General features: G+C 48.2%; 2 protein-coding genes across 4 annotated transcripts; both read left to right on the forward strand.

Annotated features, from left to right (window-relative positions):
* Positions 1-42,825: 42,825 nt before the first annotated feature.
* SHD (Src homology 2 domain containing transforming protein D) lies at positions 42,826-95,083 on the forward strand. The gene is made up of 6 exons (XM_078669526.1): positions 42,826-44,462; positions 61,426-61,555; positions 61,819-62,049; positions 83,885-84,062; positions 85,298-85,417; positions 94,831-95,083. Exons 1-6 carry the CDS (start codon positions 44,133-44,135, stop codon positions 95,015-95,017), a joined length of 1,176 nt encoding a protein of 391 aa, XP_078525652.1. The 5' UTR covers positions 42,826-44,132; the 3' UTR covers positions 95,018-95,083.
* An 18,658-nt stretch (positions 95,084-113,741) lies between these two features.
* On the forward strand, positions 113,742-120,548 carry LOC144797654 (uncharacterized). 3 transcript variants are annotated; one of them, XR_013603434.1, is made up of 10 exons: positions 113,742-113,812; positions 114,244-114,362; positions 114,489-114,521; positions 114,664-114,699; positions 114,836-114,862; positions 115,099-115,294; positions 118,244-118,353; positions 118,972-119,089; positions 119,183-119,281; positions 120,444-120,548. XR_013603434.1 is itself a non-coding variant. In XM_078668365.1 (6 exons), exons 2-6 carry the CDS (start codon positions 114,288-114,290, stop codon positions 115,285-115,287), a joined length of 360 nt encoding a protein of 119 aa, XP_078524491.1. In that variant the 5' UTR covers positions 113,742-113,812; positions 114,244-114,287; the 3' UTR covers positions 115,288-115,890. The 3 variants fall into 3 exon arrangements, 1 of the variants encoding a protein (XP_078524491.1); XR_013603433.1 differs by lacking the exon at positions 118,972-119,089; XM_078668365.1 differs by lacking the exons at positions 118,244-118,353; positions 118,972-119,089; positions 119,183-119,281; positions 120,444-120,548 and having other exon boundaries at positions 115,099-115,890.
* Positions 120,549-143,415: the final 22,867 nt, after the last annotated feature.

Genomic DNA, 143,415 nt, shown 5'->3' on the forward strand with positions numbered 1-143,415 from the left:
TTAGCAAAATTGCTTTCAGGATACAGCCCGCCGCCCTTTTCTGATTTTCTTGCCTTCAGATCTGAGCATAACTGTTTAACGGCGTACAACGTTTAATTTCTGTTGTAATGGATTTCTTGGTAGAAAATGAGAATTTTTAGTGTTTGATTAAAGGGATCTGTGAGGCAGCTCTCGGCACAGCACACACTGCTCTCTCTCCCGCTCGCTCTCTCCTGTCTTCTCATTGTTTCTATTTCTTTTTTGTTTTGTATCCTCTCTCCATCGCTTTGTATTCCCTTCCCCAGCCTCCTTTTCTTTCTAGACTCGCAAACTCTCCATTGTTTTTCGTGCTTTCGTCATCTTTTATTACTTCACCTCCCACCACCATTTGCACCTTCACCTGAAATAATCCGCAACACAAAAACTGCTCGAACCCGCCAGCCTCGCAACAGCGCCTAGAAGCCGAGCCACTTGTCTACAGTGCGCTGTGCAAAAACAATTTCACATATAAACTTTCACTATGTGATTATCAGAGTTTCCTTATGCAGAGTGCGCGTTTCTTCTGTACGTTGTATACATTCAACATAGCCGGTCACATAGGACACTGAGGCCTATTCACAAACACATATCTAAGTTCCATTGTGTTTACGTCTCTAATACTCTTTTACGCACTCTTGCATGGTTTTGCAATTGCCCCCAAAACATATAAAATATTCATATACAGTTAGTAAGGACACAAAGGGATGTGCCGCCTTTCCACAGTTGGAGGGGTTGGGGAAGCGTCACGTGGGCACGCAGGAGTACGTAAAGGCGTACTCCTCCCTTACTCCTAAATGCTTCTATGAATCGACCCAGTTAATTTAGTACCAGAACGCCATTTTCCAAGGTTGGTGAAGAGCAGTAACATATGATATTTACAGATCCTAGGAATGGCAAAGTTTCGGTGTTGGGCGCTATATTACAAACTAGCGGTGACAGGAAATGTCATCAGTGTGTATAGAGCTGGGTTCTGTTCTGATAAAACAAACGTTGACAACACCAAACGTGTGGCTAATAGTGACCCGTAGAGAGAGGGTCTATTTTCGATTTCTCTTCTTTCTAAACGCCGCCCTCGATAAAGAAATTATTCGGGTTTTTAAAGAAATGCATTGAACCTACATTTTGCATGCGCCCAGCGCATCTGTGCACGCTCCAGCTGTGTGTGTTCGGGAGGGGGGAGGCGGCTGTTCAGAGGCCTCTCTGAGCCTGGAGCCTTTAGTCTGTCTTTCAATGATTCTGGGATGAAAGGAGGTCGGCCTCCCGGGAGAGGGGGAGGCGGTGAGGGGGGGCCAGTGCTGGACGCTTCCTATTGTCTGGGGGTGACCTCTGCTGCCGTGAAGGTCAGCGCGCCCCAGCTCTGTGAAGGTGTGCTCTGTGCCAGTCAGCCCCTCTCACACGCCCTATCGCAGCGCCTCAACGTGGAATCTCACCCAGAATTAATACAGCGCCTTAATGGGGCCCTAGAGATGAAGGAATTTCACCCCAAGCTTAGCGGGAGGAGAAATCGTGTTTGTGTTTTTGATGGGGTGGGCTCCTAATGGTGTTAGAAATGTGTTTTTTCTTAATTACATGGAACAGAAGGAAAGTTATGTCAAATGCCAAACCTGCATTTATCACTATATTTGATCATGAAACGCCTCTTGTCGGGTCTGCTCCCATTTCATGCTAAAAATTTGCAAAAACTCGAGAGACATCAGCAACAGGTGTGCGCGTTCTGGTCGAGAGCATATTTTCAGAAGTCGGTGTAATTGCACCATGTGGCATAATGGCATCATTTTGGAAATTTCGCTAAATGTGCGTAACACAAATTTTGTAAAATTACGTAAGATTATGCATGCACAGTGGAAATTTCACTCTGGTTTCTACCCAACTTCTGCCTATTGGGTTTAGTTTCATGTAGGGCTAACCAGTGGCGGCTATTCCGCGTTGGCAGAGGAGCGTCCTCTTCCCCCCTCCCCCCCCCCCACCCCCTCCCCTTGACTGTCAGCAGCCTAAAAAGCAAAAGAAAACAATAATAAACCAGGGTTTATCGCTTTATTTTGTGACCCTGTGGAGTCTTTGGGGGCGGGGCCAGGGGGGTATGACAGACACCGAGGGAGTGGTTGTACACACTGCCGTAGGTGAGCTTTTGGGTTTGGCCGGCCGTCTCTGGACGGCCAAACCGACATGCGCACTGAAGCGGTCTTCAACCCGATCTGCGTTGCCGGGTTGGAGACAGCAGGCACAGGCTCTGAGTTTCAATGGGAGCACAAATTGAGGGCGCTCAGGCCAATTAGCCGCCTGGGAGTCTGTGCGTGCAGTGGCGAGAGAGGAGTGGAAGACCAGCGATGCAAAGATAAGTCGCTCACCACTTTGCCCAGACACCGGCCGCTACTGGCATTAACATGTCTCCTTGCAGATGCTTCAGAGCGCTCTGGCATACATTAATCCTGCAAAAACCCCAAAGCAATTTGATAGGCCCAGTGAGCGCGGTGCGTGAAAGTGTATGCACTGGAAGACGAAGCGTTCTCCCTGGTGGCCACAGAATCGCTGCGGGTGGCCACATAAGGATAGGTTTTAGATGTCTTCTGGACGCCTTAAAACAGCTACTGCCCCTTTACAATTGGTCACTTCCTACTCTGATCAGACTCTTCTCCGAGGCTTAGCCACTTTTTCATCTGCAGACATGGTTCATGGATTCCTTCAGATTATCGAACCACTGCACACTGATTATTTTGTTATCCAGAACTTGATAACACCATTGCAGACTGGTGAACAGAATCTTCATCGCCACTCATCGACATTCTAGTACCCCCTAATTACAACATCATCAGATTGGACAGGAGTGGCAAGACAGGGGGTGGAATCGCATGTATACACCGGAGCAAAATCTCTGTAAATAGAGCCATATCCCCTGTATTCCCCTCCTGTGAACACAACTGCCTCGACATCAACAGCAATGGCAATCCAGTATGCTCTTTACATATTATCTACCATCCACCAGGGGATAACCTCGCCTTCACTGAGCACCTAATGGACATGGTCACAACGAATTCTGGATGACAAAACACACAAATATTCCTTGGTGACTTCAACCTCCACTGGAACGATCACAATGACGCTGTGGTCAAAAGTCTCAAAAACTTCCTCAGCGCTCTAGACCTCACCCAAATCTGCAACAGCCCTACACACAACAAAGGCTCTATCTTAGATCTAATCCTCTCCAAAGGCGACTCCATTCAACTCGAATCAATCCAACCCTGTGATTGGTCAGACCACCATATTATCACCTTCTTCATCAATGAATCCGTGAAACTTAACCCGGTTCAATCCACCAAACCAAAGATTTGGAAAAGAGACCTGAAGAAACTCAATCCCAACTCATTACCATCTCCCAGTTACAATCTTCTCCTACCCCCTGCCGGCGCCTCCGATGTACAGGTTCTCACCAACCACTACCTCGAATCTATGACCTCGATAATCAATGAGGTTGCTCCCCTTCAGTTAAAGAGAGTTTCCTCTAAAAACTCAAAACAATGGTACGACGGGCTGCTTAACGAAGATAGACTATCTTTGAGATTGGCGGAACGCAATTGGAGATCAGTCCCATCGGCTATACACCTTAAAACACTAAGGAAAAAAAGAAACGCTTACTTTAGAAAGATCAAGCGCTCGAAAGCAGACTTCTTTAGCCACCAGCTAGACCAAGCAAGAAACCGGCCAAAAAAACATTTTGAGTTAATCAAAACTCAATCAAGGATGAACCTCAACGATTACAAAACACAACTAGCACACAACTGACTTGTGAAGAATTCTCTACTTTCTTTAATCTAAAGACAGATCACATCAGGAAAGATCTCCTCATTGACCTAAGCGTACACTCTAGCCCTCACAGCAAGACATCCCTCGATCTAAAAAACAAGGCCTCATGGTCGTCCTTCGATACTTACACGGAAGAAACTATAGGCAAGATTCTCAGTACTCTGAAGCCCTCCAATCACCTCACTGACCCACTCCCCGCAAACGCTGTAAAGGACTTTATCCCATTGCTTCTACCACTCTGGACCAAAATCATTAACAGTTCACTTCAACAAGGATGCATCCCGGACTCCCTTAAAGTGGGACAAGTATCGCCCATACTAAAGAAACCCACAGCAGACCATACCGACCCAAACAACTATCGCCCTATTTCCAATATCCCTACCTTGGCCAAACTGTTATAAAAAGGTGTACACCTCCAACTGACAAAATACATCAAGCACTTTGACCTCCTCAACTCACACCAATCAGGCTTCCGAGCAGGCCACAGCACGGAATCAGCTATGACACACATAATTGATGACGCGCTTCAAATACTTGATCAGAGCGGTACTTACCTCCTCATCCTACTCGACCTCTCATCAGTCTTTGATACGGTCAAACACGAGAACCTACTAAATCTATTGAATCACAGAATGGGTCTATCAGGGACAGTGCTCAAGTGGTTTACCTCCTTTCTTCATAACCGGACGCAAAAATTCAAGATTAACAATACCCTGTCCACACCCGTTCCAGTAACATTAGGTGTCCCACAAAGATCCTCCCTATCCCCGACATTGTTCAATTTAGTCATGGAACCACTCATCGCACTGCTGCAAGCATCTAACGTGCAATTTCACATGTACGCACACGATACCCAACTCTACCTTAAAATACACACCCCTGAAGACATCAAACTACTCAACACAACGCTTAGGAACACACAGACCTGGCTGGCAGAGAATCATCTCACACTGAACGCTCTAAAAACAGAATTCCTCCTAAGAGCACCATCCGCCAAAGTCCCCATCATTCAGGATTGGCTGAAACATCTTACTGCATTCAACGTTCAACCAACCATCGTGGACTCAGCGAAATCATTAGGCATAACCCTCAACTGCAATCTCAATATGCAGAATCATATCAGTAATGCAACTAAGGGAGCACATTTCCAAATCAATACATTGAGGAAGCTGAAACCCTTCCTGCCAGCCAATGACTTCAGGACCACAGTCCAAGCTCTAGTTATCCCTCGAGTAGATTATGGAAGTGTCACCCTCTGTGGCCTCCCCATATCGACAACCGCACCCCTAAGAGCCTCTGTTAATGCTGCAGCGAGACTCATCACTGGCTCTCAAAGACGCTCACACATCTCTCCAGACTTGAAATCTTGGAACTGGCTGCCATACAAGGCTAGAATACACCTGAAAATTGCGTGCATGACGCATAAGGCCATACATCACAACTCGCCCAGTTACCTCGCTCAGAAATTGACAATCTCGGGTGGCTCTAGAGCCACAATAAGCGCAGAAAATCTACTACTGAAACCACAAAGATTCAACAAGAAAAAAACATATAAACGGTCCTTCTCAGGGATGGCGCCCAGGATCTGGAATGCTCTCCCTCCAGAAACCAGACTTATCTCATCCACGGCATCCTTCAAAAAAGAAGTAAAATCGATCCTCTTGGCTAAATTCACATGAATATAGGAAATCTCGAGACTCATTATTTTCCCTTTTATGACAATGGTCAGCCAGACCACCTAGGCACCTATGTTGCCTTTGCCTTGACTCTATGGTACTCATTGGCTTACACCGTTTTGGTCTTCTTTGCACAAAATGTTTTGTTAATAATTCTTGTTGTCTTAATAACCCCTATGTGTGTAAAGCGCTCTGATATCCGTGAGGATCTTGTTCGTGCTCTATAAAACTTTCAAAATAAATAAATAGGGCTTTACCTGTCATTACTATGGCCTCATAAAAAATAAACCTGGTTACATAGTGCTACAAGTTCACACACATATGTACGTATCCATCCCCAAGAGCTGGAGTACGACAGTTGCTATTCCCCGGTGCCTTCACTCTTTTTGTTGTCAAAACCTTGTCTGTGACACGTTTACATTGCTACAAGCACTGACTATTCTGCTCCTCTGTGTATGTCAGCCCCCCGCTCACCCCTTTCGTGCCTTCCTCTATGCCCATGGTGTTCGCACACCTCCAGTCTGTTCCCATTCTGGAACGTGGGCAATTATTGCAGTGTCCCAGCCCCTACACCTTGATTTGGAAGCAGACTATAGACCACCCCTTGGGGACCACCCCCCCCCCTTTATCTGTGGCTCTTTACCACCATCATGCCTCTTGGGGCACAGATTACCTGCAAAAAACACCTTCAGAAACTTTTGGGTTTGGAGTCGTACTATCACATCACAAATAAAATGTAAATTTTTACATTAATATACACAAACCCCCTTAACACCCCATACATTATTATTTACATATTTCGGATGGCTAACCTTAACATAGACTCTGATACATTCATAACCGTAACTATACATTGTCCCTGCATATCCTGCATTGAGCCTAAATGTAAGATTAAGACTGGTCCAGCCACCTTTGAGGTCCCCCGGAGTGATCGTGCACAAAGGGCCTGTCTGCCCACAAGGTTACCTACCTCGGGCACCTCCCACAACCTTACTTCGGGCAACCCCCACACCCTCAAATACCCTACCCCAGGGCTGTGCAGCTAGCTTGGTGCCCACACGCCCGTGCTGGGATTGGCCATTAAGGTCTGTTGGAAGCGTGCTTTCCCCCAACTCCTGCACCCTATAACCGACTTGCCGTAAGCACCTTGTGGAGGGGCCTCAGAGACCACTGGCCCCCATCTATCCCCATTAAAAGGGGATGCCTTGTAAGAGCCGTAAATGCCCCACCAATCATGACCTTACCACAGACCAAGGATACTACCATAAAATACGACACATAATAATCAACTGCAAGAAAAGAGGTTAATCATTACTAAGAGTGCAACGAACACTAGAACAGCATGTCTCTAGCTCTTGATAGCTGAAAAGGAAAAAAACACCCAGTGAGACTGCAACAGGAAACCAAACATTCACTAAAACAATCTCCTGCCTCGGGGGATGGCGGGCGGGACTGAAAAAATTGTTAAATCTCGCCCGATGGGGCAGCCGGCAGCTTGTCTGCTTCAAGTCGGCGAGCGGTGAAAGAGACCGCTCCACCGCCCCTTTTAAAGGGGCGGGATCCGGCAAGAACTGGTATCCCCGCGACCCGGAAGTGTTTAAACACTTCCGGATTCCTTGCGCCGGACTGACCAATGCCCGGGCACGTTGTAGGCTGTGTCGGCGGCGTCATTTGCCGCCACCACCCCTGGCAGGGACCAGCATCCTGCCATAGACGCGTCACCCCTGAGACCGGGTGGGCACCTTGGCATATTATGTTCTGTAGCCCTGCAGTTGCACCCACTTTGAGACCACTAGTTGAACTTGCACCCAGGAATCTGTCCAGTCTTCTCCTGGACTAAGGAAAACATTTGTGCTGTCCTTCTACACACTAACATTTCTCATAGGAAACATAGGCCGCCTTCTTTCCAACGCCAGTACAGCTTGCGATTCGCACGACTACAAGCTACTAGAGATTCATTCTCCCAAAGCGCCGATCACGTTGGGATCGGCCATCAGCAATCATCGTACCTAACTACCCACGAGGTACTTGGAAATTTCCAGCCATCGCGGACCAGCCCCGCCTACTGGACCCCCCTCCATACGGATCGTGTATTTGACACGACCATCGCTGGCCATACTCCTGATTTATCCTGACGGCGACCGAGACGTCTACACCACCTGACCCAGCACTGCTATCAACCCACCCAGTCCTGATGATGATCCCAATTAAAGTGGATCGAAACGCTGTCGACTACTCAGCAAGACTATAAGCGCCCCCCGCAAAGTGGTTCACGCAGAAAAACAACATTAGAATAACGATTTAAAACAATCTGGAACCACTCTGTCTTTTATGCACTGTACATATCTATGCACAAGTCACTTTGCGCCGTCCACGCTGACCACATTGTCACCTGCGTCGCCTCCGTGTTTTTCACTCACACACTTGAGCACCTAGTACAATTTGGGTTGTTTTCAATTTTCTATTTGTTAACCTGCAGTGCTGATACAACTGCTATATGTTTTGACCCCTTATCTGAATTGTTTATATAAATGATGCCATGAGCACATGCTACAATCAAATAGTCTCCTCGTTTCACTCCGGATAATGTTGTATTCATATCCTTACTAATTGTCTTCAAATTATACCAGTTGGGACACCATGTGTTTATATATAATTCTCTTCCCCAATCCCAACACGGTTGATGGGTTAATACTCCTGTGCTACAATACACAATTCTTTCCAATGGCGGCATTAATCCTACTTCTGTTTGGGGTATTCATAACTGTGGGATGGGATGTGCTGGCGACAACGGATTGTCTTCTGTGTACCTTAAGTTCACTGTATATGTTGAGTTAATGGTTGCAATAAATATAACCTTTGCGTTTGTTGTTGATTTTAGTAGTAACTCTGCTATAACTGGCAACGCCACCTCATAGCTCCAATCATAAAGCATAGGCCTACAGTGATTGGCCATTGCTGCCCGTAGAGAGAAAAAATCACAGGGCTCTTTGACCTCTGTGCTCCTAGGGAGCACATGGTTGTGCCACAGGTGCGGCATCGAGGCACCCCATATTTGTTACCCCAATCTAGGGAACTACCTGCCTGTTTTCAATGTTTTAGAAACCGGAGTCTCATAGTGACATTATTGGGGAGTTAGTAAACTGTATCATAGTCCTGAGTACTTTTGGGTATTCGCTGTCACTTAATATGATGCGGTACAAAAGGGGGTGGTGATGGACGGAGCATCTGAACCAATCAAACACTCACACCCAGTCAAAAGATCTGGGTTTGATCCATCACCGTTATTTAGCCCACTCTGCCTCCCCAGTTCAGACATGGCTATATGCAAATCAGTCTAACCCTGTGCCGCATGGGAACAGTCCAGCCCGAACTGCCAAGCCATGCCTTCCCTGGACCGGATTTTTAACAAGCTTCCGAGGACCGGTTTCTGGCATTCCAGCCGTCTTCAGCCCGGCTTGCTTGAATCCAGTGGCAAAGTGAGCAAGGGACTCACGTCTGAGCATACCCTGCCACACTTATGGCGGCCAAAAGCGGTACAAAAAGGGGTGGTGATGGACGGAGCATCTGAACCAATCAAACACTCACACCCAGTCAAAAGATCCGGGTTTGATCCATCACTGTTCTTTAGCCCACTCTGCCACCCCAGTTCAGACATGGCTATATGTAAATCAGTCTAACCCTGTGCCTCATGGGAACAGTCCAGCCCGAACTGCCAAGCCATGCCTTCCCTGGACCGGATCAAACCCAGATCTTTTGACTGGGTGTGAGTGTTTGATTGGTTCAGATGCTCCGTCCATCACCACCCCCTTTTGTACCACTTAATATGATGGCACATATTTAACCATATGTGAGTTCATTAGAGGCGCAATAGTGTTAAGAAAAGATGTTCTTTCGAGAGGGTTTCGTTCGATCTCTAAATGAAACATCATACATTAGGCTGTAATGCAGAGAGAGCAGTAAACATCAAATGAAAAGAAGGGACTTTAAAGCAAATGACCCAGCACAATAAAAATGTGTCTTGTGAGGAAAATGTATTATAATGTATTTGGTTTTCAGTTCTTTTTTAGCAGCAAATGCTCACATGAAGAATAAATACTTATTGTAATGTAACTCTACGCAAACCTACGTCATCGGGCAAGTATATTGGAGGGAAAAAAGCATCGAAATTTATATAGATACCCATGAGGAAATGCTCATAAAAACATATAAAGACTAAGTAGGTTGTATGAAAAGAAATAAAATCGCACTATGTATTTAACCAATTTATAAACATTTAATTATAAGGACAAAATTCTCGAGTGGGAATAAATCTAGATGCAGAATAGACATTTAACAATATGATCTGGGAATGTACATTCCTGATAATGGAACAGTTAAATTTAGCTGAGAAACTAGCTTCTAATCTGAGCTCTTAATGCAATGGTTTGAAAGCGAATTTGTCGGGAAACAGAACCTTGTCTTCAGAACTGGTTATAGAGAAAGAAACAAAGCAAGGCTGTTTCCTTTCACCTCTTTAACATAGCAATCAAAATGTTATGTGAAGCATCAGCAAGAGAAGAGGAATAAAGTGGACTTTTTTTGTCAAAGGAATGTAAAGTAAGTTGGTATGGGGATGAAAAACTCTTACTTAACCCCTTCAGTGCGCATGACAAAGCCAGCTCGTCATGGGCGTTACCTGTGCTACGCGCATGACGAGCTGGCTTTGTCACGTAATGCGCGATTTTCAAAATCGCAGCGCACAGCGGGAAAACCCGCTAGCGCGCATGCGGTTAAGACCAATCCTAAAGCTTCTATCCCAGCAGTTTTAAAGTAATCGAAACCTTTGGCAGCTTATCAGGACACTGAAATAATTGGAGTGAGTCCAAGTTTATGAGTATAAATATGAAGTTAGATAAGGTAGATTTTGACAAATGGCATTTGGAGGAAGTAAAGCATTTGTTGTTCTACCTGGACATTCAGATTTCTAAAATAAACTAGAAAAGTTGATCTTGCATAGTTTAACAGGCTGAACAAGCCAGATCAAAGAAAACAGAAATAAGTATCTAGGCAAGAATCTGGGGAAAAATCAAGTATAATAAAGATGAATGTGCTCCTTAGCGAGGTGGTATTACCTTTTGGCGTACATGTAATTACCTACGCAGACGACACGCAACTTGTTGTATAGCTTAATCAAGCTGAAAGCTCCCCTTTCCGGTCTTCCATGCCTAGAAGAAATTGCCAACTGGATGAATGATTCCTTCCTGAAACTGAATGGGAACAAAAGCGAGATAATGATCTTGGGGAATCACTCCTCCATTGATCTAAACACAATATGGCCGACCACCCTCGGCCCTCCCCTTACGCCTAAGTCTCAACTAAAAAGCTTGGGGGTCTGGGTGGACCAAGCTCTTACCTTTAAGACACAAGCAAGAAAGATGGCGGCCACATGCTACGACATCCTGAAAATGATTTGAAAGGTCCTTCCCCTTCTTCCATTTCAGGCAAGAAAAATCTTGGTCCAGGCCCTTATCTTGTCCCGGTTGAACTACGGGAACGCTCTTTATTTGGGCGCTCCTACCACAAACCTCTCCAAACTCCAGACTATACAAAATTGGGCAGCAAGACTTCTCCTGGGTAATCACTCCGCCAAACCTGCCTTAAAATCCCTCCACTGGCTCCCCGTCCGGGAGAGAGTCAATTTCAAGGGCTTATGCATCGTCCACAAGACATTAGCGGGAAAGGGTCCCGCCATGCTTCATACCATCATTCAGCCCTACCGGCCTAACAGACGCCTTCGTTCAGAGGCCATAATTTTTGTCATTTTTCCCAGGATCAAGAAAGCCAGAAATGGGAGTCGGCTATTCTCATATAATGCAGCAAAGTTTTGGAACTCTCTTCCACCCCACTTATGAAAGGAAACCAATCACCTGGCTTTCCGCAAATCGTTAAAAGACCTGGTTGTTCCCCTAATTGGCCGAACTATTTCGGCCAGCGCTGGGATGCCTCCGGTTAGCCATGCGCCATACAAATGTATTTCCATTCATTCAATGTGCTGCCTAAACTACTTTAAGTAATTAGTAATTTAAACATTAACAATCCAAGATGATTCTACATATTACTTAAAGACACCGTATGGAATGGAAAACAACAATTCTATCTATATAAAGGTTAAAATTGAAACGACTCAAGGAGGATTTGGTTTACCAAATATAAGAGGTTATTGAAGATATCAGATACTAGTTCAAACACTTGCTGGAAATCCTAAAATCAATGCGACTGCCTCTGTCATGCATTATTAAAATGCCCTAAAAGCGAAAAAATAAATGAATTCTCAGAGGAAAGTCTGTTGCAAATTTATGGTCGCTTGGGAGCAAGTGATCAAAGACCAGCTTCTAATAATCTTTAACCGTTTTGATGAAGATTCATAAATCACTTTGCGTTACAGACTTTGAATCAAAAAATCATTAGCAACTATGAAACGTTTATGTGTGAGACACTGAAAGTCTACAGAGACGGTGAAAATTGAAGATAGAATTTCATAAATGCATAACCTTGCTAGAAAGGAGACAAACATATAACTTAAGAAACAAGGAATCACTTTTCAATAAAGTGTGGAAGGATTTCTTGATCATATGTGCAGAATACAGACTAATAATCACTCTGAGTATGACAAATGTACATCATTTTTGTTTCTTCCCTTCTCTTTTAAAAGCAAGTTACACATATTGACAACATTGAGATTAGAATAAAAGAAGTGAAAATAGAAGTAGGTATTTATTATAAATCTATATTTTACTTTGTACTTTTGTATATATTTCGCATAGACTTTTATTTACTATAGAGATTGATATAAAAGCAGTTATACACCAATGTTTGACTAGTGTTTTTACTTTGCACAATCTTTAAGTACCCAAATATGAATAATCTGTAATTTATTTGGAAAAGAATGCATATAATCATAGAGGTAAAGACACCAACATTCCCATCAGCAGTAGCTGAAGTGATATCACACACACTTTGACCTCAGATGACATCACATGGTTTAACTCCCTTGACCCACCTATAGCCTTTCAACACCCCCATGCTTGCTGTTGAACAGTAGGGTAAGGGGAAAAGGATTACAAAGTAGAAAAAGTAAACGGCACTCATGAGGCTGGTGCCTTCATGTCTCCTGAGACGCGAGGTGCCGATGAGGAAGCAAGTGGCAGCTGATTCTAATATCTCCTAAGCGAAGTCTTCATATGTAGCTTGGTGGCAAAATCCACATATCCTTCTTAAGCCCCACTCTCAGGGTTTGTATTACAAATAAAGACGTGCCTGGTAAAGATGGTGAGAGAAGGTTTATTCAGCACGGTGCTCGCAGCCCTGAAATAAGTCACTAACTAGAATATCGTCGGGCACATTCAAGGTGGCGCGTGCTCAGCATCCTAACATTAACAACAACTAAAAATACTAGGGACACTGGAACAATGAACTGAGACATAAGAATTGAATATAACCATTTGTCTTGTAAATTAAGCTGTTGAGTGGTAAGAAGCAAATGTGGTGGAGTACAAGCTCTTTAGACATCAATTTTGAGTTGTCTACCCAAGTCGGCCGGTGGTTTATGTATGCTATCGCAAGTTGTGTCGCGAGAGGGTATGCAGTTCCTAAAGTGGGAGGGGGAAAGACAGGTCTTTCTTCATGATGCCCTCACACACTCCGAGAGGTGTCATGCTTCATCATTGGGCTTTGCTCCTCGTCGGGCCGGCTCTGCAGTGCCCGACGGCAGGGTATCCACAAGGTGAAAGCCAGGCATCCCGCCGCGAGGGGCCGTTGTGGAGATTAAGCAAGCTATTGCCCATAGTCGCAGAGTGTGAACCCGTGAATCGAGTAGGCACCGGAACGAGAATTGTCGAGTCCATGGACATTTTAGGACTCAAGACCTCGCCGAGCCGGGAATTGAACCCTGGTCCTGGGCTGACCTCTGCTTCCAGGTCTGCCTCCTCTAACCAGTGAGCCACACTTCTCCTGGATTAGTCCTATTCATAAGCAATTTTAATGGTTTAGGTAGATCCAGCTTAATTAAAAATGAGTGCACGCCCTATGGGGATATAATGTTACTAACGGGCTGTCACAGTGTGTAGGGTCGACATGTTTCGTGCCTTTCTGACATCACTGCTCTGGCTCCACAGAGCCAATCGTGGAGCTGAGCTGAGGGGGAAGTGGCGGCTCCCTCATGCTGCAGACAGGGAAGAGGTCTCTGCCCCGCCACAAGGAGTCAGTGAAGCAGTTTTTGTCCTCCATTGTCCTCTGAAACAAGTGTGTAGGTGGCCTACCTCTCTCGAGTGCAGGGCGCGAGGGTGAATCAATGGCCAATAAATGTATCACCATCTGGCAGCTGGAAAAAAAAAACCTCATTGCGGGTAATGGTGAGGGATAAAAGGTAATGCGTTTCCTCACCAAAGGAGAGTTCTGAATAGGCCACAATAAATTATGTCTCATTTTATGGGTTTGCACACGGCTCCCTTCTGCATGTATAGAGTGGTGCTGGCCCTCCAAGTGCTTAGGCAATCAAAATGCAGTTATAATTGGAATAGTGAGTGTAGGGAGGCGGGGGGAGCGAATGGAAGAAACAAGGGGCGCAGCGAGCAATGGTGCAGCAAGTGCAGTGCCACCGGTGCCCAAGGGTTTGAGGAGTCGCCGGCACCCGTACTAGGCATGTCGTTTAACTACCCCTCCAGGCAGAGCTTTAAGTGCAAATATAAGCGTGCAGTGCCTGTTTACGCCTGAGAAGTGCTGGTACCCTCGCGTTAAATGTATCGCAGCGATGCTGAGAAGTGCAGGGACTCTCCCTCTCAAACTGACGAAGTGCAGGTACTCAGTACCGGACAGTGCCTGCCCATTTAAAGCACCACCTCCAGGTGATGGGGTTCAGGGGTGGGAGCTTTGTGTATTGGGGTTCGTGTCACCCTTGTTGCATCATTGGGAAGACAGTGCACTAAACACAGAGCGCGTAAGAGAGTGTGAGTGAAAAAGTGCACACTGGAGAGATGCGAAGGTAAAATAAAGAGTAAAAAGTGACATATGAGGTTGTTGGTGCATAGTATGACATTGTAGACAAGGGAAAGGGTGAGTGAGTTAGGAGTAGTAATGGGTGTGAAACCTGAACAGAAGTATGGAGGGTAAGGAGAAGGAGAGACATGAGAGGGGAAGAGTAGCACTGTGGTAGAGGGGTCCCACCCCTCAGCAACTCCCACTAGGATCAGACCCGGTTGTACGTCGGAACCACGCAGGCATTTACCACGCCTGCCTTAATGCAGTCCGAACCACTAATGCATCTACAACGCACTCCTTTGCCACGCAAGTCATTACATCAACTTGTCTAAGGGAAAGCTCTGGACTTTGGAAAAGTATAATTTACTATTCTAACTCCAGTTTGAGCAACAGTAGGGAAAGTGTTGGGCTCTTAAGTCCAACATTTTCCAGAATGCAACTTGATGTAACAATTTGATTGGCAAAGGAATGCATTTTAAAGACACACACGTAGTTCCGTCCGCATTGTTAAGAGACAGCGTGGTTCTATCCGCGGTGTAAAGGCAGTTTCCCTCAAGGCCCTCATAAATCTGTCAGACGTCCACTCCAAAGTCGAACATTAGTGCTCCCAGCCCAATTATGAAGGGATTCCCATCAATCTGGGGGTACATCACCAGATGGAGGCTTATGAGGGCTAGACTGGAGGGACGGTACTGGATGGAAGAGAGTACGTGGCTAATGCACAACTACTGCACCTCGCTTCCTCCCTAACCTCCTACATACCCATAACGCTACTCAGGCCTCCCCCTCCTACTCCCCTACCGCCGTGTTCCGCACCTTTCTCCCTCTAAACTTGTCCTTAACTCCTCTCCCTCTTGCGACACCAACAATGACAACTCTCCTTTAACGCCTAATGCACTTACTCCACCTGTGAACCCCACACCCCAACTTACCTCCTGTCCCCCCACCTCTCCCCAACTCACCTCCTGTCCCCCCACCTCTCCCCAACTCACCTCCTGTCCCCCCACCTCTCCCCAACTTACCTCCTGTCCCCCCACCTCTCCCTGCCTTCCTCCACCAATACCACCGCCCCATGTCTCAATCGAGCCACCCTACCTTCCGTGCTCTGCCTCATTCTCACTGGAAAATACGCTAGGCTCTCTGATCACCTCCATCTCCCAGCTTACAGCTGCCATTTCACTTTTATGCTCGAAGATCTCCACCCATCCATGCACCTCTACTCCCTCTCAACCTCCCATGAGATGCACCTCACCCCAACACAGCCAAGTCCAACCTCTCGTCCGCAAACGTCTTCAATTCACACAAGCCCTTGAACGCCACCCTCCTTCAACAGACATACTCTAGCAACCCCACTATCTACACTATTCCGACCATCACCTCTGTCAGAATAAAGCATCCACCTAAACCTTCACGAGCACCCCCACATAAGTACAATATCCCAATCACCCTTCAGAGCCCTAGTGCCCCCGTCACCAAAACAGTCTTGACAGAGCTGCGCTGTATGCTTCACAACTGCAGATCTGCAGTAAAACACAAACTTGAAATCTCCGATACCATCACCCTTCACAAACTTGACATGCTCTTCCTCACTGAGACCTGGTTCAATGATACCTCTCACTCTATTTTTGATCTCCTAGTACCCACAGGTTACTCCATATTTAGGAATGACAGAACTGACAACACGGGGGGAGGTGTGGCAGTCATTTTTAGAAACGCCCTCCAACTTAAGGCTTCTCCAAGCAGTTCCTCCCTCACCTTTGAATGCCTTTCTCTTGAGCTTCAATTGAAACACCGTCCATCACTCAGATTCCATATCATTTACCGCCCACCTCGTAGTGGCCCCTCGTTTATAGAGGATCTCACTGACTTCATCAGCTACCAATATACACAAAGTGACAATCAGACCTTCGTGGGTGACTTTAATCTCCACTGGGGCGTATCGCAAGACTCCTTTGCGAAATCTCTGGCCACCTTCCTTTCTACTAACGATCTTATCCAACACTGCATTGAACCAACCCACTCTAAGGGTGCAATCCTGGACCTTGTTATTTCTAAAGCAGGCATGCTTTCTACCTCTTCCCTATTCCATGTAGATTGGTCTGACCACCACCTCATCCCATTCTCTCTTCAACTTTCACACTCTATAACTCTCGGCCAACCCAAGAGGGCCATCTCCTGGTTCCGTGATGCCCAAAATATTGATGTCGGTCCCCTCTGTGAATCAGCCTTGCTATCACTTCCAAGGCTAGACCCAAACATAGCTGTTGACGATCTCACCTCCCAATGCCTCACAGTTCTTGCAGCTGAAATTAATAACGTCGCTCCACTCAAAAGCAAAAGGATAAGGCCCACTCCCTCAGCACCTTGGTTCAACAAATCCCTTTATGAGGAAAGGAAGCAGCTAAGATTCCTGGAGAAGCAATGGAGGCAGGGGCCCTCCACAGACAATTTAGCCATGCTTCGCACAGCAAGATCCAGGTACCACAAGCATATCTTCCTTGAGAAAGCGGCGCACTTCAAAACCCTCCTTGACTCCGCCAAAAATAGACCTAAAAAACTATTCGAGCTCGTCAAGTCTCCGAGCTGCTCTCCCCCTTCTTCCGAGGTGGAGGATCCTACTAAGAGAGCAGCGGATTTCGCTATTTTCTTCGATGAAAAAGTGAAATCACTTGTGGATCAGGTCGCGCATCCTACATCTCCAGAGGAGCGCAAATCCTCAGCCATCTGGCAGAGCTTTGACCCCATATCTGAAGATGCCCTTCGCAAGTGCATACGCGAAACAAAGCCCTCCAACCATTCTCTTGACCCTATCCCCAGTGCCATTGCCTTGGACTTCTATACCCATTCCCTTTCCTATTGGGCCACTCTGATCAACCTCTCTCTCTGGCAAGGCTCCCTTCCTGTCCCCTTCAAAACTGGGCAGGTCACCCCTCTGCTTATAAAACCCATTACTGATGCGAAGGACCTCAACAACTTCCGCCCCATCACTAACATTCCCTTCCTTGCGAAGATCACAGAAAGATGTGTAGCAAAACAACTCTCTCGTCATATCAAGGACAATGATCTTCTTGACAATTGTCAGTCTGGCTTCATGCAAAACTGCAGCACTGAAACAGCCCTACTGCAAGTGGTTGATGACGCGCTGAGGATACTCGATTCGGGGGGGTCCTGTCTTCTAATTCTCCTGGACCTTTCTGCAGCCTTTGACACTGTCAATCACAACACCCTCCTCAATATCCTTCAACAGAGAATGGGCATGGAGGGCACTGTGCTTAAATGGTTTGCATCCTTCCTCTCTGACAGATCCCAAATGATCAAAATTGCGAACAGTCTTTCTTCTCCTGTGGCGGTAGGTCAGGGTGTTCCTCAAGGCTCTATACTTGCACCCAGATTGTTCAATCTCTACTTAGAACCACTGGGAAACCTCCTAAGCAAATCCGGGATTCACTACCATCTCTATGCAGACGACACTCAACTCTACCTCAAGGTTGCCTCCACCCATGATCTCTCCTTCCTAAGCTCTACTCTGGACTCCATCCAAAACTGGATGTCAACTCATCAACTGATTCTGAATCCTTCCAAAACTGAATTCCTCCTCTTCTCCTCCTCACTCTCCCCCCCCCCCCCGGTTCAATCATGGATGGATCAGCTGAATCTACTCAACACTAAACCCATCATTGTCGACAGCGCAAAATCCCTTGGAGTTATTCTAGACAAAAAACTCAATCTAACCCCCCACATCAATTCTATTGCAAAATCTGCTCGTTACCAACTGCGCCTTCTTTGGGGAATCAGACGCTTCTTCCCGGAACAGGACCTTATAACCCTGGTGCAAGCGCTGGTCCTCTCCAGATTAGACTACTGCAATTCTCTTCTTACTGGCCTCCCCAAATCTCACCTGTCCCCACTTAAGTCTGTTTTCCATTCAGTAGCTCGCTTCATTTATGGGGCCAAAAGAAGCGATCACATCACACCGATGTTATCCACCCTTCGCTGGCTTCCCTTCGAGGCTAGAGCTATCTACAAGACCGCTTGTATCACCCACAAAGCCTTGCACTCCTCCTCTCCTCGCTACCTGGCGAATAAACTGAAACTCTCTGGAGGCTCGAGACCATCACGCAATGCGGAGAATCTTCTACTTGAACCTCCCACGTTCAAGTAGGAGAGAACAATGGCCCAATCCTTTTCAGGCAAGCAGTGAGAATCTGGAACTCACTCCCGCCTCAGCTCCGGACCACTGCCTCCTCCCAGGCTTTCAAAAGGGACCTCAAAGTTCTCCTCCTCCAGAGACACCTCCAAAAGTGATTCACGTCCTCTTGGTATTTGGAGGAAGACTCCCCGCTACTGATTTTTTCCATGCCCATGGAAGTGCATTCCCAGGGTTTTCCTGGGGTTGGAGTGTCTGCCTCTTTGGAGTATTTTCCATGTACCTGTGTTCGGTGCCCTTGTGTAACTTGCACACACCAATTTGCCCTTGTAACACACGGTTTGCTACCTCTCATATGTTTTTATCTTTGATACTTGCACAAGTGCCACCTTGCCTACATAACGCCTGTTCGTGTGCCTGAGTGTCTAGCACCTTTTGCAGTATTACACCTCAAATGATACTTTGTTCTCTCTTGTAACTGCACACTTGTCACTTTTTTTCTTCCTGTGCACTTTTTACTACCTCATGTATTTTTGGCTGCTCACAATTCTCACTACCTCATGTATTCTGTGTGCTCACAACTGTCACTTTTACCTTTACTACCTCATGTATTTTTGGTTGCTCACAATTTTTACTACCTCATGTATTCAGTTTTGCTCACAATTGTCATTATTACCTTTACTACCTCATGTATTTTTGGTTGCTACCTCATGTATATTGTTTGATCACAAATGTCACTATTACTTTATGTAACGTAACGTATGCTTTTGTAATGTTTCTCATTATGTTCCATTTCTGTTCCTTCTGTGAAGCGCTCTGACACCTTCGGGTAAAGTCCGCGCTATATAAAAATGCATAAATAAATAAATAAATAAATAAATAAAAATAATGGGAGTGGTGGGAAATTGTGGAGGGTTGGAGGGCACATGCAGCAGAAAGGCAACGGCCAGCGCCTCGTTTGTCTTGGAGACTCCTCATTGCAGTGCCCATTCGCCAACGTCTGTTCAAGTGGCTGCCATTTTGCATTGAGAACTCCTCAGTGCATATTCCCTGTTACTTGCACTGTTGCCATTTGATGCAGAACAACAGAGGCTGCGGCCATTTTGTCCTGGGATTACCTCACGGGTTGACCTACTGCATACATGCCAACATTTTTAAAGTGGGAGAATTTGAAAAAGTTAGGGGAATGTGCTTTCATTGGCTTATCCTGAAGTAGAAGAAATTTTAGGTTGGAGACGGGTAAAAAAAAGTCATTTTTGGCTTAAAAATGTGAGTGTGCCGCCTGAGTCAGATCCACTGGCATGTGTGCTGCTGTCTAATATTTTCTTCAGAGGGTTGAAGGTTGGCAGGCTGACTGTTGGTCCTGGGACCCCCCACTGCCCCCCACTCGCCGTAGAAAGAACACGGGCTCTGCTAATGGCCCCATTTGCTGAGCTGTGCCTCAGCAGGGAGTGTATGGCCAGAGGGCGCCGCAGTATTTCTCCCCCTTTTGAGTTATGAGCGCACTATGGATCCTGGCAGCCCATATTCCATCTATCGACCCCTCTAGTCCCCCCCACCACCCACCTCTTTTATTCCCGCTCCCGAGCCCTCCCCTCGGGGCCTGCCGGACCCTTTTAGCCCCGCCAAATTGAGAGTTTATGCAACATGTCATCCTGTCAGGCGCACGGCCCCCTGCGCCGGCGGCCGAGGTGTACTAAAGGGCCTTTTAATTCCAGACACGGAATTGCATTACCTCACTGGGGAGGCGGTGGGGGCTGGGGCCGAGCCTGGATGTGTCAGCAGCGGCGACAGCTCCATCGCGTGTTATTGTGCAGAGAGCTCATTTATCTCGCCTGTCACCCCCCGCCCGGTGGTACAGTCCGGTGTGGGGTTGTTGTGCACTTAGTAACAGTCTCACGCAGCACTAATGTGTGGAGTTTACTCTCTACTCACACAATGGACTGGGCGGCACTTTCCGGAAAAAGTTGAGGATAAAGTGGGCTTGGAAAGTGTGGCAATAGGTGGGCTAGGAAAGTATTCGAGCATGATGTTGGCTAGCTTGATAAATATAGTGGCCTTTTTGTGGTCCAGAAAAGGTGGGGGCACAGTGTTGGCAAAGTTAGTTGAGGGGCATTTTGTGTGCTTGGATTCTCTGGGGCACAACTTGGGTCTGAAAAGTCCTGGGGCTACCGTAGGGGCTAGGAAGAACTTGAGGTACAGTGTAGGCTAGGAAAGTGTTGGGGGCACATGGAAAGTGTTGGGGGCACATGGAAAGTGTTGGGGCACATGGAAAGTGTTGGGGGCACATGGAAAGTGTTGGGGGCACATGGAAAGTGTTTGGGGCACATGGAAGTGTTGGTGGCACATGGAAAGAGTTGGGGGCACATGGAAAGTGTTGGGGCACATGGAAAGAGTTGGGGGGCACATGGAAAGTGTTGGTTGCACATGGAAAGTGTTGGGGGCACATGGAAAGTGTTGGTTGCACATGGAAAGTGTTGGTTGCACATGGAAAGTGTTGGAGGCTCATGGAAAGTGTTGGAGGCTCATGGAAAGTGTTGGGGGCACATGGGAAGTGTAGGTGGCACATGGAAAGTGTAGGTGGCACATGGAAAGTGTTAGCGGCACATGGAAAGTGTTAGCGGCACATGGAAAGTGTTGGTGGCATATGGAAAGTGTTGGTGTCACATGGAAAGTGTTGGTGGCACATGGAAAGTGTTGGTGGCACATGGAAAGTGTAGGTGGCACATGGAAAGTGTTAGCGGCACATGGAAAGTGTTGGTGGCATATGGAAAGTGTGGGTGTCACATGGAAAGTGTTGGTGGCACATGGAAAGTGTAGGTGGCACATGGAAAGTGTTAGCAGCACATGGAAAGTGTTGGTGGCACATGGAAAGTGTAGGTGGCACATGGAAAGTGTTAGCAGCACATGGAAAGTGTAGGTGGCACATGGAAAGTGTAGGTGGCACATGGAAAGTGTTGGGGGCACATGGAAAGTGTTGGTGGGACATGGAAAGTGTTGGTGGCACATGGAAAGTGTTGGTGGGACATGGAAAGTGTTGGTGGCACATGGAAAGTGTTGGGGCACATGGAAAGTGTTGGTGGGACATGGAAAGTGTTGGTGGCACATGGAAAGTGTTGGGGCACATGGAAAGTGTTGGGACACATGGAAAGTGTTGGGGCACATGGAAAGTGTTGGGGCACATGGAAAGTGTTGTGGGGCTCTGAGAGTATCGCAGAACTTAGCTAATCTTTGGGGGTGGGCACAGTGTAGCCTACGAATGATTTAGCAGGGACAGTGTCTAGTAGGAAAGTCTTTGGGGGCTGGCACTGTTTGAGTTAGAGAAGTCTTGAAGGGCCTATTTCTTACAATTGTTTGTGGGCAAACAGTGGAATTGCCAATGGTGAGTCAGGAGGTATCGTACCCCTGCTGTCTTCCTCCTGGACCCGTCTGGTGCTCCATCACCCTGGTCGATAGCACATAACCGTCAAAATTGCCCATTACAGGATGCCCCACTGGCTTATCTTTAGCCCCTTGTATACCTTCTTAAAATAATGTCAACAGACTCTATTAGAAACACTCTGGGGGGCTCAGAATCACACTTTGTGGAGAGCAGAATCAGGGTTATGGGTGATGTAGGCTACACAATCTGTAGAAAGAAAGCCCTTCTGGTCTGAGATACACGATTGAGCCTGAATGTCTGGCACCCCCCCATTTCCAGAGAGCGGCCCACTCCCATGTTTCAGAAATTTTGGGAAATGGGATTTGTTGGTACCTCATATGACTATTTTCAATGCTTCTCATAAAAAGTCTTGTGAGATACCAGCAGAAAAGTGATTTGAGCAAAAGCTGGCTCTCTCGTTTTCTTATCGAACAAGTCTCTGGTATGCAAGAATTTGGCCAAATAGTATAATGTAAAATTCTGAGCAATTGAAATTTGCTAAATTTGTGACTAAGGTGAATTTCGGTAGCGTAATTAAAATTTCTCGCTCCAAAATGTTTCACAAGTTCAAACTCCACTCTGTGTCCATTCTGAGGTCTGAGTACACGAATAGCCCGGTCTGACTTGAGGCACAGAGGAAGATTGCCAAAACACACTGAAAAGCCTTAGCTGCCTGCTTTGCTTCTGGAAAAGCAATATTTCCTCAAAGTTTAGTGGTATCCAATTTCTTACCCAGCCCTTGGAGGGCTTAAATTCAAACCTCAGGCCCTCGCGTCAGCTTCATATGGTTGTCAAGATCTGACTGGTCCTTGGCATCTGGAGGCCATCCATGAATAATACTAAAGCTATTATATAAATAAGGCTTTTTGGCACAGTGAGGGACCCTTAGCTCTAAGCTGAAGTACACCTGCACCTCCCCACATTGTAAGGTCTAAAAAAATTAAAAAATCTAATACTTTGCAGGGCTGCCCAAAATGTTAGACCCATAACTATATTCACCAGCTTTGGTTATGTGTGACGACTTCACATTCATACAGCAGTGCTTTGCCCTACAAGGCCCTTTGCCCGGTCTCTTGAATTTCAATGTGTTTTTTCGATAGGCGCATTTTACCAGTCTTGTAGCCGATCCACCACTTCCCAGGTAAATTCTTTCAGCTACAAAATGCATGGAATTATGTTACTTAGTGTATCTCTTCCTCCTGCGGTAACTACCTATGTTAGCGTATACCTCAGTGGAATACCCATGGTACCAGCTTTAATGCGGATTTGCAATCCTTCTAGCTGATAATCCTGGCAGAATGTTAATAACAATAGAGCAGTCATTCTCACCCAGTGTAAAGTTTAATGGAATACATTTGAAACTAAAGTTCACAAGTGTCCCGGTTCCATGCGTGCACGCTGGGCACCATTGTAGAAGAGGCGGCCGCGCAGATGCAGAGATTGACAAGCATTGTCACAGCCAATTGGTCTCCCCTGTGCAAGAGCTATCGGCTTTGCCAGTATGCTTTAGCCATGTTGTACACCAGAGTGGCTGCTATTCAGCATGGCTAAAAGTTAGTTGAGTAAAGGAGAGTGGTGTGGAGTGTTGTAAAGGAGAGTGGAGTGTTGTGAAGTGCTGTAGGGCAAAGTGGAGTGGTGTAGAGTGTTGTGAAGGGAGTAGAGTGACACAGACTAGAAGGGCTTTGGGTGGAGTAGAGTGGCAAAGTAAAGTGGCAAAGAGTGTCATGCAGAGCAGAGTGGAGTTGCGTAGAGGGTGTTGTGTAGAGTGTGGTAGAGTATAGTGGCACAGAGCGGAGTACATTTTTGTGGAGTGGCACAGAGTGGAGTAGTGTAGAGGGTGGAATGGCATAGAGTGGAGAACAGTGTTGTAGAGTCGAGTGGCATGGAGTGACCTAGATGGAGTAAAGTGGCATGGAGGGAGTGTCGTAGAGTGGAGTAGTGTTGTGGAGTGGCATAGAGTGGAGTAGAACGTCCGAGTGGAGCAGAGAATAATGGAGTAGAGCTTCATATAGTCTAGTATCGTGTAGTGTCATAGAGCGGCCTAGAGTGAAGTGGCATGAAGTACAGTAGTACAGAGTAGATTGGCATAGAGTTTATTGGCGTAGAGTGCAGTGATGTAGATTAGAGTGGCGTAGAATAGAGTGGTGCAGAGTAGAATAGAGTGGCATAGTGTGCAGTCTTGCACAGTAGAGTGGTGTGGAGTGCAGTAGCATAGAGTGCAGTTGTGCAGGGTAGATTGTTTCAGACTAGAGTGAAGTTGCGTGGAGTGGGGCAGGGTAGAGTGCAGTGGCATAGAGTGCAGAGTTGCAGAGTAAAGTGGCATAGAGTGGAGTGGTGTAGAGTGGAAGGGCCTAGACTTGAGTGGCGTAGAGTGCAGTGGTGCACAGTAGAGCAGGGTAGAGTGCATTGACATAGAGTAGAGTGGTGTAGAGTAGAGAGGCCATGGTGCAGTGGTGTACAATAGATTAGAGAGGTGTAGTGTGCATTGGAGTAGAGTGCCATATAATGGTGCAGAGTTGAGTGCCGTATCACAGTGGAGCAGAGTAGAGTGGCGGAGAGTGCAGTGTTGCAGAGTAGACTGCATTGGTGTAGAGTGCAGTGGTGTGAAGTGGCACAGAGTAAAGTGACGTAGAGTGCAGTGACAAAGAGTAGAGTGTTGCATAGTAGAGTATTGTGATGAACAGTGCAGTGGTGCAGAGTAGATTGGCTTAGAGTCTATTGGTTTTGGGTAAAGTGGTGTAGAGTGCATTGGCATTGAATGCAGTGATGTAGAGTGCAGCGGCGTAGAATGGAGTGGCTCAGGGTAGATTGCAGTGGCGTTGAGTGGAATGGCGCAGAATCCAATAGGGTGGCGTAGAGTAGAATGTTTCATAATCGAGTGCAGTGTCGTAGAGTGCAGTGTTGCAGAGTAGATTAGAGTGGATTGACTTAGAGTGCAGTTAAGTAGAATGGAGCGATGCAGAGTAGAATGGAGTAGATTGTAGTGGCATACAGTGCATTGCTGTATATTGCAGTAAAGTGGCGTAGAGTGGTGAAGAGTAGGGTGTAGAGACAAGTGGCAGAAAGTTCAGTGGCAGAAAGTGCAGTGTTGCAAAGTATAAAGGCGTAGCGTGGAGTGGTGCAGGGGAGAATGCAGTGGCGTAGAGTGGTTTGATGTAAAGTGTAGAGGCATGGAGTGCATTGGTGTAGAGTGCAGTGCCGTATAGTTCAGTGGTATAGAGTAGAGAGGCGTAGAGTGGAGTGGTGCAGTGTCAAAGCGTGGAGTGGAGTGGCATAGTGTGGAGTGGTGCAGAGTAAACTGCAGTGGTGTGGAGTGGTGCAGAGAAGAGTGGGATAAAGTGAAGAATGCATGGTGTGGTAGCGTACTACCATTACAGACAACAAACACATCTTCGATTGAAATGATCATTACATTTGCACAGACATACAGTTTTATTGATAAAAGAAAACAACAAACAAATGATAATGTGTATACATGTAATGACCTTGTGTATTGATTTGTTTGTATTGTAATACAATATTTGTTTCCACCACACTTCAGTATTACCCGAAAATTTGCTTCATTAGTGCTTTTCTTATTCTGATATATTTTGAAATATCTGCACAGTTCAATTACATAGATTTACATGTTGTTGTATGCAAAAAAAAAAATACATTGTATAACCTTCCTCAAGCACATCCCAAGTAGAATGATTGGCACATAAATCCTCTCACTTTGAAGTCAGAGAAAGAAATGTAAACACCAAGCTTTTTGGAAGACAGAGGCTGACATTTGATCCCTGTCTTGGAATGCACAGCAAATGTGACAAGATAAGATTTAAAGGCCTGTTTATAGAAATCGAGCACTGGTGGAAGAATACAGTAAATAGGGTTTGGACAACGGAAGGGACAAACTCAAGCTTGGCAGCCTAAAACAATTAGAGCCAGCAAATAGAAACAAGCAAATGTGAGTTACAATGCACAAAACCAATCATAGGCAATGGGCAGCAGGCCTTCCTAGGGAAGTTTTCCAAATGTGCCCCAGATGATGTTAGCAAACATAAGTTTCAACCTAAAAACAGTCTGATACTCCCCATGCTTGAGAAACGATTCTCACTTCATTACCAGGAAGTTGTGCATGCACAATGATCAGTGACCTCATGTCCCTGCGCAGCACATACCTATTTTGAGAGCCCTACATAAGGCACATTCAGCCACATTCATCAAGGGAAAATCGGCTCGCAAAGGGCCAGATTCTCAGAATCTGGCCCTTTGCGAGCGCAATTTTTGCATTTGGGATTCATCATCCCAAATGCAAACATCGCAAAATGCGAAATCGCTATATTGCGAGGAATTGCATTTAAGGAATCTCTATTTGAGATTCCTTAAATGCAATTCATGAACCATTTTAGAATTACGAATTCGCAATTTATAGCCGCTATTTACCGCGAAGTCTGACTTCGTGGTAAATAGCGAAAACTTAGAAAAATACACTTTAGTGCATTTTTCTATGTTGTATGTTACACACACACATGTCCTTTGGACATGTGTGTGCGCAACATCAGTCTACATTTTCATTTCAGGGGTGCTACAGGGTGTCCTTTGGACACCCCTGGCACCCTTGAAATCGCATCCTTATTTGCGATTAGCAAATTGCTTATCGCAAATAAGGAATGACTCCCCATTCATTCCTATGGGCCTTTAGGCCCATAGGAATGAATGGGGAGTTATTCCTTATTCGCGATTAGCAATTTGCTAATCGCAAATGAGGAAGCTGTAGAAATCGCAATTTTTTTTGCAATTTCTACATGAATCCCGTTTTGCGAGTCTTTAATAGCGATTCCTTAATAATCGCTATTAAGGACTCGCAAAACGGGACATTGATGAATCTGGCCACAGGTCTTTTGTTGCATTGAGCACTTCCTTGGGTGCACAAGTTTTTACTAACTACACTCCATAGCAGAGACTGTAGCTTATCTTCTTTGCAACCAGATTCGAGAAGCGGGTGTGGGAGTAGTAGAGTCACCTGGTAGCACCAGCCTTGACTTGGGATGTGTGTAGTTCACTGTCAAGTAGGGGCCCGGAGAAGTCGATGCGTTGGACCAGGGCCAGACTGGCTGTAGCGGGCACCGGTCATTTCCCCAGTGGGCTGCCAGGGCGGGGGCCGGTTTTGTTACAGGGCTCATTCTTCAGCATAGCTGCAATATCGGCCCATGTTACAAAATCGGCTGAAACCAGCCCTGGCAAACATCTCTGCCACACCCCCAACACCCGGGGGGCCGGCCGAGCACTTTGCCAGCGCCGGTTTTAGTTCCCAGTCCGGCCCTGCATTGGACCCAAAGAACAGATGGTGTTTTGGCACCCAGGTCAGAAATGTGTGAATTGTGCCAAAGAAGTTGAAGGGCACTTCTTTTTGGGCAGCTGATTTCCTTGTGGTTACCTGAGATTTGTGGAGAGGTGTGGTGCAGCGGCCAGGGCAGCTGACTTCGGGGCACAGGATTCACGGTTCGATCCCCGGCTCCGGCCGCAGCTCAGCTCAGCACCATGTGACTCTGGGCAATAGGTCACTTAATTTGCATAATGGCCCCCAGCGCCATAAGACCCGTAAGGGTGAGTTGTTCGCCCTTTACAAATACGGATTTACATTTACAGATTCCAACTCTTATCTAGTTGTGCTAAAAGATGAACATATGTTGCACACTTTTTCAAGCAAATCGAATAACTCTGATTTGTAAGAATAAACAACCATTATTCGGCACCAAGGAGCCCCAAGGGGTAAATGTGAGTTTTCAAATACATGTGTTCTGTTATGCTAAGACTTAATACAACTTGTTTTAAAGATGGTCAGAGTTGTCATTTTCGTGGTGGGTTAGGCAAGATTAGATAAGGATAGGTTTAGCCTGGTTATTTTGTGTTTCCAAGTGTACAGCCAGAAGTCCTGATGTCTCTGCTGCAGCTGCAATGCCAGGCAATGAATTGCTTTAATCCCCTGAGGTTTTTCTGCCTTTCATCTTTTTTACCTTCTCGTGTCCGAATCCCAGAAACCTCTTAAATGTCTTATTAATTTAGCTTTAGTTTGGTTGCGTCTGTTCCAGGTCCCAGAGTCAAGATATTTAGGGCTAGATGTAGGTAATTCTTATTTATCGATTCATAAATACCGAATTTTACCGATTCGGTATTTATGAATCTGTAAATTAGAAGTAGGCAGATGTAGGTAAATTTTATTTTACATTTACCGAATCTGTAAGATTCGGTATTTACCGATTCGGTAAATACCGAATCGGTATTGCCCATTGATTCCTATGGGCCTTGAAGCCCATAGGAATCAATGGGCAATACCGATTCGGTATTTACCGAATCGGTAAATACCGAATCCTGCAAGGGTGCAGGGGGTGTCACTTTGACACCCTCTAGCATCCCAAGTACACGATTGTGTGACATGTGGCACACATGCATGCCCTAAGGGCATGTCTGTGTGTCACATGGCACAGGTGTGCATGCACAGATGTGCATGCACACCTGAATTCGGTATTTTACCACACAATAGGATTGTGTGGTAAAATACCGACTCTTAAGGGCCTGTGGCATTTTTTGAAGTGCTAGCTACATCTAGAATTACAGAATCGGTATATTTTCCGATTCGGTAATTTACCGAATCGGTAAATATACCGATTCTGTAATTTTAAGCCCCCTACATTGCAAAACCCAAATACCGGTCGGTAACGGCCGAATTCGGCCGTTACCGACCGGTATTAGGGCTCCTACATCTGGCCCTTAATATTTAAAATCTTTCCTGTCTGTCAAAAGGGTGAGCAGACTTTCCGTGCATCAGGGTTCAAGCTGCTGCTGTCAGGCTACACAGGGCAGGCCGGAAGCCACATTTTCACTGCCGCTCTAGTGGGTGGCACAATAGGCGCCGCAGCCCACAAATGGCGTTTAACTTGTGATGCCTCATAGGAAAGGTAAATGTGCCAATCGGGTTTTAAGCTAATTTCGACATGCTTTAGGGGTCGAAGCACATACACTGGACACTGGACAGCAGTGTCCCAGTGTTCGAGTTCAAGATTACCAGCAGACGAGCCCCAAAAGAAATGAAAAACTGGGGGTAACTAACAACAAGCATTGGAAATGCAATAGGTCTCGCACCATTAGAGTTAGTGTTTTTAGAATTGTTTATGGTTTTTTTTTGTAAATGTTTAGCATTTTTGTTTCCTGTAGCCAATGCTAAAGTATTACAAATAAAAAAAGCCATAAACATTTCTAAAAGCTCTAACTGAAATGGTCTGAGAACTATTGCACTGTGTGAGGGTGAGGGTGAGTGAGGGTGAGGGTGAGTGAGGGTGAGTGAGGGTGAGGGGTTGAGGGTGAGTGAGGGTGAGTGAGGGTGAGTGAGGGTGAGTGAGGGTGAGTGAGGGTGAGGGGTTGAGGGTGAGGTGTTGAGGGTGAGTGAAGGTGAGTGAGGGTGAGGGTGAGTGAGGTGTTGAGGGTGAGTGAGGGTGAGGGTGAGTGAGGGGTTTTGGGTGAGTGAGGGTGAGTAGTTGAGGCTGAGTGAGGGTGAGTGAGAGTGAGGGTGAGTGAGGGGTTGAGGGTGAGGGTGAGGGGTTGAGGGTGAGGGGTTGAGGGTGAGTGAGTGAGGGGTTGAGGGTGAGTGAGGGTGAGGGTGAGGGGTTGAGGGTGAGTGAGGGGTTGAGGGTGAGGGGTTGAGGGTGAGTGAGGGTTTGAGGGTGAGGGGTTGAGGGTGAGGGAGGGTGAGTGAGGGTGAGGGGTTGAGGGGGAGGGGTCGAGGGGGAGGGGTTGAGGGTGAGTGAGGGTGAGTGAGTGAGGGTGAGGGGTTGAGGGTGAGTGAGGGTGAGGGGTTGAGGGTGAGTGAGGGTGAGGGGTTGAGGGTGGGTGAGTGAGGGTGAGGGTTTGAGGGTGAGGGGTTGAGGGTGAGTGAGTGAGTGAGGGTGAGGGGTTGAGGGTGAGTGAGGTTGAGGGTGGTTGAGTGAGGATGAGTGAGAGTGAGGGTGAGTGAGGGGGTGAGGGTGAGTGAGTGAGGGTGAGGGGTTGAGGGTGAGGGGGAGGAATGCGGCCTGCTCTTCCTACTTGTGTGGCAAGTATTTAAAGTTGCTGCCGTAGCTCAAGCTGCTGAGACGGGGGGACATGGGGGGCTGCGACAAGGAAAGGATTGGCAGGGAGGGCGCAACAGGAAGGCTCTCACTGGACGTGCGTGGCTCCACCTAATGCAGGAAAAGGAGGAGTTTCTGACACAAAATATCTGTTGAAAATTATAAATTTAAGTAGGGAAGCTGTGATTTGTCCCGATTTCCTGGGTCCACTGTGTACAAATCGGCCAGTCAACGAGTGTTTATTCGTGTTTTCTTATGTTGAGGCTTTGTTTTTTTTTTTTACCCCTTAGTGCAGTCTTCTGCAGTTTGTAGAATATAGCGTGAATTCGATCAGAAGGGATCAGAGCACTTTGCGTAAGCGAGAGTTACATTACACTAGGCCACATGCATTGTTCAAGGCATCAGGAAATTAGGGGATTTGCCCAGAATCTCAAGAGTTTGAGCCAAAACTGAGATTGGAACCGGGTTCCCGAGTTCCAAAGACTGCAGATCGGGCTGAAACACCACATCGCGTTTAGAGGGAGGCAGAACCCACATGATGGAAGCTTGGCTCGTTATGGGGTCGAGGTTCCGGTTTTATGAACATGACAATTTAGCTGTAATGAAATAAAGGATTAAATAACGCAATGCCTTGCAGCCAAAAGGTTAATTTAGATCACGGTTTCCTTTTATTATTTACAGCATTGTTCGGGGGGGGGGGGGGGGATATAGAAACAACACGAGGGTCAGCGTGTGGGTTAAAGTAAAAGCAACATGGTGGAGGGTGTGTGCAGGCAGTGGAGCTAAGCATCAGGATGAGCACAACAGGAAGGGGACCGAGCCCTAGCCGTACTTGCAGTGCTGGGAGACGTGAGGCAAGGGATGGGAGTGGAGGTGAGGGGGTGTTTCAGACGTGAATCCTGTGTTAATGAAAAGAAGGCGAGATCTCACTTCTTATGCTCAGCAGTCACTGCCACTCCCAGCTCTGTAATTCAAAAGTGAAAGCGCTTGCTAAACAAACAATTCATCCTCTCGTGGTCTAGAAGCTGCAATTTTTCACAAAAACACATATTTCGGATGCTATTTATTAGAAATTTAACAAGCATTTGCACCGGAGGCCAGTACTTACCAGCATAGTCCTAGGTCTGTACCGCATTGATGCTGGCTGCGGGTCGGCGGCTCTTTTGCCGAGGATGATCTTCAGAGCTGGGAAGAGAGCAGTGGGCTAACTCGGGAGGGGGCGGAGCGGGTAAAATAAACAAACGAGACGGAGGGAAGAGAGGGGAGGGGGGAGGAGAAATGCGACACGGCGGGAAGGGGAGGGGGCGGAGCGGGTTAAATTAAACAAACGAGACGGAGGGAAGAGAGGGGAGGGGGGAGGAGAAATGCGACACGGCGGGAAGGGGAGGGGGCGGAGCGGGTTAAATTAAACAAACGAGACGGAGGGAAGAGAGGGGAGGGGGGAGGAGAAATGCGACACGGCGGGAAGGGGAGGGGGCGGAGCGGGTAAAACAAGACGGACGTGCACGCGCTTTTAAGCTCAATGCGCATGCGCATTGAGCTTAAAAGTCACGGGCACTGCAAGGAATCGCCACGATTCCTTGCAGTGGATAAAGAGTGGATAAGCCCCCATAGTCTCGCTTGCTCGATGCGCATGCGCATCGACAGGCGAGACCTAAAAAGGGGGTGGCTTTACGAAGTGGATAGAATCAAACAAATGGATCAATTCTTGGAGATGGTGTACCTAGGAGAGGGCGTGAGTGATGCACCTGACAGCGCTAAAATTATTGTCATTTCCAGGTACTGGGTGCAGGGTGAGGGAGAGGAGGGAATCCTATGTTTTCCAGTGAATTTCTAGTTTTTTTTATATAAAGTACTATTTGAATACCATTCCTTACTGGCCTACCCCTCTGCTATGCAAGGCCTTCGGAACGGGTTTGGCTAATTATGTATGTTAATTGCATAGTACTTTACATTTTTTTTAAAACCTTGAAATTCACTGAAAATAATGAAGGTTAAAGTGACATTCTAGTTAAATAGAAATGTCAGTTAAAATGTTTCAATTTAAACTAAAAAAATGAAATTCACCATAGTCAGGGTCACTGGAATGATGCGATTGTGCGGCAGAGGCGATTTTTGCATAATGATACATTTGCCGCATAATCCATCATCTGCTGCATAATCTACAGATTTTAACCCCCAAAAATGTTTTTTTTTTCTAGCTCAAATGGTTCAAAAGTTACTAAAAACGCAGCAGCTCACTATTGCTGTGCAGTTGAAGGCCTTTTGCCAAGATTCACTGGTCACCTTTCTGTTGCTTATTGCTATATTTGGATATTAAACGGATACTAATGCGGTGCACCCAATGCCCAGACAGTGTTAACAAGGGTAAAAAGTACAAAATAATGAAGTAATACAATTAAAAAATGTACTGTATTATGACGCATAATTTGTCTTTTCTTGCCGCATAATTTACTCGATCCTACCGCATAATTCCAGTGGCCCTGACCATAATTAATTGAAGCAACACCCTCGCCATGCACTGCTTAGTTTAACTTGACATTTTCACCTAACTATAATGTTTCTTTAACCTGTGGTTTCTTCGCTAATGCCATAAATATTTAAACATTTTATATATTTTCTGCTTGCTTGTGAAGAGCACTGGCGTAAGCTCTCACAGCATGAGCGGGCTGCCTTTAAAATTAAATTAAATACCATTAATGCGGATGTAAAGTGGCCTTATCTCGCCGTCCACGTGACCCCTCCGCTCGCGCCCTGCCAGGATGGAGAAAGAAGGCCAGATGTGTAAGTACCAGCCTCCCGGAAGCAGGGCCGGCCCCCCTCCCAGCAGGCCTTGCATTAATGTGTCATTTCGTTCAGCAGGGGGGACGATAAAAGCTTCAACCATGAATTAAACACAGAAAGCCCGCACCGCGCGAGACGTACAGTGACGTCTCCTTGATTTAAAGCTTAATATATCTCGGGGGGGCTCCCTGGGGGCCTGAGAGAGCTGGTACGTCTCCATCCTTGCAGCCTGGGCCGGCGCTCAGCTCGCCGGGAGACAGCGTTACACCACAAAACCTGCCTCCCAGGGGGCGAATCAAGGCAGAGGAAAGCAGCCTCGCTCCTGTGAGCTCACCAGGAGAATGAGCGTGCAGAGACAGAGGCATAAAAGACATTAGTCACTGTCTGCGGGTGACCTGGCCCAGGGGTGGCTGTCTGTGGACTGACTCGTCGCCACTGTAGGTCAGAGATAACCAACATGGCGACCGAGTCTGTGAGAACCAGTGCTTAATATGTCAAATAAGTTTAGGCGCCCAAAGTTTGTCTTAGGGTCACACCTTTGGACGCCAAATTTGTAGAATACCAAGGCTGCCTACTCTTGTTTCCACGTCAGGCCAGGCAGCCTCGGTATTCATGAGATAAACAGACAGGAAGTGTAGGGTGGTGGAAGAAAGAGGCATGAGGTGGAATCAAGACCAGGCAGCCTCAGTATTCATGAGATAAAGAGACAGGAAGTGTAGGGTGATGGAAGAAAGAGGCATGAGGTGGAATCAAGACCAGGCAGCCTTGGTATTCATGAGATAAAGAGACAGGAAGTGTAGGGTGGTGGAAGAAAGAGGCATGAGGTGGAATCAAGACCAGGCAGCCTCAGTATTCATGAGATAAAGAGACAGGAAGTGTAGGGTGATGGAAGAAAGAGGCATGAGGTGGAATCAAGACCAGGCAGCCTCGGTATTCATGAGATAAAGAGACAGGAAGTGTAGGGTGGTGGAAGAAAGAGGCATGAGGTGGAATCAAGACCAGGCAGCCTTGGTATTCATGAGATAAAGAGAAAGGAAGTGTAGGGGGTGGAAGAAAGACGCATGAGGTGGAATCAAGACCAGGCATCCTCGGTATTCATGAGATAAAGAGATAGGAGGTGTAGGGTGATGGAAGAAAGAGGCATGAGGTGGAATCAAGACCAGGCAGCCTTGGTATTCATGAGATTAAGAGACAGGAAGTGTAGGTGGTGGAAGAAAGAAGCATGAGGTGGAATCAAGACCAGGCAGCCCCGGTATTCATGAGATAAAGAGACAGGAAGTGTAGGTGGTGGAAGAAAGAAGCATGAGGTGGAATCAAGACCAGGCAGCCTCGGTATTCATGAGATAAAGAGACAGGAAGTGTAGGGGGTGGAAGAAAGACGCATGAGGTGGAATCAAGACCAGGCAGCCTCGGTATTCATGAGATAAAAAGATAGGAGGTGTAGGTTGATGGAAGAAAGAGGCATGAGGTGGAATCAAGACCAGGCAGCCTTGGTATTCATGAGATAAAGAGACAGGAGGTGTAGGGTGATGGAAGAAAGAGGCATGAGATGGATTCAAGACCAGGCAGCCTCGGTATTCATGAGATAAAGAGACAGGAAGTGTAGGGGGTGGAAGAAAGAGGCATGAGGTGGAATCAAGACCAGGCAGCCTCGGTATTCATGAGATAAAGAGACAGGAGGTGTAGGGTGATGGAAGAAAGAGGCATGAGATGGATTCAAGACCAGGCAGCCTCAGTGTTCATGAGATAAAGAGACAGGAGGTTTAGGGTGATGGAAGAAAGAGGCATGAGATGGATTCAAGACCAGGCAGCCTCGGTATTCATGAGATAAAGAGACAGGAAGTGTAGGGGGTGAAAGAAAGAGGCATGAGGTGGAATCAAGACCAGGCAGCCTCTGTGTTCATGAGATAAAGAGACAGGAAGTGTAGGGTGGTGGAAGAAAGAGGCATGAGATGGATTCAAGACCAGGCAGCCTCGGTATTCATGAGATAAAGAGACAGGAAGTGTAGGGGGTGGAAGAAAGAGGCATGAGGTGGAATCAAGACCAGGCAGCCTCGGTATTCATGAGATAAAGAGACAGGAGGTGTAGGGTGATGGAAGAAAGAGGCATGAGATGGATTCAAGACCAGGCAGCCTCGGTGTTCATGAGATAAAGAGACAGGAGGTTTAGGGTGATGGAAGAAAGAGGCATGAGGTGGAATCAAGACCAGACAGCCTCGGTATTCATGAGATAAAGAGACAGGAGGTGTAGGGTGATGGAAGAAAGAGGCATGAGATGGATTCAAGACCAGGCAGCCTCGGTATTCATGAGATAAAGAGACAGGAAGTGTAGGGGGTGAAAGAAAGAGGCATGAGGTGGAATCAAGACCAGGCAGCCTCTGTGTTCATGAGATAAAGAGACAGGAAGTGTAGGGTGGTGGAAGAAAGAGGCATGAGATGGATTCAAGACCAGGCAGCCTCGGTGTTCATGAGATAAAGAGACAGTAAGTGTAGGGGGTGGAAGAAAGACGCATGAGGTGGAATCAAGACCAGGCAGCCTGGGTATTCATGAGGTAAAGAGACAGGAAGTGTAGGGTGGTGGAAGAAAGAGGCATGAGGTGGAATCAAGACCAGGCAGCCTCGGTATTCATGAGATAAAGAGACAGGAAGTGTAGGGGGTGGAGGAAAGAGGCATGAGATGGAATCAAGACCAGGCAGCCTCGGTGTTCATGAGATAAAGAGACAGGAAGTGTAGGGGGTGGAGGAAAGAGGCATGAGATGGAATCAAGACCAGGCAGCCTCTGTGTTCATGAGATAAAGAGACAGGAAGTGTAGGGTGGTGGAGGAAAGAGGCAGGAGGTGGAATCAAGACTTGTCCGCCTTGGTATTCTGAGATAAAGAGACAGGAAGTGTAGGGTGGTGGAGGAAAGAGGCAGGAGGTGGAATGAAGACCAGGCAGCTTTGGTATTCATCAACCCTGGCAGCAGGCTCCATAAAACAATTTTGGGCCCTTGCACCGATTTTTTTTTATTTTTTATAAATTGAATAAATGCTACCCTTATCCTTGACCTAAACACTAACCCCTGCATCATTCCTTGCAGCTCCCCTTATGCCTTCCCCTGCTCTTCCGCTGGCCGATCCCGAACCTTACTTAACCTTAATGAACTCTCTAACCCGGTCCTCCACCTCGGCAAATACCTCACCTTTCCTATTTTGAGACAAGAGCTTGTGTGGCTGTAAACTGAAGGGTCATCAGACCTCTGTTCCGGGTGTCACCACCTCATAGCCTCTAAGTTTCCATTGTCCTTGCGTGATGTGCTGCTTCAGTCCAGATTTTTTTTTTCTTTGAATTCTGGCAAATGTAGTCCCGGTTTTATAATGGCATAAACAAGACTACAAGTCCCAGAATTTTAAAAAAAGCATTTGCAATGCAATAGGTCTCGCTTTAGGACAGTGTGAGCTATTGCTATTGTTAATGACAATTTTTTTTAATATGTGTTGGCTTTGAAAATATATAAATTAATAGCATTGTTATTCACAAAGCCAATAGCTTACACTTTCCTAATGCGAGTTCTATTGGCTATGGCAATGCTTGTTGGTAGCAAGCAAGGACAGTGCTGTTGTGGTGCTGAGTGATGTTGTGGTTGGGCTGAGTGATGTGGTGGTGTCCCCGAGTGATGTGATGGTGTCCCAGAGTGATGTGGTGGTGTCCCCGAGTGATGTGTTGGTGCCCCTGAGTGATGTGGTGGTGTTCCTGAGTGATGTGGTGGTGTCCCAGAGTGATGTGGTGGTGTCCCAGAGTGATGTGTTGGTGCCCCTGAGTGATGTGGTGGTGTTCCTGAGTGATGTGGTGGTGTCCCAGAGTGATGTGGTGGTGTCCCAGAGTGATGTGTTGGTGCCCCTGAGTGATGTGGTGGTGTTCCTGAGTGATGTGGTGGTGTCCCAGAGTGATGTGGTGGTGTTCCCGAGTGATGTGGTGGTGTTCCCTGAGGGATGTGGTGGTGTTCCCGAGTGATGTATTGGTGTTCCCGAGTGATGTGGTGGTGTCCCAGAGTGATGTGGCGGTGTCCCAGAGTGATGTGGCGGTGTCCCAGAGTGATGTGGCGGTGTCCCCGAGTGATGTGGCGGTGTCCCCGAGTGATGTGGCGGTGTCCCCGAGTGATGTGGCGGTGTCCCCGAGTGATGTGGTTGTGTCCCTGAGTGATGTGGTGGTGTCCCCGAGTGATGTGATGGTGTCCCCGAGTGATGTGATGGTGTCCCCGAGTGATGTGGTGGTGTCCCCGAGTGATGTGATGGTGCCCCCGAGTGATGTGGTGGTGTCCCAGAGTGATGTGGTGGTGTCCCCGAGTGATGTGGTGGTGTCCCTGAGTGATGTGGTGGTGCCCCTGAGTGTGAGGGTGTGTGGGGGTGTGAGGGGGTGAGGTTGAGTGAGGGTGGGAGGGTTGTGAGGGTGAGGGGTGTGAGGTTCTGAGGGTGAGTGAGGGTGTGTGAGGGTGAGGGGGTGTGAGGGTGAGGGAGGGTGAGGGTGACGGGGGTGAGCCGTTTTGGTAGACTTTTCTTTTCCGCTTACTATAATCTCGCCGGAGCAGTGCGCAAGCGCATTGGCTCAGGTGAGACCTAAAAAACGGACTGGATCTGCACATCACACAAGAACCTGGGAAACTTGTCAGGGCTGCCACCTGAGAGGCCCACCAAGAGAGAGTTACATGGAGCTAACAAATAGCTAATCACGTAAGATGCTATTTCTGTGCTCCATCAGTCCCTCCCCCGCCCCCTCCCCTCCGAGACTCCTGCCTCCTGCCTGTGCACAGAGCACCTGCTCCCCACGGTCTTGCTTCTCGCTTCCATAGAAGCTCACACCTCTGCCTGGCTGCTGTGCCCCTCCCCCCCTCGCGGTGTAACATCTGTGAGGGGGGGTGCTAATGAGGGAAGGAGCACATGTTCTCCCCAGGCCCCCAGGCGTCGGCTGCTGCCACACACAAGCACAGAAACACTGCACAGCGCCTAGAAGCTGAAATGTGAGGGTGTTTGTTAGGGTGACAAGGTGTCCCGGTTTTCCGCCAGCTGTCCACGCCGATTTCAAGAAATTAAGCTCATGTCCCGGTTTTTAGAGTGGGTCGGCTGAAAACGGTGGGAGGTCTCTTTTTATGTTTTGCAAAGCAGGGATAATTAGGAGCTGTTATAAAAAAAAAGCAATTTAATTTACAGGCATGCTACTGGCTGTAAAAATTGCATTTTATTTACATTCTTACTGCCTCCTCTGTCATTTTCTGCTAAGGAGCACTGTTATTCTGTGCACTGGATTGAAGTCAAATTGTAGTCCTTCTTCTATTTTGGGGAAATGTACCGGTTTTTGGCTTTAAAATTCTGGTCACCCTAGTGTTTGTGCTTTTACACGAGGCGGGCTTTTCAAATGTGAGATTGTCGAGGAGGGGGCGCCCGCTGGTGTGTAATCGAGGACGCTCACGTTCCCTAAGGTCCAGCCCAGGTTTTTGCTTTGCATTCTGGGACACGTAGTCCTGACTTTATCACAGGATGAAGCCCACAATGCAAAAAATATAAACCTGGAAAAGATGAGCTAGTCATGCATGGACTTGGAAAACTTGAGAGCTCTTCGTTATCATCTGGAGTCCTCCAGCACGTGCACAGAAGATATTGTTATAATTCTGGACTAATAAACCCCAGCGTTGCCCGTCGTGGGTTGGCGCTCGTTAGCAGTGTCTTTCCCTCACCCACGGATACAAGTGAAACTACAAGCCCCAGAATGCAAAGAGTTGCTGGCTAACATGCCACCACTGACATATGATGTCACGTGGGATGGTGCTACATGGTCATCATGTCGCTAATGAACCTTGCGTATTTAATTGGACAAACACATGAGGTGGGTATTTCTCCTCCCCTAGCTTCCCTTCCAACCAACTGCAGCCCCAGCTCTGGACTGCATGGTTCTTTTTAGGCCTCAGCCACAGGCAGTCAGACTTATTGTTTCCAATATATAACATATACTCAGAGGGGTCTTTGGATTAACCCCTTACACGTGATTGGATGACTTTTTTGTCTATCTCAGTTGTCTGCTCTTGATTTGATAGCTTTCTTGTGGACTTTTGTTTGTCCCACCCAAGTGCATTTCACTCTTTTCCAACTGGGCAAGTTGTATCCTTCCACAGCACACTTGAGAGGACTCTTTTTTTTTTTATTGGTTATTGGACTCTCTACTGGAGTGCAGGAGCTTTCCTGATCTCTCCCCCATGTCCCAGATTGTTGGTCTTGAATGTGTTTGCATCTTGTCACGTGTTTGTATGGCAGTGCCAACACCCATTGTCAAAGCAAATAGCTCAGAGAAGTATTAGCTTGTTCTTTTTGCATGGCACTGTCTTCCGAACATTAAACCACCCCTTTGACTTTCCATTTTGCACGGGCCGCTACTTAACAATTGGTGTATACTGGACACGTTTCGGTAACTAGATGGCTTTGTCCGTAAGACACAGGCTTCCAGTCTTTTTACATTACTTTTACACACCCATTGTTTTCAAGTGTATTTGTTCAATTGGATTATTGAGTGAACTTGGACTACTATTATTTTAGAAAAACAATGGTTATGGGGTGGCCTAATTAGGTCCTTAAGAGAATGGAGCGTATAATTAATTCACGCCGGGGAGCTAAATGTGTAGGTAAACATAAATTAATTCATTTATTTTCATTTCTTAACTTGTATCCTGGCGTTTCAGGTGCTCATATGGGTGACAGAGTGCATAACGTGACACAAGTGAACATAGTGAAAACGAAACAGAATGTCACACAACAACAAGGTATGGACCACAAAAATATACAATAGAGTGGGGGTATTTCCTTGGGTGGGTCGACGATGTTTCGATCTATATTAATTTTAGATCATCCTCAGGACTGGTGAGCTTCCTGAAATTTATAAATAATTATACAAGCGGGACAATCCATCTTGTCAAAGTTTTTTCGGGAGTTTGAATCAATATATCCGGGATATCATAACGATATGGCCGGTGTAGGATTTTGTACGCAATTACAAAGGGAGTCCAATAGACATGGTAGTGAAGGGTGGCGAGATTCCTGTGAGAGCGGTAGATTAGTCCGCTGCAAATAAGTCCGAGTCGCTACAGGATTCTATGTGTCTTGCCTTTCGCTAAAGAGGGCATGATTTTGTAATATTCGGGCCCTCCTGGAGTGGGTTTGATTAGAAACGTGGCCCGAAAATGGGGGTCTGAGTGCCGGCTTGCTCGCTGTGAAAGGGGTCAGTTGGTCCTTTTAAAACGTTCCGCCTGGAGTTAATCCTGACGGTCTGGTGGCAGAGAACGGGGGTCCGAGTGCCTTGCTGCTTGCTGCTCTCACCACTTGGACTACGACACCCAGGATACAATCTGCCCTCTTGCTTCCATATCCCCCAATTCACCAGACTTTGTCCTCGCTCCTCCCCAGTCTATCTATTTCTTTTACCCCACTTTCTTCTCTTCTCGTCTCTCCCCCACTCCCTTCTACTCAAACCTACTCTGCCATCATGCCACCTAGCCTTTTATTTTCTCTCCTCTACCCTCTCACTCCCTTCCAGTTTTACCTCCACATTCAAACTACCCCTCCCTTGACCTGGTCAGCAGAGTTATCACTCACCACAACCAACTGAGCTACCCTCTCCTTTCACACATCACTCAGCAGCTCAGCATCTTGGTCGGTGCAGTCAGGAAAAGCCATCACTCGCCTATCTGAGACCGCAGAGCTGCCTCTCACCAAGCAGTGCTAGAGCGTTGGCGCATCTTTTTAAAGATGGACGTGAGGAGGATATATATATACACACACATAAGGGGCACCAACAGCGATCAAGAAGCACAGTGGCATTGCTGCTGATAATGTGAGTGAAGATATATATATATATATATATATATATATAGATAGATAGATAGATAGATAGCGAGATGTATATAAATACACATTTGAAAATAGCAGAAGGAAATAAATCAAATTGGAAAAATGCTGTCACTCCCAGTTCCATAAAGGCAATGCAAGAAAGCCAATGGCTGAAGCTCACTGTTTGTATCCATAATGCCGTTCAGTGTGGGACAATGGGTTGCCAATTTCCAACACTGGCTCTGGTACCAAAAGAGTCCCAGCACTCTTCTGATCATTGGCTCATCCACCTGAAAACAAGAGCGCTTCAGCGGCAGGACTGGCGGGCCAGTCGTTCAGTTTTCCAATTTTTCCTATAGTTTCTTTCCTTCTCACCCTTTTATTGTAATTGTTTTTAGAGCACTCTACAGCTCCCCGGACAGCGCTGCCTGGCTGCTGGCCTGCCTTGTATTTCATCTGCAGTGCGCTGCATCCTGCGAAGCCACCGCCTTTTGACCAGGCCGCCATCATGGGATGGTATTATCCAGAGTTTCACTATTTTACCATTCCAAGATGGCCAACATATTGTTTCTCAACGTGGCGGCCAGGGCTTTAAGGGTGGTGAAAAACTAGGTGGAGGTTCTTAAAGGAGAGCGGCCTTTGAAATTAAGGGTGTGACAGTTCTTCCTTTCACACCTCATCCCTATGCGGTCTGTTAGACACGTGTGCCCTTTTTCTCATCAAATCATTTTGAAATCTCCATCTGGACATCTTACACCCTTTTCTCTTCAACACCATATTTTCACTCTACTCTGTATATACTTCTTCAGTCTCTTTCACTTCACCATCCCACCACACACATACACAAATGATCCACTCACCTCGAGGCACTGCATTTCCCTTTACTTATGCCTTGCCCACATTTTGACCTGTCTATCTCCTTCACACATAGTTGCAAAGAAACCCAGTTTCAACAGGCATACGTGACCATTACCCTTTGCTCTCTACAGAGAGGCCAAGAATTGGATGACCATGTATTGTGAGCACCTGTTTCACCCACTGACACCCCCTGTGAGGAACTCTCACTTTGATCAGCCTCGACTGCAGGACTCTCAATCGTAGTCCATTATAAACGCACGGATGCAACTCAGCTCAAAGTTTACACTATGCAGAGTATTATGCTACAAAAAACTACAGAATCATAACATAAAAAACAACAAACACTTGTAGGGAATGGACGATACAATAAAATATTTAAAATATAAAAAAAACGGGAAATAAGTTGCTGACTTCGATAACTATTACATGTTTTAAATTAATTGCCCAGAAACCGACCAGTGTTTTTGTCTGTAAAGTTAAGGGCATGCTTAAAGACCCCAGTAAGGGCCCATTTATATGTTAGCGTTTAATTTCTACCAGGTCTGAGACTCATTTACTCGGTCCTCTTAAAGCTCTGGTGTCAGCCATGAAGGAACTTCAAAACTATCAAACCCCATGTACAACACCATTTCAAGATGCCCACCTGCAGCTAGGTTTATTTATATTTATTGCAGGCTCATGTTTGCCCTATGTATATTCTTTTAATTTATCTTGCATAAGTTGTGGAGTCTGTCTGCAAATTTACTGTAGTTGTATAAGGGCGTGAATGCACAAGTGAGTCAAATGATGGATGAATGAATGCATGAGAGCTAAGTTAGGTGACTGAGTGATTGCAAGATGACTTTTTCTAATGCCTAACCCCTTCATTTCTTAGGAGGTAGTGATTTAAAATACATGCGTACTGGCATTCCCAATGCTTGTTTTTTTAATTCTCAATTTCGTTGTGCTTCCCCCCACTCTCTCAAACCCACCCCTATTTTAACCCCCCCCCCCCCCCATACACACACACTTCTCCCTGGGTCCCTCCTCTTCTCCGCTCCCTCGCCCCCAGCGCCTCCCCTCTCTCACTGTGTGCTCTGCGCCTTGCCTGCCTCCCCCGCCCATGCCCGGCCTCTTTCATCTCCCCCTCCCTCTGCCCATCCATCCATTCCCAGCAGCCGCCGGTCCAAGAGAAGCCGCTGTCTCCGGAGCTTGGCCGTGAGGGAAGCTGCTGTACCCGGACCTCCCTGAGCAGCTACTGCACCCCCTCCCCAGCGTCTGACCCCCCCCCCCTCCTCCCCCACCCGCCTCCTGAGGGGGCTCCCGGGGGCCAGCCTTCATCCCCCGCCTTTGTGCGCTGCGCGGACGCCGCTCCGAGTCTTATCTCTCCTGCAGCCGGCTACCTGGTGACTCCAGAGGCCGGGGGCATCTTAGAGCCACCCCCACCATCCATCATCTGAGCAAGAAAGAGCCGAGAAACCACAGCCGCAGCACTTCCCACAACTTCCAGGTCGGAAACAGATCCTGAAGCAGACGACCAGCGACTTTGAAACAATTTATATAGCGCCAACTGTATCTCAAGGCGCCGAGAGGCACTTCAGCGCTCTGTGAGCCGCACTTAGGCACTTCCTGGGCCGCCGCAGAATGAAAAGTTGGGCCGGATTCCAATCTGCGGTTGCATCAGCACCTCCGCAGCAGGCGTAGCAACCCACCGAGCTCCCGCATTGTTTCCTCGCCTGGTGATCCATTCTCCTCGCCGGAGGGGTGGCGGACGCTCTCTGTTGGACTTCCGGAGCCGGGCGCTCGCTGAAAGCCCCCCATGCTGGCAATGAAATTAGATTTTGAGCTCTTGTGACACGGGGAGAATTGCCCAGGGTCACCGGGGCAAGGGCCGGCTGGGCACGGGCGTGAACCTTCTGAATAAACCCCGCACGTCCCGGTGGGACCGGATTAAACCAGCTGTTGAGTTTCCCGGGCCTCCTGAACTGGTCGATTCGTTCCAAGTTTGCCACTTTCTGCATTCATTGACTGTGAGAAACTTTCCTCTCACTCTCCATTCAGCGCCCGGAGTGGGGAGTTCACAAAGAAAGCGGCTTGCTTCTCAGCCTTAAGGATTTGTACTTTTCATGTTTGTAAAGCGCCCACAAGGACCGGTTTTAAGGCGCATCCGGACGACCAGTACATACAATCCCATGAGGACAATGGCATTGTGTACATAGGGAGTATAATTTTGCACGACAGGTGCATTTTGTTTAGCTGTGCACTTCGAATGCAGCGCTGCGTTTGAACAGGACCGTTTTTGGGCGCTTGGGAGAATTGGGCGTGGTTTAGATGTTTTTGGAAACTGCTGGTTGGGAAGTCGCAGGGATGGGTGGGGGGTCAGTCACTCTCTGGTGAGTGACTCTTGGCCTTGCCCTGTGAGAAGCTTGGAGGCGCCCCCCTATATTGCACCCCTCTTTCTCTCTTGACCCGGTGACCTTTGCGCCGCGAGGATGGAGCACGTGGCCAAGTGGCTGAGGGACTACTTGAGTCTGGGGAGCAGGAGGTCTCCCCCGCAGCCCCCCAAGCCCGACTACACGGAGAGCGAGATCCTGAGGGCCTACCGGGCCCAGAAGAGCCTGGACTTCGAGGACCCCTACGAGGACTGCGAGCCCCCCCTCCGGGAGGAGGGGGCCCCGGAGGGCCACGAGTCCCCCTCCAGGAGCCTGGGCCCCGAGGGGAGGTTCGTGTCCCCCAAGCACCGGCTCATCAAAGTGGACTCCGCCGACCTCAACCGGAGCAAAGTGCAGGCGGCGGGGGAGGCCCTGGGCAGGGCTGAGCCGGTGAGTGCAGCGAGGGGTGCAGGGGACTCAGTGACTGAGCTACCGGAGAAGTGAGCATCGAGGACTGACAAGGTACTCAGTGACTGAGCTCCTAGAGCAGAGGAGTGAGCAACGAGGTGTGCAGGGTACTCAGTGACTGAGCTCCTAGAGCAGAGGAGTGAGCAACGAGGTGTGCAGGGTACTCAGTGACTGAACTCCCAGAGGAGTGAGCAACGAGGTGTGCAGGGTACTCAGTGACTGAACTCCTAGAGCAGAGGAGTGAGCAACGAGGTGTGCAGGGTACTCAGTGACTGAGCTCCTAGAGCAGAGGAGTGAGCCGCAAGGACTGGCAGGGACTCAGTGACTGAGCTCCTAGAGCAGAGGAGTGAGCAGCAAGGACTGCAGGGTACTCAGTGACTGAGCTTCTAGAGCAGAAGAGTGAGCAGCAAGGACTGGCAGGGTACTCAGTGACTGAGCTCCCAGAGCAGACGAGTGAGAAGCAAGGACTGACAGGGTACTCTGTGACTAAGCTCCCAGAGCAGAGGAGTGAGCAGCAAGGACTGACAGGGTACTCAGTGACTGAGCTCCCGGGCAGAGGAGTGAGCAGCAAGGACTGGCAGGTTACTCCTTGACTGAGCTCCTAGGGCGGAGGAGTGAGCAGCAAGGCCTGGCAGGGTACTCAGTGACTGAGCTCCCGGGCGGAGGAGTGAGCAGCAAGGACTGGCAGGGTACTCCTCGACTGAGCTCCTAGGGCGGAGGAGTGAGCAGCAAGGCCTGGCAGGGTACTCAGTGACTGAGCTCCTAGAGCAGAGGAGTGAGCCGCAAGGACTGCCAGGGACTCAGTGACTGAGCTCCTAGAGCAGAGGAGTGAGCAGCAAGGACTGCAGGGTACTCAGTGACTGAGCTCCTAGAGCAGAAGAGTGAGCAGCAAGGACTGGCAGGGTACTCAGTGACTGAGCTCCCAGAGCAGAGGAGTGAGCAGCAAGGACTGACAGGGTACTCTGTGACTGAGCTCCCAGAGCAGAGGAGTGAGCAGCAAGGACTGGCAGTGTACTGCGTGACTGAGCTCCCGGGCGGAGGAGTGAGAAGCAAGGACTGGCAAGTTACTCCTTGACTGAGCTCCTAGGGTGGAGGAGTGAGCAGCAAGGCCTGGCAGGGTACTCAGTGACTGAGCTCCCGGGCGGAGGAGTGAGCAGCAAGGACTGGCAGGGTACTCCTTGACTGAGCTCCTAGGGCGGAGGAGTGAGCAGCAAGGCCTGGCAGGGTACTCAGTGACTGAGCTCCTAGAGCAGAGGAGTGAGCAGCAAGGCCTGGCAGGGTACTGCGTGACTGAGCTCCTGGGCGGAGGAGTGAGCAGCAAGGCCTGGCAGGGTACTCAGTGACTGAGCTCCTAGAGCAGAGGAGTGAGCAGCAAGGCCTGGCAGGGTACTCAGTGACTGAGCTCCTAGAGCAGAGGAGTGAGCAGCAAGGCCTGGCAGGGTACTGCGTGACTGAGCTCCCGGGCGGAGGAGTGAGCAGCAAGGACTGGCAGGGTACTCCTTGACTGAGCTCCTAGGGCGGAGGAGTGAGCAGCAAGGCCTGGCAGAGTACTCAGTGACTGAGCTCCTAGAGCAGAGGAGTGAGCAGCAAGGCCTGGCAGGGTACTCAGTGACTGAGCTCCTAGAGCAGAGGAGTGAGCAGCAAGGCCTGGCAGGGTTCTTAGTGACTGAGCTCCTAGAGCAGAGGAGTGAGCAGCAAGGTCTGGCAGGGTTCTCAGTGACTGAGCTCCTAGAGCAGAGGAGTGAGCAGCAAGGCCTGGCAGGGTACTGCGTGACTGAGCTCCCGGGCGGAGGAGTGAGCAGCAAGGACTGGTAGGGTACTCCTTGACTGAGCTCCTAGGGCGGAGGAGTGAGCAGCAAGGCCTGGCAGGGTACTCAGTGACTGAGCTCCTAGAGCAGAGGAGTGAGCAGCAAGGCCTGGCAGGGTACTCAGTGACTGAGCTCCTAGAGCAGAGGAGTGAGCAGCAAGGCCTGGCAGGGTTCTTAGTGACTGAGCTCCTAGAGCAGAGGAGTGAGCAGCAAGGCCTGGCAGGGTTCTCAGTGACTGAGCTCCTAAAGCAGAGGAGTGAGCAGCAAGGCCTGGCAGGGTACTGCGTGACTGAGCTCCCGGGCGGAGGAGTGAGCAGCAAGAACTGGCAGGGTACTCAGTGACTGAGCTCCCGGGCGGAGGAGTGAGCAGCAAGGCCTGGCAGAGTACTCAGTGACTGAGCGTCTAGAGCAGAGGAGTGAGCAGCAAGGCCTGGCAGGGTACTCAGTGACTGGGCTCCCGGGCGGAGGAGTGAGCAGCAAGGCCTGGCAGGGTACTCAGTGACTGAGCTCCTAGAGCAGAGGAGTGAGCAGCAAGGACTGGCAGGGTACTCCTTGACTGAGCTCCTAGAGCAGAGGAGTTAGCAGCAAGGACTGGCAGGGTACTCCTTGACTGAGCTCCTAGAGCAGAGGAGTGAGCAGCAAGGACTGGCAGGATACTCCTTGACTGAGCTCCTAGAGCAGAGGAGTGAGCAGCAAGGACTTGCAGGTTACTGTGTGACTGAGCTCCTAGAGCAGAGGAGTGAGCAGCAAGGACTGGCAGGGTACTCCTTAACTAAGCTCCCAGGACAGAGGCGTGTGCAACTATGACTATAGGTTACTATATTGAAGAGTTCACAGGGAGGGTAAAGTTCAACTCGAACTTTCAGGGCAGGAGTGAGTGTAACTGGGAATCACGGGTTGGTGTGTGACTGAGCTCCCACGTCAGGTGAGCGTTTAACCCGGCCTAAAAGGTTATTGAGCGACTGGGGTCCCAGAGCATGGAATCGAGCAATTCGGGTTCCCCCGGGGAGGGGGGTACATTTTCCATGAAGCGACAGGTTGTTGTGTAAATGAGCCGACTGAGCTCCCAGAGCAGACGAGTGAGAAGCAAGGACTGACAGGGTACTCTGTGACTAAGCTCCCAGAGCAGAGGAGTGAGCAGCAAGGACTGACAGGGTACTCAGTGACTGAGCTCCCGGGCGGAGGAGTGAGCAGCAAGGACTGGCAGGTTACTCCTTGACTGAGCTCCTAGGGCGGAGGAGTGAGCAGCAAGGCCTGGCAGGGTACTCAGTGACTGAGCTCCCGGGCGGAGGAGTGAGCAGCAAGGACTGGCAGGGTACTCCTTGACTGAGCTCCTAGGGCGGAGGAGTGAGCAGCAAGGCCTGGCAGGGTACTCAGTAACTGAGCTCCTAGAGCAGAGGAGTGAGCCGCAAGGACTGCCAGGGACTCAGTGACTGAGCTCCTAGAGCAGAGGAGTGAGCAGCAAGGACTGCAGGGTACTCAGTGACTGAGCTCCTAGAGCAGAAGAGTGAGCAGCAAGGACTGACAGGGTACTCAGTGACTGAGCTCCCAGAGCAGAGGAGTGAGCAGCAAGGACTGACAGGGTACTCTGTGACTGAGCTCCCAGTGCAGAGGAGTGAGCAGCAAGGACTGGCAGTGTACTGCATGACTGAGCTCCCGGGCGGAGGAGTGAGAAGCAAGGACTGGCAGGTTACTCCTTGACTGAGCTCCTAGGGCAGAGGAGTGAGCAGCAAGGCCTGGCAGGGTTCTTAGTGACTGAGCTCCTAGAGCAGAGGAGTGAGCAGCAAGGCCTGGCAGGGTTGTCAGTGACTGAGCTCCTAGAGCAGAGGAGTGAGCAGCAAGGCCTGGCAGGGTACTGCGTGACTGAGCTCCAGGGGGGAGGAGCGAGGAGCAAGAACTGGCAGGGTACTCAGTGACTGAGCTCCCGGGCGGAGGAGTGAGCAGCAAGGCCTGGCAGAGTACTCAGTGACTGAGCTTCTAGAGCAGAGGAGTGAGCAGCAAGGCCTGGCAGGGTACTCAGTGACTGGGCTCCCGGGCGGAGGAGTGAGCAGCAAGGCCTGGCAGGGTACTCAGTGACTGAGCTCCTACAGCAGAGGAGTGAGCAGCAAGGACTGGCAGGGTACTCCTTGACTGAGCTCCTAGAGCAGAGGAGTGAGCAGCAAGGACTGGCAGGGTACTCCTTGACTGAGCTCCTAGAGCAGAGGAGTGAGCAGCAAGGACTGGCAGGATACTCCTTGACTGAGCTCCTAGAGCAGAGGAGTGAGCAGCAAGGACTTGCAGGTTACTGTGTGACTGAGCTCCTAGAGCAGAGGAGTGAGCAGCAAGGACTGGCAGGGTACTCCTTAACTAAGCTCCCAGGACAGAGGCGTGTGCAACTATGACTATAGGTTACTATATTGAAGAGTTCACAGGGAGGGTAAAGTTCAACTCGAGCTTTCAGGGCAGGAGTGAGTGTAACTGGGAATCACGGGTTGGTGTGTGACTGAGCTCCCACGTCAGGTGAGCGTTTAACCCGGCCTAAAAGGTTATTGAGCGACTGGGGTCCCAGAGCATGGAATCGAGCAATTCGGGTTCCCCCGGGGAGGGGGGTACATTTTCCATGAAGCGACAGGTTGTTGTGTAAATGAGCCGACTGAGCTCCCAGAGCAGACGAGTGAGAAGCAAGGACTGACAGGGTACTCTGTGACTAAGCTCCCAGAGCAGAGGAGTGAGCAGCAAGGACTGACAGGGTACTCAGTGACTGAGCTCCCGGGCGGAGGAGTGAGCAGCAAGGACTGGCAGGTTACTCCTTGACTGAGCTCCTAGGGCGGAGGAGTGAGCAGCAAGGCCTGGCAGGGTACTCAGTGACTGAGCTCCCGGGCGGAGGAGTGAGCAGCAAGGACTGGCAGGGTACTCCTTGACTGAGCTCCTAGGGCGGAGGAGTGAGCAGCAAGGCCTGGCAGGGTACTCAGTAACTGAGCTCCTAGAGCAGAGGAGTGAGCCGCAAGGACTGCCAGGGACTCAGTGACTGAGCTCCTAGAGCAGAGGAGTGAGCAGCAAGGACTGCAGGGTACTCAGTGACTGAGCTCCTAGAGCAGAAGAGTGAGCAGCAAGGACTGGCAGGGTACTCAGTGACTGAGCTCCCAGAGCAGAGGAGTGAGCAGCAAGGACTGACAGGGTACTCTGTGACTGAGCTCCCAGTGCAGAGGAGTGAGCAGCAAGGACTGGCAGTGTACTGCGTGACTGAGCTCCCGGGCGGAGGAGTGAGAAGCAAGGACTGGCAGGTTACTCCTTGACTGAGCTCCTAGGGCAGAGGAGTGAGCAGCAAGGCCTGGCAGGGTTCTTAGTGACTGAGCTCCTAGAGCAGAGGAGTGAGCAGCAAGGCCTGGCAGGGTTGTCAGTGACTGAGCTCCTAGAGCAGAGGAGTGAGCAGCAAGGCCTGGCAGGGTACTGCGTGACTGAGCTCCCGGGCGGAGGAGTGAGCAGCAAGAACTAGCAGGGTACTCAGTGACTGAGCTCCCGGGCGGAGGAGTGAGCAGCAAGGCCTGGCAGAGTACTCAGTGACTGAGCTTCTAGAGCAGAGGAGTGAGCAGCAAGGCCTGGCAGGGTACTCAGTGACTGGGCTCCCGGGCGGAGGAGTGAGCAGCAAGGCCTGGCAGGGTACTCAGTGACTGAGCTCCTAGAGCAGAGGAGTGAGCAGCAAGGACTGGCAGGGTACTCCTTGACTGAGCTCCTAGAGCAGAGGAGTGAGCAGCAAGGACTGGCAGGGTACTCCTTGACTGAGCTCCTAGAGCAGAGGAGTGAGCAGCAAGGACTGGCAGGATACTCCTTGACTGAGCTCCTAGAGCAGAGGAGTGAGCAGCAAGGCCTTGCAGGTTACTGTGTGACTGAGCTCCTAGAGCAGAGGAGTGAGCAGCAAGGACTGGCAGGGTACTCCTTAACTAAGCTCCCAGGACAGAGGCGTGTGCAACTATGACTATAGGTTACTATATTGAAGAGTTCACAGGGAGGGTAAAGTTCAACTCGAGCTTTCAGGGCAGGAGTGAGTGTAACTGGGAATCACGGGGTTAGTGTGTGACTGAGCTCCCACGTCAGGTGAGCGTTTAACCCGGCCTAAAAGGTTATTGAGCGACTGGGGTCCCAGAGCATGGAATCGAGCAATTCGGGTTCCCCCGGGGAGGGGGGTACATTTTCCATGAAGCGACAGGTTGTTGTGTAAATGAGCCGACTGAGCTCCCAGAGCAGACGAGTGAGAAGCAAGGACTGACAGGGTACTCTGTGACTAAGCTCCCAGAGCAGAGGAGTGAGCAGCAAGGACTGACAGGGTACTCCGTGACTGAGCTCCCGGGCGGAGGAGTGAGCAGCAAGGACTGGCAGGTTACTCCTTGACTGAGCTCCTAGGGCGGAGGAGTGAGCAGCAAGGCCTGGCAGGGTACTCAGTGACTGAGCTCCCGGGCGGAGGAGTGAGCAGCAAGGACTGGCAGGGTACTCCTTGACTGAGCTCCTAGGGCGGAGGAGTGAGCAGCAAGGACTGGCAGGGTACTCCTTGACTGAGCTCCTAGGGCGGAGGAGTGAGCAGCAAGGACTGCCAGGGACTCAGTGACTGAGCTCCTAGAGCAGAGGAGTGAGCAGCAAGGACTGCAGGGTACTCAGTGACTGAGCTCCTAGAGCAGAAGAGTGAGCAGCAAGGACTGGCAGGGTACTCAGTGACTGAGCTCCCAGAGCAGAGGAGTGAGCAGCAAGGACTGACAGGGTACTCTGTGACTGAGCTCCCAGAGCAGAGGAGTGAGCAGCAAGGACTGGCAGTGTACTGCGTGACTGAGCTCCCGGGCGGAGGAGTGAGAAGCAAGGACTGGCAGGTTACTCCTTGACTGAGCTCCTAGGGTGGAGGAGTGAGCAGCAAGGCCTGGCAGGGTACTCAGTGACTGAGCTCCCGGGCGGAGGAGTGAGCAGCAAGGACTGGCAGGGTACTCCTTGACTGAGCTCCTAGGGCGGAGGAGTGAGCAGCAAGGCCTGGCAGGGTACTCAGTGACTGAGCTCCTAGAGCAGAGGAGTGAGCAGCAAGGCCTGGCAGGGTACTGCGTGACTGAGCTCCCGGGCGGAGGAGTGAGCAGCAAGGCCTGGCAGGGTACTCAGTGACTGAGCTCCTAGAGCAGAGGAGTGAGCAGCAAGGCCTGGCAGGGTACTCAGTGACTGAGCTCCTAGAGCAGAGGAGTGAGCAGCAAGGCCTGGCAGGGTACTGCATGACTGAGCTCCCGGGCGGAGGAGTGAGCAGCAAGGACTGGCAGGGTACTCCTTGACTGAGCTCCTAGGGCGGAGGAGTGAGCAGCAAGGCCTGGCAGAGTACTCAGTGACTGAGCTCCTAGAGCAGAGGAGTGAGCAGCAAGGCCTGGCAGGGTACTCAGTGACTGAGCTCCTAGAGCAGAGGAGTGAGCAGCAAGGCCTGGCAGGGTTCTTAGTGACTGAGCTCCTAGAGCAGAGGAGTGAGCAGCAAGGCCTGGCAGGGTTCTCAGTGACTGAGCTCCTAGAGCATAGGAGTGAGCAGCAAGGCCTGGCAGGGTACTGCGTGACTGAGCTCCCGGGCGGAGGAGTGAGCAGCAAGGACTGGCAGGGTACTCCTTGACTGAGCTCCTAGGGCGGAGGAGTGAGCAGCAAGGCCTGGCAGAGTACTCAGTGACTGAGCTCCTAGAGCAGAGGAGTGAGCAGCAAGGCCTGGCAGGGTACTCAGTGACTGAGCTCCTAGAGCAGAGGAGTGAGCAGCAAGGCCTGGCAGGGTTCTTAGTGACTGAGCTCCTAGAGCAGAGGAGTGAGCAGCAACGCCTGGCAGGGTTCTCAGTGACTGAGCTCCTAGAGCAGAGGAGTGAGCAGCAAGGCCTGGCAGGGTACTGCATGACGGAGCTCCCGGGCGGAGGAGTGAGCAGCAAGAACTGGCAGGGTACTCAGTGACTGAGCTCCCGGGCGGAGGAGTGAGCAGCAAGGCCTGGCAGAGTACTCAGTGACTGAGCTTCTAGAGCAGAGGAGTGAGCAGCAAGGCCTGGCAGGGTACTCAGTGACTGGGCTCCCGGGCGGAGGAGTGAGCAGCAAGGCCTGGCAGGGTACTCAGTGACTGAGCTCCTAGAGCAGAGGAGTGAGCAGCAAGGACTGGCAGGGTACTCCTTGACTGAGCTCCTAGAGCAGAGGAGTGAGCAGCAAGGACTGGCAGGGTACTCCTTGACTGAGCTCCTAGAGCAGAGGAGTGAGCAGCAAGGACTGGCAGGATACTCCTTGACTGAGCTCCTAGAGCAGAGGAGTGAGCAGCAAGGACTTGCAGGTTACTGTGTGACTGAGCTCCTAGAGCAGAGGAGTGAGCAGCAAGGACTGGCAGGGTACTCCTTAACTAAGCTCCCAGGACAGAGGCGTGTGCAACTATGACTATAGGTTACTATATTGAAGAGTTCACAGGGAGGGTAAAGTTCAGCTCGAGCTTTCAGGGCAGGAGTGAGTGTAACTGGGAATCACGGGTTAGTGTGTGACTGAGCTCCCACGTCAGGTGAACGTTTAACCCGGCCTAAAAGGTTAATGAGCGACTGGGGTCCCAGAGCATGGAATCGAGCAATTCGGGTTCCCCCGGGGAGGGGGGTACATTTTCCATGAAGCGACAGGTTGTTGTGTAAATGAGCCGACAGGGCTCGTGAGTGTGCACGGGGGCTCACATGTTCCTGCAGCACTGAGCTCCAGGGCATGCGTGACTCTGCCTCCAGGGCAGGGGGTTGCACGTGGACAGAGAGGCAGGTCAGTGTGTGACTCGGCTCCTTAGGCAGGTGTTAACTGTGACCCACGAGGTAGTGGTGGTTGAGCTCACACGGTGCAGGAGTGCCCTAGCCGGGACCGACAGGCTGGTGTGTGCACGTGCTCTCGGGGCACGTGTAACTGGGACTGAGGAGTGAGTGTGTGACTCAGCTCTCAGGACCAGTGAGTGTGCATCTGGGACTTAGTGTGTGACTCAGCTTCCAAGCAAGGCTAGTGTGCATCTGTGATGGACCGGTGAGTTTGCAACTGGGGCTTCCATGCCAGGGTTGAGTCCACTGGGCTTCCTGGATTGACGAGTGTATAAATCAGGCTCCTTGGCAGGGATATTTGAAACTGGTCCCCCAGCCCGAAGGTTAGGGGTGGGGGGTGGCTATGTGAAACTGGGACCCCTGGAAAAGAGTTTGCGGCCATGACAGCTGGGGGTGGGGGCTTGACAGCTGGGTGCACAGACATTAAAAGCTGAAGCATCTCTCTCACACTCTAAGCTTTCATCCCCCTGGCTGCTGAAGGAGCGGTTCCAAGTTTAGTTCCATAAAACCAAACAAAGGCTCGTCGCTAACACGTCCCAGCTGTCTGTCTGGGTGACGTCAGGATAAATCCAGTGTTGTGGGAACGGTGGAAACTGTCTCACCTGCTCAGTTGAGTCTGAGAGTGTTTATTGCAAAAATGAGCAGCCTGTGAGTCACAGAGTTTACTGACAGGGAGATCCCTTGCATCAGCTGTGGAGCCGGGCTCTCTCAGATTGTCTGCCAGAATCACTGAGTGAATGACCATCTGGATAACTGAGCTCACAGGATTTAGCGGCTGATTTCATGAGCAACAAAAATGGAAACAGTTGCAATCCAGCTAGTAGGTTTTCTGCCTTCACGTCTTGAGGGCCGGAAGTGGCGTGTCTACCGCTCACCTGGTACGCTAAGTTAGCGCGTGCAAGAAAACACAGCAGCAGCACGCTGCGTGTACCCTTAGATGGGTAAATGCATTTTACACTGTTCTGTAATTACCTCCCGGCTTACCTTGGATGCTCTGGTTTTTCTGTCGGACCACAGGTGCCGTTGCAGTGAGGTGACCCCGCGGAGAAACATGCAAGCTGGCCATGATGCTAGTCCAGGTGCCTTAGCCCTGGTCGCCGGTGGCTGTTGTCTTAGACTCTGGTTGCCATGGCCTTGGTCTCAAGTGGCTGCTGTCCTCGTCTTGTGTTACTCTAGTCTAGTCTGAGCCTGTTGTGGTCTCAGGAGATATAAGAACCCACCACTGGACTCTTCCTTTCTATTTTTATCGGTCTGGGCTGGAGACCGCTTTAGATGTCTGGCCGCCTCATGTAATAGAAGAATCCTAAAAAATAAATAATGCATGCGTACATGGATACTTACAGGGCCTTCGGGTCAGTCCTATTCATCCGTTGGTCTGTCCTGCTGTCATTCACATTGTGTTGACGCCCATCACAGCTTACAGTATGGGGCAGTGGATCAGTCAACTTTAATCACAGGCTCTCCTGCTCTGAGAATGATGGCATTTTGCCCTATCACACGTGCACATCTAACTGAAATCCAGGGCAGACCAGTGCTAGGGCAGGAACAGCAAATACTTCTGCCTATTCTTTTTTCCCAGTCTTTTTCCAGTTTAATCTTTAACCATCCACAGGTTTTTAGAGTAGAGCAAGGGTCTCCAACCAGTAGCTCGTGGGCTACTGTAGCTCTCCAGCTACCTTTGAGAAGATCACCTGTGTGCAGCCCAGCTTATCAAATCAGAAAGATTTTCCTTGATTGAATTTTTATACAATTGAAACTATACAGCACTAATAATATTAGTAGCTTTCAATGCGTTTAATTGAACATAAGTAGCTCTCAATACAGAAAAGTTTGGAGATTCATGGACTAGAGTCATTCAAAGCCAATAGTACCCTTTCTTGCACCAAGAAAAATCATATTTTCCCTAGATATTCATTAAAATTAAGAAAGGTTTCCACATATGTTTGCATTTTAGGAAGCACCCATTTGTTCTATTAAAATAAACGTGATGGAAGCTTTTTGTTTCTTTTTTTTTTTAATTGAAAGCACGTGGCAGCCACTTTTAGGCAGTTGTATATTTTCTTTTCTTTTTCTGTTCGTGGCATATGCTTGCAATAAAAAATATATATATCAATCCCACCAGCTTGCCAACACCTGATGTAATGTCTTTGACAATGCTTGTTTTAGTTGTCTTCATAGTTGCTCACTTCCTGAACTTTCAGTGCTGTAGTTAGGCACACCAAGGTCCATACAATCAGAGCCAGGGATAACCAGAAGAAGGCTCCTGGTAGGGGCCACTGTCCAAACCAGAGGTTTATCCTAGCTTAATTTGTCCCTGGAGATTGGTGCCCCCCTCTTAACTCATACTCTCACCGGTTGCTTCCACCATGGTTCTCGTTCGCGCTTTATAGTAGGGCGGTCTGGGCGCTTGATAACCTGTTTCAACCGCAGGGGGGTGTCTTTTCTGTACATGTGGAATTATTTGCTTGGGAAAGTTTTCTGAATCTGTTAATCTGACTCTGCTGAGAGGTCCAGTCTAAAGGCTTCACAGAGGGGGTGTAGATGAATCTTAAGCTGTAGCTTCTAGGAGCTAAGAGTCGTGCCAGGAAGGAGTGTCTGATTCTTAATAACAGGCTGGGATTTCAAAATCATGTTTTTGTGGTGTTTTATATAGCGCAAACTAGACCCGAAGGTATCAGAGCGCTTTACATGAGCATCAGTTGCGTTACACATGGACACATTCATTTTTGTTAGGCACGGGGAGATGAAGTGATTTGCCAAGAATCACAGGATGTTCAGCGTCCCTACCGAGACTCAAATCCGATCGCCCTAGTTATTAAGCCACATCCTCTCCCCAAAGTCATTAAAGCTTTTGAGACTGTTTGGATTTTGGGCACATCCAATTGCTTCCTCTGCTGTGTGAACCTCACAGTCGGAGTTACGGGCCCCACCGGCATACATTACAGTTTATAGTGTCAGTAGTTACCAGGTTCTTCAGTCCCGTTCTTCCCACTTTTGATAGGGCGCTTAGTTATTGTCATTTTATAGGATGGTGCTTGACCACACATGTTCCTCTATGCGCTATATTGAAATTAAGCTCCTCCGTGCAGCGGTCTTACCTTTAAGTGAAGCAGTACATACAAGAACTTATCTTTCGCATTCTAAAGATGACGTCTCACCCCAGTGCATCAATTTTACAGAATAGTAATGATGTTCTAAAATGCGCCCAGTTCTCTTCACTCAATGCTGCATCACGGACAGTCTCCAACAATCACAGTCCGACAATCTCCAACTGTTTGATCAATCAGGTTTCTTGTAAGGTGCGACTATTCACCCATTAGGGTCTCAAGGCACTGAGGGGGTGGGGGGAGGGTCTGTGGTTCAGTCGAAGAGCCAGGTCTTGAGGTCCTTCCTGAATTGAGGCATTGACGCTGATTGCCTGAGATGCAGTGGCAAGGAGTTCCAGGTGTTCGCAGCGAGGTAGGAGAAGGATCTTCCTCCAGCCGTGGTCTTGCAGATCCATAGAACAGTGGCCAGTGCCAGTTGGGCGGAGCGGGGATGTCTGGTGGGTGTGTAGAACGAGAGGCGGTGGTTGAAGTATGCCGGCCCTGTGTTGTGCAGGGCTTTATAGGCCTGGGTGAGGAGCTTGAAGGTGATTAGTTTGTTGTCGGTAGCCAGTGAAGGTCTTTCATGTGACTGGAAATGGGGCTACAGTGGGGGATGTCCAGGAGAAGTCTGGTGAGGCTTTCTGGATACACTGCTGTTTCTTTTGAGTTTTTGGGTGGTGCCGGCATTGAGTGCGTTGCTTTAGTCGAGTCTGCTGCTGACAAGTGTCTGGGTGACCGTTCTCCTGGATTCGGTGGAGATCCACTTGAAGATCTTCCGAAGCATGCAGAGGGTGTGGAAGCAGGAGGTGAGACGGCATTGATTTTGCGGTTCACTGAGAGCGAGCAGTCAATGAGGATGCTGAGGTTACATGTGTGGTCGGTGGGTGGGTGGGGGGGGGGTGTTCTGAGTGCTGCAAGCCACCAGGAGTCATCCCATCAGGCATCCTCGACGCAGAATGTTATTGTTTCATCTTCGCCTCGCTCTTTGTCATGCGGTCTGCTTAATGTTCGGTCGCTTTGTAAGCACCACACAGAGATCGCTTTTCTCATTGAGTCCTCAGGGCTGGAGGTTTTGTTTTTAACTGAAACCTGGACTCGTGAGGACTGCCTGGTCGAATTAGGTTTGGCCTGCCCCCCAGGCTTTAAAATCATTCACACTCCTCGGCTGAAGAACAGAGGCGGTGGAATAGGTGTTATCTATAGAGAAACGCTGGGGCTCCTCCAATTTAAAATCAGGGAGGTCTTGGGCTTTGAGTTGATGGGATTCTCTATAAAAGATTCTGAGAGAACACTGCTTACCGGCGTGCTGTGTTACCGCCCGCCGGGCTCTGTTTCTTCCCTATCAGACTTTATCGACCTGATATACGATCTATCCAACACCCACTCTAAGCTGTTGGTCGTAGGGGACTTCAACTTATGGCAGGGTGGTCCTTTGGATGGTGCGCTCACGACACTATGCCAAGCTCTTGGAGATATTCAGTTGCAGCAACCGGTCCGATCAGCAACCCATAGGGGGGGCCATGTCTTGGACCTGGTCTTTGCTGACGCACAATCTGCAGTGGTCAATGACATTCTTTGTCAATATTGGACCGACCACTCACTGGTTGCTTTCTCCCTTCAGATAGGAGTCCATCCGTCCGGGGAGGCTGGTGTCGGACAGGCTAAAATGGGTAGACCTTGGTCCCGGCTACTACACTCATCCTCGTCACTCTCTCTATTACCTGAGAACTTTTGTCCGAGTAAGTCGGTAGAGGAAGGTTATCTAACTCTGTGCCGATCTATTACTCATGCGTTAGACAAGGTCGCGCCCCTTCGTAAGTCTCGAGGTAGACTGAATCGGGCGTGCCCCTGGTATACGTCAGGAATTGCGCCAACTGAAACTAAGTTGTAAACGCGCCGAAAGGGCTTGGAGGAAGCACTATTTGATTCCAGCAAGGGCCTCGTTCAGGCTGGCATTGCAGGGCTACAAGGCACAGATAAAGCTGGCTAAAGCGGCTTTTCTGGAATCCACCTTGAACAAAGCGCCTAACAAGTCTCAGGCTCTGTTTAAAATCGTCAGGGACCTGTCTCATCCTGCATGCGTGGCCAATACGGTTGTTGCATCACAGGCTCTGTGTGACTCCCTGGCTGGTGCCTTTGAGGAAAAGACCGCTAAGATTTTAGACGGTCTAAAGAACTCTTCGCCTCCTGCTCTCGGTCTGGAAGCTCCGGTCAGCCCGTCCAGTCGACCCCGGCCGGTTGTCTCTGGCTCCGGTCTGGGAGCTCCGGACGGGTCACCCAGTCGACCTCAGCCGAGTGACGGGTTTTTTAGCCTGGGCAATCTCGGCCTGGGAGCTCCGGCTAGCCTGTCCAGTCGACCCCGGCCGGCTTTCTCGGGGCCCGGTCTGGGAGCTCCGGACGGGTCATCCAGTCGACCTCAGCCGAGTGATTGGTCTCTTAGTTTGGGCAATCTCGGCTCGGGAGCTCCGGTTAGCCCGTCCAGTCGACTTCGGCCGGTTGTCTCTGGTATCGGGCTGGGAGCTCCGGACGATCTATCCAGTCGACCCCAGCCGAATGACTCGGTTATTAGTTTGGTAGCTCCGGAAAATCTCTCCAGTCGACCCCAACTAAGATCTTTTCCTAACCCTTCCTTTGAGGAATTTTGCGGTATGGCACACACGGTGTCATCAGGATCTCCGCTCGATCCACTGCCCCCTAAATTTTGGAAGGCATTTCAGGCTGAACTATTTCAGCCTTTACATTCCATCTGCCTCCAATCTCTGGATCTGGCTACTGTTCCCGATTGCTGGAAATTAGCAGTAGTGTCTCCTCTGCTCAAGAAACCAACTCTGGATCCCGCCTGTCTCTCTAACTATAGACCAATTTCCTTGCTCCCTTTTCCTATTAAGATCCTGGAAAAATGGGTGACCCGCTCTCTTTCGGGCTTCCTGGAGGAAATTGGATGGTTCGATGAGTCACAGTTTGGCTTCCGTCCTGGGCACGGGACGGAATCCGCACTGGTAACCGTACTGGACAATCTTCGCTCGCGTGTCGACAGTGGTCGGGCGGCCTTTTTAGTGCTGCTCGACATGTCGGCAGCGTTCGATGCGGTTTGCCATCGGACCCTTATCGGGAGGCTTGAGGAGTGCGGGGTCACAGAGGGAGCAAGAGACTGGCTGGTATCCTACCTCAGCAATCGGCAGCAGCTGGTCTCGCTACCTCCATTTCGATCGGAACCACGGAAAGTAGGGCAGGGGGTCCCTCAGGGCTCGGCCATCAGCCCTATACTCTTTAATCTATACCTACGCCCTTTGGTCCAGCTCATAAAATCTTTTGGTGTCTCGGCTTTTAATTACGCTGATGACACCCAGCTGGTCTTTTCTTTGGAAGGAAATAACGCGGTCCCACTGGAGACTTTCCATCGCTGTATGGCAGCCACAGCGGAGTGGTTGCGGGCTAACTCCCTCCAATTTAACAGCACTAAGACGGAGGTGCTTCATTGCTCCATGGACCGGATCCCGCGAGTACTTCCAGAGAACTTTTGGCCTGTGACTTTTCCCGAGCCAGTGTCGGCGGCGGAGTCAGCTCGTAACTTGGGGGTGATCTTCGGCCCAAATTTACAGCTTGATATGCACGTTAACAAGACCATCTCTACGTGCATGATGCTGCTACGTATGCTGCGCAAAGTTCTACCCCTTCTCCCCGCTCAGGCCAGGCCAGAAGTAGTGCGTGGGACTATTCTAAGTCGCTTAGACTACTGTAATGCGCTACTTCTGGAGGCTCCAAAAACTCTGCTGGGGAAGTTACAACGGGTGCAGAATATGGCCGCTAAGCTGGCTCTCTCTCGCCCCAATTTTAGCTCCTCTACCCTAGCTTTAAGTGATCTTCACTGGCTTCCGGTGCACCTGCGTGTACTGTATAAAGCGGCTTGTCTGGTGTTTAAGGCAGTACACCGACAGGGTCCAGTGTTACTGCAGAACATGTTCACCTGGTACTCTGCCTCGCGGCCTCTCCGCTCTTCTTCGGCACAACTGCTGGTGGTCCCGAGGTTTCAGAGAGTTAGGATGGGCGGCCGCTCATTTAGTGTAGCAGCGGCTAAACTTTGGAACTCCCTGCCACTCTCTCTGAGAAGCCATAGGGATTACCTTCCGTTCAGGAAAGCGTTAAAAACGCATCTCTTTCCAAAAATTGTTTGAGCTGCGAAAAGTGATGTTGACCGAAGTTCAAGCGCCAGGATGCCCTTTGGGTGACAGGATCGCGCTTTATAAGTATACAAAATAAATCCCAGGTGGAGGGCGTGGTGCCCAGGATGAGGACTTCGGTTTTGTCAGAGTTGAGTTTTTGAGGCAGCTATCCTTCATCAAGCGGCTACTGCCTTCAACCCGTTGTGAAAGTTGATCTTAGCAGCTGTAGGTTCGTTGGTGAGGGAGAGAATCAGCTGGGTGTTGTCAGCGTAGGAGATGGTGTTGAGTCTGTGGTTTCTGGCGATGGTTGCGAGCTGGGCCATGTAGATATTGAAGAGGGTGCGACTCAGCGAGGAGCCCGTGGGAATCCTGCCGCTGATCTCTATAGGGGCCAAGAAGAACAGTGGGAGCTTGACTCTCTGAGTTCAGCTGGTGAGGAAGGAGCGTATCCACTTTAAGGCTTTGCCACGAAATCCAGCGTCGTGCATCTTGTGCAATGGTTGGGGGTGGAGACTTCTAGTTCTCCTTACCAGATCCCATATCCCTGCCACAAGGATTCTACATGTCCCTTCGTTCCATAATACCATGTTCTCTTTACTCAATCCACATCACAACCAGTCAGGATTCCAGACAGTCCCTTTGTTTGATGGTGTCTGGTTCTATACCCCATCCTGATTCACCAACAATCAGATTCTAGAATGTCTCTTTGTTCGTTTGGTGTCTGGCTTGCTACCACATCCCACATCTGCAACAATCAGATTCTAGAATGTCTCTTTGTTGGCTGATACCCGATTCTCTTTGCAACATCACCAACAATCCGATTCAAGAATACACCTTTGTCGATGATGTCTCATTCTCTTTACCAAAACACACAATGCCAGCTATCACCAACAGTAGGGATTCCAAAATGTCCCTCGATACTGTCTGGCTCTGTTTACCCATTTTTAATCACTAATATTCAGGATTCTAGAATGTCTCTTAGTTTGTTCGTGTCTCGTTGGGTTTGAAACCTATTGTGACATGATTTCCCATAATGAACTTCCCGTCCTGATATGCGATAAACTGATTAAGACTGATCTCCTTCTTTACAGGTTGTAGAGGACAGTGAATATTCAGACCCTTTCGATGCACAACACGGGTCAAAAGACGAGGTGGAAGAGGCACCGAGACCAGAGAATAATGGCTACATGGAACCCTACGAAGCCCAACGGGTGATCGCAGGTAAATGTGCTGAAGGCCAAAGGTCAACAATAAGGGTATTTATTACACCAGAGATTGGCACCTCTAGGAAGCAGCTGGTAGTGGGGATATCTCCTCATTTATCAGTAGGTCACACCACGTATTCTAGGTTTAATGTTCATAGAATGTGGGGTGAGGTAGGGTTGGACCGTGTCATATGTCAGTATCTCCCCATCCATCCTTGTGCCCTGTTCAAATCCATGAACTTCGTCGAAGTCTATTGACCATGTTTTTCCTGACCCCAGATTGCCATTGGAGAGGAGACCGGGAGCCAGAGGGAGCCAAGAAATCCACAAAAGTCCTGCAGCTCTACGACACCCCATACGAGACGCACATCCGAGCCGACTCAGACCCCGAAGTAAGCCTAGTGGGCCGGGGCCGCGAGAGCCGCCTGCCCCAAGATGACGAGCGGCCTGCCGACGAGTATGACCAGCCATGGGAATGGAAAAAAGACAACATCTCCAGAGCTTTCGCAGGTACCTCTAATGCCCATGTCACAATCAATCTCCTCTCATTGGGTAAAGCTCGGGAATGGATTGGCCATAGTGGGCATCGGGCATAACTTTGGAGACTGGTTTTGCTACTGGGGCAGGTTTTGCAGTGCTGCTACAATATTGGCCCCCGGTAGCAAATGCAGCAGGTCTTCACACTTGTACCGAACAGCCCCCACCCCTTGCTCGCCGGGGCTGGTCCGTTAAAATTGCCAGAGATACTTTGGGTTCCCAATCCAGCCCTGGTAAAGTTGATATGGCAAGCATAAGGTCTATCAAGCACCCACGTTGGAGGATCTCTTGCTAATCCTAACCCCTGTGTGACTCTCTAATCGCAGTATAACGAGACCCCCTCGCGTTGATCCCTACTAGGGGCCAGGATTAGAGCAGCCCAGGTTGTGCTTGAGACCTAATGGGGTGAGATGTTTACTTCTTCAGGCAAATACTGGGCTTTGGAGCGGGATATTTACCAGGTGCTGTAAATGCCTCTTATTCAAATCGGACACTCAGTAAAAATGAACCGAGACAACAATCACCTATAATCAGTATTCAGATTAATAACTTGTTTAATATATGGTGCTTGATACCTAAGCTGTCTAAGTGCTGTAAATAACAGATATTAATATTACCCATTTTAGTGGCACATGGGTTGCATGAGATTATTACATTTAAACCCAGGATGGGAGACAGGATCCTGTACCTAAAGTAACCCAAGTTATACCTCCTGAGGAGAGCTGTGACCATCGCCCCATCCATGGAGGGTAACCCTAATACCTTATCAGAAAGAACAGGAATCGTGTGAATGTCCCCTCTCCTTCGTTCCAATCTTAAGGCTCTGATTCCCATTTTGGAGACAGATGCAGCTGTTTTGCCCTGTTTTGCCCTGGCTCTGGAGCCAGAGCTCAACTGCAGGAGCTACTGTGAGTAGGGCCGGACAGGCCTTCTATTCCACGGGCATTTCCCCAGTGGGCTGGAATCCTTGGAGGCCGGGTTTAAAGGGCCAGGCCTGCTCCTGCTGCCTCTGACACTTTCCCAGATCCCCGAGATTAATTGCTGCAGGCACGGGGAGGCTGAGAGGGAAGGAGGGAGGTGGAAGGTAGAGAAAAGGGATCAGAGAGGAGAGTGAGAGAATGGATGCATGGAAAGAGAGAGATTACGCAATGAGATGTAGGGAGCAGGCTGGTTTCATAATTTTTGGCCCCCTGATTGTCAGGATGAGCCCTGGGTGCCCCCACTGACTACTGAAAGCCAAAGCTCTGGTAGGAGCCGGCTTTTCTGTCGCCTTTCGTTAGTTAGACCGAACCATGTGAAAAACTTTCAGGATGTTGGGTCTCAATGACATGGTTGAACTACAGTTGGCCATAGCGGACCCGGGTGAAACCATCCACAGTGGTGGTTGAGCCATAAACCTAGAAAAAAATAAGCAAGCAGACAATGCCTGCTCGATGCCAGTGCACATCTCGGGGAAGAATTTGGTGCCGAGGGTGTAGTGACACCGGGCCTGGAGGGGAGAGAGCTTCTCTGCACCTGACCACGGTGGCGAGGGAGGTGACTGACCCACCTCCAGGTGGGGGCTTTGGCCACCCCTCACCCTTTGCCTATGGGTTCATTCTGCAAGCAGCAGGGTGTCCGAGGCTCGCCCAAGCACTAAGCCCACCTTAGGGGGAGTGGAAAGGACACAATAGCAGCAGTCCGTTTCCCCCTGGAGGGAACCAACATTTTCCTTGCCCTTCTCTCTAGCACGATGGGCCTTTCAGGCCGCGTCTCCTCTGTGGACCCAACTTCTGCCGCAAGGTGCGCAACATCCAAACCAGCCCGGTATGATAGGGGTCTGATGGCAGCCACATAGGAGCACTTAATACTATACAGTGACGCATACAGACCATCGTACCGAAGTATGCATCCTGTATTTCCCCCAGTTAATCTTTTTAACTAACCAGGGATACCACCAGATTAAAGGATACTTTAGTGGTTCATCCCATAGGTTTTTTAATCTTACTAAACTGGCCCTAAATCACTGCCCTGAAAGAATAGAAATATCTAAGAACTCGCTCAGAAAAGCCCCATTCTGCCCGCCCCAGTAGTTCCATCATACCAGGGTGGGACGAGGTGGCAAATGATGAAGCATGGCACATTGCGTGAGGGAGCAATCCTCGTCCAATTCTTGGAATTGCCTGGGGTTTAGGACAAACACAGTCAGCAGCACACAGGGAACTCACTGGGTCTCTGTTGATGAACTGCAGATCAGCCGATTGAGCAGATAGCAGACTTCTGAGGGCACCATGCCAATTTTTGTGTGTATCTGGAGACATAGGCCCCACACCCCCAACATCACCACAAAAACAGCCAGCACTCTGCCCAAAAACCCAATACAGAGCTGTCCCTCAGGGGCTGGGCTATGCCCATGCACCCACATTACCAAGCCGACACTGAATACATGTATACATGAAACAGAATTTGTGCGAATGTGGAGCCCTGTAAGATCCGCATACGCTTTCTGCAGGATCCATTGGGAGGTGACCTTTGCGATGTGCTGACACTGGTTAGCGGGGCAGGATGGGATCAGGTTCAGGCAAGTTGCTGACACGTCACGTCAGCCTTTCACGCAAGGACATGAGAAGTGTTCTCTGGTGCACTGTGTAGTTCTCATCTCAGGAGGTGACTCTTCCCACCCTCTGTATCCAGACTGGTGGTCCTGGAGGTGATCGCGACTCTGCGCTCTTGCCTTTCCTTGCTTTATAAGTCGCCGCAAGCCATGATTCCTCTGTATGCCCTGAGTACTATACTAATTCTTGGTACACGAAGGGCACAGAATAAACACTTTATATCTGTGCTTGAACTAAACATATCATACAAATAGTGTCATGTTAGCAGACTGCGTGTCCACTAACCACAGTGCGCACAGTGATATATTTATAGTAGGTGTGTGTTTGGGAGCACACAATACACATAGTCTGCATGTGAGTCCACTGAGCACACAATAAACTGAGTGTTAAGTTTACAGTGTGTCCATGTGTGCATGCACTAAGGACATGGTAAACACAGTGTAAAGTTTACAGTGTCCTTGCATGTTTTAAGCTCAGGAGAAGCATAATACGTTGTGGATATGTATGTGTATGTGCGCACAAAGCACACGATAAACACAGGGTAAAGTTAACAGAGTGTCCTTGTGTGTGATAAGCACCGGACAAACACCGGACAAACACAGTCATGTTTAAAGAGTGTCAATGTATGTTTTAAGCACAGGATAAACAGAACACATTTTTTATACTATGTCTATGTATGTGTAGATGAAGCACATGATGAACGTAGTGTAAAGTTTACAGATTGTCCGTGTATGTTTTAAGCGCAGAATAAATATTGTGCATTGTTTATAGTGTGTCTGTGTGCCTTAAGCACATGGTAAACACATGTGTAACGTTAAAGTAGTGTCCTTGTATGTGATAAGCACAGGAGAAGCATGACACGTTGTTTATAGGTGTCTGTGTGTGTGTGTGTGTGTGCACGAAGCACATGATAAACACTTGTATAAAGTTAACAGAGTGTCCTTGTGTGTGATAAGCACATGATAAACGCAGTGTAAAGTTAACGGAGTGTCCTTATATGCTTTAAGCTCAGGATAAACATAACGCATTGTTTATAGGTGTCTGTGTGTGTGTGTACGAAGCACATGATAAACACATGTGTCACGTTAACGTAGTGTCCTTGTATGTGATAAGCACAGGAGAAGCATGACACGTTGTTTATAGGTGTCTGTGTGTGTGTGTGTGCACGAAGCACATGATAAACACATGTATAAAGTTAACAGAGTGTCCTTGTGTGTGATAAGCACATGATAAACGCAGTGTAAAGTTAACGGAGTGTCCTTATATGCTTTAAGCTCAGGATAAACATAACACATTGTTTATAGGTGTCTGTGTGTGTGTACGAAGCACATGATAAACACATGTGTAACGTTAACGTAGTGTCCTTGTATGTGATAAGCACAGGAGAAGCATGACACGTTGTTTATAGGTGTCTGTGTGTGTGTGTGTGCACGAAGCACATGATAAACACATGTATAAAGTTAACAGAGTGTCCTTGTGTGTGATAAGCACATGATAAACGCAGTGTAAAGTTAACGGAGTGTCCTTATATGCTTTAAGCTCAGGATAAACATAACGCATTGTTTATAGATGTCTGTTTGTGTGTACGAAGCACATGATAAACACATGTGTAACGTTAACGTAGTGTCCTTGTATGTGATAAGCACAGGAGAAGCATGACACGTTGTTTATAGGTGTCTGTGTGTGTGTGCACGAAGCACATGATAAACACATGTATAAAGTAAACAGAGTGTCCTTGTGTGTGATAAGCACATGATAAACGCAGTGTAAAGTTAACGGAGTGTCCTTATAGGCTTTAAGCTCAGGATAAACATAACGCATTGTTTATAGGTGTCTGTGTGTGTGCACGAAGCACATGATAAACACATGTATAAAGTAAACAGAGTGTCCTTGTGTGTGATAAGCACATGATAAACGCAGCGTAAAGTTAACGGAGTGTCCTTATAGGCTTTAAGCTCAGGATAAACATAACGCATTGTTTATAGGTGTCTGTGTGTGTGCACGAAGCACATGATAAACACTTGTATAAAGTTAACAGAGTGTCCTTGTGTGTGATAAGCACCGGACAAACACCGGACAAACACAGTCATGTTTAAAGAGTGTCAATGTATGTTTTAAGCACAGGATAAACAGAACACATTTTTTATACTATGTCTATGTATGTGTAGATGAAGCACATGATGAACGTAGTGTAAAGTTTACAGATTGTCCGTGTATGTTTTAAGCGCAGAATAAATATTGTGCATTGTTTATAGTGTGTCTGTGTGCCTTAAGCACATGGTAAACACATGTGTAACGTTAAAGTAGTGTCCTTGTATGTGATAAGCACAGGAGAAGCATGACACGTTGTTTATAGGTGTCTGTGTGTGTGTGTGTGTGTGTGTGCACGAAGCACATGATAAACACTTGTATAAAGTTAACAGAGTGTCCTTGTGTGTGATAAGCACATGATAAACGCAGTGTAAAGTTAACGGAGTGTCCTTATATGCTTTAAGCTCAGGATAAACATAACGCATTGTTTATAGGTGTCTGTGTGTGTGTGTACGAAGCACATGATAAACACATGTGTCACGTTAACGTAGTGTCCTTGTATGTGATAAGCACAGGAGAAGCATGACACGTTGTTTATAGGTGTCTGTGTGTGTGTGTGTGTGCACGAAGCACATGATAAACACATGTATAAAGTTAACAGAGTGTCCTTGTGTGTGATAAGCACATGATAAACGCAGTGTAAAGTTAACGGAGTGTCCTTATATGCTTTAAGCTCAGGATAAACATAACACATTGTTTATAGGTGTCTGTGTGTGTGTACGAAGCACATGATAAACACATGTGTAACGTTAACGTAGTGTCCTTGTATGTGATAAGCACAGGAGAAGCATGACACGTTGTTTATAGGTGTCTGTGTGTGTGTGTGTGCACGAAGCACATGATAAACACATGTATAAAGTTAACAGAGTGTCCTTGTGTGTGATAAGCACATGATAAACGCAGTGTAAAGTTAACGGAGTGTCCTTATATGCTTTAAGCTCAGGATAAACATAACGCATTGTTTATAGGTGTCTGTGTGTGTGTACGAAGCACATGATAAACACATGTGTAACGTTAACGTAGTGTCCTTGTATGTGATAAGCACAGGAGAAGCATGACACGTTGTTTATAGGTGTCTGTGTGTGTGTGCACGAAGCACATGATAAACACATGTATAAAGTAAACAGAGTGTCCTTGTGTGTGATAAGCACATGATAAACGCAGTGTAAAGTTAACGGAGTGTCCTTATATGCTTTAAGCTCAGGATAAACATAACGCATTGTTTATAGGTGTCTGTGTGTGTGTACGAAGCACATGATAAACACATGTGTCAAGTTAACGTAGTGTCCTTGTATGTGATAAGCACAGGAGAAGCATGACACGTTGTTTATAGGTGTCTGTGTGTGTGTGTGTGTGTGTGCACGAAGCACATGATAAACACATGTATAAAGTTAACAGAGTGTCCTTGTGTGTGATAAGCACATGATAAACGCAGTGTAAAGTTAACGGAGTGTCCTTATGTGCTTTAAGCTCAGGATAAACATAACGCATTGTTTATAGGTGTCTGTGTGTGTGTACAAAGCACATGATAAACACATGTGTAACGTTAACGTAGTGTCCTTGTATGTGATAAGCACAGGAGAAGCATGACACATTGTTTATAGGTGTCTGTGTGTGTGTGTGTGTGTGTGTGCACGAAGCACATGATAAACACATGTATAAAGTTAACGGAGTGTCCTTGTATGTGATAAGCACAGGATAAACACAGAGTCAAGTTTACAGAGTGTCCATGTAGGTTTTAAGCACAGGATAAACATAACACATTGTTTATGGTGTGTCTATGTGTGTGTGTGCACTAAGCACACAACAAACACAAGTTATAGTTTGCAGAGTGGCCACTGCTGGGCACCGCGTATTGGGTGTCGGGTCACTCCTTAAGACCGCATGGGTCGGTCAGGATTTTTTGATCAATCTGCCTCTCTGGGTCAGCTGTGCAGGGAAAAGGGCAGCGTTGATTAAGCCAAGCGAGTGGTGTCATGTACCACCTAACGACCGAGTAGGTCGGTAAGGGTACTTCGGGACGAGCCGCCACTCTGTCACGAATGAGCAATGCCAATGCGCCGTAGGTTGCCTTCGCCAGAACACCGCACAGTAGGTGCCAGGATAAATCTTGAACCACTTAAGTCGGTCGGAGAACACCGGGTACGAGCAATGGCAACAGCAGATGACGCGCACAGTGGAATGTGTACAGTACTGGTGTCCAGCAGCACATGAAGCACACAGTTCCATGTCTAGGTGTGCATCAGCACATGACGCACAAAGTGCCATTTCTACAGTACTTGTGTGGAACAGCACGAAACACATAATGGCACGTCTACATACTATTGTGCCACAACCCATGATGCTGTTCACACACAGGGAGAAGCGGAGGCTTCAAACACTGCGTTTGCCTCCATAGAAGACACATCACCACAAAGAAACGCGGTGTCCTATATAGTGAGGGCGTAGGGTCCTTTGTAGCTTTCACACTTTTCAGGTGCAGTTACCCTCAGTGAGCACTCTAACTCAGAGTGTTAAGTTATTGGATGAGGTGGTCTCAACCACGTAATGTGACACGTGGCGTGCTTCATTGTCGGCCACATCATCCCAACCTGGTAAGATGGTACCGCCAGGGCAGAGTCCACCTCATGAATTATTTGAGGGGGTTCTTAAAATAATATCCTCTAGATAACATTTCAGGAATCCAGTTTAAACCAATTAAAAATACCTGACTGTGTACCACAAAGATTGCCTTTATTAGGTGGTACCTTGGGTATGAATAAAAATACTATAATGTGTATTCAGAGGACGCCTTCAGGTACAGTTGCCTTTGTGTCCCCCTATTTCGCTGACATGTTTCGGCCTCTAGCACCCATAAACAGGTCTCAGGCATTCTTCAGGTCTCTAGGATGTGGAGAAGTGTGGCTCACTGGTTAGAGGAGGCAGACCTGGAAGCAGAGGTCAGCCCAGGACCAGGGTTCAATTCCCGGCTCGGCGGGGTCTTGAGTCCTAAAATGTCCATGGACTCGACAATTCTCGCTCCGGTGCCTACTCGATTCACGGGTTCACACTCTGCGACTCTGGGCAATAGCTTGCTTAATCTCCACAACGGCCCCTCGCGGCGGGATGCCTGGCTTTCACCTTGCGGATACCCTGCCGGGGTTATCTCACAGGGGAATACCAGGACGGGTTCCCTAAGCAAGCGCTTAGAAACCGCTTGGTGATTTGCGCTATATAAATTCCTGTACATTTACATTTACATTACATTTACATGATCCCTATTCTATGCTTATTTGTGAAAAAAATAACAAAGTTAAGTTCCTATCTACCTTTATATGTCATATATTGCACCGTATTAGGTTTATCCCCGCACTTCCCGGTCCGATTAGGGGCGGCAACTCCTGTAGCCACACATTTGTCCAGGTGAAACGTCCCCGCTCATCCAACCCGGCCCCTGTCATCAGCCGGTCCACCTTTCGGCTGACGACCCTATTAGGGTGCAATATATGACAAGTAAAGGGAGGCAGGAGCTTCCCTTTGTTGTCTCTCGGTGTGCGCACCAGGCAGATTGTAAAAACAGCTCTCTTAAAAGAAGGTACAAAAACAAAGCTTTGTCTGCTTAATTAGACTGATGTCTGCTCTCCCTTCCCCGCCTCTCGGTCTCCTCTCATCTCTCCCTCGACGACCCTCACGTCTCGGCTCTTCTCATTCTCTCTCTCTCTCTGGAATCCCCCAAGCTCCCCATCCGCCTCTGTCTCAACTCTCTCTTTGAACACACTCTGTTATTCATCTCTCTCTCTTTCTCACTATCCTCCCTCTCTCTCTCCTCTAGCTCTCTCATTCTCTCCTTTCTCTCTCTCTCCCTCTCTTCCCCATCTCTCACTCCCCCTCTCTCTCTCTCTCTCTCTCTCTCTCTTTCTCTTCTCTCTCTCTCTCTCTCTCCCTCTCTCTCTCTCTCTTTCTCTTCTCTCTTTCTTCTCTCGCTCTCTCTCTCTCTCTCCCTCTCTCTCTCTCTCTTTCTCTTCTCTCTTTCTTCTCTCGCTCTCTCTCTCCTCTCTCTCTCTCTCTTTCTCTCTCTCCCTCTCTCTCTCTCCCTCTCTCTCTCTCTCTTTCTCTTCTCTCTTTCTTCTCTCGCTCTCTCTCTCCTCTCTCTCTCTCTCTCTCTCTCTCCCTCTCTCTCTCTCTCTTTCTCTTCTCTCTCTCTCTCTCTCTCTCTCTCTCCTCTCTCTTTCTCTCTCTCTACCCCCTCTCTCTCCCTCTCTCTCCCTCTCTCTCCCTCTCCCTCTCTCTCCCTCTCCCTCTCTACCCCATCTCTCTCTTCTCTCTCTCTCTCTCTCTCTCTCTCTCTCTTCACTCTCTCTCTCTCTCTTTCTCTCTCTCCCTCTCTACCCCCTCTCTCTCCCTCCCTCTCTCTCGCTCTCTCTCTCTTCCACTTTCTTTCTTCCACTTTCTCTCTCTCCCCTGCTCTCTCTCCCTCTCTCGCTCCCTCTCTCGCTCCCTCTCTCGCTCTCTCTCTCCTTCGCTCTCTCGCTCTCTCTCGCTCTCTCTCTCTCTTCCTCTCTCCCTCTCTCTCTCCGCTCTCTCTCTCTCTCTCTCGCTCTCTCTCTCTCTCTCTCGGGAGTTTCTTTCTCTTTGCCTGTGGTTCCCCTCCACCCCTCCCCCTCTACATTTCTTCATGTGTCAACTTCTCTCTCTCTCTCTCTCTCCTCCTCTGACTCGACCTCACACTTCTCGCTGCTGCATCCATCCCCAGGTCCCTTGGAGTATTCCTCTCCCATTCACACCCCCTCCTCCCCCCTCTCTCCACTCACGCTGCATACATTTGTTCACACCGCCTTGTTCTACCTAATTGTTCTTCAGACAAGCACAAAGGCCCTCTCCAGAGCCTGCTGTGGATTCTGCTGGCACCAGCCCCAGCCTGCAGGCCTCAGATGCCACCAGGCACGCGGAGCAGCTGCAGGAGCTGTGCCCTCGGGGCCCCTGTAGATTATTGCCTCGTTAATCTGCTGCTTGTACACAGAGTGCACGCGACCCCTGCTTTCCCCACCTGTAAACCTGCCTAAATAGGCACTGTGTCCTCATAAAAAAATATTATCTATTGAGCAAACGAATGGATTGTTTAATTCTTGCTGCCTCTGATTATATCATAATCAAATAGCCAGGGCATGTAGAGGGCAATCAATGACCCTCTCATCGCTTGGTCGACATGTTTCAGCCAACAAGTTCGAAGGTTTACTGAGGATCGATGGCCTTCTTCAGGACCTGTACCCCTTACTGCCATTCATGGCCTACTGTTCTCTATCAAAAGTAATGGCAAAGAAAGGCGTACGGTTAACATGCCAAAGTAGAACACAAGAATTCAAAATGTATTATACTTGTGATTGTATCTTTTACAAAATTCGATGGCTCACCCTATTTTGGGCGGCAGGATCCCGATGAAGGAGGTAAGCAGCGGAAAGGGGGCCAGAATTAAGGGGCGGAGACACAGAACTAGTAGGAGGGCATCTTCCACAAGTGACCAGGAACATGAACCGCCTCAAGGTGATGCCCCTACAAACAGTATCCAAGCGCCAATACCGGTGCTTCGTTCAGAGTGCTGGCGGAGGCTGGGTTTAGCATCACGCCTTTGACCTACTCCTGCACGGAAGGGTCCTTCGTGATGCGCACATCAGACACAGCCCATGACATTGAGGTAAGTTCTGATATGTGGGTCATTCCATGGGAAAGCAATCAAATATAGCCTCAGTGCCTGATACACCCCCGCCCCTTTCCTTATTATCACAGCGACTATTCTATAACTTCAATTTTTTGCCCGCCCTTGTATCAAACAACATTACATCAAACAGAAGAATGCATGAACCATGTTCTTATGTCTGTCTGAAGCACTTACATTTTTTTACCTGTTAATAGTTGGGTACGAGACCCCTTTTCCTCCAATGTTTCTTGGAAAAAACTCTTCTAGCTCCTCAGAGCTGAGCAATCCGAGTCACGGCACCGTGATTATGGTAGAAAAATAACTTTATATTGCAATGTAGGTAGAATGTGATGGAAGCATTTATTAGTGGTCACAAAAATAAGACAACATTTGAAGAGGGTTATTTCTGGCTAATTCCAAAAAGTGGAGATCCCGTCACAGGATCACCTCACCTTCATAAAGCGCTTAGTCAACGCAACCCATGAAGACCAGAATTTCACTTTGTTTCAAGTGGGGTTTTCCTGTTAACTTTGCATGAAACCGTGGCCACATCTCTCACAAGCCAGTGCTTCTGACTCTTGTGCCCAGCTGTCTAGTTTTCAACTTGTTTTCCTGTTCTTCCACTTGTTCCTAGTTTTGTGTTCAGTGTTTCCATCTCTGTGCACAGGCTTTGTGTTTGAATCCAGATTTTATGCGGGATGTTTCGGCTTTGCACTCGCTGGGTAGTTTTGGTCTAGAAGGCCCTTCCTTGATGGTGGTCTCAGCAGCGTAGCCTGGGGTGTTTCTTGTTCTCTCATCTCGTGTCATTATCACTCTCTTCTGTTTTCTTTCCATCCGCTTTGCCACTGATGCCCCTCGCCTCCTGTAGAGGAGCTCCAGGCTACGCAAGACCTCCCGTGGCCTCCTCCTGTGGGACAGGTCTCCAACGAGCCCTTAAGTGATGAAGGTGAACTCACGACGCACGCCTCTGAAGAATGCATAGAGCATCCTACCCTGTGCACAGCACCCCCACCTAAGCACTCACCCTCTCAGCTCTACCCTTCTCCTCCCTATTTCTGCTGGCACCCTTGTATATACTCCACGCTTGTGCACACCAGTTCTATGCACGCCCCAATCCTGCCCAGACCTTTCCTTCGCTCCTACACATTCTTCGAACCCGTGTATGTCCACGTTGTTGCATATATCACTCCTATGTATATATATACTAGCCTGCCCTAGCTCGCGCCCTACAACCCTTGTAAGCCTGACCCTGTGCACACAGCCTCCTGTCCTGCACAATTTTCTCCAACCCTTGGCATGCCCTCCCTTCACACACCCAACCCACCACCCATGTGAAGAGCTCCAGCCCCCCTGGATGAGCAGCACTGGCCCCATACACACCCCTCTTTGTTATACTCCAGGAATAAATATGCCCCTTCCTCCTCTTGTACCTGTTGCCCTTCAACTTAAACTCATCCACTGTAGAAAGCCGGCTCTTTTTATGGGATAACAAAAAAGATATACTGGGCAAAGAGTCCAGGGGCTCCCCTGTATGCGGACAGGGGCTTCCTCTAGCAATCCCATGGAGATCTTCTATGGAGTAGTGTGGTCGAGCAGCCTTATGCTTATCGGAGAGGAGTGTAAGACATCTGCAAATACTCACAATAGTCAATAAATGATGCACATGACTCAATAAAGCATCCACACCATTTTATTAAAATAACACATACCGATATATATATATTTAGGCACCATAATCAATACGATCACGTCAGTACGTTTTGCAAGAGAAATATATTACTTTTAAAAAAGTCGACAGTGCATTTCTAAGAACCTGCAATGTTATCCTATGGGAGGAAAAACAAGTACGGCATTCAGGTAGAGAACAGCGACTTACAAGACCGATTTCCTGGCATGAAGGTGCGTATGGATCAAGGTCCAAGGCAGCACCAGCAGGTCACCTCCAGCGGCACTAGGGCGGCCGGATGCAGTGGTGCAACGCAGCGTCGGGTGCCCATGTTAGTCAACGGAGATCGGTGTGCGGGAAAAGAGGCTGCAGGTTTGGGCTGGGAGGCCAGTCGGGTTGACCCAACCAGAAGGTTCAAGTCTTGCAATGCTAGGGGACATGAGGACACTGGTGGTCCTCCTCTCCTAGGAACGGGGCGGCCGGGTGCAGAGGATCTTTGAGGTGTCTAGTTTCTTCGTCCGAGAGCACTCACAGTTGAGAGGACCTGCACACAGAGGCTGCAGACAGCGTCGGAGAGTTTACGAGGGGTGAAGCCAGGGTGGACTTTGTTTCTTGAGAGCTTGGGGACCATGCTGACACCATTGGCCCACCTCGACATGGGCGGGGGGGGGGGGGCTCGAGTGCAGTGGTGCTTGGCGGTGGTGGTTTTTGGCGAGTCTCAAGTCCTCACGGTTTTTCTTGGGTTGCACCATGGGCGTCCTTTGTTAAAAGTAGGCAGTCCTCCCAGGCTGTGGGAGGCACGACAGCTGCAAATTTGACTGGAACAGCAGACGGGCTGGGGCCAGGTCAGGTACCCCTTTAGTCAGTCTTTGCTTTTACGGCTCTTCAGTGTCCTTCTTCTTTGCAGGTCAGCAGGATCTGATTTCCCGGTGCCAGGGGCTCCCCTAAGAACTGAATTTAGAGGCATTATTGGAGTGTAGGGTAGTAGCCAATGGACTACTTACACCTGGGTAGACCATGTCCACTATATGCCTTCCGGTGGGAATTGGGCAAAACCCTGTCCCAGATATCCTTAGTTTGCCGTCATCAAGATGGCAAACTCTGAAAAGTCGCCTCCACTTCATGTAGCCCACCTTGGGCGTGACAGTATCCTGGGGTGGACACCCCTATCTGACTAGCTAATGTTCCCACCTGTCCAGGTGCTAAAGGGCTCTGGAGAAAGGAGGTCGGTTTCCTCTTTGGTAAAAGAGAACAGATTTGTATACGAAAGGCGGTTGGCTTTTTGAAGCTCCCCTGCCTTGGAATGCTAATCTGCAGGTCATCCTGTGGGAGCCCCCCCCTTCCCACTCCCCCCCCCACACACACACACTCACACACTCTCAATCATCAACAGCGGTGCTGGAACACACACATACATTCTCTCTCTCCCCCCCCCTCCCCCTCCCTATCTCCACCTCTCTCTCCCTTCTCTATTTTCCCCTCCTACTCTTTATCTCCCTTTCTCTCTCTCTCTCTCTCTTTCTCTCTTTTGCTCTTCCCTCTCTCTATCTCTTCCCTCTCTCCATCTCTTTCTCTTCCCTTTCTCTATCTCTTTCTCTCTCTCCCTTTTCACTCTCTGTCTCTTTCTCTCCCCATCTTTCTTTCTCCCCTCTCTCTCCCACTCAGTCTCTCCATCTTTCTCTCGCTCCCACTCTCTCTTTCTCTCCCTCTTGCTTCCCCCCTCCCCACTCCCCCTGTGCGGATTGAGTTCAGATGGAAAATGAACAATAAAGCGACCTTGGAGCCCGTACCCTGCCCTCCAGTACAAGCTGCCGCCTGACAAAGTGCGGCTATTTATTTTACCAGGAGCGCCGTGCTTCCCAGCTCCCGTCTCTGAATGCAAATGTAGGGTTTTTATCATTTTAATTTGCGTCACCCTTTGATGAGGCAAAGGCGAAAGTATTGTGCAGCTAACACGCATGCCAATAAAGACACGCGCTGGCTCTGTACAGCAAAGAACAAACATCTAAAAATATACATCAGCAGCATAGACGGTGCCATAGAAAGGGGGGGGGGGTAGGGTTGTGGCCCCAACGGAAGTAAGGGAAAGGGGCCATGTTTGCCAGGCTTGAGCACGGTGCCACTGCACGTGCCACCCTATGGCTAACTCCACCCCTGGCATGGATGGTACCACCACGGAAGAGGGGGGGGGGGGTGCAAATTAAGCCTGATGATGCTGATGCTCAATACCCCCCTCTAAAATGTGTTCCGGCCCCACCGAGCCCCAACACAAGGATAAAGCCCACCGGCTCTCTCACCCACCCGCGGTACCCCCCACACGGGGGCCCTCCACCCCTTCCCGCCCGGAGCCAGCTGTCTCTCTCCCCCCTCCACCCCGCCCGTCCGGCCTCTCTCCGGAGCAGACCCTCCGAGGCTGACGGGCATATTTTGACAGATTAGGAGCCGTCGCTCTGCAGACAGCTTGTCATGAGATAATGATTTGGCTGTGAAAGTCGCTTCCTGGCATTTGCGGGGACTCTCTCCCCCCACCCCTTTCCCCTCCTTTCCACATCTCTCTCGCCTTCTTCTTACGTGACTTCTCACTAACCTCCTCCTGTTCAGTATCCTCTCTCACCACCTCATGTCTCTTCTCTCCTCCCCCTCACAACTGTCGTCTTGTCCCCCCCCTCTTTTCCACTAGTCTCTCCCTCTCACCTAATTTTCTTTTCTTGGCCTCTTCTCGCTGGTTTATTTTCACTCACCTCTTCTCCACTTCCTCTGTCTAATCCTCTGGATTTTCTTCTATCCCTCTTCTCCCTCTCCTCAGCTGTCGTTTCTCATACTCCTTCCTTCCATCTGTCTCTTTCTCACTGTCTTCCACTCTCTCCTTGTTGTCACCTGTTTTTCCTCTGCCTGCCTTTTATCTTTGTTTCCCTATTTTACTCTACCCATTCCTTACTCCCACTTCTGCTATTTATTTTATTTTCCCCACAGGTTTTTCTCACTCTTTTACCTCACTCTGCCATCCTTTCTCGTCCTTCTCCTATCTTCCCCTGTCTTTCGTCCCCTTCCCTGTCCCTCCCCATCTCTCCACACCACCTTCTTTCGTCCGTCTCCCTCATATCTTTCTCACTTCTTCTCTTCTCATCTGTATCCCCATATTTTCTTTATAACTTGTGGCCAGTTTTTAAACTCTCTCTACCTCCCATGTCTCCCTCATTAACCTCCACCAGACATCCTTTCCTCTCTACTTTTCTCTCCCTCCCTTCTCTTTTGCTTCCTCTTATTCAGAGAGACAGACAGACATTCAGACAGACATTCAGACAGACAGACAGACAGACAGAAGTATTACCATTGAGGGTTTCTGGTGACGTGATAAAAGATGAGGCTAGACGTAGTTTGTAAATGTCAACAGAACCCCTAGGTGTCAATATCGGACCATATTACATCGGTTACCTGTTGTTTATCTTTAATATTACTTGTCCATTTTGGGGTATTTAGCTTGAAATAGTTTGCTTCAAAGCGCTGCTAAACAACAGACATGGAATTGAGTTGGAATGTTTGGATTGTATTTACCTTTCCCGAATATATTATTAATAAAACAGTGGACCATGGCGAGGGTGAGGGAATTCGTGTAATTCTGTGGCAGCAGCGTGTACCACATAATTATGAGTTTTCATGTTTGCCTCTTGATTTCCCTCATATTTTGCCAAATTTGCAACGTTCTCCAAAAAGACGGTTTACAGTTCAAAGGGATGAAAATAATACTGCCAAAGAATGTACCTTATAATTTTCATTTTTGCAGCATAATTTAGATAACTTTGTCACAGAATTTAGATCTTTATGCCACAGTAGCCCTAGTAGCCCTGACAATGTTAAATCTGCCCTGACAATGTTAACTGCCTCGTAGCCCTGACAATGTTAAATCTCTCCAGAGTGATGTGGGGGCTGTCTTTAACATGACATTAGTTTTTCAAAGCAACTTTGAACTATTTTCTATATTTCATGTTTTCCTGCGCTATATGTTTTATATACCACTGCATGTTGTGTAATAAAAGCAGCAAAATGTGTGTGTGTGTGTATATATATATGTATATGTATATATATGTATGTGTGTGTATATATATATATATATATATATATATATATAATATATATATATAATATATATGTGACTCTATATGTGTTTGTGTGTATATGTGTGTGTGAGTGTGTGTGTGTGTTTCTATTTGTAAATAGAGGGCCAGATAAACAAAATAGTGGTCGCAAACAACTGGTTGCAATTTGTGACAAGTATTGAACTGATCTATGTTCTGATAGGTAGATTAGCAAAATTCAGATTCGGAATGCGTCATAATCCAACCTATGAATCACGAATAGTAATAAGGCACGTCGCAAACTGCGGCCTGCTCTGATTGGTGGCCATTACAGTGATGGTAGCCAACTAGGGACAGAAGACGACTATGTCTGTGATTGCCTTTAAATAAAACTGCTGGTCATTTTTCAGAAAGAAAATGTGTCTGCATTTTTTTTTTTTGAATGGTTCCTTTAAAAGAAAGGTTTTAACAGTTGGTAATGCTCCCCTGAACCACTGCCAACTGTCCATCAAATATGTGTTTAGATTTGCAAAGGGGCCCCAAACTGAATGCCTTCCCACACTCAACTCAGGAGTCAGTCACTTTTCAATGTTTTGCAACAGGATTTTGGTCACAAAATATTGATATATCTTGCACCTATTCAGTGTATGAAGGGACAACTATAAAGCGTACCTTCAAATAGAGAATGGGTATAGGTTTGCACCCCAATTTAGGAGTTGGTGAACGTTTACTGACTACTAAAAGAGTTTATTACATAGTGAAAAATGTTTTTGTGGTAGTTAAATGTAACACATATATGTGTATGATAGTGTATGTATATATATATATATGCAAAAAAACGCCATTCACCATGTCCCCTATTCCCACAGAGACAGAATAACGTAGAGTGAAACCACCATTTCGTGCTGAAATCCTTAGTGCTTTATTTGTGCAAAATCGTGCCAGCAATCCGCCATGACGCGTTTCGCCTCCAAAGTGGCTTGATCACATGATGTGCCATAAACATAAACGAGGGCATATATAGTCAAAATCAGTGCATTGTAACGGCTGTTTGTAATTAAGCCATGAACAGAGAAAATATACTGCATAAATGTTGCAGCAGCAAGCAATACATATAGGGCGTAGTGCCCAAAGCAATGTAAACATATTTCTCCCTAATGTTTAAGAAAAAATAAATATACATAAATAGAAAATGTTCAAAACATTTCTACAATATAAAACCAATTTCACATGTTTATATACAGGGGTAAATCCATATTTTTCATATATCCATATATTTACATTGGTTTTATTGCTAAAGTAAAATATGTATGTATTAATTTGTTCTTGAACATTTTGGTATAGACCCGTATTCTACATTTTTCTGTTCTCCCTTCACTCTTCTTCCTATCTCTCTTTCACTTTCCGCATCCCCTCCACCTGCAACCCACTTTAGTTACATTCCCAATAATTTCTCTTTTGTACTCATTGTGTACCCTGAGGCTCTGTCGCGACCCCTCACCCCTGTCTTGCATAGATTCCCAAGTTCTAATATGAGAGTAAAATCCAGCTCAGGTCTCTCAAATTCAATACCGGTGCATTCTGGGATTTTCAGGACCAACGAAGATATGGGTGCTGTTTTCCTAATTTGAAAGGTGTTATTCTGGCCTGCAATGGTGAACGTTGATGTCTGTTTCTGGTGCAGTGTGGATGGTATTTCACCAAACAATGGTTTGAGTTTTTTGCCAGAATGTGGCTACTCAATCAGGAACATAGGGTGTTGCTAGTGGGGTGAAGGCATGGCTTGTTGGCAGCAATATCATGGTGCATTTCTACAGTCTCTATGGTTTCTTGGCTCCTTTCAGAGTTTGAGTGCCCTTTCAAAACTTCCTTGTCATATGTAGTTATCAAGGTGGCTGGCTTTGTGACATCTCTGGGTAACTTTTAAGAATTTTATTTTTATTTTTACTTATGCAGTTGTTTGTAGCTTGAACTGCGCTCAAAAGCATAGGAGAACTTTACATCAGCAACAGTTACATTAAAGAAGGCCATCTTTTTAGGTCTCGGCGAGCATGACTGCGCACATGCGCAGCTCGCTCAGCGAGATGAGTAGCTTTCAGTAACGGGCTTTAAGCCCTGCCCCTCTTTTCCATTGGCCGGCGTCACCGTTTATGCTAAACGGTGGCCAGCCATTGGAAAAGGGTTTGTATGACGTAGACTCTTCTCATTTTCAGACGGCCCACTTGGACAGGCTCGCCTGCTTTCCTTCTGAAGTAAAAGGTTTCTTATCTTTATGGGGCCATGTTTTTAAACACATGGCCCCATAAGGACAAGAGATCCTCCTTTACTTTCGGGACCGCGCCGCGCTTGTTCTCCCGTTGACCACCAGGATTTAACATCACAGTAAACAGAACCGAACAAACAAATGGACTTAAAAACTTGCACTCCTGAATCCGAATCAATATTTAGAGCTGGCAAAACAAGCAAAAATCTAAACGACGGACGATTTCTTTCTAACGTCGCCTACAACAAATGCCTTGGGTTTTGACTACTTGCCATGGATAGGCCATTCCTGAATTGTGACTATTTAACATAAGCCTTTAATGGAAATAATTTGTATATCTTGTTCAATCGCTCTTACATTCACTGGGCACAAGTAGCTCCTACAGCATCAAAATCCTGCTTGCCAAGGAAGCAAGGCGGGAAAGGAATGGAGTGTACAATTTGAAGGCATGTCTCCCGATATTGACCCAGAACTCACAGCTTCAGGGTTTCCTGACGCTCACAAGACAGAGAAAAATCATAGAGATGCTGGCAGTAAAAAAGGCCAGTCCCGAATCCCAGGTACCTGCAAAACAATTTAAGGCTAAGTTCTGTCCAAAACAAGCCTGGAGGATGTCAAATCACACAGCTATTTCCACATCTGCATAAAGACTCTGCTGTGTAGGAATGAGAAGGCATCCCCTTTAAGTTGAACCTGTGATGCCTGCCACATGCAACACTCATAGATACGATTCAGGATGCCACAAGTGAAATATCAGACCTTGTTAAAAACATTGAACTGAAAACTTCATACTAACCAGCTATCCTAAGGAAAAGCAAAAATGCATTAAATAGGAGGCTGGATGGAAAGGGCTTGGGGCAAAGGGAGTACAGAGATTCTTTGACACTGTATTCTACTGAAGCAACCATTTCTTTCAGCTGGAAGGAAGAAGAGAGGCCCAACTTGGGATTATAAAGTTTGTTAGTATCAAAGAAAGTTTAAGAGGACCTCATGTAATGGTAAGTTTAAGTTAAAGCTATTTGCTTTGCTATACAACACCATTAGCCAAGCAAATGGCTTTAACTTAATCAAAGGCGCAACATATAGCATTTTTAATGCTTGTTTTTTGTAGGCATAAGTCGATTATGTGATATTCCCAGAATCACAGGATCTTGAACCGATGCCGGGAACCAAACCTGGTTAGGCGCTTGGGCTGTGTGAAGCCCCATGCTCTCGCCTTTATCCTGGTATATCCCCTCACGCAGCTTAAGTTCAGCCAGTTAGCACTTTCTAAGCAGACTGAATTCATCTTGCACTCTGTCCAGATTTTCTGTGTTGTTGTTCATGAAGCATACTGATAAGTGTTTCCCTATGTCAGCCCAGCCGCCCTTCAGTGTTAGCTCATGGCGGGTTCAGCTCCTTGGTTAGCTCAGACACCATTCAGTTAATTTATAGCAGGTTCAGATCTACAGATAGCTCCATCTTCCCTCAATGTTACCCTATGGCGGGTTCAGCTTTAATGATATTTCATTCTGTGTCCATGTTCCGTGTAATTTTGTACTTATTTTTAGTAAAACATATAGCTCAGAGGTCTCCAACCCTTGCACAGAGATAACATTGGCTGGGACTCTCCTTCTGCTCCAGCATCCCAATGCTTGCCCTTCTGTTTTGTCAGTTTAATTAAAGATTCTCCCCTCAGAGCGCGGAATGTTTATAGTCCTCTGGCCTGCAACTCAAGGAGAAGGCCTTTAACAACTGTTAGAGCCCTCACCAGTGGGCTACAATGTTGTTCTTAGTGTTATCATTATTATTACTGCTAATATAATGGATGTTGTTGTTATGTTGGGGTTTTTATTACCATTCTTTTGCTTGTTTGATGATCATTAGTATCACTAGAAAAACCAACATCATCAATTGTATTATTGTTATTACTATGCCTTTTCAATGTTATTAATAATTAGAGCTGGTTTGTAATATTATTATTAATGATGGTGGTAGTAGTGTTGATTGTAGTAGCAGTAATAGTAGGATTGTTCTTACAATTATTAATACGTTATCTAGTTCTTATTTCGGATTCCATCTCTTTGCGTCTTTCTGAGGTCCAATCCTGCCAGGGTCGCCACTCCGCCCCGGATTCCGTTTCCACGCTCCTCTGTCCCACTCCTCTGTCAAATACCCTGTTATTTTTTTTTTTTACTCTTCACTTTCATTCTTTAGCCTCATTTCCTCCCTTAAACCCACCAGATGAGTCCCGTATTTATTACTTCTTAAACATACAAGTCCTCTTCTCTCGCCCCGACTCCAGTTCCTCCGTTCTCAAAGGTCTTCTACCTCCACTGCCCTCCAACCCTTTAACTGCGCTCCTCGCCTCCTTTTTAAACTTCCCTCCATCTCTCAGATCCCAAACCCTTCTCCTTTGCTTCTTTTTTCTGCTTCCAACGTTGCACCTGTTCATTGTCTGTTGTGGTTTCCATTGACTTTTCCCACTATCTTTCCTCGTCTGCCAATATCTTCCACTTGCTGCAGTCTACGATCCACTTCTCAACTTGCGTCAACTAGTTCCTCCTTCAATGGAGCCTGATTTTGCACTCCTTCTTCTCGCTGCTTTTATTTGGAACCCCCTCACTTTCAAAGTCTGTTCCTCTCAGAATCTGCTATCCTTCTGTACTTATCAGAAGACTTCCAGCTCACCCCTCGTTCGCCCACCTCCATCATTTGCCCTTTCATCACGATGATCCGTTTATATCACTCCCTATACCCAATGTACTGTGTTTTGTGTCACATGGGGCAGCACTTTGACGAAAGTGCTCTATAAGGTCAATAAATGGCAACACAAACAATGTATGGAATGCTGCAGTTGCCTCAGCCAATCAACTGATTGGAATGCTGGTATTAACCAATTGCTTGCCTGCATTCTGAGCCCATTTGCTGATTGTGCTGAGTGAGAGTAGAAGGACGGGTTCTATTGCCCATGTGGTGTTGTGCATTAACCATTGTTAATTGCCCTACCCCTAATTAAGCCTTGACTATACCTACAGTCTATAACTGTATAGCGAGCAATTAATGCGTATTAATGACCTTTGCAGAAAGCGGTAATGGCTGCTTACACAAGGAGCAGAGGGTAATAATAATAATAATAGTACTCATCACTATTATTATCAACATCTTTTTGTGCTGTTTTATCTATATAATTGTTACTTGTATGATTAATATTTTCAGCACTATTTTAATTATTTTTATATTAAGTGTTTAGTATTTGTGTTGTATAGTATCATTTGTTTAATTGTTATTGTTGTCAAAATCAATATCATTTTATTTCTTATTCATTCATTACTCTCGCAATCCTCTATAATCTTATTTGTATTTTATAATAATTTTTTTCTTGTTATTATTGTTTCTATGGTTGTTACACTGAGGGTTGACATCTGTGAATATATCTACCCCCCTCTTTTCTTGTTTCCACAGTGCAGTTTGAGAGCCCGGCTTGGGACCTACCTCCTACGCCCTCCATGGAGCGCCTTCAGCAGACCCGCCAGCTGAGCCCCCAGCTTGGACGATGCCGCCATGGCAGTGGCCGCAGCCAGGAGCGCCGCCCCAGTGTTGGCGAGAGGGTGGACCCCACAATACCGCTGGAGAGGCAGCCGTAAGTCGCTCGGTGGGATATCCCTCAAGATGGCCGCGTGCCCAGGATTGACGGGGGTTGCGTGTTGGCTATAGATATACACTACTGATTCCAGTGTGGCAAGAAGTGGTTTAGTACCACATGCAGGAGGAAACGTCACTTACCAACTAGGGGAAAATATAAGGAGCAGTTCACAATGAAGTAATGAAGAAATTAAATTTGTTTAGCGGTGCACCTCAGACTATATCGACTCAAGACGCTCCTGAATGAAGAAGGAATGGCCGATGGATTTGATAATAACGATCTGGGCTTCCTTTAACATCTGGTGTTAAATGTATATCCAGCGTGACTAATGGGGGGATAAAAGAGATTTCCAGAGATGCTGGTGCCTCTAAAAGGCACATGGGGTGGTCCAGAGTCCAACATATCAGTCTTAGAGCATTTCCTCAGAGGCACGCCAGTGAACAGCTGGACATGTGCCTCAATGTGACGCAGTACCCTGTCCTCCAAGCTCTAAATAAGGCTTGTAGGTTTTTTTATACGAATGCCAGAAACCGAGTGTTCGAGATATAGTTAGATTCCAAAGGGTGACATTGACGGGGAACATCCTTTACGACGCGGATGTTACCCCGCGCTACAATTACGACGCGTCTCTTACAACGCAAGTCGTAACCACGACTTGCGCTGGAGGGCGCTCAAGGACAAGGAATAGTTAATTTACTATTCCAACACCTTCCCTACTATCCACGGGGACTGGTGTTGGAATAGTAAATTAAACTATTTCTAAGTCTGCACCCTACAGCGCAAGTCGTGGTAACGACTTGCGTTGTAAAACACGCGTTGTAACGGTACGCGTGGTAATAGCCCGCGTCGTACCGTCATACATCCGACATTGACAGTGTGTGGCATGAATCTGAGCCTGAACTACGGTTGTATCCTTGCCAGAGGGTACCACCAACACATTTTGTGAAAGATTATTTTATTATGACTGAGCCAGGAGTTGGCAAAGTGAAATTTCTGTGGCAGTGCTAGATGATGCCAGAGATAGGTCTGTGGTAATAGCACAGGGGTGTTAGAGGCTTTCAGAGATAGCGTTGTGTCATTTTCGGAGGCTACTACTGGCAAGATGTATCGAAAGCGTTGATATGCCAGTTGTTGGAAGGACAGAGGCTTGTAAGAGAGTGCCTCAAAACTGTTTCTAAGGAGATGCCCCTCCCCCCCACTGACACCTATGCTTTCTTCATTCTATCCTGTAGGTGGTTTCATGGCGCTATAAGCAGGGCAGATGCTGAGACCCTGCTGCTCCTGTGCAGGGAGTGCAGTTACCTGGTGCGGAACAGCGAGACCAGCCGGAATGACTACTGCCTGTCTGTCAGGTGAGCGTCGCTCTCTCGCTCCTCGACCAGTCGCGCGAGCCCTGCTATCATGTCTTTATTCGTATTGCCTGTGTCCTTTACAATTTGAACACGCGTCATGCAGCCTGCTACAGCACAACTGTACAGATGTGGGGAGGGGGTCACTTGAATACAGATTCACACGTGTACTGATGAGGAAACAAAAAAATATGCATATTCACACCCTCCTAGATTCATTCACAAGAATGCAACAAAAAAAGTTATCTACAATGAATTTTAAGTGCATTTAAAGTAAACCCGAAGATCTTTTAAAACTCGCCAGTGGCACATTTGTTTGCAACAATCTGAGTGAAGTACATAAAAGCCATAAAAGAAAGGACCTCATCATAGCCATCTACACAATCGCCAACAAACACTTAAGAGTGCAAACTTAAATACTGAGGTTGGTGAGAGGGTGCTGAATTCTCATGTTCTGCATATCTAGGACTCTAACATCAGCTGATGTATAAATCTTGTCGGAAAAGGTCTCCCAGTGGCGTAGCTAGGGGGGGGGCGTGGGGTGAGGGTGAGCAAATTGTGTCTGTCAACTACTACCATCCCCTCCGCCCCCGAGAACAAGTTGTGCGTCGGCCGCCAGACCCTCCCCCAAATAAGTCGTCCGGTCGCCACCCCCCGCTCTTACTTGCACCGAACGAAGGGTCCCACCCCCCCGGGTGGCAGTAGGTCTAGCTACGCCATTGAGGACTCCCAGCCTCCTTTTATGCCCTTGTCAAAGAGTTTCAGAAAGTGCCCTAAGACCATCTGCACAAAGTGCCACCAGTCTGAGCCATTGTGTAGAGGTGATATCTTTACAGAGACATTAAAAAAAGAGTACAAACCCTTCCAAAAACACTACAAAGAACAGTTTTTACTGAGAAATACCCTTACCAAAAAAACATCTTCGTTTTTGAAGTCCAATTAATGATAAATTAAAGTATCCCAGTTGGATTTTGATACCTGTGCTTGTTTCTTTGTAATACAATTTCTCTGGATGGATTTTTCTTCATTGTGGTTTCATCATACAGGTATTTCTGTTTGAAGATACTCTTTATAATGACATAAATCTTCGGTACGCTCTATCCACTGCCGTCTTTTTACCTTGGAATCCTGTCCGCTATCCATTTCTTGAGAGTGCAGGTGGAGGTCTTTGGTTCGGTGTGTTCTCTGCTCTTCATGTAAGGTTTCTCTCCATGTCCTTCCCCACGTGATTGAAACCTTGAGGGTGCAAATGGGTCGCTGGGTTCCAGTAAGGAAGGTTTTCCATTGCAATGGGGCTGTCCTTCATCCTCATTGGATAATGATATATTCACACCAGGGTCATATGAGAGGCAAGCCCGTCTGCGCCCGTCCGCGACCGCTCGGGACCAGGGGCCATGCACTCTGCTCCTGCTCTCGTTTATTCCTCAGCCCAGTTGCTTTCTTTGAACGCTATTCAGTCCATTTCTCCCTTCCTGCTTCAGTGTATCGCAGCTCTGGACATTTCTGCCCCTCTGCCCCCCTCGTCTGGCCTTACTCTGCTCACTCCCCTGTTACTTGCTCCTTCCCTTCCTGCCCCTCCTTCCCTTTTTCCACCCACCACGGCTACTGCCTGCCTTCTGAATACTCGATCGGCAGGCAGACACCAGCTTGAGCTCTTTAACTTACTGGACACTGAAGCTCCTGATTTTCTGTTTTTCACAGAGACTTGGTTCTCGGCCGATTCTCTCCCTGATCTATTATCCACCCTCCCCGACTCTTACTACGCTCTTCGGGTGGACCGTCCTGATGGTAAAGCCGGTGGGGGTGTGGCGATGATTACTCGCTCCAATTTTCAGTTTCAGCTTCTTCCCCACTCTCCCATACTTGGTGTTGATTATTTAGTTGCCCGCTCTCTTAATCTTTTGGCCCCCCTTACTATAGTTCTTATGTACCGTCCCCCTCAGAATATGTCCTTCTTTGTGCCTGCTTTGCAGGAACTTCTGGCCACGCTTGTGGTCAATAATTCATCTGTGCTCCTTCTGGGAGACTTTAACTTTTGGCCGGGCGACCCTGGGAAGATCAGTTCTCTAGGGATTTCTCGGCCACTCTTCACTGCCTCAACTTCCTTCCCCACGTTCACTCCCCTACCCATGTTCATGGCCACATTTTAGATCAAATATTGTCGGCCAATCGCACCATCCTTTCCCCTACCATTCTCCCATGCACCTGGTCTGATCACTTTTTGATTTCATTTTCCTTTGAGCTTGGCGCATTAGAGAAACCTCTCCTACCCAAAAATATTTCTGCTCGTAATTGGAATCGGGTCGATGTTAATTCTCTCTGTGCCTCCCTCACTTCCTCTCTCCCTGATCTTTCTAACCTCCCTCTTGACCCCCAAGCAGACGCCGTGAACCATTGGCTGTCTTCTCCCTGTGACTTGGTCGCCCCCCTCAGGAAAGTCCAGATCTGTCGCCCCCATGATGCTCAAAAGTGGTTCACGGATGAGCTGAAAATTCTTAAATTGGACCTTAGGCGTTCTGAATGCCATTGGAGGCGCAACTACTGCCCTCTCTTGCGAACTAAATACAAATCCCTCCTAGATAGCTATAAGAGGGCCATTCTCTTAGCTAAAACCACCTATTTTTCAGAGAAAATCACATCATCAGCCAATAAGCCCAAAGAGATTTTCTCCATAGTTCGCAACTTAGTCGCTTCTGATAGGGCCAACCTTAATCTTATCCCCTCACAAGCTCTTTGTCCCTGAACGATTTCTTTATTGAAAAGATTGCGAAGATCAAATCTAACATTCCTTCAGTATCTTCGCCACCTTTTTCTTCTGTTCTTTCCCCGCCTTCTTTCTTTCTTGATCAGTTCCCCCCTATCTCTATGGATTCCTTTTTCGCTCTCCTTCAGAAAGTGAAGTCAGGTTCTCCGGCTGACTCTGCTCCAGCTCGATTCTGAGAGAGCTATTCATCCACTGCCCCGACCCCCCTCTTTCCCTTCTCAACGCCTCTATTTCCTCCGGCCTAGTCCCGAAATTCTTTAAATCGGCTATAGTCTTCCCTATTTTAAACAAGCATTGGAAATGCAATAGGTCTCGCACCATTAGAGTTAGTGCTTTTAGAATTGTTTATGGGTTTTTTTTGTAAATGTTTAGCATTTTTGTTTCCTGTAGCCAATGCTAAAGTATTACAAATAAAAAAAGCCATAAACATTTCTAAAAGCTCTAACTGAAATGGTCTGAGAACTATTGCACTGTGTGAGGGTGAGGGTGAGGGTGAGTGAGGGTGAGTGAGGGTGAGGGTGAGTGAGGGTGAGTGAGGGTGAGTGAGGGTGAGTGAGGGTGAGTGAGGGTGAGTGAGGGTGAGTGAGGGTGAGTGAGGGTGAGTGAGGGTGAGTGAGGGTGAGTGAGGGTGAGGGGTTGAGGGTGAGGTGTTGAGGGTGAGTGAGGGTGAGGGTGAGTGAGGGTGAGGGTGAGGGTGAGTGAGATGGTGAGGGTGAGTGAGGGTGAGGGTGAGTGAGGGTGAGGGGTTTTGGGTGAGTGAGGGTGAGGGGGAGTAGTTGAGGCTGAGTGAGGGTGAGTGAGAGTGAGGGTGAGTGAGGGGTTGAGGGTGAGGGGTTGAGGGTGAGTGAGTGAGGGTGAGGGGTTGAGGGTGAGTGAGGGTGAGGGTGAGGGAGGGTGAGGGGTTGAGGGTGAGTGAGGATGAGTGAGAGTGAGGGTGAGGGGTTGAGGGTGAGGGGTTGAGGGTGAGGGGTTGAGGGTGAGTGAGGGGGTGAGGGGTTGAGGGTGAGTGAGGGTGAGTGAGGGTGAGGGTGAGGGGTTGAGGGGGAGGGGTCGAGGGGGAGGGGTCGAGGGGGAGGGGTTGAGGGTGAGTGAGTGAGGGTGAGGGGTTGAGGGTGAGTGAGGGTGAGGGGTTGAGGGTGGGTGAGTGAGGGTTTGAGGGTGAGGGGTTGAGAGTGAGTGAGTGAGGGTGAGGGGTTGAGGGTGAGTGAGGATGAGTGAGAGTGAGAGTGAGTGAGGGGTTGAGGGTGAGGGGTTGAGGGTGAGTGAGGGTGAGGGTGAGTGAGGGTGAGGGGTTGAGGGTGAGTGAGGGTGAGGGGTTGAGGGTGAGTGAGGATGAGTGAGAGTGAGGGTGAGTGAGGGGTTGAGGGTGAGTGAGGGGTTGAGGGTGAGTGATGGTCAGGGTGAGTGAGGGTGAGGGTGGGTGAGGGGTTGAGGGTGAGTGAGGGTGAGTTTGAGGGGTTGAGGGTGAGGGTGAGGGTGAGTGAGGGTGAGGGGTTGAGGGTGAGTGAGGGTGAGGGTGAGTGAGGGTGAGGGGTTGAGGGTGAGGGGTTGAGGGTGAGTGAGTGAGGGTGAGGGGTTGAGGGTGAGTGAGGGTGAGGGGTTGAGGGTGAGTGAGGGTGAGGGGTTGAGGGGGAGGGGCTGAGGGTGAGTGAGGGTGAGGGGTTGAGGGTGAGTGAGGGTGAGGGGTTGAGGGTGAGTGAGGGTGAGGGCGAGTGAGGGTGAGGGGTTGAGGGTGAGGGGTTGAGGGTGAGGGGTTGAGGGTGAGTGAGTGAGGGTGAGTGAGTGAGGGTGAGGGGTTGAGGGGGAGGGGTTGAGGGTGAGTGAGGGTGAGGGGTTGAGGGTGAGTGAGGGTGAGGGGTTGAGGGTGAGTGAGGGTGAGTGAGGGTGAGGGGTTGAGGGTGAGTGAGGGTGAGGGGTTGAGGGTGAGTGAGGGTGAGGGTGAGGGGTTGAGGGTGAGTGAGGGTGAGGGGTTGAGGGTGAGTGAGGGTGAGTGAGGGTGAGGGTGAGGCTGAGGGGTTGAGGGTGAGTGAGAGTGAGGGGTTGAGGGTGAGTGAGGGTGAGGGGTTGAGGGTGAGTGAGGGTGAGTGAGGGTGAGGGGTTGAGGGTGAGTGAGGGTGAGGGGTTGAGGGTGAGTGAGGGTGAGGGTGAGTGAGGGTGAGGGGTTGAGGGTGAGTGAGGGTGAGGGGTTGAGGGTGAGTGAGGGTGAGGGTGAGGCTGAGGGGTTGAGGGTGAGTGAGAGTGAGTGTTGTGAGAGAGGGGTGATGAGGCCTGGTTGTTGTGAGAGAGGGGTGATGAGTCCTGGTTGTTTTGAGGTACAGCTGATGAGGCCTGGTTGTTGTGAAGTATCTGACTTTCTTGTGAAGACAAGTGCGTCATAAGCTTAAACGAGAGCCTTGCATTCTCTGTTCCCGATCCTTGCACCCATGCATGGCTCGGGTCTCAGGGCAGCTACCAGGAGTTCTAACAGCTCTCATCAGGTTTCTACAGCTAGTTCCCCGGTTTTGTGGGCTGGGCATGAATAGTGGGCAAGAAACAGCTAATTATAGAAGGGCCGCTTTTGAATGAATTAATTAATAAACCTTTACACCGCAGATATTCAAAGGTCAAGCCACTGATGAGTTGTGATGTTTTGTTTTGTAAGAGGTGTTAAGCGGACTTGCAGGCGCCGGAGAGAATTCACACGGCAATTTGCCCGCCTCCGTTTCAGTTGCAGACTGTTTATGAGCTCAGCAGCAAGGTTTTGGTTGGTTAATCACAGGAACCCTCAAGAGGTGGAGAAGTGTGGCTCAGGGGTTAGAGGCAGCAGACCCGGAAGCTGAGATCGGTCCTGGACCAGGGTTCAATTCCCCGCCTCGGCGGGGTCTTGGGCTAAAAAAAAAAAAAATTCCACGGACTCGATAATTCTCGCCCCGGTGCCTCCTCGACTCACGGGTTCACACTCTGCGACTCTGGGCAATAGCTTGCTTAATCTCCACAACGGCCCCTCGCGGCGGGATGCCTGACTTTCACCTTGTGGATACCCTGCTATCTCACAGGGGAATACCAGGAAGGGTTCCCTAAGCAAGCGCCGGGAAACCCACTGCGGGTAGCTGTGCGCTATATAAGCTCAACTACATTTACATTTACATTTACATTTACAGAGGTGTAGAATTAAATGTTAAACCTGAGGTAGGATGGGGCCTTCCCACGGCTGCATTTATCCACAGTCCGGCTTCCAGGAAGAGGTGAGGTGAGTGGCACACGTCTGTCTCGTACAGCTTTTCCTTGGGTTGGTGAGCCTGCGGGGGCTCTCGTAAGTCAGGCTGCCCTGTTTGCCTCTGGAGAAAGACAAGCCCTAGCTCGTCTGCAGCGAAAGTGGGGGTGCTGGCTTGTGGCCATGACAGACGGTACACTGAAAAGCAGAGTGGAGGGCGGCCTCTGAATTCCAGCATGCCCTGACGTGTCGGCGGGGACAGAAGTGTATGCAGCCCCTCCTCCCCCCACGCTCAAGGCTGGCAGCCTGAAGGAAGAGACAGCTGGAGCGGTGGGTTATGTGAGGAATCTTTCACTCAAGTGTGCCGGGTCAGAGGCCTACCTCTAGGGTCAGTGAGCAGAGCCTTGTGTAATGTGTGCACCTGCAAACAAACCAGGACAAGCACAAGCGCTAATACACACAGCCCTGTACACACAACGAGTAACGGCTTGAGGAGGTGAGGGAAGGGCTAAAGGCAACAATGTCACCGGGTGAAAAGAAAGAGAAAGCAGGGTAACCTGACCCAGGAGGGGGGAGGAGGGAGGAGAAATGCGTCTCGGCTGGAGCAGGGGGCGGAGCAGGGAGAGCGGGCTTAGAAATGTACTTCACACGGCCGGCCGGTCGTGAAACTGAAAGCATGGCCGGCCGGCCGTGAAAGCCTTTGATGCCGCAGGGGGTGGAGCGGCACCAGCTGGGAGAGTAGGCAAGGCAGGCGGCTGGGGGCATGTGCACGCGCTTTTAAGCTCAATGCGCATGCGCATTGAGCTTAAATTTCTCGTGCACTGCAAGGAATCGCCACGATTCCTTGCAAGTTGGATAAAGAGTGGATAAGCCACCATAGTCTCGCTTGCTCGATGCGCATGCGCATCGACAGGCGAGACCTAAAAAGCCCGGTTTAGACCCCTCCCTTCCGTCTAACTTTAGACCCATTTCCCTTCTCCCATACCTAGGGAAGATCTTGGAGAGTTACATCACAACTTGCCTCTCCACTTTTATTGAGGACAATCATCTTTTGGCCTCCCACCAAGCGGGATTCCGCCCGGCCCACTCTACTGAGTCAGTGGTCCTGTCCGTTCTAGACGAGCTAAAGAGCAAGGCTGATTCCAACCTACCCCAAGCCTTGGTGCTCCTTGATCTGTCCGCTGCGTTTGACACGGTCGATCACTCCATCCTTCTCGGCTGTGTCAGCGCAGCAGGTGTTCGAGGCACTGCCCTCTCTTGGCTCGCCTCTTTTCTCAAAGAACGGACTCAGGCGGTCCATCTTTCTGGCTTTTCTGCCCCCTCCCGCTTGGTCCCATGTGGGGTCCCCCAAGGCTCCTCCCTGTCCCCTCTTCTTTTTAATCTTTATAGTCATCCCCTCATTCTTTCTCTCCTCGACATGGGGGTCTCCGTGTATAATTATGCGGACGACCTCCAGTTAGTATTTGACCTTTCCTCCCCCTTGGACTCCTTGCCTAAATTCCACTCTACCCTAGTTTTCATCTCTGAGTGGATGAATCATAACCAACTTAAACTCAATCTGGACAAGACGGAGTTGGTCCTGACTGGCCCTGCCGTCTCCCCTTGGTCTGCCGCCTTCTGGCCTTCCATCTTCGGCCCCTCGCCAGTACCGGCGGCTTCAGCAAAGACCTTGGGCATTAAAGTCAGTCGGGACCTCTCCATGCATGCCCAGATCAGTTCCGTTGTCTCCTCCTGTTTCCTCTCCCTCCGGATCATCCGGAAAGTGTCCCGTTTCTTTTCTCCTGATGCTCTTAAACGTATTATTTTGGCAATGATTCTCTCCCGTCTTGATTACGGGAATAGCCTCTACGTGGGCATCCCGGCCTACGAATTACGCCGCCTCCAGGCTATTCAGAATCAGGCCGCCCGTCTCATCTATCACCTCCCCAAGTTCCACCATATCACTCCGGTTTTGAAATCCCTCCACTGGCTCCCCATCTGCCAGAGATCCCTTTTTAAGTTGGGATGTCTGGCCTTCATGGCCCGTGCCCGCACTGCCCCGGCATTTATTAATTTCCTCATCAGTCCCTATACCCCCAGCCGTCCCCTCCACTCCTCCACTCAGGCCCTTCTCATTGTTCCTTGTGTCCGCAAATCCAAAACTGGAGGTACTAGATTCTCCGTACTGGCCCCTCGCTTTTGGAACAGCCTTCCCCTGTCCATTAGATCTACTCCAGTTTACTCCCAATTCCGTAAGGCCCTTAAGACCTTTCTGTTTTCCCAAGCGTACTCCTGCTGATTCTCACCTCGGTAGATTTTGTGCTCCTCAGTCCAAACTTTAGCGCCAGGAAGCCGCTTGGTCACAGTGCGCTCTATTAAGAACTTTTTAACTAACTAACTAACTTCAGGCAGGACCACCAGTAGCTGGAAGGAGCAGAAAAGGAATGCAGGGAAAAAAAGACACGTACTGGAAAGAGTAACAGAGAAAGGTTTAAACACCAAATCGCAATGTCCCAGCAAAACATCCAGCCCCCGATGAGGTGGTGCACCCTGAATAGTGATATGAAAATGGGGAAAATTAAAATAGTGTGCAAAAATGATAAGCAGCTCTTTTCAGTATCCATAAAGGCATGCAGACCTGTTTCTCGACACAACCCGGACCAATCCCGTAAAAGCTCTGTGTTGTCTTTTTGTCTTTCTGTCTCATTCCGCATGTAGGCAACATCAACCCCAATGATTGTTTGTGTAATACCGACCTACTTACATCTTCATGTTCAGGAGATGCCTCTCTCATTTGTTGTGGACAAAACGCTGACGTGTTTAATGACTCATTCCTGTATCAGTCGTTACTCGTCATGCGCAGCACCATATTGTTTCTTAAGTGTGCAGGATCACCTGTCTCTTTCTACAAGTGTACAGTACCCTATACACTCCCTCTTTTTATGTGCAAGATGGCTCCATCAGGTTGATGCGGTTGGCCCCACTGTCGTCCCTAGTTTGGTTGGCCGCTACATATTCTTCCTTACCTCTCGTTACTAAGGTTCTGTCATCATATAAGTATTGTCCAGGCCATCAACGTAAAGAGTCCCAAATGGGACCATCAAATTGTACCAGGTTCAGTTCGAACGTTGAATTCAATCGGTCTGCTTGATTCATCCAGCTTGAGAATGCCAAATTCCCAGGGAGCTTCTTTTACGACACCAAGCTTCCTGAATATTCCTTAGGACTTGCCAAATCCTGGCATTAAATCCCACAAACCCACCTTACATCCTACACTGCAGACATCTCTGAGATGCTTGCCAGCTACATATAGCCCTTAGAAAACCTAAATCAAGGATAATACACACATCATTACCTATGTGTTCTCTTCTCCACCATGCTCCCTCGTCCGCTGCATGTGCCTCCTTGTCTTGTCTCGTTCCTCTCTTCCTTCACTTAATATCACTTATCGCATTCACTAATGGTGTTTTCTGCCCTCAGATGCTGCCAAGGTTTTATGCACGTGAAATTCACACAGACAAAAGAAAACAAGTACATCGTTGGTCAAAACAGCGCCCTCTTTGGAAGCATCCCAGAGGTGATACACTACTACAGCACGCGCAAGCTGCCCATCAAGGGGGCAGAACACCTCTCTCTGCTCTACCCAGTCACTGCCCAGACTCTCTGATAGGACATCTGAGCAGCGAGCGGACCTACCCGTCCCTTTGCATCTTGCCCGCAAGGTTGGGCTGATAGAAACTAAGGAAGCCAAAGGGTCAGATTCTGCTTTAGACATATCCAGCCTGCCCGTGGGCAGCAGGGTCTGCCCAAGAGGGCAGATATTAAGTGGAAAGGGCTCAGGCAGACTGTCTGAGAGCTATGGTAGGTGGAGAACATAGTAGCAGGCAACCGCCACAGCCAGACATACTATCCACCTCCGACTGACAGAAGAGAGCTATTGAGAGTGGTGACCAGCCAACCCATGTGAGTAAAGCAGGAAAACACCATCGGCAAAGAACACCGTCATCAAACATGGCAAGGCCAGTAGGAAAATGACTGGACTGAAGCTACACCATATGGGGTCATGTGTGAGGATTTGGCTTAACAAGCGACAAGCAAAAAGGCATGAGCACGGTAGAGGACTGTACGAATCAAAGTGAAGGAGTAACAACTCCATAAGCAACAAAAACAATAACTTCACTCAGATAAAGCCTGGCCAACAAACATCAGAGAGGTAAAGAACTACCTCAACCAAAGCCAAGCCAGCAGAGGACATGAGGTACAAATAGAAGCAACTGAATGACTTATAAGGGCAAAAGAAAAATGGCTAGCAACAGCAAATTCACCCAAAATGTGGAGGAAAGGGGTGAAGGAGAACACCACTTAATTCAGACCAAATTAGAGGACATCTTGGGCAGAGAAGAACGTTCCACCAAGAATTAGAAAGAAGAGAACGACGTCAGAGGGCAAGTTCCTTAAACACAATGAAGGCCACAAAATATTTGTAAAGCAAACAATAACACAACTATATGGAACACACGAGCCCCTTGGAAATTGGCTTTTACTACAAGAGAGTGATGTTAAAGAAATGGACCTGGTGTTACCAACAAAAGAAAGAAATTAAGGGAGAGAAGAAATAACAAAAAGCACAGAGGTCACCTCAGTTAAAGGGAATGTCCCTGCAGAAGCAGACAATAAAGAGGCTAGCTAAACCATAAACAAAAGGGAAGTTGCCCACATGAACAAGAGGAAGAAAGATGCCAAGCCAATGGAAAGAAAAAGGATCACTTCAAAAATACAACTGGGTGGAAAGTGGCAATGCAACTAGACGGAGGATAGAATGAGATGGCGTACGAAATGTCAAGACGAAAGGAGCATATCAAAAAGATTTTTAATAGGCGGTTGAGGGACTACCTTTTCTGTAGCCCTGAGGAAGTCCTGTAGGTGTGGCGAAACGTGTAATTGATTAAATCCACCAATGATACTGATATTTTTGTGACAATTTTGAGTGATAAAAATAAATTGTGAAGAAATGTTTCTACTTTTGATAGAGTACAAGCTAGTTTGGTCTTTTCTGGAATTAGAGATGCAGAAACAACATGTGAAGGGTTGTCCCTTCTTCAACTTGCTTAGATGGCTATCAACCAAAAACATATTTTTTTGTATCCTATTAAATCAGAAACTGTCTGTCATCAATAAGAACCCAGCACAGCCTGTCTGTGGCCTGCCATTGGCTGTTTCGACTGGTTCACCCCTCGACAGCACATGCAGCTACGAAAACCTTTTCCACTGATACTTGAATTATAAGGACCATATGGAAAATTCCCAACTTCTCACGTAAACGTAAGATAAGTGTTTATTATGTGCAGAGAAACAAGCAGGCATTTCAACGTGTCCATGTTTTGGGGAACCAGGAAGTTGGACAATCTCACTTCTCACAGAACTTGAGCACAACAATGCATCAGAAATGTATCCATTAAACTCACTGCTTAGTAAATGTAAAAGTTATTACTTGTACAGTGAATACTTCCTGCTTGCGGTTAGCTGACTTCTAAACTTTCCCAGTGTGTGGCTGAGAAGATGATAGGGCTAGGAGCGCATAGCGCGGTCCATCAGGGAAGCCAAGATTAGCCTACAGGTCTACCATTCATGTACTAATTGCACTGCTTCGCCCCCCCTCCCCCTGGTGTCTGTGAGGTCATAGGTCCATGATATGGAGTGGTATTACTTTAACGAGGAGTGCAAGGTTTCGCGATTGAATATGTTTTATATCTGATTTGTCCAACGTAAGTCATGGAGAGGCGCGTATCTAAATGAGATCAATTTTACATACAATGAATCTAATTGGAACTCATTTACATAGTCACTTCATTAATCCCTAATTTCTCTCATGGATTTAGCTTTCTGCACCTAGGTTAGAAACTCCTGGTTTACAGGGACATGTATGGTTTGAAACAGCTGGTCAGAAAGCCTGATAGGTTAAGCCCCAACTGCAGAAATCTGTGGGAATTTGTATTTCAGTGATCTGATTCCTGGCAGGGATGACTCAGTCTTTCATTCTTTTGAGATCATTAAAGGTAATAGTAAAAACGTATTTAAGTGCTTCGAAGTGTACCGGTGTGTTGAGTAGCAGGCATTAAATATATGGCATGGGTCAGCTGATAAGTGCAAGGCTCTATGTAAAGAGAAGAACAAGTGATGTAGCCCTGGTGAAAAATATAGTTAACCAGCTACAAATGGATTCTATTGTTTACAATTGTGGCATAGACAAGGCATATAAATAATCATTGGTAAAAAACAAGATCATTTCTGCTGCTAATTTGAACAAAACAGTTGCACCAATAACCAGTAACACAATGCAACTGGGGAGAGAATGTAGCCTAATGGCTAGGGCGGTCGATCTCAAATCTGGGGAACCGGGTTCGAGTCTCGGCAGGGCGGATCAACATCCTGTGATTCTGGGCAAATCACTTAATCTCTCCGTGCCTAACAAAAATGAATGTGTCCATGTGCAACGCAACTGGTGCTCATGCAAAGGGCTCTGATACCCGATACCTTCGGGTCAAGTTAGCGCTATATAAAACGACAAAGAAAAAAAAACAATTATATAGGATGATCCAACTTCCCCCATTCCAGAAAATTGATCCTGTAGAAACTATTTGCAAATGGTCACTTGGAATGTGCTGTAGTGAAAGGTAAGAGGAGGAGGCCATGGTAGCTGGAGAGCAGGATTGAAGGGTGCTTCGGCGAGGCGTGGCCTGGCGGGCTGGCATATTCTGATTTAGGGGCCAACCCTGCCCATCTTGACTTCTACTTGTCTTGTGGCTTGCTTCATTTTTTGCATCTTCTTCTCTCACTCCATTTCCCCCTTCTCTCGTCCATGTTCTCCCTGCTGACACGCCTCTCCCACTCGCCCGCCTTTGCCCTCCCCCACTCTTCCTTCTTATTCCCCCCTCCCTCTGAACCCCTCTTTCTGCTGCTTCTTTTGCCAGTGTTGCATGAATGGCGGCTTCCAGGGGCTCCCCGCTGCTTCAGTGAAGGCCCAGCGTTGCTGCTCAGCGAGGGGTGTGATGAGAAGCTGTGGAGAGTGGACTCCGGCAGGGGCCCGGGGCCAAGCACCGGAGAGTGGAGGGCCACATGCTGCTCCCAGCTGTACCGGCGCCCACTACCCAGGGAAAGGGGGGTGCCCATGCGCTGCTCCCAGTGCCAAGGGAGGGAAAGGCGCAGCTACACCCAGTATTCAGGGATAGAGGGTATATGTGCAACCAGAGAGCAAGAAAGAGGAGGTGGCTGCACCTGCAGTCATTGACCTCGGGGGGGGCTGCACCTTCACTCAGTGCCCAGGGAGGGCGCTGCACCTTCACTCATTGACCTCAGAGGGGGCTGCACCTTCACTCAGTGCCCAGGGAGGGCGCTGCACCTTCACTCATTGACCTCAGAGGGGGCTGCACCTTCACTCAGTGCCCAGGGAGGGCGCTGCACCTTCACTCATTGACCTCAGAGGGGGCTGCACCTTCACTCAAGGGGGCTGCACCTTCACTCAGTGCCCGGGGAGGGCCCTGCACCTTCACTCATTGACCTCAGAGGGGGCTGCACCTTCACTCAGTGCCCGGGGAGGGCCCTGCACCTTCACTCATTGACCTCAGAGGGGGCTGCACCTTCACTCAGTGCCCAGGGAGGGCGCTGCACCTTCACTCATTGACCTCAGAGGGGGCTGCACCTTCACTCAGTGCCCAGGGAGGGCGCTGCACCTTCACTCATTGACCTCAGAGGGGGCTGCACCTTCACTCCGTGCCCAGGGAGGGCGCTGCACCTTCACTCATTGACCTCAGAGGGGGCTGCACCTTCACTCAGTGCCCGGGGAGGGCCCTGCACCTTCACTCATTGACCTCAGAGGGGGCTGCACCTTCACTCAGTGCCCAGGGAGGGCGCTGCACCTTCACTCATTGACCTCAGAGGGGGCTGCACCTTCACTCAGTGCCCAGGGAGGGCGCTGCACCTTCACTCATTGACCTCAGAGGGGGCTGCACCTTCACTTAGTGTCCAGGGAGGGCGCTGCACCTTCACTCATTGACCTCAGAGGGGGCTGCCCCTTCACTCAGTGTCCAGGGAGGGCGCTGCACCTTCACTCATTGACCTCAGAGGGGGCTGCACCTTCACTCAAGGGGGCTGCACCTTCACTCAGTGCCCGGGGAGGGCCCTGCACCTTCACTCATTGACCTCAGAGGGGGCTGCACCTTCACTCAGTGCCCGGGGAGGGCCCTGCACCTTCACTCATTGACCTCAGAGGGGGCTGCACCTTCACTCCGTGCCCAGGGAGGGCGCTGCACCTTCACTCATTGACCTCAGAGGGGGCTGCACCTTCACTCAGTGCCCGGGGAGGGCCCTGCACCTTCACTCATTGACCTCAGAGGGGGCTGCACCTTCACTCCGTGCCCAGGGAGGGCGCTCCACCTTCACTCATTGACCTCAGAGGGGGCTGCACCTTCACTCAGTGCCCGGGGAGGGCCCTGCACCTTCACTCATTGACCTCAGAGGGGGCTGCACCTTCACTTAGTGTCCAGGGAGGGCGCTGCACCTTCACTCATTGACCTCAGAGGGGGCTGCCCCTTCACTCAGTGTCCAGGGAGGGCGCTGCACCTTCACTCATTGACCTCAGAGGGGGCTGCACCTTCACTCAGTGCCCAGGGAGGGCGCTGCACCTTCACTCAGTGTCCAGGGAGGGGGCTGCACCTTCACTCAGTTTCCAGGGAGGGGGCTGCACCTTCACTCAGTGTCCAGGGAGGGGGCTGCACCTTCACTCAGTTTCCAGGGAGGGGGCTGCACCTTCACTCAGTGTCCAGGGAGGGCGCTGCACCTTCACTCAGTTTCCAGGGAGGGGAGAATATATATATATATCTATATATATATATATATATATATATATATATATATATATATACACACACATATGTATATATACACACATATATATATATATATGTGTATACACACATATATATATTCATATATACACACGCACGCCTACACACACACACCTACTATAGAAACTTTTCACTGGTGTAAAAAAAATAACTGGACAAATCCGTTCAGCGCGTTTCTGCTGCTTGTGTAATCAAGGGGTTAACATAGATTTATTCTAAGCTTAAGATAATGAGCTATTGCTAAAAGGAATCAATAATTGCTATAAAAAAATCAAGCCTGCTCCTAGGGTAGCAACAAAAGACTGGCAAATTCTCTGTGTCTGAAAGCGGCTGGGGTTCAGGGTGTCAGCCGTTCCCATTGAATAGCAGCGCTGCTTATTACAGCCCGGACGCCTGTAATTACACGAACAAGCCCTCGCGTAGAACAGGGACTGTGCCGTCTTTGTGCAGCTGTCGATGGGGAGGGTGTGGGAGGGCAGCTTCAAATGTAGCCTTGGCCGGCGCCACCACACTGGGCGTAAGATGTGTTTGAGAGGAGGAGTGTGCGATGCGATGCCTGTTAAATTTGTTTTGAAAAATATACATAATTCTTTTGCTAAATACATTTTATTGGCATATCAAGAAACTTTTCTCCATCAGGATGTACCTTGCAAAGAAAAGCCATGGAGATACCTGCAAAAGACTGCTTCAATTGGAGACATAGATTGGCCCAAAAATCTTAAGAATGCGGCATATAAAGGCGACAGTAAGACTTGATCACTGACAGAGGGCATAGATTATAGAGGAAGATGTTAGCACATGGGTAGCAGGCCTAGATCATGAACAGAGAGCTTAAATCGATGGTTAGAAGGTTTAGATCATCAGAGATGGTGCAGATCATAAGTAGTGGGATTTAGTCACTAAAGAGGGCACAGATCATGGGTAAGGAGTTTAAATGTCGGGAGATTGGATTCAATATTGAGTGAATGGCAAAGATTGTATATGAAGGACTTAGATCATTGTCAGAAGAAATAAATATTTATCACAGGGTTTACTTTATAAACAGAGGGGCTTTGATCATGGTCAGAGATTCAGATTATGGATTCATAATTTAGATCACAGTTGGATGGATTGTTCCCTAGATGGAGGATTAGATCATGGATTGATAATTTAGATCACAGTTGGAGGGATTGTTCCCTAGACAGAGGATTAGATCATGGATTGATAATTTAAATCACAGTTGGAGGGATTGTTCCCTAGATGGAGGATTAGATCATGGAATGATAATTTAGATCACAGTTGGAGGAATTAGATCCTAGATGGAAAATTAGATCATGGATTGATAATTGAGACCACAGTTGGAGAGATTGTATCCTAGACGGAGGATTAGCTCATGGATTGATCGTTTAGGTCACAGTTGGAGGGATTGTATCCTAGACAGAGGAGTAGCTCATTGATTGATAATTTAGATCACAGTTGGAGTGATTAGATCCTAGATTGAGGATTAGATCATGGATTGATAATTTAGATCACAGTTGGAGGAATTAGATCCTAGATGGAGAATTAGATCATCGATTGATAATTTAGATCACAGTTGGAGGGATTGTATCCTAGACGGAGGAGTAGATCATGGATTGATAATTTAGATCACAGTTGGAGGAATTAGATCCTAGAAGGAGGATTAGCTCATGGATTGATCGTTTAGGCCACAGTTGGAGGGATTAGATCCTAGATGGAGAATTAGATCATGGATTGATAATTTAGACCACAGTTGGAGGGATTGTATCCTAGACAGAGGAGTAGATCATGGATTAATAATTTAGATCACAGTTGGAGGGATTAGGTCATTGACAAAGGATTAGATCATGGATGGAGGCCTTAGATCTTTGACTGAAGATGTAGGTCTTCAGAGGACAGCAACAGAGGTTTCCATAATATATTAAATGTGAGGCTTTCATTAGTAAAGACATATCTTAAATGTTGGATGGGGGGAGCCCACATTTTGCCTAAGCAATGAAAATTGCTTGGCCACTTATTACATAGCAGACAAGTGGAGCTGATTACTCAATACCAGAACCACTACAATTAAGTTGTTTCTAGTTAATACAGATCAAAAGTTACTAAAATGGTGGCAGCATATGTTATTGCACAGTGGAGGCCCTTTGCAAAGGATGACTGGCCATCTTCCAATTGCTTATTGTTGTACTCGAGTGCTAAAGTGTTATTAATGAAGTGAAATATTTGCCCAGGCTGTGTTACAGAGCGTAGAAAGTACAAAATAATGAAGCAATACTATCAAAAAATGTGGCGCATACACCCCACATAATTTTCCTTTTCTTGCTGAATACTTTTGACAAACCTGCCCTGTAATATTGTCCTCCCATGCTGCATAATTCCTGCGGCCCTGCTAAATCTGTCACACACGTCATTCAGAAAAAACATAACATGCAGAATTTGTTGACCGTCTCATGATTCCTTACTAGAAAATGCCTCACAACGGAGTACATTGAAGGTGCCACAGCAAAGCGTTTGCATTTTATCATATTGCAACATTTACATGGCGCTTACTACCCCAATGTGGGTCACTGAAGCACTTGCCTACATTGACAGCAAGCTATGCCCTGTAGGGTGTGTGGCTGTAGGGGGTTGTCTTTTTCTTTTTGATCCTATATGGAAAGTGTTTCCATGTTGTGCGTGAGGACCACTAAGGCGTGGTTGTCGTGTAATGGGCGGCGGGGCTTAGCAGCGCGATGGATGAAGAAGTGTACAGTTTATGGTTTTCACTGAACTGGCAGGTTTCAGTATCTTTGCAGGTCCCTTTATGTTATTTTTACTATCACAGAGCTGGTCACTGCTCTGGGTTGATAAATCTGAGACAGTTTGTTTCTGTTTTTTGTGGTCCTTGGATATCTCTTTCTCCTTCCCAAATCTTGTCTCCTTGGCTTTCTCTTGCTGTTGATCTCGATCCAGAAATCTATTTCCCGCCTTCTCTATTTCTGTCACATCATGTTAGCTTTTTTTTAGTGCGTCACACCTTGGTTTTTTTTCCTTTCCTCTCTTGTGTATCTCTCTCACGCGTATTTTTCTCACGCATGTGCTCTTTCGCCTGCTCCCCCGTGTCCTCATCACCTTGAGTCTCTCTCCTCGCGTGCTCTCTCTCCTGGCCCTGGCTCCCTCCCAGTCTCCAGGCGGACTTTTATCTCCAAGGCAACGCCAGGATTCCCACCAATAGGAGCTGCTGTCATTTCAAGGTGAAAGGCGCCAGCGACTCAACAATGGCCGCCGCCGTTGAACTCCACCACCTGATCCCCAGCTTAATGCTCATGTAAAAGACCTAAACATATGTATTTTATTTGTCTTACGGTGTCAGACACAAATCCCTTTAGCGACTTCAACACACTTCCCGCCATATTGTACAGGGAGACAGTTGCTCCCAGTGGGCTACTTACCCAGAGCTCCCTTGGTGGCTTGAGGTGCAATGAGCAGGTGGGGGTATTTTTCTAAGTGCTTTTAGGCCACATTAATTTGTGATGTTTTTCCAGGGCTGAGGCAGCTGTTTTAGACATGGCGGTAACCGTGTCAACCAAGCGTACATACCAGACAGTGCCACACAGGCATCAGGACAAGGGGAGAGTGTTTTTGTAGTGGAAGCAGCTGGAATAGGAATCAGCCTGGCACTTTGGAGGAATAAATACACAAGAAAATTACTATAGTTACATTTAAAGGGAATTCATTGTGTAGGGACTTTGGTTATGCGCAAATGTCTTATGTATTTCTTAAGGTGTTTTATAAAGTGCCCTGGGAAATTTTTGTTCTAAAGGATGTATTGAGCCTTTAAGGACAGAATCAATATTTAATTTAAAGTCTTAAGAATTGTCAGAGAAAGAAACAGTTCCTTGAAGTGCCTGACCTTGCTGCACTCTTTGGCTAGGTCGGAAGGATCCTGTCTCATTTACAGTGGACCGGTCCCTCTCCGCATCTCAAAATGTTTGCAACCTTGGATTAACATGCATTCAAGCATTTCACAGTTCCTATACAATTAATAATGTCACAAAAAATACATCCTGTACCACCTAAGAATCATCTGTGGATTCGAGCCTCCTCTCCTCCATCTCACAGGACTGCTCCTGGCTAAGCCAATAAGTCTGGCACTGGCTGCAAAACTTTTGGCTTTGTATATGCTTGTTATGTTATCATTATTTATATAGCACATGTACCAGGAGGTTTCTTGGAGCTAAATAACTTGAACTGGGTTAATACCTAAACTGTATTTTTGGGGAAATAAGAAGTGTTTTTATTGCTTTCTGAACTATATAAAAGAGGGTGTGGAACAGATAGCAAGAAGGAAGACATTCCAACACTTGGCAGCCGCAACAGAGAATACACGGTCACCAAATGTAACCATTCTTCTTCTGGGACCTTCCAGGCAATATAGGTCAATCAATCAGTCAATCAATCAGGGTTCTTATTCAGCACGACTAATCACCTGTGAGAGCCTCAAGGCGGTGGGGGGGGAGGATCATTTGACCTCAGATGGCCAGGGTCCATGCACTATTCAATTTTGCTGGCCATAAAGCGACAAACTTTTTTGTTGACCACCCAGTGGAATATAATTATAGCTTTGAAAATGATTCTTTGCGGTACTGGTAGCCATATAGTTGTTTAAAAAAGCATCCCAGCATCATGTTGTAAACTAGCGTGCCTGCTATTCAGCATGGCTAACATTTAGTGGCATAGAGGAGAGAGGCATGAAGTATTATAGAGTGGAAGGGCGAAGAGTGTCTTTGAGTGGAGTTGCATAGAGTGTTGTATATGGAGTGGTATAGCGAGGAGTCGAGTAGAGTGGCGTAGCGTAGAGCGGACTGGTGTAGAGTGCATTGGTGTAGAGTGTTGAGTATTGTTGCGTACAGTGCAGCATCGTAGAATGCAGTTGCATAGATTAGAGTGGAGTAGAGTAGAGTGGTGCCGAGTAGTGTGGTACAGAGTGAAGTAGCATAGGGTGCTAGAGTGGTATAAAGTGCAGTGGTGCAGAGTAGAGTGCAGCATCATAGAGTCGTGCACAGTAGAGTGGTGTGAAGTAGAAAATAGTGATGTGGAGTGCAATGACTTAGAGTGTAGTGGTTTTGGGCAGGGTGGCGTAGAGTGCAGAGGCATAGAGTGGAGAGGTGCAGAGGCATAGAGTAGATTGTTTCAGAGGAGAGTGGAGTGGCATAGAGTGGAGTGGTGCAGGACAGAGTAGAGTTCCGTAGAGTAATGGTGTAAAGTGGTGTATAGTCCAGTGGCATCGAGTGCAGCGGTGCAGAATAGATTAGAGTGGACACAATGGATTGGCATCGAGTGCCGGGTGTAGAGTGGAATGGTACAGACTAGCTTGGCATAGAGTGTATTGGCAGTGTGTGCAGCAGTGGGGGGAACAAAAGTTTAAGGGCCCCCTGCAATGTACACAGAGGGGCCCCCGCTCTGGATTTTATCGGAGCGCTCAGACCGGAGTACTGTGCTGAGGGGGCCCCCTGCAGCTGGGGGCCCCCCCCCCGCACCACGGGGGATGTGGGGCCTGTGTTATGCCCCTAGTGCGTAGTGGTGTAAAGTGCAGTGTTGCAGAGTGGTGTAGATTGTAGTGGTGTAGAGTGGAGTTGTGCATAGTTTATGATGTTGAGTGCATTGGCGAAGAGTGCAGTGGTGTAGAGTAAAGTGGCATAGAGTGCATTGGCATAGAGTTGAGTGCTGCAGAGTAGAGAGGCGAGAAGTGAAGTTGTGCAGAGTGGAGTAGAGTGCAGTGGCACATAGGGCAGTGGTGTGGTGTAAAGTAGAGTGGTGTGGAGTACAGTGGTGTCGAGTGGTGCAGAGTAGAATGCAGTGGCGTCAAGTGGATTATGCATGGTGTGGCAGCGCACTGCCATTACAGAAAACGCATTTTCAATTGAAATTACCGTTACATTTTCACAGACATACAGTTTTACTAATAAAACTATACAGCGCACAAATGATAATGTGTGGAAATGGCATCATGTCCAGACTGGATGACTGCGATGTTCCATATCTGGGGGTCTCTTGGTCATGCCTTATGAGACTTCAGCGGTTGCAGAATGCGGCAGCATGGATGATGCTAAACCTGCCCAGATACTCACCTACAGCCCCCGCTCTTGAAATGTTGTACTGGCTTCCCTTGAAAGAAAAGATGTCCTTCAAAGCCATGTGCTACTGTCATAGAATCCTCAACAGCAAAGGACCTAGGTATCTGCAGCCTTTAGCTACATCTTATACGCCAAGAAGAGAATTGAGATCTGATGGAGCCTCATTGGTCAGTATTCCCAGCATTAAAAGAGCTGTCATTGGAGGATGTGGCTTTGGCTTCCTGGTCGCCAAGACGCGGAACGCTCTTCCTCAGGCAGGAAAAATCAGAGCCACCTTTTTTGAAGAAGCTAAAAACCTGGCTTTTTAGGCCTGCACAGTACCTTGGGCTCACCTGATCTGGACTGTGGGAGTGAAACTGCCGTGCTGGGCCACTTTAGTCTAAGTAACCATGCGCTTTATAAATCACTTTATTATTATTGTTACTTGCACAGTTCATTTAAAAGTTGTGTTCTAGACAAAATCCCTTTCCTACACCCCACCCCGTATCCATCAAGATCGTCAAATAAATCCTCTCACTTTGAAGTCCAAGAAAGAAAAGTAAACACCAAGCTCCCTTGGAATACAGAGCCTGACATTTTACCTCTGTCTTTGATTTCAGAGCAAATATGACAAGAACAAGATTTAGGGGTGTGATTACAGAAAAGGAGCACTCATGGAAAGATGCAAGGAGAGATGGTGTGAAAAGGATTTTCTCCCTTGGAGGGATGAACTGAACCTGGAAAGTCTTAAACAAATAAAGTTAGCAAATAGAAAGGCAGAAAATGTGAGTTACAAACTACAAAGCCAATGGTAAGCAAGAGGCGGGATGCATTCCCAGGGAAGCTTTCTGAATGCTCCCAAGATGTCTACAGCAAACCAGACAGCTGTGTTGTTTGGTAGGCTTGGACCTAAAAAGGGGTATTACGAAGCCAGTGCTGGATAACGGCAAGAAGCTGGGTGGATGGGATGGGGCGACAAGGGCATGTTGGAAGTGACATGATCAATGGCAGGAGGGGGCAACAGGAACAACGGAGTGATTGCAGTTGGGGGTACAGCGCTACAGACAGCGTAGGGTCTGTGGGCGGGAGGAACACAGAGGACTTAGAAGTACACAAGGGAGACTGCTGAAAAAGACGCACACTAGTAGATTGCTTAAACACAGAAAAAAAGTTGAGCCTGAAAAAATGAACAGTGGAAGGAAATAAGTAATGCACCCATGTTTCAGGGGAGGGACAAACACACGAAGAGGAAGGGCTACACCAAAAAGCCATTTCCACTGCGGTGAAAGGACTGTCTTCATCATCTGGTGAGTTATATTTGAAGGACCGCGTGGCAGCGGAGGGTCTGCAGCAAAACAAACAGGGACAGAATCAACAAAGAACTCTGGAAGAAGGAAACTTTTGAAGGAGATGGTGGTATGGCTATGTGGAAATCAATGTCAATTATGATCACTTTGCACCATAAAACAAATCTTGGGTCTGCGGTAACATACTCAAAACTGACTGCAAGAGTCTTGAGAGGATATGGAGGAATGGGTATAGTGTTAATAATAAAGAAAAGTATAAAGAGAGCCTTATGATCCATAAGAAATTAATAACAGCGGCAAAAAAAGCCTACTTTGCTGATCAGATAAAAAGGCCAACTCTTCCTCTAGGGAATTGTTTAGGACCATTACAAAGCTTACGATTCCCACCAAACCCATTACACACAGTAGTCCTGCACTGTGTGAATCGCTAGCCACCTTTTTTCAGAACAAAGTGGAAGGGACTTTTGCATCTTTCTCTAATTTCAAGGAGAGGCAGGGGAAGCAGCAATTAGCCCTGACTCTGGGGTGAGGTTGGCTTCAGACAGATTAGTGAACTTTAGTCCGCTTCAGACGGAGGAGGTCATTGGCCTGCTGCAGGCTGCCCGGTCGGGAGCGCCTAGTGATCCCTGCCCGGTGACGGTACTTAAAACTTGTCCTGAGGTCATTGCCACTATTCTTACACCAGTGTTTAACACCATTATTGATTTGGGTAATTATCCTAGGAGGTGGAAAGTCGCCTCTGTCACTCCTTTAATAAAAAAACCTAGTCTTGATAAAGATGATCCCAATAGCTACAGACCCATATCCCGTCTCCCGCTTCCAGCTAAACTACTGGAGAAGGCCATAAATAGGCAATTAAGTTCTTTTTTCCAGAGAACCAAGGCTCTCGACCCCACGCAGTTTGGTTTTCGTGCAGGACACAGCACGGAACTAGCCTTGATTAAGGCCATGGAGGAGGTCAGAGTTGCGGTAGACCAGGGAGGGGTGCTGTCTTGATTTTGTTGGATCTGTCGGCAGCCTTCGACGCGGTCCATCATGGGGTGCTGATGGACCGGTTGTCGAGGACGGGGTGGAAGGCAAGGCCTGGAGCCTCTTGAGGTCTTTCTTGGGAGGGGTGGCTGTCTTGATTTTGTTGGATCTGTCGGCAGCCTTCGACGCGGTCCATCATGGGGTGCTGATGGACCGGTTGTTGAGGGCGGGGGTAGAAGGCAAGGCCTGGAGCCTCCTGAGGTCTTTCTTGGCCGACAGAATCCCAACAGTTGATTTGGGGCCTGATAAATCCAAACCCTTTGCCCTCCCTTGCGGGGTACCACAGGGCCCTTCCTTGAGCCCCACGCTTTTCAACATTTATGTTAGCCTGCTTGCAGCCTTGATAAGATCTCATTGCCTGTAACTCACTTCCTATGCAGATGACATACAGATTGTGTTGTCCATACAACGAGGGGCGCAAGTGGATATGGCTGTGAGGTGCCAGTATTGCCTGAGAGACATTGCGGGTTGGATGGCCTCAAACTGCCTCAAATTGAATGCATGGAAGACCGAGGTCATGGTATTCGGGAATAATCCTAACATCTGGACTCCGGATATGTGGCCTGAGGCATTGGAGAAGCCACCAGTCCCCACTTGCAAGGCAAATAATCTGGGCGTTATCATGGACCAGAAACTGGATTTTGGGGAGCAGGTTAGGATACTGAGAAAAAGTAAATGTTCTCTTTCAGCTGATGGTTTCTGGTTGTCAGTCTCAACCCTTATTCTGTCGCGTTTGGACTACTGTAATAGTCTGTAACTGAATTTGAAAAAAAAAACACCTGTACAGACTAAAACGCGGCGGCGAGACTGCTAACAGGCATTCCTAGGTTTGCCTCTGTACAAGAGGGATTATGGCAATTGCAATGTCTGCCGGTATCCAGACAAGCTCAACTTAAGGCGATATGCACGGTATTCAAATCATTGAAGGGCAGTGACCCAGAGTTTCTGATTAGGTGCTTCAATTGGTATGTGCCTGAGAAAGAACTGCGCTCCGCCGAAAGCAGACTAGTGGCAGTGCCCCGAATAAAAAAGGCCAGTTGGGGAGGAAATACATTTTTATACAGTGCAACGAAAGCCTGGAACAGCCTGCCGGCACATATTAGGAAGGCAGAGGAGCTCCTCTCTTTTAGAAAGGGGCTGAAGACTTGGTTATTTAGGTATTAAGCCCCTCGTACTCCAGGGATTCAGTGTGCAGCACCAGGACACCCTTGGGTATAAGTGTGCTTTATAAGCTCCTAGTGATATAATAATACTGGACCCACCTTGGATTTAATTAGCCTTGGAGCCAGGCAGAGGGGTGATTCCTACAGTAATTCCTAACACTATATATTTCAAGAAAAGAAAGTGTTGTTTCGTGTTTACATTTTTTTGGGGGGGGGGGTGGGGGTTTGTTTCCTATTTTGTTTTTTCAGGCATACATTCATGGTAGTCGATGTCCTTTAATGTACGGATCTCTGTGTTAATGGTGCCAATTCCAGAATAGTACCAGGTACTGCAGGTCAGTACTGCAGTGGGGATCGGCAGCATACAGTTGGCTGTTTCAGTATTGGAGCAGCCGGGGGTAACACAGACTAGCGCTAAGGTGCATGTGTAGTAGTAGTAGTAGTAGTGGTGATGAAGGAGGGCGGGGTTCCCGCACTTGACTGGCAGGTATGAATGTCCCAGGACTGGAACAGCTGATGGGTCAGGGATACTATGTCAGAGTTGTGTTCAGTGGCGTAGCAAGGTCAGGTGGTACCCGGTGCGGAAACATTCTTGTCACCCCCGGCTTGACAAAATGGCAAAAATATGTGTTTAAAAGACATATTTTTCCCATTGGGTAACCCCCACCCCAGTGATGACACCCAGGGCGGCCCGCACCCCCCGTCCTACGCCTCTGGTTGTGTGTGAAACCAGAGTGAATATTGAAAGGGTGTGAGGTGCTGTAGAACAATGGTGCAGGGCGGTAGCAGATCAGTAGAGGAGTCTCGGTACTGGAATGAGGAGTGCCATAGGACCAGTGTTAAAATTGGAAATGTAGAAATATATGCAGCAAATCAGGTACTCACTACCCAAAAGGCCTGTTTGCTACCAAGAAATGCCTGTACTCTCCCATTACAAGTAATGCACCACTGCTGGTGATCTCCCATTACAATTAATGCACCAGTGTTGGTACTCTCCCATTACAAGTAATGCACCTTTGCTGGTACTCTCCCATTACAAGTAATGCACCAGTGCTGGTACTCTCCCATTACAAGCAATGCACCAGTGCTGGTACTCTCCCATTACAAGTAATTCACCAGTGCTGGTACTCTCCCATTACAAGTAATGCACCAGTGCCTGTACTCTCCCATTACAAGTAATGCACCAGTGCTGGTATTCTCCCATTACAAGTAATGCACCAGTGCTGGTACTCTCCCATTACAAGTAATGCACCAGTGCCTGTACTCTCCCGTTACAAGTAATGCACAAGTGCTGGTACTCTCCCATTACAAGTAATGCGCCAGCACTGGTACTCTCCCATTACAAGTAATGCGCCAGCACTGGTACTCTCCCATTACAAGTAATGCACCAGTGCTGGTGCTCTCCTTTCACCTTAATTAAGTGCAGGTACCTACCCATTTAAAGCTCTGTCTGGGACATGACCCAGCCACAATAAAAGTGCTGCCCCATACCCATTGGTGGCCCTGCTTTGTAACGGGAGCGCATCGCCGAGAGTGTGATGCAGCGCTACTCCGGAAATAATTTCTAAAACCATGATACCTTTCCCCGAAGTATGAATTCATACATATACTCAACAGTGTGGCCCATGACACCGTGAGTCACTCACACGATACTTACACCCTACTTCAAGGATCGGTGAAATTCAAAGGAGAGCCGCTGTATCATAGCGGGGTGTCTAAAACTATAACTGAATATTTATACTATTTACACCTGTAGTTTAAATGAGCTTACCATGGTTTTCATTAATAATCATTTATTTAGACACGCCACCACTAAGGTTGACGGATCTGCTAGTAAAAATTAGGCGTAGGAAAACTCAAGACCAGCTTAATTCTCCATTTATCTAATTGTTATTAAGAGCAGGTTTAGCATGTCTAAATTGTATTCACTTTATTTATTTATTTCTTCAAAACGACATTTTTAAAGAAGACAATAATTTTATTTCAAAACAGTTAATTTTCATTTATTTTAGTACATTTAGAAATAGACATTTATTTAGATTGCTGAAATGCAAGTATTTTAGCAAAAGACAGATAATTCCCGAAATAAATTTTCTCCTATTTCCCTAACTTCCCTGCCTATTATCCTTACCTAAAGTTCAGATCTCATTCAAAAGAAATAAAAAATTATTCTAAGTCTTACATCTCAGGAAAAATCAGCATACGGACAGCATCTCTGGAAGAAATCGAAAAGAAGTTTTTTCTTCACTAAAACCAGCACTTTTTATACCTTTTTCATTAGCTCTATCTATCTAAAAAGTAACTTCTAGCATAAATTTGAGTTCTGATTGGACAATTTTAAGGTGGATGAGCATCATCTCATTATTACATCATCTATTCCGTTTCCGTCAGCTAGATTTCAAACGGATCATTGTCTTTGGGCCACGTCCGGCCTAGTCCTGTTCCCAGTTGGCGACTCTACCAACTTTTCCCACGTTCATAAACCCTTGTGCTCATTCTTTTGGCAGCCATCTGAACTTCCAGGCTACATTGTCCTTGAACCTCTTTCACTCCATGCACAAGCAGCTCGCATTCGGACTCGGACTTGGGCTCGCGCATGCTTAGTTCATTTTCTATTCGCAGTTCAACAAGTCAGCCATTTTTCGCAAGGCCTCACAGGCCTGAATGGGAACTATCATAGAAACAAACACAAACAAACGTTAATTTAAGAATTTTAACCCTTCTGTTTACCTCCCCCTTACTAAGGTTTTCCCTATTAGTAGTTACCTAGCAAATAAGCAACATTTAGGCGTAATATACTCACCTAATCCAACGACATGCCACTAAATAGATAAACAAAAGCACATTTATGTTGCATTCCATTATTTAAAAGCTGCTTATTAAGTTTAGGACACAACAGAATCACATAATTAGTAAATTATATTTGCAACTTAAGCAAAAATTAATTCCCACGTGTGTCTGTGTTGGTGCAATTTTTATTCTAGGTTGATTCGTTTTGCACAACATTCCATTAGTTCAGATTATCGTTATGGAAGTGTGACTTCACAAGGGGTGCAAAAAATGTTGCTTCTCCACCTTGCTCCATCAAGTGAACTGTTGCAAGTGTGTGCATTTTTTCAACCTTGAAACTTGCTTTGGAAAGTGAACACATCTGGCCTGGGGATTGGAGCACCCGTTACAAGAAAAAACCTCTATCCAATTACAAATATTTGTAAACCTGACATCTTCGTCCAGTCAGCCAGCCATTAATGCACGCACGACTAGCTTTCATTTTTACAAAGCATGGATAGCCCATGTTCAGGGCTGTGCAATGCAGGTGGGTCAAGACTACAACTCCCAGAATGCATTAGATTGTGAAAGACAAGTCCGCGACGATAGAGCCAGGGCTGACAACTCTAACCCGTTCTTCCATATTCCTTTATTCTCCCCCCACACCAGGGCTAATCCCCTACAGCCCCAATCAATCAACTGTGCACGAGACAAGCCCCTATTTATTTCTATTATTTATTTCAAAACGCTATAGATACACGCCCCTCGTTAAATGAACCATCCGAGGAGTTAAAGGCAGGCCCACTCCGACCAGAGAGAATTCCACTTCCGGGCTGTTCCCTGCTCACCCTCAGGTACCCAGAGGCCTCCGGGGCATAAAAGACAGCTGCCTCACCACCCGAATACACGTGGCCAATCACAGTCCCCGCTCTCACTCAGGGACCAATCAATGACACCCGGATTGTTCACCTGGCTCCATCCCTCGCGCTCCACCTGCTTCCTCCTCGCTCCTGCCAAGATCTCAGGGAAGCCTCGGATTGGCCATGAGGTTGTCACGTGACCGCAACAGGCGTCGCTTCTAACTATCGGAGAGCCCCTGATTTGTCCAAAGTAGGCCACGTGACCAAAGGCGGCACCTGCACTATGGATTTAAACGTGGACAGAGGACCCTTGCCTGTTGCTGCTCAGACCTGACGCAGGTAAGCTGGTTTCTGTAGTAATTGTAGGTTTTTTGACGTTAGAAGTTGTGTTTCTTTGCAGTGAGTGTAATGTACGTGCTTGTGCAGTTTACGTTTTTAGTAATATTAGGGCGTTGTATTTTTGTGCGAACACTCCCGGGTGATTTTGGTGTTCTTAATTGCATTATTTTGTAGTCCAGGATTTCGATGTTTTTCTCCTTTCGAAATATAACGCGGATGAAGGTTTTTCGGAGGTGAGTGGGTGAGTTAACGGTGGTAGAAATGTTTTACTTCCTGTACTATTCACTTATTTTGTAAGTTCTTTGTCATTTTCAATAATCGGGCTTGAAGATATTTTCAATAATCGGGCTTGAAGATATTTTAGAAAACTGAAGTTCTCTAAACACTCCAGTAGGTTAAACGCTAATATAATTTGTAACTTACTTTTACAGCGCAGTGGAGTCTGACAAGGAGAAGCCTGAATCTCTTGGGTTATATGAAATGCAGACGATGGAAATTGAAAGGTTGCTTTCTCGGAGTTTGCAATGTTGTTGGAATCGGCGTTAAAGGTGTAAGGGAAGCACTTTTACAGAATCTGGGCTTTAAGATTGGGGGGGGGTCGCATCTTGAGCCTGTTTAAATTGAAGTCAGTTTCATGCTGTTTGTGTGGTTTTTTCTCTCGTTCGATCGTTCCCAGGTGGTTCTTAAGGCCCGTGAGTCTGGCTCCAAGGTAAGACACCCATGTAAGTTTCTTGGGATGCAGCTCAAATGAGGGATGAGTGAGGGGGGGGGGGGGGGGGGACCCACTGTTTATATAAAAAAAAATTGTTGAAAAGAATAATCCTTATTTCGTGCTTCCATTCCCACTTTAGACAAGTACAAGGGACTGCAGTTGGAAGGCTGGTTGTGTAAGGAGCACTTTTCTCTCTATTTGACTGCTCTTGGGTTTCAGTGGGAGCGCTGTGAGGGTCCCCCTTTTTTTTTCCCTTTAAAGATGTAGTGTATTCAACATTTGTTTTCGTGCTTGTTCTTTGTCTTCTGCAGCTTTTCAGAACTTCATTCATCATATCAGTGAGTACAATTGACCTTTACAAGAGGTGGGGATGTAGTGGGATGTTTTTTTGCCCACTAGCCTTTGATCTTGTGGTGGATGCAGCTGTGGCTTTGACTATCTTGCATGTCTTCAGGATTAACTAGAAGCGAAAATTCTTGATCTGCTTGCGCATTTTTCTTTTTGCCCACATTGATTGGTCTACTTTGAGGGCTGCTGTTTTGAGTTTTCTTTAACTTTTTGTTCTTTATTTTAGGTTGTTGCGGCGATGCATTGTAACACGTTGATACACTGTGGTATAGTTTGCCGTGACTATTCCAAGCCTTTCAGTTTCTTGGGCTGCCAGTCCTTTCATGGAAGTCCTTTTCCTGGAGTACTTCCTGGTTCTCTAGTGGGTCTTGCCTGCAGACTGGCCTCCACAAGTGACCACCTCAGCAGCTGGTGATGAATCGGCGAGCTTCTTTGCAATTTGATTCTGTTATCCCTGTGGGTTATGTAGACTAACCACAAAATAAGTGTGCTCATGACCAATTCCTCCAAATTTAATGATTCTGCAATTTCTTTAGTCCTGGGAACTGAGTTCTCAGGGTTTAGGCCCGATTTGTTCAATTGCTTAACTTGGGGTATTCCTTCCAGAGCATTTTCTGGAAAGAATTAAGTGACCACATTAGAACGTAGTGTGGGAGGCCTTAAAACTGCAAAAAAAATCCTTACTGTGGAAACTACCATGCCATTTAGTGCACTCACAGTAGTGTGAGGTACATTAAGCTACACCTTTCCAGAAAAGCTGAGAAACCTGGACTCAGCTGGCTGTTCTAGTGCGTTCATAACCCTCTCGTTTATAGATGAACCTGGCCATTTCAATACCCCTTAATGCAGTAAGTTTAAAGAGCTAGATCTTACACTGCCACCCCTTTCCCTGCCAAAGTCCTTGAAGGTCATCAACCAGCCTCACTTAACACTTAGAAAACTACTTGACAGCTCCCAATCCAGTTTCTGCACCAATCACAATAGACTGCTCTGATTGCTGCCATGGATGACATCTTCTCTTCTCCCCCCCCCCCCCCCCCCCCCCCCCCAACTTGACTGCTGAGAATCTGCAGCCTTGATCTCCTCTAGCTCTCTGCAATGTTCAACAGTTTTCCAACCGCACTCCTCAAGAGGCTGAATCACATAAGGCATCCAGCGGGATGCCCTTATATGGATTGCATAATCCCTCATGGGAGGAACTGAGAATCCACCTACCTTTCACCTTGGAATTAAAGAGTGTAATATGTGGTGTCCCTAAAGGTTCATCCCTTAGCCCTACCCTCTTCAACACCTACATTACACCTGTCTGACATCGGAACCCACAATTTCAACATCGTATGTTATGCCAGACATAGCTCAGCCTCTCACTTAGTAGAACCCCACCCCCAAAAACCAAGACCACCTTCACAACTGCAAGCCGAATGTTGCTGACTGGAAGAAGGCCACCTGGCTGAAGCTCAACAATGAGACCAACATGCTGATTGGCAATGCCTCCCCCTTGGAACGATGCCTGGTGTCTCGCAGAGCTCAGACGCACTGACTCCACGTCTGCCATCTCTGCATCATCCTGGACAGCAAAGTTCCTATGAAACAGATCAATGTGGTTGTCTCCGCCTGCTTCCACACACACTGCATTCTTCTTCCAAGTATCTTCAAATGACTCTCCATTGGCACAAGGGAAAGTCAGCTGGCTGGACTATGGATACAAAACAATAGAGGCAGGGAGAAATCAGGAACTCTTAGTCCCCGGTTTAGTACGAATAAACAACAAAAGAGGTTTATATAAGTTTCAAAAGCCACAGAAAGGAGCAATGCACTGGGGAATCACACAACCACTTTGGGTGGTTTAGAAGTAAAAAAAAGTTAAGTGACTGACTTAATTAGAACTCTGAATCAACCAATCCATTACCTTTTGGCAACTTATTCAGACACATTTCTTTTTATTTTTGTCTTAGGGATCACACATTAAAATTAATTTTTGTTGATACCCTTTAGGCACCTTTAACTATATAACTCACTGCACGCCCTTTCCACACAACCAGCTCCGCAGTCTCCTGGCGTCATAGCACACAAAAGAGGCACTCTGCCTCTTTTGTGGGGCCCGATGAAGCATGACACTGACCAGGTCGGTGTGTGAGGGCCTTCTAAACCACCCAAAGTGGGTGTGTGATTCCCCAGTGCATTGCTCCTTTCTGTGGCTTTTGAAACTTATATAAACCTCTTTTGTTGTGTTATTTGGACTATGGATAGACACAGTGCACAGGAACCACTACAAACCCATGAGTAGACTAGACAATCCAGAACACAGTGGCCAGACTCATTCTTGACCCACATCACCCCACCCCTTAGAAACCTCCACTGGCTCCCTATCCATGAAAGATGCCAATTCAAAATGTTGACTTGACACAAGCCTACAATGGTCTCTGGCCTAGGGCCAGCATACATTAACCACCGCCTGAATTTCTAGAGACCTTTGCTTCACTACCCTTTCACAGACCCTGTGCATTCGCAGGAGCAACAGCGGATGCTGTTCTCTCATACCTCCCTGTCTAGTCCTGAAACAGCCTTCCCTCTCAGGACTTCCTCACTAGCAAGATTCAGGAAGGCACTTTAACTGGCTTTTTGACGGAACCTAGTGCCTGGATACCCACATGGGTGATTAGCAGCACTATAAATAGTGCTTGCTTGTTGCAGCATGGTGACTGCAATACTTGCATGTGCCAATTAAGGCTGCATAGTCCACTATTTGAGGTGCTAGTTCCACATGAGGGATGGCAAATGGAAGTTTAGTCTGTGTCTGTCTTTTAGATGCAAGATATTTGGTACCACTAAGATGGGTAGCTGTGATACCCACTGAGTACCAACAGAACTTTCATATTTTGCTACAGCAATTATGAAGCCTCTTTCCTATCCTTCTTTATTCCCACTCTCTACCTTTTTTTTTTTTCTTCTATTTCTATTATGTGATGACTAAATTAAAAAAAGTGGCTTTTCTTTTTAAAGCCCGACCTCAGCACTGCGGCTGGGCCCCATGTGGCCACCAGATTTGTTTTGGGGCGGTGACCATGTGGGTAACCCGGCTGCAGTGCTGACGTCAACTGAGAGGAGGCAGAGATTGGCTCTGGTCTGTCACCTCTCTCGAGATAGCCTGAATTCTGGCACCCGAGGGCCGTATAGAAAGCCTCTATTCAGGCATCTCGCAGTGAAATCTACTCCAGTCACTGGAGGAGAAACCCTTCTAGCAGAGAGCTGCTACCTTAGACATCTTAAGGCCTAATTGCTGGTACAGTATGTCCAAATATTTGAGTCTGTTTCCCACAATAAGATATTGATGTTTCCATGTACTAATTTGTCCTTGCTATCTATTACAGGTTTACCACTGCTTTAGTGTCTCAGTGCTGCACCAATTCCTGAAGCACATATGGTGAAGTTTCCTGCATGTCGTCTTGGAACCTATCAAATTCAAGCTGCAATATTAATGGTAAGTTGTGGGTTTATACAATGTTTGCCATTAATGGAAATGAAAAATGAGGTAACAATCATGGCACTCCAGCTTTAAGGAAAGGTAATTCAAATTAAGTATATTTTGGGTTGAAGAGGTCATTCTAGCTGCAATAGACTAAACTGATGCCATTCACCCTACATTGGGTGTGTAAGGTATGTAATATCAATGTAAGTAAAATTGGTGCTTGTCTTTCCGTATGCCTGAGGTGTAAGTTAACCAGTGGAGTTGTTGAGGTGTAGATTGGACGCTGTAGTACGGGTTGGATGCTGTAGTATGGGTTGGAGGGAGCTTACAACTGTCCTTGTGAGCGCCTCAGATCAGTGGTGCTGCCAATCTGTGGTGTGGTCCATCTTAATATGGTGGATCTAACCCATGTACATTGCTACTAATGGTACACGAGGGGATAGCTGCTGAGGTCTGTTTGCATCGCTCTTTGGATACAAGCATCTTTGGGTGCTGAGTGCCATTGACACCCACTGGGAAATTGTTTCATTTAAATCATTTGCTTCCATAGTAACTTACAAGGGATGAACTGGCTGTAGTACTGCTGTCAACTGAGGTGGAAGAGATTGGTCTGATCTCTCTCCTCTTTAGTTCTAGCACCCCAGAGTGCCTTTGAGACTGTGGATGAAATTGACTCCATAGAACCAGAAGGGACCCCCTTGGAGTGGACAAAAGCTGGAGCTGTCATAACTGCAGACTCTGACTCTTGGTACATTTTGATCAATTGACTTGGGCAGAAAATCTGTTACAAACTGAAAAGCACAGTGGTTCCAGATTCTAATGCTTGGTCTGTTTTCCACAGCTTTGGAGCATCCTTCTGTAAGTGACCTGGTGTTGCTCAGTTGTCTACTCTGCTGTGTGGAGTCTGTTTTCGAATCTGACTTTGCCTGCACTTTGAAAGGTAAGTTATGGGGTTCATAAAGTGCATGTTGCATGCACTATAAAAAAGTATGCTACGCATGGCTAAATTTGCTTTAATGGTTCGCATCACTGCTGCCTTTGAGGGGGTGGTGGTGGCATGAGTAAGGCATTGCTGTGAAGACTGGAAGTAGAGGGGACTTGGAGAATAGAAAATGCCTCAAAGGGGGGGGGGGGTCGTTTACTGAGCCATGAATATATCTGAACTAACAGGTGTGCTGAGGCATGTCTGACTGGGAGATCCGACTGCTTCACAATAGGGTGTGGTTTGGAAGGTAAAACTAGAAGGGTTTAAATGGTCCAGACCATGAAGCTGTCCCAGTTGGTGAAAGAAGGCTCACCTTGTCAGATTGGAAGATATTCAAGCTTTAGCCGAGTGAGTCAAAGTAAGACTGAGTTTTTTTTTGGCAAACAATTTAACTGAGGCTGCAGAAAAAATTAGGAAACTGGTAAAATGTGAGGGTCCAATGGTGTAGGATGCTTTTTATGCACCCTATTGTTGGAGCAGAGAAAAGGAACTTTAGAACCTGGTTATTCACAAATAGAGGGACAAAGGGCTTTTTTACATGAGGTCCAGCACAGTTGCACAAATGCAATATGAAAATTAAAGTTATGCAGTTGTAGCCTACTGTCATTTGTGTATTACTAAATTTTAGATCATTCAGGAACAGTGCAGCTTTAATTTTTATAAAACTTTAGAACCTGGTCCCATGCCGAGGAATTTCTTCCATAGCAGGAGACTTCCATGGATCTTAAATAGTGTGTCTGCATGTAGGGTTGTTGGTTTCATAGGAATGATGCCGCTCCAAGTGCTGTAATCTCTGCTTGCAAAGTGTGGCCCAGCAAATCCAGTTTCAGGGAGTGATGGTTAACATGGGAGTGTATGTATACATGGGTTCTTGAAACTTCAACTGAAAACCAGCTCATGTGACCGTGATCTGTGCATTCCCTAGTTTTTTTACTTTCTTATAATATGGTGTGCTGTTGGGTCCTTTTCTCTGCTGTAGGTTAAAGGAGCAATCTTACCTATTTGGTTTACAGCTGAGGGTGGAGTAAACTTGCCGATTCTTTACAAGTCAGTTTGGATGCTTCAACATCTGGTGGCTGTTGCTGTCCTCACTCATGTTCATCTTGTTTTCTTGTAGGTGACTCTCCTCCCACAGGAAGCTTCTTGGAGGAAATCTTTGGTGGCCAGACCATGTCTCATTTCACAGCTTCACATGGTTGTAAAATAAAGGATTGAAACTGAATTGTCTGTGCTAATTTTGAGAATGGGAGAGTGATCAAGGTTTCCTCAGAGGGGCTCTCCTGTGGGTGGGGGAGATGGGTGGATGGGTATGGTGAGTCCTCTGGAGCTGTGCGTGTCTGCATTTGCATTACGTGGACAATGCCCTGGCGTTCTGCTCTGAACTCTTCCTGGTTTACTAGCTGCACTTAAGACTGCACCCTCAGCAGCACTTTAGATCCTTACTCTGCGGCTGCTAGGAGCTGGCTTTTAGTGAGAGTTTGTATGCCACACCTGGTGACAATGGGTGGTGTGTGCGCTCTGGGGTTTAGTCCCTACTGCATTGAACCCAGCTTTCCGAGCTACTCTGCCCTCTGTTCCTTCAACACTTGGCCAGGCAGTATTTAACAAGGCATGTTGGAGCTCTGACCTCTGTCAAACTGACCAGGCGTTATGGGTGATGCTACCACAACACTGCTAAGTTTCTGTCCAGCAGTGCCATTGGTTGAGGCCATTGAGAACCCTTTACAAATCATGGCTTCATTCCAGTCACTGAGGACTTGCAGGCGCTTGGGAACTGTTACCCATGCCCTTTGTTGCTTCTCCTTGAAGAATTGAGTTCCAGTACGTATAACACCTGGTCTGTAGACCAAGCTAGGACTCGTCCTTCCTTTGTACGTAGGTGATACAAGGGGGGAGGGGGCACACTGCTTCCAATCCCAGCAAAGTTCTCCCCATTGCATCCTGGTAAATGCCGTACGCTTACTTTCAAAGTTGCTGTAGTTCAAAGTTGGTACAGGTAGTGCTGAACTCTAGACGCATGTTTCTGAGTTTAGGGCTTTGTCAGAGAGCAAAAAGTAATGTTGAAGAGGTCATCTGGGGTGGGGGGGCTACTGAAATGGTGCTCAAGACTTCAAGAGATCGCAATACCACTCCACAGGTGCATCCCAGGAGAGCTTGTCTCATTGGTTCATGGGAGCCTTTCAAACACAAGGGGATCACACTGCTTCTCATCCTAAGACTCCTGGCTACCATGTTAATACTCCTGGTGGGTATTTGGTCAGTCTTTTCCTTCTGTGATCTGCGTCATTCTCCAGTGATGTTGTGCAGTTGGTGGTTTCTGGTTGTCACTGTGCATAAAGTTGGCTTCATTCGGCAGCAGTTATAGAGGGTTGAATAATTGTAACATGCTCTTAAATATTTATGGGCCTTGTCGGGCTAGCATGGTCATGCAGAGGTCTTATGTGGCACGCTGTATGGCAGTGAGTGAAGTACTGGTCTTCCAGTGAACTTGGAGTGCCAGGCACAGCAGCAGAAAGCAAAAAGATGGAGGTGTGTTCATAGTCTGAAGGGTTGGCTTGGTGAAAGAGGAGTTTGTGATTCAGCCATAGACTGGTAAAGGGGAAGTGAGATTGAACGGGTACTGTAAGTTTGCACGTACTTGGGTTTGGGAAACGCTGGATGTGGCTGTTTAGAGGATGGCTAGTGGGGGGCAGGAATTGTTAGCGGGCAAGGTAGTAATGGGATAAGTATTTGTCCATGTGAGTCTTGTGAATCATGAAACTTTGTGATTGCCCATTCCTTACCCTTTTTCTGGCCTGCTTGGAGCTGGCTTCAGAGCCACAGAAGCCTATGGTGGCTAGAGGCAGGACCACTGGAATTGAGCTTTTGTTTTGTTGCTATACCCTTTTCCTTATGGGGTGAATTAAATCCTGCATTGTTGATGCACAGTAGAAAGTTTCTTTGTTATTGTATTTGGGTGTCAGACTGGTGCTAATGAGAATTATTGCCAGGGTAGCATAAACTTGAGCATTGGTAAAGCCAATAGGTATCACATACATGATAGTTAATGACTTTCTGATGTTAGCAGTGTTGTACACCAGAGTGGCTGCTGTTCAGCATGGCTAAAAGTTAGTGAGGTAAATGTTGTAGAAAGTAGTAGCATGGACAGGTGTGGAGTAGCATGGAGTTTCATAGTGTGGAGTACAGTGTTGTCAGAGGAATAGTGGAGTAAAGTGGTGTGGAATAGAGGGTGTTGCATCGTGTCGTAGAAAGCACAGCCATAATCTCACAAATTTAAATGATGGTTCAATCCACCTAAACATTTTCTTTAGTAGTTTTAATTTCAGCCTTCTGGCCTCTTTCAGCTAACACTTGTTTCGTCACATTAAACATCCTGCCTGATCTCTTCATCAGGGCTAAAGAGACAGAAAAAAAATCTCGATTGTAAGAGACAGCACACATGTTGTGCTAAAACACCAGTATGGTGACATATGTGCACTTGCATCACACAGATTTATGTTGTGGCATACAGGTAGAAATCCATGCCTACTGGCTTCTAAATGTTTACAATATAGCAAATTGCATAGTGCTGAAAATACAAATGTAGATATTTGCATGCCAGTATAACATCCCATACCAAGTGGTACTGTACAGAATACATTTAGGAGTAGAACACGGTGAAAAGGATGTTCGGGGAGATAGTCGCTGTCATGATCAGTTCAGCCATCCATCACAACACGAGGGCCAGTGCAATTTAAGCCAAATTACATAACATCGAGCCATTGCAAAGCGTGGCAACCGTAAGACCCCCATCAAGTGCACTCCCTAAAGAAACCTGTGTCAACACCTAAAGTGTTCCAAATAGCGCTAAAAGATACGCAGACTTACAGTATTCCATTCCTAAATAAAGTCATCAATCTAAATGTCCACCTGGTAGTGGGGATATCCAAAATGAATTGCTGCCAAGCTGTACTATTTCCTACCTTCTCTTGGTAGACATTTCTGACCAAGAGTATACGAATCCATTAATAGTTCCCATCTATCCAAATGAATAAAGGACGGAAATCCGGTCTCATTGTAAGTGTTGCATGTTAGTTTCGCACCCAGTCCTGGTCACTAGCCCATGTAACATTTGCCAATCCGTAATCTGCTTCTACTATTGCGGTTTGGGTCCGCTCTCGTCGCTGTGGTCCATCTAAATATATATTTTCAATTCCCTTTAAATTTATGGGAGCATCCTCCCTAAGTCATAGAAGTGTATTAAATACATATGTATTTCCCCGATTATGTGCATCAGTCCGTAAACATGCTTGGTCCAACCACACCGCAATAACCACTCATTCCAAAGCTGCTTTTTAGTATGTCCTTCAAGCGAGTAATCTTTGTGTTGTAGGGTGGAGTAGTATCAGTGGAACGGAGTGGAGAATCTGAGTGTTGTGGAGTATAAAGAGGGGAGTAGAGTGGCCTAGAGTAATGTGACATAAGGTGCAGGGGTGCAGAGTAAAGTGCCTTCATTTTGAGTGGAGTGGTGCGGAATATACTGGCGTACAGTGACTGAGTACAATGGCGCAGAACATGCTGTTGTACAGACTACACTGTGGTACAGTGCATCCTTTGCAACTAAGTTTGTGTCCTGATCTAGTTCGGATTAAAGAATCCTTGAAACCCTGGCTCTTTTAAACTTCCAGATTTGCTAAAGTTGTTCCGGACCTGTGTGGGTTGCTACAGTGCCGAGGGTGATTTGCTGTTTTAACAAGTACCAGTAACCATGACTGCACTGTGGTACAGTGACCGGCGTAGTGCATTTGTTTTGAGTAAAGGGGTTTAGAGTGCGGAAGAACAGATTCTTTCACAGAGTGCAGAGAGGGTTGGCAAAGTGCAGAAAGGGTTGGCAAAGGGTGCAGTGGTGGTATAGCACAGACCAAGAATTCCAAGGGTAGATTTAAGTTAGTACAGTAATGAGTGTAGGAAAGAAAGAAGCACTGTTTATCCACCGCTCTGTGTTCCAGGATTTACTGTCCTTGTTGAGCGTTCCTTGGTAGTCTTAGCCAACACGTGTTACGTCGTTCCCATGAAGTACACAGTTGCTTCTTCAGGCAAGTCTCCTGCTTGTAAGAGGGGACGGAATAGCTCTTACGCCTAAGTTCACCCTATAATATTTGCGTACTGCCTTAGAGCACCATTACCCCACTATTTATTTTAGGAGTTTTATATAGCGCTAGCTGGACCCGAGCGCTTCACCGCAAGTAACTTATGTGCAGGCGTGCAGTGTCAAACAGTGCAATGGTGCTTAGTAGAATAGTGTGGGGGTAGAGTGCATTGGCGTGGAGTGGTGCAGAGTGGGGTAAAGAGGAGTATGAATGGTGGTAGCGCACTGCCATTAAAAAAAACATATTTTCAATTGAAATTACTATTACATTTGCACGTGCATGCAGTTTTATAGGGTACAAATGATAATTGGTGTGCTAGAAAAGAATCGTACAGCTTTTTTCAAGCACCCCCGACCACCCCACCCCACCGCCAGTATGATTGTCACATAAAGCCTCTCACTTGAAGTCAGAATGAAAAGTAAAAACCAAGCTCCCTGGAAGACAGTCTGACATTTGACCTTCGTCTTTGAATGCACAGCAAATGTGACGAGATGTAAGGGCTGGTTTACAGAAAGCGAGTTTGTGGAAGAATATAGTAAACAAGGTTTGGGCAACACGCGCAACAAACTATAGCTGGAAAGCCTAAAGCCAATAAAGCCAGAAAATGAGATGCATTCCTAAGTCCACTTTCTGAATGTCCCCAAAATGACTTTAGCAAACTAGAGCTGTCCGTTAGGCTTCCACCAAAAATCCATCGCAGTGGCTTCTTGTACATGTCTAAAACCAACTGCCCTGCATCGCAGACGTGGAAAATCCGCATTTTTTGCGCGTGAATCCGTGTGATTCGCCCATGAGTGATGGTCTCAGTGGCTGCGGGTGGGGCAGGGGCCCCCGCGAGCTCGTGCGCCCCCGCAGGGCCCTCCCCGCCGGGGCCCCGGGGCCTGTCGGTATTTGCAGATCTGACGCCGGCTGCTGAGCGCTCCGGCTCCCCGGACCCCGCTGTTAGATTCATTATTAATCGGACACGCTTTTGCACTTCTCCGCACTGAATTATTGAGGGGCCCGGGGGCTGCCTGTCGCTAGCAATTACCCTCGGTGTGCGGGGTGGAGGGGCATTTCCTCGTGCCCGCCTCTTCCTCTGGTTTTTGCTGTCTTCTATTCCACTTGTCTGCAACGAGGGTGTTTAACGTGCTGCGCGCAAAAACACGAAGCCCCAAGTTTACCCTCACTTCGTCTTTTGATATTTCTAGTGTTTTATTTTGCTGACAATTTGTCTTTCTTTTGTTTCCTTTCCACCTTACCCCATTCCTTCCTCGTTCCTCTAACTTTACTTTTCTTTATTTCATTTGTTGACTTTTTCAGGTTCTTTCATTCTTTATATATTTTTTTCTTCTTTCCATCCTCTGTATTTATTGCTTTAAAGTATTTCTATACCATGGACTTAGCCAAAAGACAGTGTCGTGTTGCACAGGGTCAAAGGCGAGCATTAAGTCTTGCATACCTGCCAAGTTTCCCAGTCCCAGATCTAGCTAGTTGAGCTGCTCCAGCTAAGGTTTTTCCTTTGAATTCTGGGACTTGTAGTTTTGTAGCAATAAACAAGACGGCAAGGCCTATAATGCAAAAAAAAAAAACCTGGACTGAAGCATCTAGCCAAGAATGGACCTGAGAAACTTGCCAGGGCCATAGGAGGCCTAGTTGGGCCCTTATTCCTCTGCGATGTTTTTTTAAGGGGTGCATATTTAACTCTTCCCTAAATAGGGGCAGTGTTGTGGTTTTTCCTGATGGATGCAGGGATGTTGCTCCAGAACCTGGGTGCATAGATGGAAACAGCGTAATGCCTTGTTTTCTTTTAAGCACTAATTAGTTCCCAGTCCGAGGGTGTCCTGGCTGTGGGTGTGCTGAGAACCACTAGATATGGTGTCTGCAAGATAAGCGGGGGTGCTGGTCGTGTTGGGTTTCCACACTTGATTTCACCCCTTTTTCAATTCTTTCATTTTCAGACTTAACAAAAAAAAAAGTTAGCAGTCCCAGGGTTGCTTTCCGTTTTACCAATAAACATTGTTTTGCCCCTTCTCGTTTTGCTGCTAGTGAAGTAACGTTGCCTTTTTTTTCCTGTTTTATTCTTTTATCAGCATTGCACATTGGGTTCTCCTGGCTCTCCTTATTTTCTCACCTTTTCCTTCTGTATTGTGAGGCTGTTATTTCCACCTTCTCTCCTACACCACCCTGTCTTTCTCATACCATGTCCCCTCCAGCAGCCTGCTGTTCCTTCTCACTTGCCCTTCTTGTTCTCCTTGCAGTGAAGACACGTCTTACATCAAAGCTCTGAGTCTCACAGGGATTAGATGTGTTTACTATTATAATTGTTTTTCTGAGGCAGAGCTTGATGTGGCAAATAGGGGGGGTGCTGTGGGGTTGGGAAGGAGGGGGGGTAGGGTGATGGTAGGAAAGACAGGAGATGGAACACCCCAGCCTCACTTCCCATGCACAGATATTTTATTGCCATTGCATCTTATTAGTGCTTTTCTGATGAAAGCATGGCCTCAAAGCTGTTATTCCCCAACCTGCCCCCAGAATGCATGCCGTTGCATGCATGTATGAGTGACGCGGGTACTGTATGCATGATGGCAGCTTTGTTCAGACATTTAATGATGACTTTCAGTTGTATTCCTAGTGGTGTGAATGCGTAAGGAGGCAGGTGTGTGTGTGTGTGTGTAGTAAGTAGTGGTTTAATAGCTCTAGTATTGCGTTGATGCAGCCGTGTGAAGGCCGGTGATGTGTATGTGCAGTGATCACAACAAAGCTATATTTAAGTGTACCTGACAAGCGTGAGGATCAACGCTATGTTCCAAAGGTGGCACGGTGAGAACTTCAGGAAGAGAATACATTGAGGCTATCAAATGCACACCTGTATGTTCATCTGATCTCAGGTTTTCTGTGACTCATTACTATAGGTCCCAGTGACAAAACAGCTAGGTCTTCTGGTCCTCTCCAAGATGGTGTGGCTTTGATGGATGGAAGCTTCCATGTTGTTGGTGCTTTACAAAAGGCTAGGTGTTTGTGATACTTGGAGCATTTTCCAGAGTTCAGAAGACTTGACAAGGATGTTCTCCCAGATTCAGGATCTGCATCTTTGAGCAGGGACTTTGTGGTAGTTTTATGGACCTGGTCGTTGACCGGTGTTGCAGAAGTCAGATGGGTTTTGAAGTGCTACTCGGAGGGCAGTTGACTGTTGTGTAGTACTTTGTCCACTTCCCTGGCACCTTTCTTCAATTTACATTTTAAAATTCTCTTTGATTTACCAACTCCTAGAGGCGATCAATTTTGGGCCACGTTTCCTAATGTAGGTACGCCTACTTACACCGAACCTATGGCCTCTGTTTGCATCACTGGTCATTGCTTTCCCTTCTCCATTGGTAGAAGCACACAACAAGGCTGCCTCCTGCCCCCTGTCCCCTGCCCCCTCGCCTCTTTGCTCTGGTGGAAGAGCCCCTGGCGGGTTGGGTCAGTAGGGACCCGTGCTCCGAGGCTTTGATTGGCCATGGTCACAGCCGGACCTCATTGCATTATATGTGGACAATGTCTTGTTTTTTATGACCGACCCTTGGATCTCAGGCCCACGTATTTTGCAAATTCTTCGGGTCTTTGGTCAGAATACTGGGCTCCACACCAACCCAGCTAAATCTGTGCTATTCAGTATGCGGTCATCAAGGTAGGACTACGTGGGCATCTCAACTAAAACATGCCACAGAGGGCTTCCAATACTTGGGGGTGTATGTTTCTCCCTGACCGCAGATTTCATGGACCCACAACATAAACCCGCTCCTTGTCAACCTTGGCGTGAAGACCTCCGTTTGGGCCTCCCCACCTCTTTCACAATACGGACGGTCTGCCATTTATTAAAAGGGTTACCCTCCCTAGGGTGCTCTACCGTCTTTAAACTTTTCCATACCACATTCCGAGAGTGTGGTTTACACAAATTAACGCCATCCATAATACATTTTTATGGGGAGCGGGGGCGATTTGGGTGGCATTGCAGATGTGCACAATCCACCTATTGTGGAGGCATCGCAGCTGCTGATGTCTGTTCCTATTACGTGGCGGCCCACCTTTTAATTATCAATGATTGGTGGTACAATTCACCGTGGAGAAGCGTGGCTCAGTGGTTAGAGGCGGCAGACCCGGAAGCTGAGATCAACCGTGGACCAGGGTTCGATTCCCCGCCTCGGCGGGTCTCTGGCTCAAAAATTCCACGGACTCGACAATTCTCGCCCTGGTGCCTACTCAACTCACGGGGTCACACTCTGCGACTCTGGGCAATAGCTTGCTTAATCTCCACTACGGCCCCTCGCGGCGGGATGCCTGGCTTTCACCTTGTGGACACCCTGCTGGGGTTTCTCACAGGGGAATACCAGGACGGGTTCCCTAAGCAAGCGCCGGGACGCTCACGGGCAGCCGTGCGCTTTACAAATCCAGCACACATTTACCTACTGACCCGGCGTTTGCGTTGGAGCATGCAGCCATGGAGAGGACTCCCCTCCTGCGACTACTCTCTAACGCGCATAAGCTTGACTCTTTACCCCACGCCAGCCGAACAACGATTAGGTTATGGCGGTACACCTTTCGACGTATAGGATGGAATATGCGGCTGACGCAGGCTACACCCCTGTGACACAGTAATTAATTATGCCAGGTGGCTGCACTGAAGGGGTTCCGCCAGTGAGACCACATTGGTTTCCACATTAGGGGACATTATGCGAGGCACCGTCCTTAAATCCTTCCAGCAACTGCAGGAGGAGTTTCATCTCCACTAAACCCAGTTTTACAGGTACCTCCATTTTCTTCCTGCTCAGGGCCGGACTGGCTACCGGGCAGTTGTGTGTGCTGCCGAGCTAGGGGCTAATTTCTCTGTGGTGGGGGCTTATTTCGTTGATGGGGACCTGCATGCGATTTGAAATAAAATAAGCAAAACGAATTTCGTTTTGCACACGCAGGTCCCCATCAACGAAATAAGCCCCAGCACGGCAGCACACAACTGCCCAGTAGCCAGTCCGGCCCTGGTGCTGCTCTGGCCTCCGGTCTTGCAAATCTTGCTGACCTCCCTGAATTTCATCCGCTCGAGGGCCGCCTTCTCATGGGTGATCTCGGAGCACACAAAATACGACAGATATACCAGACGCTGACGACGCATTCCACCACAACTCTACATGGAACAAGTAAGGCGTGGCAGGATGACATCCCTGACCGGACGACTGGGCGAGGCGATAGCTAGCCCTCGGGGCGCTGCAGTAGCCTCCAGATATTGTCTTATTCAGTTCAAGTATGTGCACCTGTATTCGGCTTTGGAATTTGGGTGTCGTGCCATCTCCCATGTGCTTGCGCTGCGACAGGGAGGAAGGGACATTCTTGTCTTAGTATTTTGTCCCCGTATACGTCACTGCCCTCGTCTCTCCACCTCACTGTCCGTATCCTGGCACACGTCTCTCTCTGTCCCAGTCCAACATACATGTTTTTCCTATGCCCCTACAGGTTGGTTTCACCCACTGGGCTTCTCTGGCAGGTGCCGGGTGCTGCTGTCCCCTTACCACAACCCCTAAACCGGTCCAAGGATGCTTGTTTCCAGTCCAGGGAGGACCTGGCTTGGCAGTTCGGGCTGGACTGTTCCCATGAGGCACAGGGTCAAGACTGATTTGCATATGGCTGGGTCCAAACTGGAATGGCATGGTGAGCAAAAAAACGATGGATTTAGGCCCAGATCTCTGTACTGGGGTGAATGTATGACATTGTTCTGCATCCTGTCCATCAATAGTTTTTTTTGCACTTACCACAGCCCTGGCAGCCCTGCGGTGCCCACGGCTTCAGCCGCGGTGATTGGCCTCGGAGTGGCATCTTCACCGTTGAGGCTTCCATCACCGATAAGTGTGTGGGGGAGAGGGGCGCTGTAAGTGCGGGTGGGGTGCGGGGGTGAAGCACAGAAATCAATTCATTAGGGCATTAAGTGACAATCTCGTTTGTAATCATCCTGGCGCGCTCCAGGCTCAATCCGGGCCCCCTCACCCCCCCCTTTCGTCTTCTCTCTTTCAGTCGCTCTCCTCCTGTAAACAATTTGATTCACATTATTAATGCTTATTGGCAAGATCGGCGGTAGTTTATATTCCACGGGCGTCTATATGTCTCGGCGGTATTTTCTTCAGTTTATCTCCTCACTTTCCCTCTTTTCAAATCTGTAAATTCATTCCCATTCCCTCCTACCTTTTCCCTCGCACCTTCTTTTTCCATCTTCCTCGTTGCCTGCGTTTTCCCCTCTTCCTTTCCGTATTTCACCTTTTTTTATCTTAATCCCCTCTTCCCCCATGTTTCTTTCTTCCCTCCTCTCCCATCCGTCTCTCCGCCCTGTCCCTTCTTGTTCTTATACTTTCTCTTTATACATATTCTCTCTCCTCATTCTTTCCCACCCATGTCCCCATACATTCATAATCTCTCCTTCACTTCACATCTTTCTATTCTCCACTTCCTTTCTTCTATTATCCAATCTCTATGGCCTTTCTCTTTTCACGTCATTCTTCTGTTCTCTGCTTATACTTTGACACTACCCCTCTTACTTGTAGGGGGAATTCCCCCACACTCATCCATTCTCTCCTCCTTCTTTCTCTCTCTATAACTCACTATGTCATCCTTTTGTTTCTCTCTTACCTTCCCTTTTCTTCTGGCGTCCCTCCAGTTCACTGCCTTCCAGCCCCCCTGAGACTGCTCTGTTCTAAGATACCCCAAGCTTGCTACAAACCTCCCCTTTAAATCCGGCCTCGTTTTACTGCCAGACGGAGTACGGTTGTTCAAAAATATAATTCCAGTGGAAAGGTTTTGCAAAGGCAGCTTTGGGTGAAATTCAGCCGTGGTCCGTGCAGGTGAGACCAGTGGGTCCAGGTGGGGTGGGATTTCCACAGACGAGGGAAAAATAATTATGTATTTCATTTCCCCACGTGGTCGTCTGTTGACCCCCCCCCCTAATGAAAATTCCCGCTAAAACAAAATTAAGTTGGAGAACCTTCCCACATACAAAAGTGTGTTTTACAGCTGTTTTTCTCCTGTGGCTCTCCAGTTTACCTTCTCATGTAATTTCACAACTTTGTGATTCAACATTGCACTTTTTGTCTTCTCCAATGAATCCTCTCAGTTCGACTTATTTGCAAAATATAGCACCGTATATATAAATTGTGAAATAACATGAAAGACGGGTGTTACTGCTGTTTTTGGCCTGCAAACACACGTGTACTACCCATGGGGAAAGGCGTTTCAGAGTCCCCACATTCAAGTACTAAGCGATATGCAAATGCTACAATACAATTTGGCTTGGGCGTAATTTGAACGATGGCAGCGTAAATTGCGTAATCTCGATAATTTTGTGTCAAATCTATTATGCAAAATTCCTGGGATTATACCATTACGCCAATTTGTGAAAATAAAGGATATTCGAGGTAAAACAAAAGGACTGCAAATACATGGGAACAACACGAGTGCTGTTTGTGATGCATTTGTTTCTTTGGAGTATTTTCTTGCTGCAGAATGTGTTTTTGCTTAGTGGCATCCGCCACAAACAAAGCGTGGTGGGGCAGGTGGAGGGAGCACAGGTTTTTAATTATTTTTTTTAAATGGAATTTACGTTAAGCTGCCGGCCGCCTCCTGTGCCTCACCTCCGTGTGCTTTTCCTGGCTCCGAGCATACACAGGCTCCCAGTATGCATGGGGACAGACTCCCTGTACAATCCCTGCGCTGCTCTCATGCTATGAGAGCAGCGTGGGGATTGGCCAGAGCAGGCTGAAAAGACGCTCCGCTCAAGACAGGGAGTCTGCACAGTCAGGTTGGAGAAACCTAAGTGCGCTTGTGTGTGTTGCCGGTCTGAGACGACCGGCCAAACACGCATGCGCACCTAGAAGTGCACATAGCACTCCTCCTCTCTCCTCCCTCCTCTCATGCCGTGGCCCGCCCCTCCCCATCCCTCCCCTCACACACTGGCTCAGACCCGGCAAATTAAAAATAAAACGATGATAGAACACTGTTTTATTTTTCAACTTCTGGCTCTGAGCCAGTGGGGCGACGCTCCTCCGCCATTGCGGAGGCGCTGCCCCTGTTCTTGCTTCAAAATTTGTCAAAACGGGCACATTCCGCACTAAAAGATGGATTCGCATTTCTTCTAATTAAGTGAAATTTTGCATAATTTTCGTAACTGTGCAAAAGTAAATTACCCAAATTTTGGTTGTCCTAGCCTCCGCCTCCATCGTAAATCCAGGCGATTTCCCTACCACCCCACCGGATAGGGAATCCAAGAGCCTCTGCGCGGCCAGCGGTGCGGTGCCCATAGACCCTGTGGGTCAGGCAGCCAAAGGACAGGCCACTCTACCACCCCCTGGCATCTGCCTAATCCCTTTAGTTTTCTCTCTTATAATGATGGGCACCTAGTGGTAGGCAGAATATGCCATCACCTGCACATCTGGAGGTCTATAACATCAGACCACTGGGTTCTTCAGATTGTCCGAAGGGGCTACTCCCTCACCTTCATGCCCACCTCTCCATCCATGCCACAGGCTGACAGAGGGCAATTTCTCCTTGCTTCACCAGGAAGTTACGGCTCTCTTGGTCAAGGGAGTCCTAGAGAGGGTTTCGGCAGCAGAAGTAGGCCATGGTTGTTATTCCCACTACTTTCTGGTGCCCAAGAAGGTCAGAGGTCTTCGTCCGGTCCTAGACCTGTGCCCTCAATTTCTTCCTGAAAAAGGAGACATTCAAAATGTTCAGGCTTGCTCAAGTCCTATCCTACCTGTCTGCCCTGGACCCAGGAGACTGAATGGGAGCTTACCAGTGCTCCTCAGGTGTTTACCAAGGTGATGGTGGTGGTTGCAGGTCATCTGCGAAAATCATGAGTGCCAGTCTTTGCCCATCTTGATGACTGGCTGTTGAAGGCAGGCTCGCTACAGGCTGTCGTCTCCCTTGTCCAGACTACGGTAAACCTTCAACACTCACTTGGGGTTCACTATTTACGTGCCAAAGTCACACCTGACTTAATCACAGACTCTTCCTTTCATTGAAGCTGGTCTTGACACAGTGCAGTTTCAGGCCTATTCTCCAGAACGACAAGTCCAGGATATTCAGGCTATGCTACCGATGTTTGTCTCTGTCCTGGATTTCGGTGAGACTGACTCTGATGCTGCTTGGCCTCATGCATCCTGTTTGTGGCACATGCCCACTGGTATATGCTGGCTCTGCAGTGGGACCTGAAGTTGCAGTTGGTGCAGCATCTGGGGAATCTCTCTGACATGGTCCAGATTTCGGAGGGAACTGAAAACGATCTGCAGTGTTGGTTAATGATGACGATTGGGTCAGTGGGAGACCCCCTCTCCCTTCCCCAACCTGATCTGCCAGTGGTGACAGATGCTCCACTCCTGGGATGGGGCGGATATCTGTGAGAGATGGAGATCAGAGGTTTCTGGTCTCCGGCAGAATCTGAACTCCACATCAACCTGCTGGAGCTCCGTGCGATCTGACTGGCATTAAAAGCCTTTCTGCTCTCCATCCAGAGAAGGCTGGTGCAAGTGTTTACGGACAACACCGACACTATGTGCTGCCCCAACAAATAGGGTGGGGGGGGGGGTTGTGGCCCCTTTGTGAAGAGGCTCTGCACCTCCAGATATGGCTGGAATGTCAGGGCATACTCCTAGTGGTTCAACATCTGGCGGGCCCTCTGAATACCAGGGCAGACTAAGTCGGACGAAGATGCCTAGCAGATGACGAATGGCATCTCCATCCGGAGGTGGTGCAAGGTCTCTTTCAGCAGCAGTAGGGCGAGACTTGGTAAGATCTGTTCACCACCCCCGAGAACGCGCAATATCAGCAGTTCTGAGTACTAGAGTTTCCAAGGCGGCTCTCACTTGGTGACGCTTTCAATCCCAAGTGGCGTTCAGGCCTCCCGTATGCCTTTCTGCCAATACCACTCAAGCTCAAAGTTCTCAAGAAGATCAAGAATAACAAAGTCCAAGTCATCCTTGTGGCTCTGGACTGGGCTCGGAGAGTCTGATGCCCGGAGCTGTTGAGCATGGCCAGAGGTCCTCCGATGAAGCTGCCTCTTCGGGAGGATCTTCTGTCACAGCAGCAGGGGAGGCTCCTCCACCTGACCCTGTCCACGCTCCGCCATCATGCGTGGAGATTTAGCGGTGAAAGTTGACAGCTTTCGACCTTTCGCCCAAAGTCTGCACTCTTGATCTTGACAGCTAGGGGTCCCTCCGCCAGGACGGTATATGCCTGCCGATGGGGCAAGTATATTTGGGGGCCCCAGAGATGACCCTCAGGAAATTGCAAATCGTTCAAAACTGCGCAGCACGCACCCTGCTGAAAATTCCGCGCACCCAGTCGGCAAGACCTGCTCTAAAAAGCCTTCACTGGCTGCCTGTGAGGCAGAGAGTGGCCTTCAAGGCGCTATGCGTAGCACACCGCGCGTTCTGGAAAACAGGCCCTGCCATAAACATCGGTCTGGTCACCCCCTACCACCCTAAGAGGAACCTTCGATCGATGGATGCATTCCTCGCCGTTGTTCCCAGAGTGAAGCGAGCCAGGTCTGGAGGTAGGTTGTTCTCTTTGAACACCGCCAGGCTCTGGAATGCTCTTCCCATCTCACTCCGCTCCAATCCAGACCTACTTGCATTCCGGAAAAATCTAAAAACACTACTGTTTGCTCAATCCTATGTACCTTAGCTCCTTCCAGTCACGTTCCCCTCAACCCAGCGCTTGGACGCCTGCGGGCAGCAACCGCGCTCAATAAATATTTACAATTACAATTACAAGTTTGTTGCATGGTGTTCAGAGAAACCGGTTGGCCCTCTTTATGCTGCTCCCTCTCAGATCAGGTCCTTCTTGTTACCTTTTCTCTTGCTTAGCAGGGCTTGCTGTGGGCACCCAAAGGGCTATCTTTCTGCCATCTCAGCAGTTGCCTGATCAGCCATCCCTCTTCAGATCCCCTGTTATTGGATCCTGAAAGATTTGCAACACGCTTCCACCTTCGCATTTCATCATGCCTCAGTGGGACCTTAATCTGGTCTTAGCTTTTCTGTTGTGCCCTCCATTTGAACCTTTTCACAATATTTCTCTCAGGATCTTTACCATCAAGAGAGCCTTGCTGGTGGAAATAACATCTGCACAAAGGGTCAGTGAGCTTCAGGCTGTGATATCAAAGCCTTCATACCTGAACACCGACCCAGACAACTTGCTTGGTACTCCTTAGCACACGTTTGGTATTCTACGTTAATGATAAATACATGTGTTTCCACAATACAGTTCATACACCAAAATATTCGTCCCTTCTGCTTCATGTAAGATGCAGTGCATCTTACATGAAGCAGAAGGGACGAATATTTTCCCGCGAAGAAGACAACGAGAAGCTTACACAGAGTGAACCATTAGTTTGGTCTTCACATCGACGAAGCTTGCATAATATCCACGATATCCACACCAGAACCCCTTTGAGGGTTGGAAGTATCACCTCAACTAACAACGAAAAACAGCATTGGAGAATAGCCTTGAAAAAGTCGGGGGTTACATTCCCCAGTACGACGAAACACGTGTTGGCTGTGACGTCTCCTTCAATAAACAACAACAAACCCTGAACAAAAGGATTAAGAAATTTATTTTGCTGGTGTATGAACTGTATTGTGGAAAAACATGTATTTATCATTAACGTAGAATACCAAACGTGTGCTAAGGAGTACCAAGCATCTTGTGGCATTGCCTAACTAGAAGAGGGAAAGTGGTTCTCTTCTCCTTGTAGCACCGTGAGAAAAAATTAGCATCCAATTACTTGTATACAAGAGAAGTGCACATCTCCCTGTGGCGCCGTTAACCTAGTATAAATTAACACTATTCTAGTAGCCAACCGACCCAGACAAGCTGGTTCTTCCCACCAGAGCTTCCTTCATGCTGAAAGTGGGCACTCCCGTTTCACGTAGGCCAGTCCCGTTTCACGTAGGCCAGTCTATCACCCTGCCTACTTTCTACACTCCGCCACATCCCTCCAAGGATGAGGAGCGACTCCACTGTCTGGACCCAAAAAGCATTGTCGTTCTACCTTGACCACACAAAAGAGTTCCATGTGGACAACCAATTCTTCGTGGGGTACATCGCAGCAAAGGGAAAGGCTGAGCAGGAGTGGACCATCTGCCAATGGATCGTGCTCTGCTTAAAAATCTGCTGCGCACTGGCCAAGAAGCAACACCCTGAGGGTTTGCATGCTGATTCGACCAGAGCCAAGGCTGCAAACACTGCATTCGCATGCAGAGTCCTGGTCCTGGGCAGGCATCAACGTGGGCCTCTCTGCACATGTTCACAAAACAATACTGCCCAGACAGTCAGGTTTGTCAGGACAAGCACTTTGCTAGTTCGGTCCTACAGGAGTTTTTGGTGTGAAGTTGTTTCACAGACCCACCTTACGGGAAGGCATTGCTTGGGTGTGTATTCTTAGGTAAGGAATCTGCTGCTAGAAGTCTCTATCAGATGAAAAAGTTACTTACCTTCGGTAACGCTTTATCTGGTAGAGACTCTTCTAGTCTCTGATTCTTTGCGAATGGATTTCTAGGGATTGGGCTTTACCCTTTCAGAGCCCTAGTTGTCCACACCAGTGGTCAATGTTCTTTTTGGGTCCATGCTCCTAGCGTGTAATAACGCAAAAAGAAACTGATATCAGTGCCCTGGGGTGGTGCCTATATAGGCACCACGCACATCACTTCCGGAGCCGAACGATGCCACCTACCGGCGCACAGGGATACTGCTCACAAAACATTTCCGGATCCAGTCTGACATCTGGGGATAATCCTAAAGTAACCAATCTGCGGCTAGATAGTCTCTACCAGACAAGGCATTACCAAAGGTAAGTAAAATATTCTTATATGCCAGATGAGGACTTTAAAACTGTCCCCAGCCTTGCATGTGTGACCTCCAAAACCATAAACAATATTCCTCGTGTCATATAAAAATACTTGCAGTATTCAGCTATAGCATCAACAATTGCACGCCGATACTGCGGTGGGGTATAAAGTACTGGACACAACACTGCTCATGAGCGCCAAAGACTGAGCACAAGGGAAGAGTAAGGGCCTGATTTAAAGAGTGTAGGCGGTTTATCGCCGTCACAAATGTGACAGATACATATAGCCTCCTTATCAGGGTGGGACTGGCCAATCAGGTGGTCCCCAAATGGCTGTTCTGACTGGTCAGTGTATGGTTCTTTTTTTGGCTATTTATTAGTCAACTGTGTGGTTTTTTTTACTGTTAATTTCTCTGATATTACCACAAATATTGCCTGCAGCATGTACAAAATATGCAACTCCCATACCATGTAAAATACCTGCACAGCTTGTCTTTAGAAGTTCAAAACTGTTTTGATTTGCAGATATGGACTGTTTTTTTTAAGCTATCTAATTCACTAATGGGTGCCACTTATAATTTGGTACCAGGGCCTATTTACCGTCCCAGTCCAATGCTTTATTACATTTTTATTTTAAAGGTTTTATATAGCGCGAACCAGACTCTTGCGAGTATCAGAGCGCTTTACATGACAAGTAGAAATATATACAGTATATATTACGATATAGTGAACCACGCAATAAGTAAGTACTAGATACATCTAGATCAAGAAAAGGCAGTGCGATGCTAGAGCAAAACGGCAAAGACAAACAGAAGGACGAATATCAGCACAGAAAAGCAAGTAATATAGTACAGTGAATAGATCAAAGAGTTCATGTGGATTGAGCCATGAGGATAGCTTTCACTTCTCTTTTGAAGGAAGCCGAGGAAGGGTTCATTCTAGTTTCACTGGGCAGTGCGTTCCATATCCTTGGAGCCATACCGGAGAAGGACCGGTTATACGTTTTCTTCTTGGCAAATCGTTGAGGTTGTAGGAAAAGAGTCTTGGCACTCCTGGAAGCTCTGCTGCCCGCTGAGAGCACCAGTTTCTGAGCTAGGTATTGTGGGGCGTTGTGGTAGAGAGCCTTGTGAGTCATACAAGCGATTTTTAAATGAATTCTGGCTGATTTTTAAATGAATTCTGGCTTCAAACGGTAGCCAGTTGAGGGCTCTCGGGTCTGGGGATATATGGTCGTTTCTCTTAGAGCCTGTGATGAGTCTCGCAGCTGAGTTGATCGTGGCTCTTAGCGGGGCTGTCGAAGACCTCGGGAGTCCGCATAAGGTTACTGCTCAGTATGCCAAGCGAGGGATAACTAAGGCTTGAACTGCTTGTTTGAAATCGAAGGCGGGCAGATAGGGTTTCAGTTTTCGCAGGGCCTTTAGGTGGAAGTTGGCTCTCTTTGTTGAGGCGCTGATGTGTTTCAGCATCTTGAGGTTATTGTCCAGCGTTACCCCTAGAGATTTTGCTGAGTCGACTATGAGTGGTTGTCCATTGAGAGCTGTTAGGTGCTTCATCCAGTCTGTGATTTTTTTTTTGTTAAACAATTTTTATTGTAGTCATACCAAAACAGGCCTTAGCATAGAGAGTCATCAACATAAATTTGAGCAGTGAAACAATACGATTCGTTGTCTCATACACAGCCTTCGTGCCCACAACCCGGGGGTTGGGCGGCGATGATTTCACGGCTCCCCCACGCCTAATGCTTAAAGACAAAGGAGTAGCTGGTTTCCGGATCGTGTGTATGACTACTTTTATAACCCTGCCGAACAACGCGCTGAACCCCAACTCCCAACCCCTGCGCCAAAACTTAAACCCCCCCCCCCTGTCCCACCCCGCCCCCCACCACCTGTCCAGGGCCCTTGCAACGATCATTCCTCCGTTCCTGAAGTGCTGTCTTCGTCTCCCCTGCGTACCTGCCGTTCCTAGGTCATCAGCTTGCACTATCCACCCTTCCCGCCTCGGGGGCCTCCTCTCCCTCGTCTGACTCGCTATCTCTGAGTGCTTGCACCATCACTTCCCATGAGGTCGCTGTTTCCTCCGCTCTCTGGCTAGGGGTCCTGCGCGCAAACTGGTACCTGTGTGTGCTGTCAGCCGTCGCCCATTTCAGAAATTCCTGCCGCCACCTCCGGGGAGTCGGACCCACCCTCGCTTTCCAGTTCCTGGTGATCTCCCTCTTAGCCACCATCAACCCCATGTCAATAAACTTGCTCGTGATTTTGTTTTTGGGGGTATGAGGGAACCAGTGTAAAAGACACTCCGCCGGTCCAAAGGCGATGGACCTTTCTGTTACTTCGTTCAATACGTCGCCTATGTCCTGCCAATAGTCCCGAAGGGCCGGGCACGCCCACAGCATATGCACTAATTCGGCCCCCTCTTCCGGGCACCGGGGACAGGTCGCTGTTACCGCGCCGAAATACCTCCTGATCCTTCCCGGGGTCATGTACGCCCTATGCAGTACATAGTAGTGTATAAGCTGAAATCTAGCGTTTCTTGTGCTGTTGCGAGCCCTACGGACAAGCTGTGCCCACGTCGCGTCAGGTATTTCAGTACCCAGGTCCACCTCCCATTTGGCTTTCAGTGATGTAAGAGGAGGGAGATTCTCTCTCACCATTCTACTGTAGAGGCACGTCACCGCCTTGATAGTACCCGCTGACATCATAGTGTATTGGCATGCAGCCGCCGTCTCGGGTTCCTCTAGCCCCGTGCCCCAGTGGGCCTGCACTGCCCTGGTGACCGCCGCATGAAGTAAAAACCCCCCGCCCGAGATGTCGAAGCGCTCTAGTAGTTCTTGGAATGGGAGCAGCGCGCCATTTTCATAAAGGTCCCCGACCACTTGCACCCCCGCCTCTTCCCATCTCTGTAGATGCGACCAGTCGCCGCCATGCGGTAACGCTGTCAGCATGCCCAGAGGGATCTCCGGCGCATACGGGCGCCTAGCTCCCGCCCTCTTCTGAGCTCGATTCCAGCATTGACGGTACGTGCGTTGTTCCAACGACAAGTCCCGATTATCTATCCGCTGTTGGAGGGTAATATACGCCAACACATGCCTGGGCGTCCCCCGTAGCCTCCCTTCTTCCGGGCCCCGGAACACTCGCGCCACCTCCTGCGTGAAGACCTGCAGCTGGGCCGCTAAATAATAAAGCTCAAAGTCCGGCACCGCCAAACCCCCTTCATCCTTCGGGCGAGAAAGCGTTGCCAGCGCCACCCTGCTCCGCCCTGCTCCCCAGATGAACGTCGTAATCAGAGATCGGAGCTGCCTAAAGAAGGAGCTAGGTATCCAGATTGGGAGCGTCCGAAAGTAATACAATAATCTCGGCAGGGCAACCATCTTCAACAAGGAGATCCGGCCTGCCACCGAAAGCGGCAACGTGGCCCAGAAGGCCACACAGCCCCAGGTTGCCCTCAAGCAAGTCGTCCGTCTTGTGGTAAATATGGACCCCTAAGTATTTAATACAGGCGGGTTCCCAGGCTAACTCCGAGCGGTGTTGCGGCCGAGCAGCCCCCTCCAACAGCGGGAACAAACTTGTTTTGGGCCAATTGACCCTCAGGCCCGACATCGCGCCGAAGCGCTCTAGCAGCGCCTCCGCGCCCTGCAGGTCCTCAGCACCGTCGTGGAGGAATAGCAGTAAATCATCAGCATAAAGCGAGATGAACTGCTGCCCGTCTCGGGCCCACACCCCGTGGAAGTGCCGCCCCATCCGGGCCTCAGCCGCCAGTGGCTCGATAGCCAGTGCAAATAAAAGCGGCGAAAGGGAGCAGCCCTGCCGAGTGCCCCTTTCTACTGGATAGCGGTGGGATACCGTCGACCCAACTCTCACTCTTGCTATCGCTTCCGCGTAGAGGACCTTAGTCCATTGGATATAACCAGCTCCCAGACCGAATCTCTCCATAACAGCATAGAGGTAGTCCCACTCTAGGCTGTCGAAGGCTTTCTCAATGTCTACCGAGAGCACCAATTCGGTCCCGACCCCCCCCTTCAGCTCATCCATGAGGCGAACCAACCTTCTGATATTAATCGTGGTGTTTCGAGTCGGTATAAAACCGTTCTGGTCGTCGTGCACCAGTTCCGGCATATGCGGTAGGAGCCTCGCCGCCAGTATGGAGCTCAAGATCTTGTAATCAGCGGTGAGCATAGAGAGCGGCCGGTAAGACGCGGGGTCGCTACTCTCCCTGCCGGGCTTCAGCAGTGGTACTACCAATGCCTCCCGCATTGACTGCGGCAGACGGCCCGCTGCTTTGGCCTCTGTATAAACGGTCAGGAGTCGCGGCGCCAAAGTGTCCAAATATTTACTATAGAACTCTATGGGGAGCCCGTCTATCCCCGGCGATTTGTTACGTGCCATACTCCGCACCGCCTTCCTTATTTCCCCTAGTTCGATGTCCGATCCCAGTGCCTTCGCCTGCTCCGTCTCTAGCTGCCGCAGGGGTAAGCCGCTCAAAAAGGGCCCGGCCAGTCCCGTCCGATTCCCCGGGGTGCTCTTGTACAGGCCCTCATAATATTTCTGGAAACCGTCAACTATACCAATCTGAGTATGTTGCATCATGCCAGCTTCATCCCGCAACTGAAGTATGGGAGAGTATCGCCTAGTGGGGTTCGAAAGCCAGGCCAGAAGGGTGCCCGCCTTATCTCCGTCTACGTGGGAGCGCAACACATAACGCTTATAGTCAAAGGCTCGGAGCCTCTCCACTTCAGTGGCCACCGCCTCCCTAGCCGAGCAAAGTGTCTCTTGGAGTTCCGGGTGCCCGGGCCGCTCCCTTTCCGCCTCCCTCAGCTTGATATCCGCCGCAGTCAAATCGCCCAACAACACTTTCCGCACGCCTACATAATCCTTGATACAGATACCCCTCATTACCACCTTAAAGGCGTCCCATTCCGTTGCCCTGGATGACGCCGTCCCTTCATTCTCCGCGAAATATAAATCCACCCCCTCCGCCAGGGCCGCCCCGAATAGGGGGTCCTCCAGAGTCTCAGGCCTTAGCTTCCAGGTCGGGACCCTGGGCTTCTCCGCCACCCACGCTAGCCGGATCAGGAGTGGATTATGGTCCGAGATCGTCCTCGCCAGGTATTCCGACCCTGTGACGTACGGCAACACCCCCCGGGAGCAGAGTATCGCATCTAAGCGGACATGCAAATCATGTAGCCCAGAGAAAAAGGAGTAATCTCGGTCAGTCGGGTGGTGTCCCCGCCATACATCCGTCAATCCCCAACTCTCCTGCCACTCCCTCCTACCTCTAGATAGCCTGTGCACCGGGGAATCATGCAGTGGGGGGTGGGACCTATCCAATGGAATTAAAGTCGCCCCCCAGCAGGACCGGGCCCGCCAGGGGGTGAGCCAGCGTCCCCGACAGTGTCGCAAAGAAAGCCAGCTGGTCAGTATTCGGGGCATAAATACTAGCTAGTACTATATCTCTACCTTCCAGCTTCCCCTCCACCACCACATATCTCCCTTCCTGATCTACCCATTGGCGCGTGATTTGGAAAGGTGTGCCTGCCCTAATCCAAATTAGCACTCCCCTAGCGTAGGCTGAGTAGCTGGTATGAAAAATCTGGCCCCGCCACCTCCTCTGTAGTGCCGTCCCCTCCTGTTTCGTGAGATGCGTCTCCTGCAGCAGAGCAATATGCACCCCCCTCCGCACTAAAAAGGCATGCACTTTATGTCTACGCTGCATGGTGTGTAGGCCCCGCACATTCCAGGTTATGCAGTTCAAACGATTCGCATTAGCCATTGTCCCAATGATCCGACTGTAACACTCTCTGCAGTTCCTGCCCCTCGACGGTGGTGGTACCCCCCCAAACCAAACAAATCCTCCCAACTGTCCTGCCCATGGCAAACCCAGGGTCAATGACTGCAAATAGAGTAAACAAACCCCAACTGTGGAACCCCCCCCCACCCCCAGAACAGGCCCCAATATCGAGATATCAGTCCCCATCCAAACTCCCGCACCTGATTGACCCAGGTCTCAACTACACAGCCGCAGCCGTGGGTGCCTTAAGGGCCTACGGAGCGCGGCCTCGACCAGAGGGGGACTGCGCTGCCCACCTCCCTGCACCCTCCCCAATTCCCCATGATCTTCCAGCT

The sequence above is a fragment of the Lissotriton helveticus genome, chromosome 12 (genome assembly GCF_964261635.1).
Source record: "Lissotriton helveticus chromosome 12, aLisHel1.1, whole genome shotgun sequence".
Taxonomy (NCBI): Eukaryota; Metazoa; Chordata; class Amphibia; order Caudata; family Salamandridae; genus Lissotriton; species Lissotriton helveticus.

What these genes read in the sequence shown, in the direction of transcription:
- LOC144797654 (XM_078668365.1), top strand. Translation starts at nt 114,288, where the DNA reads ATGAAATGCAGACGATGGAAATTGAAAGGTTGCTTTCTCGGAGTTTGC. An exon ending in TTGGAATCGGCGTTAAAGGT is followed by an intron (nt 114,363 to 114,488) that starts GTAAGGGAAGCA and finishes GATCGTTCCCAG; the next exon opens with GTGGTTCTTAAGGCCCGTGA. An exon ending in GAACTTCATTCATCATATCA is followed by an intron (nt 114,863 to 115,098) that starts GTGAGTACAATT and finishes TCTTTATTTTAG; the next exon opens with GTTGTTGCGGCGATGCATTG.
- SHD (XM_078669526.1), top strand. Translation starts at nt 44,133, where the DNA reads ATGGAGCACGTGGCCAAGTGGCTGAGGGACTACTTGAGTCTGGGGAGC. An exon ending in CATCTCCAGAGCTTTCGCAG is followed by an intron (nt 62,050 to 83,884) that starts GTACCTCTAATG and finishes TTGTTTCCACAG; the next exon opens with TGCAGTTTGAGAGCCCGGCT. An exon ending in ATACCGCTGGAGAGGCAGCC is followed by an intron (nt 84,063 to 85,297) that starts GTAAGTCGCTCG and finishes TCTATCCTGTAG; the next exon opens with GTGGTTTCATGGCGCTATAA.